This window comes from Passer domesticus, chromosome Z, assembly GCF_036417665.1.
Source record: "Passer domesticus isolate bPasDom1 chromosome Z, bPasDom1.hap1, whole genome shotgun sequence".
NCBI lineage: Eukaryota > Metazoa > Chordata > Aves > Passeriformes > Passeridae > Passer > Passer domesticus.
In genome coordinates, this window is record NC_087512.1 from 57534909 (window position 1) to 57679087 (window position 144179).

At 37.3% G+C, this 144179-nt stretch overlaps 1 protein-coding gene and 2 long non-coding RNA genes across 9 annotated transcripts; 1 reads left to right on the plus strand and 2 right to left on the minus strand.

Moving 5' to 3' along the window:
* Nucleotides 1-23325: 23325 nt before the first annotated feature.
* Nucleotides 23326-37890, minus strand: LOC135290116 (uncharacterized). Of its 4 annotated transcripts, none has more exons than XR_010352829.1 (4): nt 37396-37890; nt 37176-37264; nt 25892-25968; nt 23326-24993 (listed from the first exon to the last, which is right to left on the minus strand). It is a non-coding gene; the product is annotated as an uncharacterized LOC135290116 (long non-coding RNA). The 4 variants fall into 4 exon arrangements; XR_010352828.1 differs by adding an exon at nt 28862-32198 and having other exon boundaries at nt 23326-25968; XR_010352826.1 differs by lacking the exon at nt 37396-37890 and having other exon boundaries at nt 37176-37387.
* Nucleotides 37891-57306: 19416 nt separating this feature from the next.
* Nucleotides 57307-59842, minus strand: LOC135291358 (uncharacterized). Of its 3 annotated transcripts, none has more exons than XR_010354167.1 (3): nt 59693-59842; nt 58967-59084; nt 57307-58445 (listed from the first exon to the last, which is right to left on the minus strand). It is a non-coding gene; the product is annotated as an uncharacterized LOC135291358 (long non-coding RNA). The 3 variants fall into 3 exon arrangements; XR_010354168.1 differs by having other exon boundaries at nt 57307-58463; XR_010354166.1 differs by having other exon boundaries at nt 57307-59084.
* A 119-nt stretch (nt 59843-59961) lies between these two features.
* Nucleotides 59962-113638, plus strand: ST8SIA4 (ST8 alpha-N-acetyl-neuraminide alpha-2,8-sialyltransferase 4). 2 transcript variants are annotated; one of them, XM_064405473.1, is made up of 5 exons: nt 59962-60701; nt 64894-65025; nt 75648-75905; nt 86701-86994; nt 108875-113638. In XM_064405473.1, exons 2-5 carry the CDS (start codon nt 64922-64924, stop codon nt 109155-109157), a joined length of 939 nt encoding a protein of 312 aa, XP_064261543.1. In that variant the 5' UTR covers nt 59962-60701; nt 64894-64921; the 3' UTR covers nt 109158-113638. The 2 variants fall into 2 exon arrangements, with proteins under 2 accessions (XP_064261543.1, XP_064261542.1); XM_064405472.1 differs by having other exon boundaries at nt 59964-60489.
* The last annotated feature ends 30541 nt before the right edge of the window (nt 113639-144179 follow it).

The window sequence follows — 144179 nt, forward strand, 5'->3', positions numbered from 1 at the left end:
GTACACACTTCCTTTTTCCTTTAAAGATGCCTTTCAAACAGGAAAAAACCCACAATGACAAAAAACCGCAATTCAATTCCCCCAAAAAACCCCAACACCAAATAAACAATAAGCCCGCATCAACACCACATCCCTTTAAATTCATAAAAATACTTGAAAGGCTTGTCCTGAGTGTCAGACATCAAAGCTATCCTGGCTAGCCCAGTACCAAAACCCTAGAGATTATTCTCAGTTGTTTGATGGAAAAAGAACATAAAATAACAATGGCACTTGAAAAGACAAAAAACACTTTTTCATTTTGGAGTGACTGTCTGATCATTTAAAGAATTATCCATTGTTCAGATTTGATGTTCCACTTGTAGAGGTATTGAGCACCTTTCCAAATTTATTCTCCTGTGTCACACAAAATCTTCAGATGCACCTTGATATTTTCAGCACCAAAAAACCATGAGGGAGATCTCATATTGCCAGAGGATATCCTTTTTTTTCACTGTTTTGAATTTCTATCTAGCAATAAATTTTTGTATATTTCCCTTAGCCTCCTGTAAGGGAAGATGAAAATATGACTCATGTCTTTGAGCAGAAGAGGAACACATTTCAGATATTTGTTTGTTTGCAGACAAGTAAAAATTTTGAATAGGGTTCAATCATTCTTTATACGGCATAAGAAGGATCTATTGATTAGACAGAACCAAGTTGAAGACTCACATATTGTATAAGCTTCTGTGAAGGCATATACAATACAATACAATTGTATTGTAACTCCCAAGACTAGAATTTACATTGGTTTTCACACAGAAATGCAAAAATTCATGATCCTGATGCTTAAAAGCCTGTTTTAAAAAATCCTTAAATGACTGGTTGTCACCTTTCAATAAACATAACCTGTGGTAAGAAATCAAATTAAGTAACTACCCTCCCCAACTCAGTTGTCATGTTGTTCACAGTCTTATCTTTTCATCTCTGTCTGCTATTAAATTGTAATATTTTTTTCAGCATAGAGAATATCATTCTAGGTATTATATAGTGCCAAAATTAATCTCCAGGAATAATCAGCTAGCTAGCTAATAATCTTCGAATGAAGAGATCAAACTCAAAGTTACCATGAAGAATTAGTGAAACATACAGAACATTCAGCATGCCATTTCTTCTTATAGGTCTGACATACCAGTGTTCATTGTTGACAGAATTCTCTGTGGTTATGAACTATGATGCACACTAATATACAGAAATAAATACTTTGCTTAGAAATACTATAATGAAGTTTTAGTCTCTTACAATGAGAAAAATTAGATGCTCCCATCAGCTAACTGCTAAAATTGGTAACACAGTTACCATAAAATTACTTTAAGTAGGGCTGTTCTAAATGCATCTCTGATTCAGAATGTCAGATCATATTTAGAATCAAACTGAACACAATAGAAGGAAACTTTGGTGCTTTAAAATATTATATATGTATCTATCAAAATCTCTTCTACCTACTGCCCTGTATACCCACACTAAATAGAATGGAGAAGATGGAAGGGTATTGTATTTGCAGATGAAGGAAGGAATGATGAATCTGACTCCATGTTCTCAGAAGGCTGATTTATTATTTTATGATACTATATTATATTAAAGAATACTATACTAAACTATACTAAAGAACACAGGAAGGATACTTACAGAACAATAAAAGACAATCATCAAAACTCATTACTCTTCCCAGAGCCCTGACACAGCTTGGCACTGGTTGGCCATTGAGTCAAAACACTCACAACAGAAACCAATGAGACTATCACCTGTGGGTAAACAATCTCCAGCCACATTCCAAAGGACCAAGACACAGGAGAAGCAAATGAGATAATAATTGTTTTCCTTTTTCTATGAGGCTTCTCAGCTTCCCAAGAAAAAAATCCTTGGCGAAGGGATTTTTCAGAATGCCACAGAACACCTTGCCTGGACTATCAGAAAACCCACCTGCTCCTGAGGACTCCTGAGGGTGGAAGAGCAACAAGTACCAATTGATACCTCAACTGTACACCACCGGCAGCATTGGTTGAATAGAGATGCCATGATCCCCATCCACAAAATTATCTGTGAGCTGGAGAGCCAAGGGGTGGTTAGTAAGAACCTTCAACAATCAGGTTTTTTTATTGTTTGTTTGTTGTAATATTGCGTTTGTATTTTAATTTTCCTAGTAATGAACTGTTATTCTTATTCCCATATCTTTGCCTGAGACCCCCTTAATTTCAAGATTATAATAATTTGGAGGGAGGGGGGGTTTACCTTTTCCATTTTAAGGGAGCCTCCTGCGTTCCTTAGCAGACACCTGTCCTTTTCAAACCAAGACACTGAAATATAAAAGAGATCTATTACTCTTGAAACTAAAAGGAGATTGTTGGTCATTAATATAAATTAGAAAGTAAAGTTTCTGTAAATCAACAAGGGATATAGTTTCAAAGATTATACTGGCATTTGGGAATTAGATAATTTCTTCTTTTTTCTGGGAACTATACAAGAAACAAAAAACTTTCAATGACACCATTATGAGACCTTCTGGGAAGAAGGTATGTTCTAATAATTAGGAGTTTGTTTTGTATGAAGGGGAGAGTAGCTATTACAATGCTTTCAAGTGTAACAAAAACTTGCATGGATGTTAAGCAGCAGATTCTAATAAAATTTCAGGAGCTGCTTAGCTGAATCACTGATAAATCATGGAACACTGAAATCATCTTTGAGGGAGGGGAAAACAACAAGAATATTCAAGTATAGACTTCTAGGTGAGAAAATAGCCTTCACCAAAGAGTTCTTTATGTTTGTGTGATATTGGTTATCTTGATTTTTATCGATACCTTAGAAGAAAACATATAATTATCATGTAAAGATTAGTAAAGATTATCACAGAGCTACTGAGAAAATTTAAATAATGAAAGATATACTGGTGGATCTGGACTACTTGGTAATGTGAAAATAAGCAACAATATTCATTTATATATCGATATTCAAAGTGATACATTAGGAAGTACAGAAGTAGTTTCTGTTGTCTTGAAGGGTAGGATTCTAAGTTGTTGTGAAGTGTTCTGAATAAAGTTTGGACATACAAGGATAATTAAATAAATGTGAGATTTTGAAAGCACATATATAATTTATTTTTAAATAATACATCCAGCTCACATGTCCACAAATTCTTCAAGGTCTCCATCAACTGAAGAATATTGAGCAAGAATCATATTAATTATTAATCCATATATGAAACAAATACATTTGTAGTACTTATTTTAACCAATTTGTAGGTCTTTTAATAATAAGTATAAATGTAGCAAACAGAAACTTCTCAGCCCATCAGGCAAGGGTCAGTAAGGTACTACTATCCAAATGTAAAGCAAGTGAAAGAAAAAATATCACCTCCTTTTAAAAAGCTCATGAACATGGATACTAAAGACATTGCATCAACTTTGTCTCGAAAATTTAAATCCTGGTTTCTCCTGGCATATTGCCAGTGATCAGCAACAAATAATTAATTAAAACCTGGAGCTTTTGCTGAGCTAGTGATATCTACTGATTTTTACCTTTTTTTCTTTTATATATTCTCTGTATTCTTCACACATATATTTGGAGATCTGTAGCCTATTATTGCATCTGTAGCTAGTTTTCCTAGTGCTTTTCCTGTCCTGATAGGCAAAAAGACCAAACATATTCCAAAGCCCCTATCCTATCTTGGTTTTTCTTAGGAATCCAGGCCAAAACCAGCTCTTCAAGACACATTTTCATAAACAAGTTCAGTTTCCATCTGAGGGGGGAGGACTTAGAAGGGGCTTTATCTGTGAGGGGAATTGCATCATCACTTGTACTCCTAACTGGTGCTTTTTTGTCAATTAAGCTAATTTACCAAACTTATAAAATTGTATGCACCCCCGTGTAGGTGGGCTTTTGTGGACATTTTTCCATAACTGCCCTTGGAGGCCTCCAATAAAGACCAGCTTTTATATTATCTCTTATACTAATATTATCTCAAAAGTTTGTTGTTCCATTTCTGGATTGAAAAAGGCATTATTGCAAGTCACTCAAGGTGATCGCAAAAGGTCCCTTAGGAATAACTATATATCAATCTCTTGGAATAGTTCTGTTCTCTGTCACTGCCCTCTTAATGTCCAAAATTGTCTTGTTGGACATCACTGGCAGCATGGTTAAGCACAGCTTAGCAAGGTATTCCTCGCTCTACTTTCTTTTTTCCTCCATGCTTCTACAGTTTATGACAGTAACCAGTACATATTGAACTAACATTTCACATACTTGTGTATATTTTCAGGTATTTCTTAAAATTCTTTCTTAATGGGTCTTTATTTACTCCACCATGATGGGCCAGTAAGTAGAATGCAAGAAGATAGATTCTGATCTATCTGTTCAGAATAGCACCTTATAGTAAGTTTTTCTAAATAAGTAAGCTTTTATTACAAGCGTTTTAAAGAAAGATCCTGAAATGCCCTCCCCAGTCACCATGGGTAAATGGATTAATAGCTCAACTGGGGTGCATCTACACCAATGAATGCAGTATGGGCAACAAAGAAGAGGAGTTAGAAGCCGTTGTGTAGCTGGAAAACAGCAGTTTAGTGTGACCAGCAGAATCAGGGCATACACTGTACTCCTGTATTCAGCATTGATGACATTACACATCAAATCCTGTATCCAGTTTTGATATGACTGATCTTTTCTATAACTCTGTACAAAGACTCCTGGCAGGTATCCTTGTGGAAATCTGTACATCAAATCATGTGAAATTCCTTTATTTTACTGTGTTCTTCTGTGTAATACAGGAAATTAATTCTGAAATTACAAAAATGGCCACTATTGGGACAACTGATAGAACTGTAAGCTATGTCTAATATATAGTTTTAACATATTTAAAGATTTAATTTTATTTCTGGTTAATTTTGTATATGTCCAGAAAGACCTTCATGTGAATAACAAAAATAATCCTTCTATTAATTGTGAATAGAAAATGTCTGATAGATGTTTTAACATTTAATAATTGGCATTTGTTTGGAGGGAATATTTATGAAATTTAATAATGAACCAAGTAGGATCAAACTGGATGCAAATTTAAAGGCTCAATTTGATTAATCAAAAAGAAGTTATGGAATAATGTATCTCACTATTAATCTTCAGCTTCACCAAAGCTGTTCATAAATATTGACTTCTCCTGTGTATTAAGAAATTACATGATGAAGAGAGAGACTAGATGGCTGAAAATTTGTAGAGACTATTAGCATTTGCGTGTTACAATTACATTAAAATGCTGCAAAAAGCATGGCATTGAAGAAATATTCTGGAAATACATATAGGTCACAACTGGGTTTTGAATCTTCTAAACATGTATTGTGCTTAACAATGAATTCTACCTACGTACCATATCATAATATTCCAGGTGTTACAGAGGAAATGTATTATTTCCACAGGCATCAGAGATTTCCTGCATCAATATAACATATATGAGGATGTTACTTTGATAAAACTCCTTTGACAAAGGTGTTGGAAGCTGGCCAACATCTAAATGTACTACACCGATGTAAAACTGTCCTGCCAGTTTGCTGCTTCTTTCACAGTGTTCCTGCAACCCTTTGCTGCTGGATTTTTTTTTTTTTTGGTTGGTTGGTGGTTTTGGTGGTGATGGCAGTTTTGATGTTTGAATTGTGGTGCGGTGATGGAGAAGGAAGACTCGTTCACCAGATGATGATCTACAAGTCTCATCTTTATTCCCGAATCGCCAATTATTATACACCTTTTAATTAGCTCATGCATAATGCAAAATCCCAGCTCACCATTGGCTAATTAGTTATCAGCTATCTACATGCTGTTTTGGTGCAACTACTACTACTTTCCCAAGCTGTTTTGCTTTACCACCTGTTTTGTGCATTGCTTCATCCGTGGGACAAGGACACAGTTTAATTGGAATGGCAACTCCCCTCATTCTCTATCTCGGTCAAATTAATCTCACTGTGACCTTTAGCTCGGATCCAGCTTGTTACAAAGCTCTCAACAGTGCAGGAGGCATTTGGTTGGTTGGTTGGTTGGTTGGTTGACTGATTGGTTGGTTGGTTTGGGTTATTTTGTTTTGTTAAAGGAAAAGGATGGGTAAGAAAAAGTCTTGAGCCATGGCTTCTGTTACAAATAGATATGAGCGTTTAGATAAATCCTTACCTTTTGTCAAGACTTCTGGCAGCATACAGTAACCTTATTGGGGTGGCCAGCACCCTAAAACCCACTCTCACATAAGACTTTAAACAGACTATTTACTACACAGGAATAAAACAAAACAAATGAAAACTACCAGTAGATAACATACAGTGCACAATAGAGATGCTGCCGGGGTCAGCTGTCAGTTGTCTCTGCCCCAGCACGGGAAAAGGTGGTTCTGGGCAGGCCGCGCTCTCGAAGAAGGAGTCTGGACTCTTGCTTTTGGTCTTCAGTTGAGTTTATTGTTCCTTATCTACAAAGTTTTTCTGTCTGTCCAGCCGAGGTCTGATCAGCAAGACAGCCAAGGGCACTCTCTCCCGCCCACGGGGCGGTTGTCTCTTTTATAGTAAAAACTACGTATAAGATATTTACCTTTAATTTCCAATACTTTTTGCCCTTGTTGGCAAGTGCACTTTCCCTATGAGTCAATCCACACATGCCAACATCATCCTGAACATGGATGCCAAGGAGAAGAAAGAAGAAGGACAGGGCACGCCCAAATTCCTCCATCTTGGGACTCCCGACCCATGTACAGAATTCTAAACCCCCCTGTACAACATATAAAACCCCCCTGTACAGTGCATTATCATTCAAGTTTTATCAAGTGAATATTATCCCCTCACCATGCAGGCCTGAAATTCTCTCATTTCCTCACATTCAGGTGTCTTTGGCTTCCTGCCAGGGTCTCCGAGCCCCTGCCAGGGCTTTGAGACATCCAGGGTATCCAGAGAGATGCTCTGGGTTCCGACAAGATACCAATTATTTCAGCTAGCAAAGAAATAGTATAGGATTCAATGTATCTTACTATCCAGTTGCTGATGGGGCATTATGGAGTCAGATAGGTAGGTGTGTCAACCCTCTCCCTTGGAGAGGTGTCTCTTGAATGGGATATGATAAGATGTTCTCAAGCTCTCCTGGACTGAGAAATCCTCTGTGGTCATGGTGAGTTCCCAACATGCTTTGGAGTTCCATGTAGATTCATTGTGACTGATTGGTTTTCCCCCACTTTGTACCACCCCCCATAAAAATCCCAGTTACTGCCCTGTTCAGGAGGCAGCTGGCATCCTTAGCAGGGTGCTGGACCTCTGCAGAATAACTACATGGTGCTCCTGTCTCTTTGGCCAGGGTGCACCTCACAAGGCAGAGCTGAAATCACAATGAGCTGAAAAGCACTGCGAAGAGCTGAACTGCCTGCCCCTTGCTGAGGTTACCCAGTGGCTGAAGGACTGCCTGAGACACCTAGAAACTTGTCTCTTGCAGGACCTCTCTCTGGGAAGGTTGTGGCATCCCGGTTGAGCCATCAGACCCCCAACCAGCTACTCAACAGGGCACACATTGAAATCCTTTCCCTCAATTTCCAGAAAAGTAACCATGAAGATGTATCCAGTTTCAGGGAGTAGCCATCTTACACGTTTCCAGGGAATGTGTAAGATGCTTCTACCTCTGTGATAACTTTTGTGGCTTTTATAGTGAAAGAAAATGCCTTTTAGTCATTAATACTTAGTTTTCTTTATCTCTTCCCACATCTGCTCTCCACACCAAGATGCTGATTCTCAGTTGGACTGCAGACCTTTTGGCACCAGGAGATGACCTCTTTGGCCTTTGACCTGACTGGTTTATCCCTCCCATCTGCACCAGTCATCTGGGGAAGTGGGGTAGGAAGTCCTGCCACAGCTTCCTCTGGAAGACAACAATTTCTTTCCTCCTTTCAGTCATCAGTAACACTATATCCAGGACACATGGTTGCCATTAGAATCTCGTTATTAAAATGTATTAAACAAATGAAAGAAAAGATGCCATAATTTCTCTGCTGATTAACATTATTTCATCAACTATGAGTGACTCACAGGCAAGTTAGAGGACAGAGGAGAGGCTTTCCTTACTGGCTGCATTTCTCTAATTCCTCTTGTACAGTTCAAATTAATCTCCACAACAAGGACAATGAAGCTGCCCAGGGAGGAAGTACACAGGGATCCCAGGATTTAGGAACTGAAGAATGATACAGGAATGCCATCATCATCTAGACAGAGAATATTCTGTCTTTATGATAGGCTTTACCAAGAGTTGACATTTTACCCTTCTTCCCAGACTTTACAAAATAATGACAAAACTACTTTCTTGTTTGATGTTTTAGTCAGTAATAGCTATAAATACTGTTTGGTTTCTATTGGTTAATGAGACAAAACAGAAGTACATTTTTGCTGATATAAGGTATGTGTCAAAAAGGCATGAAAGTCAGACTAGAATGCAAAAATGCGTTCTCTCTTCTGGGTATTCTTCTCATTAAAGACCATTTTACACAACATTATTGAAGCGACCACACTGATTCCTGTTCTGAGATCCATAATTACACGGACCTTTGGAATCATCTTCCTCCAGAAATGAGCAATGTTGGCGTAAATGGATTCCGTTTATTAATTTAATTCATAAAATTCAGGCCACAGATGTAGAGCTGAATCTCTTTCAAATTGTCCAGCCAAACAAAGTTTGTGGAGATGACTAGGATCAGAGTTCAGATTTTGGTCCAAGGTTGATATGAGTTATTCAGTCCTCTAATCTACTTCATGAACAATAGCTGATCATTGCCTTGCAAATCCATTCATTAGAGATCTCTTTCTTCCAAGCAGAGCAGGTTTTTTTTGTTTAACATATATAGTCTCTGAAGTCTTTGTAGTAGTGTTGTGACACATGGCACTAAGAAAAAATTGTCTTCAAAGGCTGTAGTAGACCTAGGGCCTGTGAGGCCTTGGCGGTCAGAGGCCTAAAGCTAGGAAATGCCAAAGTCAGCATGACTAGACCCTAGCAGCCCCTCTCTTCCTCCTTCGGACCCTGCTTATCTCTCTGTAAGCCCATAGGTTACTTTCCCCTGACCCTTACTATTGGACAGTTTTCAAAACCCCTGTAGGATATAAAAACCCCTGATTCTGCCTGGTTCGGCAGAAGAGCTGTCACTGGGAACCTTCACAGAACACCTGAAGAATAAAGAATTCTGCGGAACCTCATACGGCGTTTCTCCTCTTTCTCCCTGTGTCTGCTGCTGCGGCACCTAGCAAGCTACGAGCTGAAATCACTGAGCTGATAATCACTAAAAGCTGAAAATCACTATAGCTTGACTAGGTTGCCTAAGCTCCCGCTGAGTTATCCTGGCTCCGGCACCCCCCGCTGGGCATCAGCCCGGAAGGGTAACTGCCGTGATAAAAGGCATTAGGAAAAAATTTTCTTCAAAGTCTCTGAAACCTGCATCTTCTAAATTATTGTGCAGAAAGAATGATCACAGCACATATTCTGCCTTTTTCTAACACGTAAGAAGTAAGATTTCCTAAACATATAGCCTTAGTTATCAAATACTAGCACAAGACTATTTTCACAGAACAGTAGGAGAAAAGGATCTGAAAATACATTTCAAAAAGTCAAGTAGTCACTAAAATAAGTAGAGGGAAAAGCTGTTTCATTTCAGTGACTGTATGGACTTCAGCTCACTATTAAATCGATTATATGGTTTTGTTGCACACTAGATCGATCTCTTTCCATTTATTTTATATTTATTACTTTTTATTATTGAAGACATACAGGACATACAGAAAACTCTTCATTTATTCATCTGTAACCTTAAACTGATGCATATTGAAATTGGAAACAAGAGGCTAATCCCCAGTGTCATATCTTTCAAACTGAAACAGACTTGAGTGATTTTGCAACATCAGTTCAAGCAGCTAATGATAGTTGACATGGGGACAGGACAATATTCATTTTAATCTTTGATAGGTTTGCTCAGTATAGAGGAAGAGTGATCAAATTCCATGGGATAATGTTTAAAGTAACTTTGCTTAAGAACTACACTTGCTTACAATAGAAAGACAGAGAACACTGAAAATGTCTTTTATAAGTGACTTGAAAGCTTCTCCTCTGTGTTACTGTGATCCTCTAAGCGACCAATGATCTGGAAGCTTCTTTTTATAATACATTGTTGTTCCCACAAGAATTTATGCTGTTGTACTGATCTAAGTTCTTTTATTTTGTGATATTTAGGCTTTTAATGTGTACTTTAGGCCAGTGATGGCAGAGGGTACTATAACATACAATCATCTCATTGATACAAATCTATTGTTCCACAAGTATATAAATGAACCCTGAAATACCTTCTAGACCATATAAGAACTTGGAAAGCAGGGTGCTATGTCATGTTTCCCTAAATGTAACTATGCACAGACATGTATTTATACCAGATACTCACATTGCATACATTTCAGATGAGATTCATAAAATTCTTGTATCATGCTAAGAACTGTTAAAATCAATGGGAAAATATTGTCATGGACTTCCTTTCACACAACTTTAAGCAGTATACTACTCACTACCACTGTTACATCCTGTGATATTATTAAAAGGATTTTCAATGGTTTTCTTGGTAGTCAAGATCAAATGTCAGTATTCTGTCAGTGAGGCTTTCAGAATTCTTAACCCTGAACTTACTGGGAATAATGAAAAAAAAACTACATTAGAAGTTATTTACTGAGCAATCACTACTGCACTGTATTTACTCAGGGAGTCCTGCTGGGAGTTGCCTTAACCTGGATACATCCTTTTTTTATATTTGTGTGCAGTTTTTGTCTGTCTTCCAGTTAGAGACAATTTTTATTTTTTTAAAAATTATAAGCTATCATAGACAAATATGAAACTACATGGTTAGTAGTAAACCTGTGTCCTGGTTCAGGGCAAATTTGGGAGATAACCCCCAAAGGGGCTCCTCTACAAAAGCAGATTCAATTGGCCCCTTCCCCCAGCTGGTTCGGGAGAAAATGTCTCCTTGGAGAAAAGTGGAAAGAAACCTGTTTATTAAACAATAGAACACAAACAATATTAAACAATAAAACCTCTTGCTGCTCCAAAAAAAAAGATTACAAACTCAGAACAGTCTCCTCCCCGGGCTGCAGCTCGGCTCACTCAGTCTCTGATCAGTCACTCTGGCGCTGGAAATGCTACGGCCCAGGCCTGGCCCGGTGGGCCACAGTGGAGCTGCTGGTGCTCTTCTGGGTGTTCAGTCCAGAGCAGGTTTGACAGGTCCAACAAAAAGAAAAACCACAGTCCAGGGAACTTCTTTTCCTCAGCTAGCTAAAACTAACTAAACGCAAAAGAGAGCTCTGTCCTGCTGTCTGTTCATCCACAGACAACACAGTCCAGGAGCAGGAATGTGGAGGAGTGAGTGCAGTCTGAAAACAAACTGCATGCTTCTTCCCTCCCCTCTTCACTCTCTGGAAGAGAGTCTTAAAGATATAAAACTCATTATTCTGTATAAACAGAACAAGATGACTGGGGATAAAAGCATCATATAGTCAACCCAGGACAACCTGGTATATAGATTTTCATCTTTTGCTACTCATGAATTTATTAAGGTAACAAACAGAGCTTTGGAGGCCTTGATTCTGGGCAATGCTTAGGTACTAATATTCTTTTTTTTTTTACCAGATCCATTTCTTAAATTTAAGTCCTGATAAGACTTGGATGTTTTCTTGGTTTGGAAGACAGGTGTCTGCTAAGGAAGGCAGGAGCCTCCCCTGACATGTAGAATGTGAAACCCCCCCCCCTCGAAATTGCTATCAATTTTACATTAGGGGGCTCTCAGGTAACAAATATGGGGGCAGGAACTAACAGTTCTTTAAGAGGGAAGAAAATAAAAGGATAAAATGAACAATGCAGTAAACTAAAACAACACTGACAGAGTCAGAACACAACCTGACACCATGTTGGTCAGGGTGTTGGTAGCAGTCCAATTGGAAATGTGGCTGCAGTCCTACTGGAGTGTCAGGTGTGGTTCTGCTGGAGCAGAGATCCTGTAGAAAAAAGGTGTAGTCTTCTGCTGAAGATCCAATGGAAGAAGGGGCAGCTGCTGTTCCTCTGGGAAATCCAGTGGAAAAGCTGTGTTGGTATTCCAGAAACTCCAGATTGTGTCTGGATAGAATGCTTGGCTCCTCCCCCTGGGTGGAGCATCTCACAACGGGATGCTATAGCTCTTATCAGTCACGCAGTGACATTCTGTTATCAGCAGATGTGTGTGTATAAGAGATAAGGACAATTGCTCACTTAACAGAAGACAACAGCCATACAGATGGCAAACAGAATACATCTTGTCCTGCAATCTGGGACAGCTGTTGCATACAGAATTTGAAAGATCTACACAGGTATCTGTGGGTTCTTATGCTGGCCTCTGAAATGAGAGCCTAAATGCCTGTAACTGTCCAAAACCATTGTTTTGCAAGTCATGACAGTTGTTCTATTTAATTTTCCGCAACTCTGAATCAGAAATAATGATGGTCATCTTCCTTAAGGAAAGCAATGCTAAAATTGGTCTTTTATTGAGACATTTCAGATATTAAGAATTTTGTTCCATGAAAGTTATGCTAATTATACTTCAGTAAATTGAGATAACTCTCAATCACAAGTCCAATCTTAACTGGTTCTTTTCATATGCATTTTTGGTATTTTTTAGTAACCAAGTAGCAAAAGCAGATGGGTTGCAAATGTGAATCTTCTCTATTATTTTTTGCCTTCAATCATCTTTGTAAAATTGACATTATTGGTGTTTTCTAAAAACTCTTTTAGGAGTGTCACCTAGTTTACTCTATGTTGAAATGTTTAAAAATGTTTACAGCAGTAAATACCAATTATTTTGCTTTGTTCACTGCTCGCAGATTCCACAGATTTCTCAATGGACCACTGAAGTAGTTTCACAGATCTTCTGTTTTCAATATATAAGAAAGCAGTAATAAAAATAAATTGCATTAGTCACTCTTGTTTCAAATAATTTTTGTGGCATATGAACAATATATTACTGTTTTCATTTTATGCATACTCTCTAAGCATGGATGATAAATGTATTTTAGATCTCTGTGAATAAATACCAACAGCAAAAGCAATACATATTCTTCAGACTGAATTTAGCCTGTTGTAACAGGAAAAGACATGATACCATCACTGTTTATATAAAGGTGAAAGAGCAGAATGTAGCTCATAGGTGATGACAGCTCTTGATTTAGCCTGAAAAGAAAGAATATGCTAATAATACAGCAAAGAAAATTGCATTCTGTTGTTGGTAAGTCTCAGAAGTTATACATAGCAAGCAAGGACTTGAAACAAAAGTGCTAACTGTGTTCTTGGAAATTCTGAGTCTTAAGAAAAGTAGAGAAAGAATGGTGCATTTTCAGCTTTTGTGTGAAAATTTTTGAAGTTATTTGCCTGACTGTTCTTCTGATCAGGATGCCAAAATGTCTCCTGATCAGTCCAAATGTAAGTCCTGGGCACTTTCTTTTAACATACTGCTGCTGTTAGAGAGAGCTTGGTGCTGTTGGAAACCCTCATCACCTTTGCTTTATTCCTAGAAGCAATCTTCTTTATTTTAATATTTACATGGGGATATCTGTAACATTAGCAATGTGCAGCATTTCTAGCATGTGGACATACTAGCTGCTCCACTCCCCAAAACTTTTCTCTGTTAACTGAGGAAAGTCAAGGAAGAGGATGGACTGTCACAAGGAAAGTATTCCTGCAGTTATTACTGCTGAGCAAAACACAGTTATAATGTACAATGTGTCTTAATTTTAATTTCCTTTTTATGGGTGTTGTGATCTTCCTGAAGCTTAGTCGTTCCTTGCAGAACTATAGACAATCCATGTTTTTTTACTGAAGATGTAGAAGACATTCTCAGTAGGTGGTACTGACCATAAATAACTAATCATTGCCAGATGTGTCATTACACACAAAAAGTGTGAATGTCCTAATTTTGGTGGGGCTAGAGTTGGTTTTCCTCATTTGTAGCTGGTACGGTGCTATTCTTTGTATACAGTGTGCGAATTGTGTTGATAACACACTGATGCTTTGGCTCTTGCTAAGTAATTCTTACTCTAAGTGAAGGAGTTAGTGTTTTATGCTCTGCCAGTGAGGGACTGGACAAGAAGCCAGGAGGGAGCACAGCCAAGACAGGTGAATGGCCAAAGGGATATTCCAATACCATAGAAAATCAAGGCCAATATATAAATTGGGGGCAGATGGCTGGCAGAGGCCAAGTGCTGCTTGGAGGCTTGCTGGGCATCAGTCAGTGGGTGGTAAGAAATTGTATAGTGCATTGTCTCAATCTGTTGGGTTTTATTCCTTTCTCTCTCTTATTTTCATTCCAATAGTGTAAGTATTTTTATTATTATTATTAGCATTAACATTATTAGTAAAATTTGTTTTAACTAATAAAGTTATTATTTCACAAGTTTCACTTCTTTTCTGATTATCCCACTCATCTCTCCAAGGGCAAGGGGCAGTGAACAGCTACATAGTACATAGCTGCTGTCAGGGTTTAAGCCCTTTTAGAATAACAAATTTAATTTTTGTTAAAATCCCATATCTATCAGATAGTATCTTGTCTCTATAATTTGATAATTTCAGATACATTATGAGATTTAAAGGAGAAAGACTAAAGTAATACTGTTGTATAATATTCGGTTTTGTTTCTTGATATCTTTTGCATGAGCTGAGTAAACTGGTCAGTGGAATACATTTTTTTGTTACTTAAATGCATCTTTCTGTTTAAAACAATGAGTATTCAAAGAAGAATCCCACATCTTGCTGGTAAGAAAAGCTGTGTACTTGGACAACAAATCTTAAGATAGCTTAGTTATTTGAAGTGCTTACTAGAAAAGTCAGCATTCACACTATTGTAGGGGCTTTGAGTGATTATAGTTGTTGATAAAAGATCCATGTTTCTGCCTGAAGACATAATGTAACTTTTCCTTATTAAAATAAATAATATTTTTCATGATTCTTACAAATTAGATATTGATATAATATAATTTGAAGGAAACTTCTGGATGATATTAAGCTACTAAATCATAACAGCATCTGATGCTGAATGAATTCTGTAGCTGGAGCTTCTTTTTCTTATTTTCCCAGCCTTTCTTTTCCATGCATAATTTCTATATTGCAATGGTAACAGCTGTGCACTATTCAAAATCTTGAAAATCTTCTTTGAAAGATGATTCGTAGTTGAACTTTTCATATTCCCAAAAGAAAGAGGCAGAGCTGCATGAGTCACTGTAGTGTTGTCAGATTCCTTCTGCTTGTGTGTCTTCCTTTCTTGACTGCTGAAATATGCTTCTGACAATACTTCACTATTATGACTTTTTCTTTATCTTTTTCTTCCTCATCTCATTCAGATTCAGGCATTTTACAGTGACAAGTGACTCTAAGGAATATCTTTTATTTGAGAATATTGAACTGAGTATATGTAATAGGTTGTCTGCTTTGTAACAGTGGAAAAATAGCAGATCATACTTGTATCAATGGATTAAATATTTTCATGCACTGAAACATGAAAGACGGTGACAACACTGTTTTAAGATGAAAATTAGAACTAAAGAAATTTGCATTTTGTACATATAAACTGCTCAAAATACACTGATAACAATTGATAGAGTATTCTTCAGATGGTGGCATATCCAAAAAATAAGAGATAAATAATAATTTAAACAGTTTTGAATTAGTTACTTCATAACCATGAAGTAACAAGAGGTAAAAGGATTCTTTTTCTTGGACGATTTATACTGATACTTACATATCTTTTTGTTATATGGTGAGGTAGCCTCCCTTTCAATGAAATTTTGCACACTTCACATTGTAATATTGCACATGATAAATCCTGATGTACTACACAAATAAGGACTTTTGACAGTCTACAAGATTTTTTTTTTTTGGTCTCCTACTTTAGAAATTACATGGCTATCATTTGTTTGGATCTCATCAGTAAGTATGTCTTCACATTCATATGTGCAGGTTGTAGCCATGATATTTTAGTGAAAATTCCTCTGCTAGGATTTTTCCTGTCCTGAGGAGCTGAGAGCCTCAGGAAAGAAATGTAAACAATAACTATCTGCTGCTGTGGAAGGCCACAGGTGCATCTGTCATTGGTCCATGTGTTTTCAATTAGTGACCAATCACAGCCACCTGTGCCAAGGCTGTGAGCAGTCACAGGATTTTTGTTATTGATTCCTATTCTATTCTTGTCTTGGTAGCCTTCTGATCCTCTTCTCTCTGTTCTTTTAGTATAGTTTTAATGTAGTATTTTAATATAACATAATAAATCAGCCTTCTGATGAAAATGGAGTCAAGCCTCGTGTCCTCACACAAGGGGGCTCAGCTTAAACAAGAGCAGGTCAGTCAGTAAATATTAATTCTTAATAGAATGACATAGAGATTTCATGCTTGGAACAAGGATCTACAGGAGCACCCTATTCTATCACATTTTCTCTTGTTAATTTCTGGGGTTTTTTCCTATTTCTGGAAGAATTTTAGGAGAGATCTCTTAGGTCTTTAATAGTACAGCTTGACATCAGAGATAACTTGGAAGCACACCCTAATTTTTGGAAATTTACATAGGAACTCACTTACATGCATGTTGTGTTTATTTCTAGAACATATAATAATAGTGTTTGGAAGCCAGATGAAGTCTGAGAACCTCCAGTGTAGCCAAAGGAGGAGTGATTGATATTCACATATGGCAATGCTATATTTATCACAGTGTTAAGAAATTCAGGGGAAAAGATTATGTACGATCCTTCATATTTGTGCTTGTTAGGAGTAATAATTTTTTACTTAAAGAGTAAAAGAGTTACTATGATTAAAAACTTTCCTAGAGGAAGAAGTTTTGTGTATTTAGCATGTCTAATGAGTTGTTGGCAGCAACAGTAAAATGTTCTTTCAAAATTCTTTCTCCTGCTACAGATTTTCATCATTTTTCATCCCTATTGCAAGGATAGGAATAACAGAATTATGTTCCTATTCCTGGTGTAGGTGCCCATGTATTGGTAGGAACTGGGGCTGTCCAGCACCAGATATATCTGGTTGCAGCCTTCTCCAACGAGACTACCAGGCACAGTTGAACCCCACTGCCAAGATGCTCATGCCTTTGGGAAAACACATTACAGAGATGGCAAAACACTGCACAAGAGAGATAGGAGTGATGAAAACAGCTATGAGAAACGGCCCTGCCTTCACCAACGTTGGTGAAGGAGAGGGAGGAGGTGCTCCAGACCCTGGGGCACAGATTCTCTTGAAGCCTGGGAATATCATGTTAAAGTAATTTGTCCTCTACAGCCCATGGAGGACCACACTGGAGTAGGTGAGTATTTCATTAAAGAAACTGCAGCTTATGGTGGGGACCCACTCAGGAAGAGGGGAAAAGTATGAGGGGGAAGGAGTAGCAGAGAAGAATTGTTACGGACTGACCTCAGCCCTGACTCCCCACCCCTCTGTGTTCTTCAATAGAAGAAATCAGAAACAAGCAGATGGCTTTGGGGAAAAGTGAGACAGCGATGAAGTTTTAGCTTTTGTCTTTGTTTCTGGCCATTCAAATAAATTTTAAATATCAATATTCATAAATTAATACTCCCTAAATTGAGACTGTTTTGCTCAAGATGGCAATTGGTAAGGGATCTCAATTTCTTTATATTAACCCATGAATTTTTTCCATCCTACTTTCAACCCCCATTCTGTTAAGAAGGGGGAATGAAAGAGCAACTTGGTGGGAGGCCAAGGCAATGCCATCAGAGCAAGCAACATCAAATTTGGATCAGTTAATTTCTCATTTTTACTTTGTTTCTCAACCTAAAAAAATCCCATGAGCATAATGAGGATTGAGAACATGCAGATTTTAAAATTATTATGCAGCAATCATTATACATTCATATTTCTACTTAATTTTGTAAAGTCTGTATCTTTGTGTATCTATTTAGACAATCTAGGCAAGATGTAAGGCATGAAATAGCCCAGAAATTTATTAGAATTATAACAGTTTTCAATCTGCAAGCAACTTCTCAAATGAGCAGTCCCATTGATATAGTTGAACTTAATTATCTCTCATTTTTCAACAGTATTCTTTTAATGTTTATAATACTATGCAGTGACATCTTAGGTTTTGAAAATAAGTCTATGCTTATTTTTTTCTGGACAATATGATCAAGAATAAAGAATTATGCATTAAACCTTCATTTAACTCATAAAAGAAAATTGCTTTAAATGATGTCACTGTTTGTACAGAGGTCCTACTGACTGACACTTCTGTTATGCAATAATCTGATCTTGTACAGAAAGGGATAAAATTCAGCTCACTTTTTCCTAAGTGTATTGATTATCACAGATAAGAAGTGTAAATGAAGAAAAAGTGTATGTAAATCCTTTAGAATTCCAATCTCTGCATGGCAGTTGTGTAGAACTCAGGTCTCTGGCTTGACCTGGATTATCTGTAACCAGCAGATGGTCATCTCCAGAAAGTAGTGCTACTGTTCATCATAGGTTCATATTCTAGGGTTGAATAAAATACCTTCTGAAGGTAAAGGAATTTTAAAAAACAAGTACATATGTTGATAAATATCTATAGTTCATAGAAATACACTGAAAAATGTATAGGCTATATGATTAGGCAGAGAAAACCATTCATATTTTCTGCCTTTATATGGCAGCTGCTGTGTTGGACTTCCCATGTTAGCTGAGAGAATGATTGTTCCTTGTCACAACAAAAATCACACAACTAAACCTCATGGATGGTTTATCCCACCAGTGCCTCAAAAGAATTCTTCTGTACTCATAATTTCCTGATGTGATAGATTATTACCTTTGTATTTATTTGCAACGTACAGAAGTAAGTGACCTAGAGGAGTTGCAAGCAGTATGCAGAGGAGTATGATTGGGTAATGATAGTAGACATATTTAAGAACACAGATTGCTTGTAGACATATTTATATTAGTTTTAATTGTTTCAGTCTTTTATGTGGGTGCAAAAACATAAGCATTTGAAATAGGGTAAAGAGGTGTCATACCTGAGAAATACACATATTAACATATCAAACTGGTGGAACTAGGGGTGAGTCTAATTGTAATTTCAAAAATGTAAAATACCTGCATATTTTATTTGGGAGAGAAAAACACAATGTTTTGACAGGAACTCAGGGAAATTAGTAGGGTCAAGCTTATTTTGGGCCTCAGGTCTTCAAAGAGACCAGAGCAGTTTTTGCTTGCTATAAAGTTGTTTATTGCATGAATACATCAGTCTCAAAGGCAAGGATTTTTAAGGCATTAAAGTCCATTGCAAAAGCTTTCTGGCATATAGTCCAAGCAAAAGTTGCTGCTCCAAGGCTGCTCTCTGGTATAGAGTCCCGGGTTCCATGCAGGAACAGCAGCAGCAGCAGCAACAGTTATTTCCTGGCATAAAGTCCAATGTTCTGAGCAGCAACAGCAGGGACCATAGCCTTTTCTTCTTCTTTCTTTTCTTCTTCTTCTTCTTGTTCTTCCTTCCTCTTGTTGTTGTTGTGGTTGTTTTTTCTTTCATCCTATTACTGGGCATTTTATTCATAAAACATCCAATCATCTAAAAACATGATTCTAAAACATTGTTTCTAAACCAATCTAAACTTGATCCTAATGTGTGCAAGTGGTAAGAAAGTAGTGTCAATTCTTACCTAAAGAACTACGTTTATATTATTATCTATTTAAGCAAGTATACTGTTTTCTTACTTAAAATATCTGTATATAAGTTTATCTATTTATGTGAATAGTTCTATTTGCGTATATAGTTCTACCTGTTCCAGAGGCACAAGCAAAGTTCTGTTGTATTTTTGTTGTGTCTGGAGCTAACTTACTGTATAACTTCCACTTGCTTAAAACTTAAACCTACACTTCTACTTCATATCTATGTGGCTAAATGTATCTTAATTTCTCTAAAGGCTTTAATTCAACTCCTGCATTCATCTCTCTCTCTGAGGAACTCAGAGAGGCTTCTTGCATTCCAACAAGCAGAAACCAGGAGTATCATGACCTATTCTAAATTCACAAATCCTATCATTTGGAAAGGTATCCCACTTATTTTTTAAAAAGCATGATGAAATACGACCCCAAACTTTCAGACAATTGTTCTAATTTTCCTCTCATTACTTTGTGTCAGTCTTTCTACCTTATTTCATGGCAAAGGAACTTAGATTTCAAATAATTAAATCAATTTTGTAAACAAGACTGAGGCTTCAAAGCCTCTTGCACACAAATTTTCAGAAGTCCTTTGATGGTTAATGAGCTGATGATGTGATTAAATTGGGGTGCTATAAACAGCATGGGAACTAGAGCAAATTATATTTTCATGGTATTGAAGCTGGCTTTGTGGTTGATGAGAAATAGCGTTTTATTGGTGAGGGAGGGCACACCACACTCATTGCTTTTCTGGCAAAGGAGCAATGGCTCTGTAGGATCTTGCATGTTCTGCGACTCCTGTGTTGGTGTGATGGGTTTGTTTGCATGTTTAGCAGATTCATCTTGGCATAACCAAACAGCTCAATTTTTCTTATGATTAGGCTTGCTACATCTGCTTGTACTGGCCACTCACTAGATCAACATTATATTTGCAGAAGCATTTTTTGGTACAGAAGTAAATACTGGAAAACAGTGTATTAGTAGAAGCCCTGTGTAGCAATTTTGCTTTCTCTGCGAGAAAGCAGACTTATTTGGTGAAGGTTAACTGACATATTTGCCAATTTTTTAATATTTTTTAATAGCAAAAAGAATAGAAAGGCAATTTAAAAAGGTTAGGTAATTTTCAGATTGTCTGATATTTTTCTCCTGATGAAATATGAATTTTCAATTTTGTTCAGAACCGGGAGATATAGAAATTGAAAAAAAACATAGATGTAGCTCCAATAAAGACTTCATTTTTCTCTAAAAAGGTATCTTCCCTGTAGAAAGGTAGGAATGTCAATATTTCAGGAATATATCACTAACTATGACATTCATATGCATCTAAGAACTAATCATGTTAGCTTCCAGTAGCTAACAAAGGTTTTAAACTAAATTTCTTCTTCTCCTCCCCCATCTTGATACAAAAAGAAAAAGAAGTTTGCAAACCAAACAAAATTTTCCTTAATTTTCAAGTTATCTGGAAATATATATGAAATTAATTGCTAAATAATAAAACAGAAATATTGATGGATTTTGTTAAATACTGCTTGAAATTAGTCTGGTCCCTGATTTCAATAATGTATAAGTGTTCTAAATCAAAGTGTATGAGCTAAAAGAACTTTTCAGACAACCACTTTTTCCAAAGGGGTGGTGGAAAGCTTAAGTCTAAGTGATCATAGAAGATTTGCCAGCACAGCTGCTTTAATATTCAACACCGGCAGAGTTCCCAAGCTCAATTTTCAGCAAAGACTTGTGCTTTTTCTGGAAACTACTATCCTGGAATCTTATTCAAAGACAATATCAATTAAATTATTGTATTTTAGTGTAATTTAGGACCTTCAACAGTTGAAGCTGTGACAGTCATAATGCAAACTAATTTTCAGTGGTATGATTATAATGTTACACTGTAGAGCTGGAAATAGAGCATCCCCATCTCAGAAACAGATGAGCTATCTAAGAGAGCAGTGTATGGTACCTAATATTTTAAGTTAAAGAGTAGACCGAGTATGTCTACCCACTACAGTGCAGAAAAAAACCCCATCTTGTTAGTCATTGATTTAAATTACTACAAAACATTATTTTACTATCACAAATAATATCTAAATTAAACTGACATCAACTTCACCATCTCATGCTAATATTTTGCTAAACCTTTCTGCCCTCCGCTGATACATCATCCTTGATTAAGGCAGCTATGTGTCTAACAAAAATAGTCTACTGTAAGAAATGTTACCCCCCAATAAAGCTGCCTGGACCATTGGCTTTAGTTGCCAAATCAGGGACTGCACAGATACAGGTCATTGGAAACTGCTCTGCTATGCCAGGACCAGACAGAGCTGCAAATATATTAATTAATATATTTGATCTCAAAATAATAGGTATTATTTTGTGCTGTATCAATTAAGTATATTTGCGTTAGAAATCCTTTTGCTAAGATTTTATCTGTTTCCTTTCATTGTTTTTTTTTATCCCTTAAGATACAAACTTTAAACCAGATTCTTGGAAGCTTGCAAATGCTTGACAGTTGTGGAGAAATATTGTAAGGAACAGGCCACTTGCTTTGTGTATTGCTAACTGCCACAAGGACTAGAGTTTCCATCTAGAGTACCAATGATGCAACTAAACTCAAGCAGGTTTTGGTCATATTAAATTCAACCTTTGGATATCTACATAGTGGTGCGAGGAAGAGGAACTGGGTTTGCAGTATAACCACAACCAAAATAAAACCAATTAATACTGAGCTTGAAGTGCATAAATTCCAGTATGACAGAGGAAATAGATGCGTCACTTTATAGCAAAACAATGTGAAAGATAAGGTGAAAATCAAAAATAAATAAATAAATAAATTTGAATGGTATTCTGACAGCAAGAAGTCTCTGAGATGCAAACATTTAGGAATGTTTTCATTCAATCTTCAGTTCTTAAAAACTCAAAAAATTAAGCATATGTCCTGTGTAGCCCATGTCTGGTGTTATGAGATGAAAAGGAGTTGTATATACATATATTTATCTGCTATTTACTCTAAAAGTTAGAGAAAAGGCACAAAGGACTAATTTTATTTTTTTATATTTAAGCAATGTGCTCTGTTTAGCCTTAAAACTGCAAATTATGTGAGTAAATTTATCCCACAGAGTAGTGTAGATTTTTAGCTTTCTTTCTCCCATGTAATTTCTTTAGCACCTTTAGATTCTTGGTCAAGTGATACTCAGTTTATGTTGCAGTTGTTATTGATACTATAATCATTACATCATCAGTTCCCATATCAAAGTCAGAGCTGCTTTTTGACATGGATGGGATATTTTGTACTCAGTGACAAGTTATGATTATTTTTGCTACTCTGTTTCTTTTCTTAGATATTGAAAATCAGTTCTTGTGACCTTAGGATGGTATTGGCTTGCTCAGTATTGTATTTATGACAGATGGTGGATATGGCTCATGAAAAAGAGGGCAACACAAAATATAGCCCATTTCAATTCTTTTGGTGTGATTTCAAGAATTCTTTTTAGACCCTCTTTTACAACTTTTTTACAGAATTTACATAAATATTTTACAGTGCTTTTACAGCATTTATGTAAATATATTTGAATGAAGTATATATGAAGGGTGGTAAAGTAAGAATAAGTATACACAGTATACAATCTGGTTCTGTCTTTATTGTCTTATTCAGAGCTTATTTGTGGGAACTCAGTACATCACTCCGGATGTCCAGAGCTACCGAGACAACCCTTGGAGGGCTTGGAAGTCTTGGAATGTTGCCAAAAGTGCCTGGTGGCTTGACTTTGATGCTTCTAAAGAAGTGACACCTGAGTATGAGGAGATGAGAGAATTTCAAGTTTGAATAGTGAAGGGATGATATTCACTGGGTGAAACATAGATTTTAATGCACTGTACAGGGTGGGTTTTGTGTGTAGTACAGGGGGGTTTGGAATCCTGTACATGGGGGTCAGGAGTCCCAAGATGGAGGGATTTGGGCGTGCCCTGTCCTTCTTCTTTCTTCTCCTTGGCATCCATGTTCAGGATGATGTTGGCACATGTGGATTGGTTCATGGTGAAGGTGCACTTGTTAACAAGGGCGAAAAGTATTGGAAACAGAAGGTAAATATCCTATACGTAGTTTTCACTATAAAAGAGACAACTGCCCTGTGGGCGGGAGACAGTGCCTTTGGCTGTCTTGCTGATCAGACCCCTTCTGGGCAGACAGAAAGACTTTGTAGATAAGAAACAATAAACACAACCGAAGACCGAAAACTCAAGAGTCCAGACTCTTTCTTCAAAGCGCGGCCTGCCCAGAACCACTTTTTCCCGTGTTGGGGCAGAGACAATTAACAGCCGACCCCAACACTTATTAGTGTTTTTCTCTGACAGATTACAGTGTGACAGCTGTCTGAAAGCCAGACAACAAGTTTTAGGAGTATTCATCTGGTCTTCTAATTGTTGGAAGATCTAGACTTCTGGTTATGAACAAAGTCCTGTTAGATGGCAGTTAGGATTACACATTTTCATTTCAAGATAATATTTCTCTATTCATCTGTTAGCAATTTATGTTACTTGACATGAACCTTGACATAGTTCATTAATTACTATATCTGTTCCCACAGAAGAGTTTGTTTCCCTTCTGGAATTCAACTTCTCTTTATCATAGGGCATAGATGGAAAAAGTAGTTTTAATATATTTTTGTGTAATATATAAAATATCTGAAATAAATGGGCAGGAGATCTTTCTCCTTTTTAATGCCTTTATTAAGAAGAATCAGCTCAGGTGGGGAGAAATCGACGGGTTGCACCCTCGCCGCCGTTGCTCCCAGGCGTGGCACGAAGGAGGAGGATGATGCAGTTTTGTCCGCTGGTCTGCAGACAGAACTGGGGACTCTGTCCTCACGGGAGAGTCGTTGAGTCCTCAGTTTGTTGGTTTAGAAACCCGGGGGGGTCTCTTTAATCAGTTTCTTTTCAGGTTAGGGTGAGAAATAAAAAGATTCAAGCAGGTACGGGACAATGCTCTCATCCTTAGATGTCACTTTAAGTCACTTGTTGGCTCGTGATTTTAGGGGTTTTTTTCTTGTAAAAACTGTAAAACTGTAAAAACCCAGGGTGCAATGCATTTCTTATTTGCATGTTGTCTCTGGTGTCACTGCCCATTCTCTTTACCCTGGAGGGTTTCCCTTGGTGTCTTCTTTGCATACGGCCAGAATCAGGGAAACAATCAGTTAATCACCCGCCATTAACGAGTGATTAAGGGCTTTTCTTCGGCAGCGAAACTAAAGGAGTCTGACCCGGTCTGACTTGGTTTTTTTAACTCTGAAACTTAAAAAAAAATACAACTTTCTATTCATAACAATATCCACTCAATTTTGCAATAATGTAATATAAAACTCCTTTTCCACTATTGTATGAGATATGGGTTGTAGTTAATACTAGAAAGGAGATCATCATATGTACAATAATCACTTTAGCTTAGCACTAACACAAAAACTGTGTACTTAAAGCGGCTCACTGTTATTTCCAAAGAAATTGTAATGCATCTGGTAACCATAACAAGAAGAAAACATCCAGTTACAGCACTGTCTTTCAGAATACACATGGATCAAGGTCATTCCCATGTTCCAGAGGCAAAGTATTAAAGTATTATAGATGGTACGAAAATGTCACAACTAAAAACTTTGTCTTATAAGTAGGCAATTACTTGAGTTAAAAACCTGAATTCAGCATGTATGTAGTACAAAACTTGAAGTCTGTGCTTCAGTCTATATGTGAGTTACAAAAAGATGGGTACTTTTTCCAGCAGCTTCTCAGTTGCCCTTACTGGCTACTTGGTCTAGTTTATCCCGATTAGTTTATCATTGCTTCTAGTACCTAGGGAGTGCATTTGTAGTGAGCTACCACCAGTCAACTCAACGTAGAAATCCTCAGCTAAAGTATACCCAAGTTCTGCTTTCGGTCCTAAGGCTAACAAGAGTAGCAATGAACTCTGTTCTTCCCTTTTAGTATCCTTTTGCTGCCTCCAGAGTATTTTGTTCTAACATGCACTCCTTGAAAACTTACAGAATGCCAGCAGCTGTTGTACTGATACTGGCAGTTTTTTCACTTCCTGTTGTACTACAGCTCCAGCTGCTTCTGTTGAAGCAGAAGAGAGAGAAGTTCCAAAGAGCAAAAGTGACCCCTATTTCATTATTTGTTCACAAAGTTATTTTGGACTACTTACTGAGACACCAAGTATTACTGACAGCTTCTTTATCCTAGAAGATGATGTTAAATCATTTCTTAGAGAGTCTGTAATCTCTGTCACAGCAAAACATAAAGGAATTAATTAGTCATTGAGAATGTGAAGGATATCATAAAGGAATTTAAGGCATTACCTCTTAGAGAAAACATTTAAAGCATTACCTTTCAGAGAACAAATCTAATTTAGATGCTGCCATGTGCACATTAAAGAGTCTGACATACACAAAGAAATGCTCATGCATTACAGTTTAAAGCCATAAAATTTGAAACTGTATTCTCTCCAAAGCAGGCAGATCTTCTTGGGAAAATGTAGCAGGGTTTAAAATACAGAAGACAATACAGTTCTATCATATTGGTACAATATGGAGAAGATAAACTCCTAGGCAATTGAATTCAATCCTATCTACTACTAAGTAATTAGAAAAAAGAGCTGTCATTATTTTTTCCCAGTCTTTATTTGGTTTTTTGGGGGTCTGTGTCAAATAGAGCTTTCTCTTGTCTTTAAGTGTATGTGTTAGAAGTTAGTGTGGGGTAGGAAAACAAGTCTGGGACGCAGCTGTGGAAGCTTTTTAAAGAGTTTAACAGTGAAGTCAGAGGTTACATCTGGTTACTAGTTAACTACTGTAGCAAGTCAACTTCCAGCATATCCTTAAATACATAGGAGCAGAATACTAATGGGAACCCTATTGTCACCCTTTGTCACATTTGTCACCCTTTTTTACCAGAACACAATGGTGCAAAATTTCCTCCCCCACAGAAAATTGTCCATGGAATTACAGAAACATCTATAATCACAGAAAGGAAAGTACACCACTGTTTTCCAATTAATTGAACCAAATATTCCGTTTTTGAGATTTGGTATGAGACAAGAGGTCTAGCCAGATTTGGTTAAAGATTTGTTTGTTGATAAGAGGAAGATGAGTCTGTTTCAGCTAAGGACCAACCAATAAGGAGGATGTTGAAAGTAGAGCCAAGAGAGGATAAATATTTATTTTAATTATAAATATTATAATTTTATAAAAGAGGTAAGTCACTATAACAAATGATTGTTCACTTTTCCTGTCAAGAGAATCAATTAGCTCCTTGCAGCATTTTGTTTTGGGAACCTGACAATCTTCCTAGAAGGTCTGGGCTATCAGACAGAGAAACTGAGGCAGGGTGGATGGATTGTCACAGTTCCCAGAGACACCACAGCAGGTACAGTACAATTGCTTCAACTGCAGGTGACTTTTGTTACTACCTTTTTAACTGAACATAAATAACCAGTGCTGTATTTAGGACTCCTGACAGTCCCTGCTTGAAAATGCATGATAAACCTTGTGCATTGCCTTTTTAGACTGGAGGTTAATTCACTAGTTTCATAGATGCAATTTTACACAAGGTTGGGTTTTTTTTGGTGGTTTTTTTTTTTTTTTTTTTTTTTTTTTTGGGGTATTATGTTTCTAAATATATTTCCCAGTTGCATGTTCCTAAAAGTGGAAAAGCATGCTGTGTTGTGATGTTGAATACAATTACTTTACCTTCTTTTCTGATCTTAAAGTTTAATTCAGGAGTGTGGACATGTATAATTTTTTATGTGTACTCATCAATCTGAGGTGTAAATCCAAAAAATCATTTTTTCCTAAGTCATTTATACGTGCTTCACCAATGTTACACTGCCCCCCCCACATTCATGCACCAGCCAATCTGTAGCATATTTAACACACTATGCATCATCATAGTGTTTTTCAATTCGTTGCTGCTTCTGTGAAGTTGATTATTTGATATTGTGATCAGTGACAGGCAAATAAATAGTCTTTGGAGGATCTGGGCACAACTGACTTCTCCAGAAGTCTGTGACACAGCAAGGAAACAAGCATTCCAAGATTCTGCCCAAGACCCAAACGTGTAAGTTTGCATTTAGCCTTCCTAAACCAATAGCGCTAAATAACTAGATAATTTCTTTATATTTATGAAGAAGTAATGGTGAGAGGAAACCTGATTGGTTTTCATTTACATTTTTGGTCTTAAGCGATTTAATCCTAGCATAAGCTTTTCATTTAGCTGCTTAAATCTTCCAACAATTAAGTTTGGGCCTTAGCTGTTTTCTAAGTGGTGGTCTCTTCAGTTATTAGTCTTGTGTTACCAAGACAATATTAGTTTGCTGATTGGTCAATGGGCTTAAAACTAGAAAAGAAATAATGGAAGAATATAAGTGGCTAAGCACATCTCACTCTCCACGCATATGTAATTTTAATGCATATAGAAAATCTTGCCCTTGTGAAATAAAAATCTGCTTCTAATACCATAATGAAAAATGAAAATAATAAAAATTCAAATCTCATCACAGAGAAATTTGATAAAGAGGATGTTAGCCTGGAAAATTGCAAGTAAGAAAAGCTTTCCATTTCCAAAGAATTATTCAGATATTAAAGAGTAGTTGCTGAATGAATTGGATTTTAAACACAAAATATTGACATCCTCCACTGCTCTGAAGTAATACAATCAGAAATGTGATGGTTAAGATACTTCTTTAAGATATTAAAACTTAGGATAAAATATCATTAAAAAAAAAAAGGAAAAAAGTATGTCCTCATCCTGTGATGAATTTTTCATTAAGAATTATCTTGGTAAGTTCTTCATTAAGCAGCACAATTTTTATTAGATAACTTAAATATATTCAGTACTCTATAAACTAAGCAAGCACTAAACTAAGGGAAATTGCTAAGACAATTTTGTCCTAGCTACAGTTTGTAGCTATCTCTTCAACTGACAAGTGAAAATCTTACAGCCACATGGCACTGAGGGCAAGAAGAGGAGTGGCTGCATAGTACTTGATTGCTGACTGGGGTTAAACCAAACACTAGTTTAAAAGCAACATGAACATATTAATTTAAGTTGAACCTTTTTATAAAAGGGGAAAAAAGCCAAACAAAAGCTAATATAATTGATAAAGAAGTCCAGTACTTACCTTTGTTATTTGTTTGACGTTCATGGTGTGTTTGGTTCACTAGAGATTTTTCCTTAGTGAAAATCATGAACCAGATGGAATACAGTGTGAATCTTCAATATAAAATAAGATAAAGTCTGCCTGTAAGTCTTTCTTTTTAAATTAACTTTGGACCTTGAAAAAACACTCCAAGAGCACTTACCTACCTTGTAGAACTGCAGTATTATCAAGCTTGATAACCAAATATTTTAATGTAGAACTTTGAGTTCAATTTAAATGTATTAAGGTCTTCCACAAGAAGAACTTTGGAAGCTGTTCTACAACCAAAAGTCATTAATGTCTGTGGTCTTTATTTCCAGACTGAGCAGCAGAAATTCTCTTATTTACAATTTATTGACATCTGGGCATCAAAATCTGCCTAATACTTGCCACTTTTAAATCTGGTGCATTTCATAGACTTCAGTGAGACAAAACTTGTTCAAGGTCAGAAGTGGAGCTAAAATGTACTCAGTGTTTCATAAGAAACCTACTTATCACTATGTGAAATATTCAGTTGAAGTCACTAACAATACAACAAAATCCATGAAAATTTGCAGAAGTGGAAATTTTAGGCAGAGTGAAGGTATCAAAGTAAAAACTTAAGTGTGCTCTAGACACTGCTTAGTTTCTGTGGGGCTTTTGGGCACATCCTCTTCACTTTTGTATAAAAATTTCTGTGTGATGACAGTTTCAAAGATATTTTTTTTCGGAGTAACACTGTCAGAGCATTGTAGCAAACAGCAGGATTTTCCTTTTCATCTCTTCAAGGGAAGGAGGAAATTCAGTCCAGATCTCACTATCAGGGTGAGGCATTTAAACAGGAAATGCTGTGTGAAAGTTGGTACTTCACTACCAAAATTAGACTACAACAGCACTACATAAAATTACAGTTCTCCCTCTGTTCTGTGAAAGAATGGCGGTTGAATTGTGATGTCATGGCTTGCCTCAGTTACCCAGGTTCTTCCCCAGGAGTCAATCACCTCGCCTTTTCCCCACCCTGACTCCTGCTGGGCACTGTCTATCAATCCAGAAATTCCAGGGGAGCATCAAGTGATTGGCAGGTTCAGAGGATGCTCTCCACCCCCTGGGAGGCCATTGGCCCATCCAGATGTACCTGGATTGGTGGTCCCTGTGTTCTCTCCCCTCCCCCTGTCCCCTGGTTAAAAGGCCTAGGAGACCATGTTCGGGAGAAGTCCGACTGGAGCTGTTATTACATTCAGAGGCCATGTGGCCCAGAATAAAAACTCTGGATTAAACCCTCCATCAGGACTGACTCCTTCTTCACCATCACCTTAAAAGGTTTCTCCAGCACAGGGAGGCCTGAGGAGTGACCCTCTTCTACCAACAAACTCCAGCCTATAAGCACTGGAGCTTGGGCATGCCTGGGCTTGTCCTCATGTGCCCAGCTGCAACCCACCGGTAGCTAAATAGCATCTCTGGGGAGAAAAGACCACAGTTGCTGCTATTTCGTTCAGCAGCAGGGACCAGACAAGCCAAGGCGCATCCCGTTCAGTAATATTGGTAAAAACCAATAAATGGCTGAAGATACATTTATTGTATATGAATCACAAATAACTTCTGATTAATATATTGGACATATTGGTCACCTTTCTGGGGTGGCTCTTGTGGGAGTTCTTTTATTGAAACTGATCTACTTCAAATAAATTCAGCCATTGTTGGATGAGGTTGTCTTCAAGCAAAGCTGTTTTCTCAGCCCAGAGGCTCTCAGAGGCTGAAGGAGGCAAAGCCTGCCCAAGAATGATCAAGAGACCAGACTCAGAATCATCATTTTTTTACAGTTATTTAAATGAACACTTTTCCTGTAATTACAGCTCTTTTAGATGCTTCTCAGGAAGGATTAGACCAGGAAAGGATGCTCAGTGGAAAAATATTTCTGCCTGCTAGACCTATAGATCTCAGTTAACGATTGATCAGCAGAGAACAAATATTACAAGTAAACCTGACTATTTGTCAAATGTCAAATTATGCATGAAAGATACTTTTCAATGGACTACAGCCATACTTTACCCTATGCTACGCAATGTTATCTAGAAAATGCTGTCCAAAACAATTTTTTCCCTCAAGGGATCTGCTCCATAATGATTCTCTGAATTGATGTCTATTTAAGTTTAAAACTTTCCAAGAAGGCAGACTCCAAAACTCTTCTTGTAACCTTTACAGTAGACTTGAAATGCATTGTAATTGTATTTGGGTTTTGTTTTCAACTTATTTTAAGGTCTTTTTCTATTAACATTACATTGACAGCTTACATCAAAATAGGTGGTATAGTTCTGAAAAAGAAGTTTAGTGGGTCACACATTAAAACTAAGATGGACATAATAGCCTACTTAAATTAATGTATTATCATATGCTATTATAACAGTACATTTATTTTATATACATCATAACATCATTACCCACTTGAAGTGGTCTATGTTTCTGAATATTACTGAAACTGACCTTAATCTACTTTTAAAAGTAGACAGAGATATGCCATCACTCCTAAACAAATTAATCAGTGTAAAGCATTGCTTTATATTTAGTGGAACAATACAGGCCAATATTTTAATTTGTTTAGGCTTCAGATAGTGAAGGAATGGCTGATTTAGTAAGAAAGCAGTTACTATGTTTGACTTTGAAATTATTTTATAAAATAATCTTTATTAAAAGCCTTCTTGTATTACATTTTGTTACTTTGCAGATTTTTTTTCCAAAAAGGATCTATTGTAATTTATGATGAATTGTTACTTTCCTTTTCTTCTTGTACTTTTAAATAACTTTAACTAAATATCTTTAACTGTCTTTAACTAAATCAGTCAGTAAATCCTTGTATTTAAATATAATGATTTTTTTTCAGCTCTGAGTAAGGCTTAATTTCAGATTTCTTTGGCAGTATAGGTATAGATTTATATATAAGGCATGAGTTCTGTTACTTACGCATTCTCAGGTCTCAAGACAAATAAAATAATCTAGCATTTTTACTGGAACTAGGTACTCAGTTGTCCTGTTTAGGCCAAATTTGGGAGAAAATCTCCAAAGGGAGGCTTCTCCAGAAAGCAAACTGACACGGCCTCTCCCCCACAACCGGTTCAGGAAGGATTCCTCAGAGAGAAGTGGAAAGAACCTGTTTATTTAACGGGCAAAGCACTCCCCAGCACACAAAATGAACAAAACTCATTCACAGCTCTGAAGAGAGGACAAATTCAGAAAGTCTCTCCAGTGGGGGGTTGCTCTGTTATCAGTCTCTCTGGTCCTAGGAAAGGCTGCACAGTGGGTCCGGGCAGTCTGCAGTGTTCTCGGTGTTTCCCCGGGTCCCGGTCTGGAGCAGGATCAAATGGTTCCAAGAAAAGGGAAAGCAAAACAGTCCAGGGAAAGCTCAGACTCCTCAGACTGCCTCAGCTAGCAAACTAACAAGTAAAAGGAGCACAGTGTTCTGCCCCATCCATGCCCAGACAACACATTCCAGCTGAATGTGGAGGAGTGAGTGAGGCTGATAACAAAAACTGTGCTTTTTCTCCCCTGTCAGAGCCAGTCTTGAAGGCACAGAATACAATATCCAGCATAAAAAGAGCAGATGACTGGGGATACAAGAATGATAAAGTAACCCTAGGACATCAGTAAATTGGGTAATCCAATTCACAATTGTGGAGTGCAGGTGTTGATCAAATGCCTTTTCTCAAACTGGCAGGTCCCTACTGAAATTAGTGTATTAGTTGTAGTGTGCTTGATTATTAAAGAACAACAAAATTGTTAAAAGAAAATTAATAGGATTTCAGAATTAATTACTTGACAGTTAGAAAATAGCAGAATGAGTATTTGCTATGGAAATGTAGTTCATCTGACTGAGTGCACATTTTCCATGAGTCTCCCATTTCATTCAGTGTTAGTAGCAGATACTGTTCAATTAAAAAACTTTCAAACTGTGCTCTGTGGACAATGTTAATAACCTACTTTCAGAATTTCTCTGATATTTATCATTAGGATTACAATATTAATTAATTATTTTCACAGCATAGCTTTGAGGTGAGGGAGAGACACTAATCCCAAATTCAGAGATATCAGAATTGGCCGAAACATTTGGCTACCTACACTGAAGTGCTAGGATCAGAGATGTCCCTTTTCATTGTGCACAAGTACACCTCTGACGTCAGTAAAGAATGTTTGCTACTGCAAATCAGAGTCTGTATTTATTTGGTTTGCAATCCTAATTCAAGAGCCCTCCAATCCCCTTCCTCTTTTTCTCCTCTTTCAAAGATACCCAGGGTGGCCCAGCTCCCCATTCCCAGCACTGTCCGTGAATGATATCTGACAGACAAATCTTAGTCATCCCTTGCCAAACCCTACAAAGTTTAAGAGAAATCTAGAAATCTTTTAATGCATGACAACACTGGAGCCTTATGCCATAGCCCTGAGAACTGGGATATGTTTTGCATCAGCATAGCCACAGGATCTCTATTGTATTTCCCAGTAAATAAGGTGGTGCTTACTGGAAGGAACCCTAGGGCCAAATGACGAGGGATCAAACTTTCCAGGGCCTTTCTCTTGCCCCATTCTCACATAAAATATTCTACTTCATTCATTCCAGTCCTCTATGAGAACAAAACACACTGAATTAAGTAGAAGGAAGAGTAAGGGAATAACTACCATGTTTTCCCTAGGAACTATGGGAACTAAATCAAGGTGTGACCAGCTTGATAGCAGTATTTCCTAGCTTTAGAGTCTTGCCTTGGCAGAAACAGTTACATTGTCTCACTAATGATAACATTATTTCCATATTTTGCTTTGGTGACACAAATTGCATCTGTGATAACTCTGAGGTGAAAAAGACTGTGAAACAACTGCTGAAAGCTGTTTCTCTGCCTGATGATGTTTTGACCCTAACTTAACTGCTGGTTTACAGTACTTCACTGTATCATAAGCATTGGTAGCTTGATCTTTCAATTAATTTTCTTTCACTTTTAGGAATGTAGTTATATTCTGATGGACTTATGCAAAAATTAACATGATGTCTGTATTGTAATAGGGTAAGAGAAAGCTACACAAAAGCCCACCCACCCACTCATCCATCCCTAAAAAAAAAACCCCAACCAATTAAAGAGACAAAACCCCACACCAAACAAGGAAACAAACACACCTTACCAAACAAAAAAATACCTTTAAAAAATACCCAAGCCCAGGCAATTACATAAAAAGCATTCCAGAAGACATTTTACACTACTTTGGACAAATTTAACTTATATGTATGTACATAAAATAAAGTATGAAGGTGTCATGGTTTGACCAGGAAGTGAGTTTCTGGAAAAGTTGTAGTCAAACCATTCAGTAGCTAGATTTGAAAATTAGCGCCTGGTGTAGCCACTGGGGACCTGGATATGCCTCTGAGAACACACAGGGATTGAAAGCAGAGGATTCCCAGAGGGACTTATCTTTGTGTTGTAGATTAATAAATTGTTGTTGTTTTCTCCATTCCCAAGTTAGAACCTGCTTTGTTCTGTTTCTAAGTCACATCTTACAGTAATCATGTTGGAAATATACCTTTCATGAGAGCACTAACACTGTGCCAGGGTCAATCCATGACAGAAGGCAATGAAATTATATTTTTTATGTCATGTTTAATGTCATAAAATATAATAAATAATCGGTCTTTTCAAATTTCTCACTAGTAAACTGAAATTCTTAAAGGAGCTTTTATTAAAAAATATTTGCTTGGTAACACAACATTGTGGACTTGGATTTACAGATTGAAAAATCATTTCAGAGAAATTTGGACTGAATGGAAAATTAAATTTAATGTCCCTTAAAAACATTTTTTAAGCTTTTCTCTTATACTTTTCTCATATACATCATCACTGCAGGGGCTCACTGTCACAGAGGCTGTATCTGTTATTTTCTCATCTTCACCTCAAGGAGAGCCCCCTGCATTCTGTAAGCATTGGAATCACTGCTTTAAATTTTAACTTGTGAAAATCAGCAAGGAAGTAATAAAATAGAAAATGGTAAAATTGAACTGCTTTTAGTAAAATAATGGAATCAAGTTTGAGCGTAGCCTGGGAGATTGTAATGAGCTTTACAAAAAATTAAAACATTATTTAATGCTAAAAATGGGTAGTATTGGAGTGAGAATTATGTCAGCTTTTTAACCAGGGGGGAATGTTTAAACTTCCTTTAAACAATTCCTGCATACATCATAATTCTGCAAGTGTTGATGGTCTTACCTGCCTTGTTTTTTGAATCTGAAAGCTTGGTAACAGCTTCAAAAGTCAGATTCCTTAGTATGAGGCAACTCGAAGCTAGCTGGGTTTAAGATAATCACTCAAAGCTTTTACTGAGAGAAGCATGTTTTCCCTTGCAATTTATGTGTTAAATTAGCATGCCTAAATTCAATCCAAAAATAAGAAAACATTTGTCCAAAGTTGCAGATTCACAAAAAGATAGCCACTTCTCCTTCCTTTAAATGACTACAAGGAGTCATGAGGTATCTTCTTCCATTTTGGATCCAGTATCCTTTTTTTTTTGGGGGGGGGGGGGGGGGGGGGGTTGGGGCAGGGGAATGAAGAAGCAATGTGTATCTACACACATATAAATGAATATGTAATTTTGTATATACAAAGTCACATAGCTTTCAAGCTAGAACCAGACCTGATGTGACCTTATATATGGACAAGAGATTTGGCTATGTTTTTTTAAGCACTAATGTACCAAATATTATTTTATGACTAACTTAAATGTTAACACTGTAAATATTTTTCTCTGATTCCTTGCAAATAAGGATAATCCTTTATTTAATGTCACAGGTGTTCTTATCTTCTTACATTTTCCATTCTTACAATTTTTAACAGAGTCCACAGCAGAACTAGCAATTTTTTATTATTGGTTCTAGCTGGAGTACCCTTACATCATCTGCTTGTTTTTAATGTAGCTTTTGTATGTAAATAATGTGCTGTTCAGGTAAAATGAAGTAATTACTAGACACTAAGATCTTTTCAAAGTACATACATTCTGCATGTATTGTGCACACTAAGACCAGATGCTCTCCATTTCCTATTTAGATGGTAAAGGATCACGATCTGAATGTAATAAATTACAATTTAGTATTGACTGTAAGCCTGCCTTGTGAATTTAATATAAAGTTTTAGAGCAGATTTGTTTATGCCAGATTGTTTTAGTTGCCCCTTTCTAATTTAAATTTTTTGGGTTTAGCTGTCTTATCAACTCTGCATGTTTGGAGAAGGCTGGGCTGGCTGTAAGACTGCTACACTTATTTTTGACAGATATATAGTATTTCTGGGAATGGTTTAGGCCTGGTTTAATCTCTTTATGCCTGTCTGATTTGATTTAGGCAAATGAAAGAGCAAGTTTAGGTCCACTTTAAAATACCAGGTGTACTCCAATACTCTGAGTCAATAATTTGAGCTCAGGCCATGGGATAATTTTATTTTAGATAATTTGTGTCATCTAGGAAGCTTTGTGGTTGTCAGTTTCTGAAAACGTCACTAGTGTTTCATTGTTGTTCCATGGAGGAAGGGTGGGATTTTCCATCTCTGTCCTTCAAAGAATGCAGGACTACATTTCTTTTCTTGACAGCTAAAAACTGTGGAAATCAGGAATGCAGAACATGTTCCCCCAGCTTCATAGTGAAAAAAATAACTGATCAACCACATTACTGAGGATGGGCTGTGACCTGCAAAGTGTGCTAACAGATATTTTTGTATTCTTGAATATTTCAGGGTACATGGTCTAACTTAGTATTTCTCACACTGACATTATACTGCATTAGAGAAGAGATTGATAAATGGAGAAAACGTGCTGGCATCATCTAGAATCCCTTCTCTATTAGAATCATCTAGAGAGCTGCCTCACCTTGGAACCATTTTTTTCTGAGGAAACAATCTAACACATTATCCTAAAAAGAACATCTAATCAGTGACATCATCATATTAACGAAATCAATCTAATCAATGAAATACACAGTAAAAAATACTCAACATCCAAAGTGGAAGAGTCAAAAGTAAGAAAGAAATTCAAACGTGGAACTGCAAAATTGTTAGCCATAATTTCTAGTTTCCTGAAGCCTCAGCATCAGATCAGAAACAAAACTATATTCGCCAACCTTAAAAACAGATTTCAGAGAATTGTGGAGAATTGTTGACTAAGGTTTACTTACTAGGGAAATGGTTTGAAAGGATAATAAAAAAAGATAAATAGTTCCAATGAAGTAAAACAAGATAATGTACTATTCCCATATTAAAGCAAATTTTAACATATCCATCACTAAAGACAGTTAAGAAAAACTTACCTTTCTGTCCTGCTTTGGGACAAAATTTATGATGAAATTTCCCAAAGGGGGTCTCCTTTAAAAACTAATTCCTGCAGCTCCTTCTCCAACTGTTTCAGGAGAAAAATATCATTGGAGAAAAGTGTAAAAAACCTGGGTTTTTTTAACAAGGAAAGCATTCACAAGCACAAAAAAAAAAAAAAAAAAAAAGAATAATAGAAAACAATCAAACAGATAAGACCATTGCTCTGAAGAGATGGCAAATTCAGAGAGAGTGCTTCTCTAGTTCTGAGAGTCCTCTGTGGATATGTCTTATTCTGTTCAGCCTCTCTCAGGCCCTCCAGGCTTGGACCCAGTGCCCAGGCCTCAGAACATCTTGGAGGACCCCCCTCGAGCGACTGTCCTGGTGTTCTGGACCGGAGAGAAGCCGAACAGTTCCAGAAAAAAAGACACAGTCCTGGGAAGACCTTCCTCGCCGTAGCTAACGAGGAAAACCAGCGAAAAAAGCAAAGAAAATCTTCCTGTCCCTCCCTCTGCAAAAGCCGAGAATTCAGCACTGCACTCCTTATCTCTCTGTGTTTTGAACACGAGCCACGAAAAATTTCCACCGCTCCCCTGTCTCTCTCTCTGTGGGCCTAGCTTAAAGCTACAGGACCCATTTCTGAGCAAAAAGCCAGGTGATGGGAATACCAGCATCATAAAGTCACTCCAGCACTTTCTTAGGATAAAAAGACAATCTTCTTATTAACAACAGATTAGGGATAATAATAAAGCTGAGAATGTGATTTTTCACAACAGGGCGTTTCCTGGCTGCTGTCCCACTTTTCTCTGGTATTTCAAAAACCTCTCTCTAAAGTGAGTAAGATTGTTTAGGGAAACAAAAGCAAAGCCAAAAACATATCAAGAAAAAAAGCTCCCCCGTACTCCCACCTCACTTTCACTCCAGACTCCTGACTCCTGATAGTATCGCAGGCTACACATTTTCCCTTCAATGAGGCTGTTGAACGGCACAGTGTATTTGAAGTCAGCATTTTCTTCATTGCTGCTCCTTATTTTCGTAGTTTTTCTCCATCCTGTTGTGGGTCCTCTGGAAGCTGCAGTTTCTTTAGGGAAGCACCTCCTTCTTCTCTTACCATAGTTCTTCCACCATTTTTTCTTACTCCTGCTTTCTTTCCTCCTCCTCTCTTTCCCCATTGTTCCTATTGCTTCCTTAAATATTTTTGTACAAAGGTACAACCACTCTGGCTGAAGGATTCAGACATGGCCTAAAAGGGGGTCCACTGGAGCCAACTGAAACTGCACAGAGCAGTCTCACTCTCCCCTTTCAGAGGTTCCTCTGAAGCCACTCACCACCAGCACCTGGGCACCTGCACCCAGAACAGGGATTAAGGTGGCTGCTGCTTCAAAATTTTCAAAATTTTCAAAAAGACAAACTAAGATCTCTGCAAATGGTTCTAGAAACTAGCTGGTGAGGAGATAGCAGGATAGAGGACATGCAGAAGTGAAAAAGGCACTATGATGAACAAAAGGAAGAGGACCTGGGACTCTGCTTTGTCAGTTGAGAACTACTTGTTATAGCACAATTTTGCCAGGAATGGTGGGCAGCTCAGTCCAAAAATCTAGGAAATGTTAGGGAAGAATAAACCAGAAAATATCACTATTGTACTGTCACATCTTGAACACTACGTGCATTGTAACGCTTTTTCAAAATACTGAAGCACGAAAATGCACAGAAGAGTAACAACTGTTGTTATGAACAAGTTCATAAGTTAATACAATCAGAGCTGTTAATGTTAATCTGAAATTGCAATAAGTTAATTGTGTTAATTAAATTGTTGTTAAATGTTAAACCTTTGTATTACCCCCACTGTTAATCCCCTTACCTTACCGGTACCCTTGTTGCATCTGTTTGGTACTGCCTCCACTGCTCCCCAAAATGGCGCCGGGTAACATCCCTGGGAAATATGCAAATTAAGACACATTCAAGAAAATCCAACAAAATACCCTAAAAATGATGAATTAACCAAAAATTTAAGGAACTAAACAAAGGGTCCTACTAGTGAGAAGTCCTTTTACTCCACCAGCAAGGTTTCGGATGTCACTGTGACCTAACTAGAACTGGGTCAAAATGGGGACTCTAGACGACCAACCAAAAAGGCGTCTTCCTAGGCCTGCCTGTGGGGATGGAAGTCCCAGTTCTGCTGGGAAGCAAAACTGTCCATGTCTTCCTCTGTGTTGCCAAAGAAAGCAGTGGTGGTGTGTGTGACCCCTTGGACCCCCATCCAGAGCTGATCATTTAATAAAGGCGTATTAAAGGAGCAGGTCTCCTTGCCTCATTTTCTTCAATTATGGCTAAAGTTGTACCATGATTTTTAGAGAGAAAGGAACTGTAAAACCTCAAAAATTAATAAAGAACAAGAGCAATAGATGATATATCCCTCCCTCCCTCCAAATCAGGTACGCTACAGAGAAGGTAAATATAGACTATTCATTATTCCTCTTAGCACAAAACAACCTGGCAGGCTCCCACTGAGATAAGCAGGCAACATTTTCCTGGGCTTTTTTTGAAGGGGAAGTGCTTTTTCACAGTGTGCTTAACATCAAACTGTGGAATTAATTTCCACAGGAGGTCATTAACAGAAAAAGTGCAAATTAATCTGAAAAAAAAGATTAGGCGAATTAGTGGAACAAAAGTCCATGGGGACTAACTAATGTGATCACTTAGTTCAGGATGTCATAAAATTACTGATTCCTGGGAAGGAACACCAGCAGATGCATGACCTTGTAAACAAGACTTAGAGAGCAGGCTTTGCAGGACACTACTGAAGGCAAGTTTTTGGCCAATGGTCTGAACCAACACAACAGTTCTTGAACACAAAATATGGGGAAGAGCCTTACTTTAGCCTAATTCCATTGAAATACATATTTACTAAAGAAAACAACCTTTCCATTTTACCTCTTTTTCTCTCTTTTTCCCCTGTTGATAAGTTGCAGGCCTAAGTTTTGCATTCTATTCTCATTACCTTTTTTCCTCCCAGAAAATGTGAGAGGGCAGTAGGAAAATAAAATTGCAGTACCAGCTGTACAGTTACCTGTTACTGACAAAAAAAACCCTAATATGGAAGAAGGCTCACAGGAGATGAACAAAGGCAATGTAACTGAAGGAGTGTAGGAGGATACCCCCAATGAAAGGGGGGAAACTAGCCTTTGTCCCCCAAAAAAGGAAGGAAGCCCAGAAGTTTCTCCCAACGATCAGGTGAAAAGCCACCTTATAGGACCCCTGAGACATCACTAAAACCTTGGGGTCACCTAATTGGATAGAAGCCAAAAGGTCCCGCCTGGGCCATAAGGTAGAAAAAGAGAGAACAAAGGAACCACGAGGCTTTTGTGAAGGTGTTTCTACCAGGATCAGACCTCTGTACCTGGCTGGGATTTTCTGTTTATTGTTTTTCCTTTTATTAAACCTTTCTGTTTCTAACACTGCAGCAGAAGCCATCCTGCTCATTATTTGCCTCCAAAGGTAATAGCTAAGCTATCCTTGGGTGTATTAGGTTCCCTTTTAAGGGCTCATAAAACCCTGGCCCGACAAAACAGAACCTAATACGTAACCACAAATGTACCACAATGCAGCATGGAATAACGTATGGAGTGACTGATAAACCTACATTTGTATTGTGTTTTCAGTACATTTTATTTCATTGTTTCATCATTTTGTTTCATTTGATTTATCTAGTAAAACAGAAGTCCCATGTAATATCATCTTCAAATAAGTACATTTTACATTAAATATAGCCTTTCCTCTGTGGAATATCTAAAAGGACCCAGTCAGAGAGTATTGGACTGTGGTACAACTATAAATCAGCACCTTTTCCTTTGAAAGCTATTCAAACTATGCTGTGTAACTACTGAGGCAGGTACTCAGACAACGAGGGATGCTGAGACATTTTTTCAGACAAATGAAAAAATAGTTTTATACACTTATTCAAGACACAGTATTTCCTTATACAGTATTTTTCACTAAGCTACCTATCACATACTGCAATGTCAGCAACATGCTTTCTTAATGTCCTTATATTTGGTGATCACATGCTGCTCAGGCAACTTCCAGTAAGCTCCTCTCTGCTCAGGGCATCTGGCCACATCGCATCTTCTCCCCATAAGGTCAGAAGGAGAAAAACTTTTCTGTGCTGGCATGGTGTTCTGCAGGTGCTTTCCACAGCGTGTAGCTCAATTCTATCTTATCTCTCTCTGCACTGCTGAGGACCCCCAACCATACCTGAAAAATATTTCAAATCTTCTGTTTGTTTCTCTGCAAAGGATCTGTCATGGAATGTTTTAGTTCCAGTTTGGGTGGTTTGTAGGTAGTATTGACTGCAACACCAAGTTTCAGCTTCTTTTTAAGTGTACAGTGTGATGAATAAATAACTAAAAGAAATTACAGTCTTTTCTGCACATTTATTTTATCATTTATGACAAAAATACAGCTCATCTCAACCTATTTACTTTGGACTTCTCTTCTTTGTTGATTTCATAGGTTTTATCTCTGTAAATATTACTCAGCATAAGTTTTTCAGTGCTCTCCATTCACATAGCTTCACTCCAAACACTTATACCTTATTCTTAATAAATCCCAATTATATCCACCCAGTTATCAAACTGTTTTGATGCCAACCCATGAGGTTTGTTTTTTTTGTTTGTTTGTTTTTTTTTTTTCTTTTGTTTAGGTTTGGTTTTGGGTTGGTTTTTTTTCCTGAGTGAGTGAGTGAGTGAGTAACTTCTTGGTACTTAGATGATGGCTGGAGATAAACCTCATTACACATTAATTAAGGAAGATAGAGCATGGTATTACATGTAAGGCACTGTCTAAGTCAGGAAATTTTGTCTAAGTGGGACAACAGTGCAGTGATCAGTGACAAACAAAGATTGCCATCAGAAAATACAGCAACATTTTCAAACATTTTCTAAAAATTACTTAAAATACTGTTTTTTCTCCACAAAGGAAAAAAAAAAGTGGGAATTGCATAGAACACAACTTTGCCCTAAAATATGTATTTGTTAGCTCCAGCATTTAGCACTCATCTGGCTCTCTGCTCCAGACATTAATATCTTTAATGTTCAATATTCATGCTGTGCTCCTATAGTAGTAACTTTTAATAGAAATGTAAGGAGAACATCAACTAAAACACATTAACTTTATAACATGTTTTTTATTTGAAGTAAAGCACTTAAATTGTCAGGAATGTATTCTCTCAAGTTGCAGTTCTTAAACAAATGTTCTATTGCACTTACTCCCCTTGTACTTCCTTGACATGGAAGTAAATGCAGCTTTTAAAATGGAAGTTGAATAACATAAATAAAAAGGATTATGATGAAATTTAAAATATCACTTTATAGACAGTTATCTTGGTAAGTAATAATGATTATTTTGTTTAAGTGTGTTCATTGATCACATCATTCTCACCCAAACACAAATTTCTCAGTAGATCAGAAAAAATCTTAGAGTCTGGTAAGTATCTGCTTTATTTCAAAAGGATCTAGTTACAAGCACTAAAATACCAAAGGGGGGTTGGATTTCATTTTCATTTTCATGAACTCCAGTACTAGAGGTTTTTGTGTGGTGACTGAATTTCCATTTTAGGGGTGCTTTTTGCTAGCCTAAGTAGCACTGGAGGCAAAGGAGTGAGATCCCTGCTGCAGTTGTAAAAAGGAAATACTAGAGGTTATTTTGCATAAATTATATTTATTCTGATTGCCTGGTCTGGGTATTTAAAGATCTGTTGTCACCTTATAGTCAGTGTAGGCCACTTACAGAAAAAAATTATAGTAGTAAAAATGGTGATGTACAAGAAAAAGAAGGCTCTAGAGGCTGAGTCTATCTAACAACAAGATTGTCCAATTTACACTGTAAGTTTTCTTCTGATCCTGACAGTACATGTTTAAAATTGTCAACTTTATATAAATAAATACTGAAAAGTTGGAATTATTTTCACGTAAGTGAAAGGCAAAATACAGCTCTGAAATCTTATTTCATCTTTAGCAGGTCAGCCCCTTGAGAATTTATTACTGTAACAGTTAGGACTAATTGAAGTCCTGACAAATTTAAAAATCATCTGCCTGTTTTACTCATATTCCTGGCAAAATGATAGTCTTTTAACTTTACTAAAAGAAAAAACTTTGTTTTTTTCATGAAAAATAGACTTTAAGTGCTGACTTAATTTCTGACTCTCAGTTAAGGTTTAAAAAAACTCCCATTTCATTGGTCAGTGTTGTAGATACAGATGTGGTTTCAAGTTTAACTGAAGAAAAAAGGCAATTTACAGCACTTATAGCAGAGAAAAGAGCTACAGGTGCTATTACAGATAGCAGGAAAAAAATTAGAAATTGCCCATAATTTGGAATTTACATAAAAGTTTTTTAGTGAACTTGCAGATATAAATTTATTGTTTTTTTCTTTTTTCTTTTTTTAATCTGTTTTCTACTTGAACATCAAAAATTAAATGCTGTCTGGATGATATGACCCACCAGAAGTCTAATCAGTCCAGTGAGTCTGTGTTTGAAAAAGTGGATGAAACTACTTTTTAGCAGTTATTAGACAGCTGAAGAGGAGAAATGGGGAGACCTTTCTCTATTCCATGTTATACAACTTCAAAGAACAAGATCATCTGCAGACATATATAATCTTTTTGTGTATTAACATAAGGTTGCAGTTTACTCACATTGCACTTACCATGAGTCTAAGAATTATTAATATACATATGGAAGATATTTTGAAAACAGAAAGAGATTCATCAGTTCAAGAAGTGTCGTGGTGTAGCCAACATGTCTGTTATAAGTTTGTTCCCTCCTAAGTATTCCCTTATAGGTTATTGTGTAATCCCCACCCGAGTGTTCCACCCCCTTTATATATTGTTGCACCCCCTTCCTTGAGGTCTCTTCCTGGCTGGCTTCCCCGGAAGCAAATAAAACTTCTGGACTGTGCCCCCGAGAAGAGTCCCTCTTTTCTTCTCTTCACTTCGCCTCCCTGCTGCCCACCACTGCCTCCTGCTGAGGCGCTCCCCTGACGCCCCTGGCGCATCTGGGAAGTGCCCCCACGCTGTCAGCTGCTGTGCCACAGCTTGGCCGGTGCAGTCTCCTCCCCTGCCCGGGGGAGTAGAGAAGGATTGGAAAGAAGTTTTTTGGTTTTTTTTTTGCATTTATATTTTTTACTTTTTTTTTTTTTTTTGGTCTTGATTGGAAAAAAACCATTCCTGTTCAGAAAATTGTTATTATGTGAATGATTATCTGAATTAGATCTACACGGGAAAAAAGCAAAACAGTTGTGCAATTTTTAATTCTTACACATTAAAAATAAAATAATAACAAGAATAAATTTAACAAGAAGCCAAAATGCTTCAGCAATAGTTTGAAAAAAAAAAAAAAGTATGAGGCAAATATATCAGATGACTTAGCTGGGGAGGTTGGGGTTGGGCAGAAGAGCTCAAACACTTTAATGTTAAAACAGTATGTTTAGACACTACTTAAAAATCTATATGTTTTTTGAGTTATTATTCAGACCTTATGTCTATTTAACTGCCAGGGTTGTAGTTCATTCCCATCTTGATTGTTAAGATTTTAAATAAGAGATATTCTCAGAGTATGCTTTTTTGGAAACTGTTCAAATGGAATAGAGTATAGCCTTTAGAAAGAAGCCAGTTGCAGTACTATAAACATCCCTGTCTACTTTTGTATTTTTGCATTTTTAATCTGATGATGGGAAGATGATGGGATTAACACAATATTTCCTCTTTAGCAGGAATTAATTAAGAAGTAAGTACTTTATCTTTAAACTATTATCCATCGTTCAGTCTTTAATCCAGGCCCTCGAGTAGAAAACATGTCCACAGTCAATTGACCAGGACTGATGAGTAGGTACTTAGGATGGCATGAAGGTAAAATTCAAGTGAGATATGACTTGATTCTGCTGTTTTCAGTTAATGTGGTAAGAACATGTGTAGACTGAGCTAGCTTCTGTAATATTGGCTGGGTGCTGCTCCACTTCAGAGGTTCAAGTTCTTGATTGATTAATTCAACAGCTAGTTAAATTTCTCCATATAAATAATGAAAAATGTTGATTAAATAGCTGCACTATGAGAGTCCTTCCAAAGCAGAGCTGCTAAAAATAATGTGATAGCTGGAGTGTATGCATTCAATGAGGTTTTTCTGAAGCATGGAAATTGAATATGGATTTTAATGCACAAAACTCCTCCTATACTTGGCATATCTCCTTAATCTGTATTTATTTCTATAAATATTGGACCACACATGCACCCTGTTAGTAATTTTAGATTGTAACTAGAACTATGCCATTTTAAAATATCTCTACCTGTTCTTAAATGAACTCATTAAAAAAAAATCCAAAAAAACAAACAAAAAACCCCAAACAAACAAAAAAACCCCACAAACAAACAAACAAACAAACAAACAAACAAACACAAAAAACCCCACCAAAAACCACCACACAAAAAACCCTCAAAAAAACACCTAAAAGCCAAAACCCCCTGAGAAGGAATATAAAGACAGTATTATCTGTTAGGACTAAAAAGTACTAAGGACACTGAAGATTAAACCTGTCTGATTTTCTCTGCTGCCTGTAAAGTGTGATAGAATCTTTTCTGAAGTACCTGTCACCCCAGTTCTGAGTTCTAAGAGAACTCAGCAGCTGTTGTTCACAGGCCAACTATAAACAGCAGTAAAGAACACACTTGATATTGACTTAGAAATCACTTCATATAACACACTTACAGGCACTGGCCAGTATTTAAAACCCAACTGTAGTGATTGATTTATATGCACATGACTATAAATATGCTGTTAATGTAATGCTTAGAGATACAGAAGAGTATCCACAAAGCCTCAGGAAATTACTTCTAAAAAAGCTCTTTAATAGCCAGTGCATGTATGCAGAGGAGCAGTGTTATGTATTTCCCCCATACTGTTTATTTAAGTGAATGTAATTGATTTTAGGCTGAACTGAAAATCCTAAAATACACATGGAGAAAAGAGAGTTGATCAGGGTAATATTTCAACCACATCAGCTTTCAGAGATTCTGTTACTGCTGAAATAAAAATGTTACAACATAAGTAAATCTGTGCTTAAATATATGTTTAAAACTTAGTAAACAGGAGAATATATTTATTTTTCATAAATGAGCCTAAGTTAACCTCTATACATTAAAGAAAACTTAGTATAGACCATTTTCTACAAACAGAAGTTCTCTTCAAATGGTGCATTGGAGTCAATCTTTTTTGTGGCAAACTGATTTAGGTCTACCAAGAGTAAAAATTATTGGAATGGACTTTCTTCTAGCAAACTATTGTTTTGCCTAAAATTTGAAAACATTTTTAAACCCTGAGTGATAAAATAGCTCATCTCATGAAAAAGCAAAATGCATCCAGAACAAAGAGAACTTTAAGTCTATACAGAATCACAAAATATTCTAAGTTGGAAAGGACCCATCACAATCATCAAGTCCAACTCCTCATCCTGCAAAGAACCATCCCCAAGAATCACACCATGGGCCTGAGAGCATTGCCTAAACACTTCTTGAACTCTGTCAGGTTTGGTGCTGTGAGCACTTCCACAGGGGAGTCTGTTCCAGTGCCAAACCACCCTGTTCATCAAAAACTAAACTGTGGGAATCCATAAAATCAGAAGGTTTTGGGAAAGCTGTGAAAGGCAGGCCTCAGAGACAGCAGAACTGTGATTAGAGCTAAGAAGTAGCCATAAAATAAGTCAGCAGAAAACTTATGTAAAAAGTAGAAAAGTAAGGACAAATGGAACAATGGTCTCTGTATTAACGCTTGTCTAGAATAACTCCCTAATCTGCAGAAAAGTATATCTCTCAAGATATTAGGAAGTTCTAAGTTTACTAACGGAGATCTGTGCATTGTGTTTTAAGGCTTACAAACAGGTATTGTATTCTAAATAAGCAAGCATTGTTTTAACCGAAGGTAAATGTGCTTAGAGTGGTTGGATAGAACTACTGTCAATATGCTCTTGCTTTGTGTGATTGCTCAAAAAACTTATAAAGTAAGTTGTAACATTAAGTCCTTGGTCTGCTGCCTGGGATGTGAGCTGCTGGCATCTTCCCATTGTAATGAGACTGGTGCTGGAAAATAAAACTGCTCAAGACACATTCCTAGCAGTCCAGTTCCATTTGTGATTTGCACATAGCCCCTGGCCGGTGATACTAAACCTCTCCTGACTTAACTTCATGCCATTTAGTAGAGTCCTGTCACTGGGCACCACAGAGAAGAGATCAGTGTCTGCCTCTCCTCTTCCCTCACAAGGCAGTTGTAGTCTGCAATGAGGTCTCCCCTCAGTCTCCTCTTCTCCAGGCTGAACAGGTCAAGTGACCTCAGCCAATGCTTATATATCTTCCCCTCAAGGACCTTCACCATCTCCACAGCCAACCAAGGATACTCTGTAAAAACTTTAGTTCATACTTATATTTTGCTGTAATAAATGAGTTAATTGCAGAATATCTTCTTGTATATCTACAATGAATCCTAACCAACAAATACTTCTGCATCACTACCAACTTCAAATTATTTGCTTTTTTCATCAGCAGTATTTTTTAGACAGCACATGTTGTTATTGCTGCTGTTATGGACTGTGTAATTTATTCTCTTTTGTCCTGCATTGCTCAGCACTTCTCTTTAAGAACTGACACATTTATTACAGAGATGCCTTGTTCTAGTTAGTGATTTACCCTTCTGTGACTCTGGTTATAATACCTACATTTAATTATCTGGAGTTTCTTTCTTATTTTGCTTTATAACAAGAGCATTTGTGAAGCACAGTTTACACTAGCCTTGGAGGTATTTGTCGAGATTTGTAGAGTAAGCCTCTTTCCTCTGACTAACTTTGTATGTTGCCTTTCATGTCATGACAAATATGGTCACTGAATAAATTCTGTGATATTCAACTATAATGACAGTTATATTGCAGGTTTTTAGAAAGATGTGTCTGCAGTTTCACAGGCCACCTTGCACTTCCCCCTCAAAACAACCTCTTAGGCACAGATCAAAGAATTCTTTAAATTTTGAGTAACTTAATCTAGATGGAATACTTCATAGGTTCCTGAATTTTTAGACATATAGTATTTCACATATGCAATCTCTTTACATTGCAATTTGCTTTAAACAGAAAAAAACCTCCAAACTTTACAGAGGGTCAGACTGACCGATATAGGAGATTTTATTTCACTTTTGCTAAGTGTTTGTTTTATTTCTCAAACCATGTAATGGAAATATGGCATAAAGAAGTGATAGCAAGAGGAAATTTTTATTTTCTGGGCCCGGTCAAACATTTCACAGCATAAGGAGTCACTGTTGCTGGAAACTGCTGAATTAAATATCTACTCTGACAGATCTCCTTAGCCACATGGTCCAGAAACTTGGTGAGAAAAGCATCCAAAAGATTGCATTGTTGCACTGAAGGAGATCACTAAGAATTAAAGCAAGTTCAAAAGAACAAGGGAACTAAATTTTCTTTGCCACCTTTCATTTTTTTCTAGAGGAATGAAGGAAAAGCCCAGGTATCACTTTGGCTTCTGCTGAGATACCTTCCCTTCTGTTTCAACCTCACTTGAACAGCTGAGAAGACCAACTGCAAAAGTAGGTACTGTTTCAATCAGGACCCCTGGATTTTAAGTGTTTCACTTCTCAGATAGAGAAACTCTAAAAAAGGATATCATTAACACACAGACAAGTTACAGGGAGACTGGCAGAGTTCTTTCACTCTTGCCTGAAAAAGGGCAGAGCAGCTATGGACTGACTACCCACAGAAGAGCCTTCCCACAGACACATAAACATGTCGTGACTGGAAGGAAAGGCCAGGCAAGTGTTGCAGCAGAATTAAAATGTGATAGTTATGAGGGGCTGACTGAAATTGTAGCTTCAGTTAATATTCACTTGAGACCTGAGACAGAAACTGAAGGTCTGCTTTACTTAATATGGAAAGGGAACATATTGGTTTTCAACTGAAAAGTAGAATTACTAACATAACAAAGAAGTCTTGCAGTCTTAATTGATTTAAATAAATCCTTCTGGAGAGCAATGATAGTAGTTGGAATACAGAGCTGCCAATTTAAAAGGGAGATAGCTAAAACTTTCTAAAACTCACTAAGCCAAGAAGAAACTTGGAGATAAGAATTAACAGTACTTTGATACAACAACTGTGAGCTCAAATTGGCTCAAAAAATAAAATTCTAGTGTTGAAATGTAAATATCAGTACCAAGGAGATGACGAGATACAGGCTGTGACAGCCAGGAAGCCAGGGTATTACATGATGCATGGAAGCAAAGGTGCCAGCCATGTGTTTTGTGGTTTGCATGGGTTGTTCAGTACTACTGAGCATGCACAGGGTGGGTTGAGAAAGGGCCTGCAGAACACGCAGAAATGTAGTGTTTTCAGCTCTACTTTCACCTCTCTGGTGGAATATAAGAAAACCTATGGTTAAATACAGGACTATACTGTTAAGAACACTGCTGAAGATTATTCAGCATGGTTATAAAGTTTCACCTTATGAAAATGCTACTTTCACTTGATTGGCAAAGGATCCAATTGGTTTTGCCAGAGTTTGGGTATATCTTCCAGCCTTTAGGAAGCAATTACTAAGCCAAATCTAAAGATGAAACTGAGCAAATGACACAAAATTCAGTTAGCTTAAAAATATAGAGTGCTGTAGAGGAGACAGAGCAAAACCAGTATGTAATGTCATAGATATAGGGACTCAAGACAAAGGAAAAAAACATTGTGTTCACAAATCCAAAGAACTGGTAGCCTGACAGAAGAGGTGTATCTGTTGAGGATAAAAAGCAAGGAGCATTTGTATGGTGTAGGATCTGTCAGTGGAGAAGGAGATCTGTGAATACATAACGATGTTTCATCTGAAGAAAGTCCATATCATCAAATTGCTTTCTGGGTTGCCCTGTGGAAAGAATTTCACAGGGGAAGAGCACAGAATGTCATGTGAAAGAGTTAAGAGTTAACCCAGCAAAGAGCAAGGATTTCTTTGGTAGCAAGCCTGAGCTCATTCATTAGCAATTTACTTGCTTCCCTGGAATGAAAATGTACTAAGTTCACTCCAAATAAGCAAGTTTTTCTTGCAAAAACATCAACCTGAATTCTAAAACCATTGCCCTAACAATACTTCTTTGCAGGATGCACAGCTCAAATCTTTACAATCTGAGATGCTGACCGAAATGCTAGGAGTCCTGGATGTAAGATATGTCCAGGATTAATTTGTCCAGCTCAAGATTCAGGGAAAGATGCTGCTAAATCCCATTTGTAGTGGTGTGGTTCAAGCAGACTAAGGTATCACAGGTGCTTTTGAAAGCTGAATGTCAATGCACCTGTAAGTGCCAAGTGATATCCCTATAACATACTATAAAATCTGAAAGCCATTGATTTGGAGGAAGCAAATGTCACCTGGAACTCATAATAAATATTACACTCCTGTGAAAAAAAAGGGCTTCCTAATGTCTTATTCTGAGAGCACAGAATGTTTTTGTGCTCTGTGCCAGAGCTTGAGCTGGTAGGACTTATCTCACTACAAAGCAACTTCCAGTCACTGCTAGAGAGGATTGTCATTGTACACTACACTTCTGTCTATTCTCTGCTTGGCATGTTATTTTTTATTTTGAGAAAAGGACATGGAAATGAGAACAGACCTAGATGTGGCACATCCGTGTTTTGCATTGTGGAAATTCTCCACTGAGTGCAAACAACAAGACTACAGCACTTTGCAACAACTGAGAAAAATAATTTCTAAGTACCTGTTTCTGGACACAAACCTGGATTTATCATATCTTTCTTTAGCCTAAGACAAACACAATTTTTCCCACTTTCCAGTCAGAAAAAACAGGTATGTGAAAACATGGAAAATATCCCAAAAATCTGCCGAGCTAAGTGTTGATTTCCTGTTCAAGCACTTCAGACTAGATTTGTCTCTTCCTCTGTAATTCTGTAATTAGAGAATATTTACACCTTGTGACTTACAGTCCTTTACAAGTGTTTGTTCACATATATACTTTTTCTTCCTTTCACAATACTACTTTGTTTCATTTAGGGCTAAGCCAATGATTTCAAAATGAATTATTTCTTCTGCTCTAATGTTAAAGTTCACAGTCTGTGATTAGCTTGGTAAATCAAATTTAGTTTCCATAGCATTCCTCTAACTAAAAAATAATGGTGCTCTTCGTTTCTATCAAAAAGAGCTATTTTGTGACATAATATTCTCTAAAGAGCACTAGAAAATAAAGTTGTCAAAGCCAAACTAAAAAGTCTTCTGCCTTTAATTTAATGCTAATCATATTTATAGAAGTCAAAAGACTAGGTCTGAAATTGATACAATTCTTATACTTCCTTAGAAGAAATAGTCTCAGCATTGCAAAGCTTCTAAAGGACTTCTATAACTGTGTCTGGTTAAGAATTTGCATACTTTTCCTGAGTCATCGAAATTACTGTCACAAAAAAAAATAACTGCCCTCAATACTGTCTTTGAGGAGACTACCTAATCCTAAGTAATAGGATTCAATTATTACTTCAATTTTTATGTGATAAAGTTGCATTATTTGTGATTTTTAAAACTTTTTAGTTCAAGAGATTTAATGAAAAATACTAGAGAACACTAAGAAATATCTTTATTGATATATTGTCATTTTAAAATTCAGTGGCTGCCTATCTTGACTATATTACTAGAAGTTAGGTGAGATGAAGGGATACCCTAACACTGCTGAAGTCAATCAAAATTTAACACTAACATCAGCAGATCAGCAACACAATCTTAGATCTCCTTCACATGTCTTCCAATTGACCTGGGGGACATGGGAAATGTAATTTCCCTGTGGGTTTATCTTGCCCAGGTTGGTGCTGGTGTCTTCCCTGCAGACTGAAAATTTCTGGTGCAGGCTTTCCCATAGGAATTTAAACACCTAGGACTCTGGTCACCTGTGAGTGGAGCCAAATCCTCATTTGCAAAGAAATAAAACATAGAAGGGGGAAAATATGGACATCCTTGCATCTAACAGAATGACTTGACCTGAAGAGGATACTACTTACTTACTCTTAGAATGGAGTAGATGAAGTGGGGGTTCTTGTTTTTTGCGCCAGGTCTTGTTGTAAACCAGTTTGTCTCACTTACACTGTAAAACTGTCATTGAAAGCAGTCAATAAAGACGAACTTGATCATAACAATGCAGGCTGAGAATTAGTTTCACAATTTACCACAGCAGAGAGTGTACTGTAAACCTAGAGCATCTGTTAATTATGCAGTAAAAATTCAAACACATGCTTTTGTCTGCAGCAAATACATTATTATGTTAAGGTATTTTAGCTGCCAATCAAAAGGGCTTGCTTGTTTACCTTAAGGTCTGTAAGGTCTATAAACTGCTGATGAAGACAGAGAAAAAATCCTTTTTTTATAGGCTTTGTATGCCAGGTCAGTGCAGAACAGGCTAAATTAATGTAAGGTCTGACCTGTCCCAATGAGCAGAAATTCAGTTTTGGATGTGGAGAAGATTTCTTTTTGTTGAAACTTATAAGGATGCCGTAACAGTGTTGTTGAACTACGCTTTTCCATTTAGGAAAAAGAAAGGAAAAAAAATCTCAACAAAATGTCAAACTCAGTAAATGCCTTAAAGTGTTACTGTCAAAGAAATATGTAAGAAAACATAGTTGAAAGCGTGGGAAACTCTTTTGTATGACTTCATCTAGCACAAAGTAATAAAAGCCAAGCAATTTTGTACTGTCTAGCTATATAATTTAATCAGCATTAAATTAAGCAAAATTTAAAATTGTAGTAATAAAAATGGGAATTAGTTCCCAAAGACTGAATAGCTGTTGCTGTGGCTGGAATTCAGAAAAAAAACATTCTTTCCCCATCTTCAAATCTGTAGTCTAGGTGAGTATCTGGCTGTAAAATTTTATTAAAATGATGGTTCTCACTGGGAGGCTATTCACTGTTTTTAAAATATATATAAGAGAACCTCACAAATCCACCATTTAGCTTCTCAGAAAATCTCTTTCCCATTCTCAGTCATGGAGAACTCATAAAGTAATCGCTCATAATTTCACAAAAATGTTCTTAGGAAATAAATTTTCACTTCATGCACTAATGTGTTAGAGATATAAATAAATGAAACTAAAGCATAGCCTCCCAAATGAAGGACAAAGTCAGCTTTTACAACCACGGTTACTCACTCTGAAAAAGAAATCAACATGCAAACTCTACATTAATAAATGAAAAGTGAGTATTATTTTATGACTATGAGATAATTCCTTAAACTTCATTTTTGCAGTAACAACTGAAGAGAAGACTGCTAGCAGGTGTGTTGACACCATTTCTTAACTATAACTAATCACACTGTTGTGCAGGGGTTTGGGATTGTGTGGGAACCCAAGTTCACCTTGCTGTGATTCCAGGCCTTTCTGCCCTAGAAGCTTGCCTGAATATTAGGAGAAAAAAAATCAACCTGGATATTTTGTGCCATGTTAAAAGAGTTTGCAAAAGCAGAGATGACATGCCTGATGTCATCTTGACATGTCTGATCTCACTTCTTAGCTCAGGAGGGCCATTGAAAACACCACAAGATCAATACAGGGTGTTGTGCTTTAAACTCCAGCTAGCAACCCAGTCCCTCACTCACTGCCCCACCAGTAGAACAGGGGAAGCTAACTCAAAGGGTAAAAACCAGAGAACTTCAGGGCTGAGATGAAGGTAGTTTAATAAGGAAAGCAAAAGCCACACACACAAGCAAACAAAACAAGGTATTAATTCACTGCTTCCCATGGATAGGTAAATGTTCAGCCACATCGGGGAGAGCAGAGCCCCATAATGCATAACGGTAATTTGGAAAGGTAAACATCAAATGCCATCATTGCAAACATCCCCTCACATCACCTTTCCCCCCTTCTTCATCCACTTTGCATACTGAGCATGATGTCTTTGGTAAATATGGGCACCCATCCTGGCCACGTCTCCTCCCATCTTATCACATATCTCCGACTTCCTTGTCAGTGTGTCGGTATGGAAAAGAAAAAAGGTCTTTAGTATGCAATAACAAAAACATCTTTATACTATCAAGCCTGTATTCAGCATAAATGCAAAACATATTAGCTTATCAGATGAAAAAAATTGTAACGGTCAAAACCAGTACATAGGGCAAACAGTTTCAGGCCTTCTTGGTTGTTGATGGAGTAAGGGACTCTGCAGGATTCACTGATCTAAGACATCTAAAACTGAGTTGAACCTTATCCAAAACATAACCCTTAATCCCCAACCTTAACCTGTAACCCCTAGGCCCAACACCTAACCCTACCACCCTAACCATAACCCTAAACTGCAATGATCACAACCCTAATTCTAGGCACCTCAACCCTAACCCCAAACCCAATCCTGACTACTCACTCCAAACCTAAACCCTAACCTTAACACCTAAGAGGAAAGACTTTGGACAAGATTTCACTGCAGGGATGACCAAGCACAAACACATTAAAATTAACCCAATGATAACATATAGCTGTTTTTAATTCTTCTCTCCTTCAGCAATATGTAGAGACCTTTGAACTCTCAGGAATACCCCCTAACTCATAAGGAATGTCTCAGCAGGGCTGGACAATAGTGTAGGTTATATTGACTGATTCCCTAAGTCTTACCTGTAAATACTTTAAATCATTTTTGCTAGTTTCAAAATTTGAAGGAAAAGCTTCCCTGTTGCCCTAATGAAAAGAGGAATGGAGGTTTGATGTAATCAGAAAGAAAATTGCTTTCTGGTGTTGTAAATGTTTATCTAGTTACATTTTAGATGTGTTTGCAATTTACAAGTTAAACTACAAGCATGGAAATATGGCCAGAAATTGACTTCATTTTCTTTCATTTTACCTAAAAGAAACACCTAAGTAAAAAGCAGTCTTCTGGCCAAGTCATATTTTATCTTCTAGAAAGAAAAATTCTTCATTCGGAGTCCAAAACAGAATTGTATCTGATCAATGAAGTGAATTTAGGGCTTGACCACAGGCACAGGCACATTTAAGTAAGGGAGACAAGGGGTGTATTCTTGCAAGAAGGACAGATCAAGACAAAAACCAGACACAGCTATATGCATTTCTTACCTTGTTTATTCAGTATGCCTGAATTAGTCATACTTCTCCATTTGCACTAGTTTGAAGGCAAACCAGTGGAAGATTCCAAGTCAGAACTACAATTTAATAGGAAAATTTAAATAAAGACAATAGTATAGAAACACTAGCTTAACCTGATAGAGTCAGAATACAACCTGACACCCTGTTGGTTAACATGATGGGAGAAGTCCAGTTAAATGGTGGCTGTAGTCAGGTTGAAGTGATGGTGTGGTTCTGTCAAAGCAGTGATCCTGTAGTAAAGCCTGGTCCTTCTGTGGAGCTCCAGTGGTGATAATGATGCTCTTTTCCTGTGGGAATCCAGTGGTGCTACTCCGGTGTTCTAAACCTCATATTACACACAGGTAGAACGGTTTGGTTCCTCCCCCTGGGCGGAGCATCTCACCATGGGATGGTGTAATTTTATGAGTCATTCTGTGAGACCTTGATGGCCCATTTGCAGAGACAGCCCTCTGGAGGGAGTTTTCAGGGCTGTCTCATGGTAGGAATAAAGAACACTGCCCCACCTGTTTTAACATTTTATGAAGACAGTAACAGAATATACATAGAATATACACTTTTGGATACATCTTACACTGTAACCTACCATTTAAGTAGGTTCTTGCTCCCTTTCTGGACTCTGAACATCATGAGAAATTTAACATCCACCAACCTAAATCTTGAGTCCTATATGGTATAATAACTATGCAAAAATGCAGCTTAGTGCATTATCTTTTATTCTGCTCCCTATGGAAAAGCTGTTGCATTATAATTATTAAGTATTTGATGTGCTGCTATTTTTAATGCCAGTAATGCAAAAAATGGAATAGTGGACTTCTGCTACAAGAGGAAGAAGAACTATTTCAAGAGGTGTACATTTTGATGAAACTATGATAGATGACGACAATCAGAAGCATAGAAAATATTCAAATTTAGGCTGTATGAGCAATTCTGTAGGTTTAAGTGTTCTGTGCACATTAGTCATAAGCAACTATTGGGATGTCTGCTGCCTTTGCTTGAGCTATTAATGAAAATATTGAAGGATATTGGAGTCAGCAATGCCAACAGACTGAAGTAGCAGTAGTACTTATAAATTCATAAAGCACCATTCATTGTTTTAGCTGCGTTTTTTTCCAAAAATTTTTGAATGGTTAATACTATTAAATACATTCCATAGGATTCAATCAGAATTAATGTTGTTAAGCAAATGCAATAATGCCTCATCAGCCTTGCCTGCTCCTGAAACAAATGCATGTATAAACACATGACCTTTCCATAATGTTGTGTATTTTGTTGAAAGTTACTATATAGCAATCAGAAATCTGTATTCACTGTAATTTAATAGATTGACATTAAAATTATATGTTAAAAAATACTTGGAGGGTACCTCACAAACTTACCTCATTCATCCTTCCACCTTGAGTTAAAAATCCAGATTTTTGTAACTTGGTCCTAAAGACAACTAGGGATTTGCTAGCTTCCCCAGCAAATCTCTTCTAGTGTTTTTTGTCCTCAGTGATAAAACAAGCTAAATTAATTCAGAAGAGATATCTGGCCACCCACATAAAACATGAAATATTCTTAATGAAAAAGGGACTTCATATGGTAATATGCATTAACAAACATAAATGTTTCATGTTTCTAGCCACCATATTCAGCATGAAATGCAGTTCTTAAAGAACTCTTTGTCATAGAAACTAATCAGCTCTCTGAAATTTGAAATGCTTAAATGCATGATTATTTGTATTATTCACATTTTTGCTCCTCCAATAGTCTTAGTGAAAGAAATTCTATTTTTATCACCAGATGCCATGAAATAGGATTTACTGAACATGTTTCTGGTTCACAGAGCTAAACTATGCCTCTAATTAATGTAAAATAAACCATACTATTTGATACAAATGCTATTCAAATATTTAAATTGATTAATGATTTAAATATCACTAGGATGTATGAGAAAGAATAATTTCAAGGCATAATTTAGCTAGCTTTTTAGAGGTATGAACTGCTGTAGATGGCACATTAAAGAAAGATAAAGGAATTGGTGAAATACTAAATATGAGTAATTAAACTCTGCACAGTAAACTCATTTTCTGTAAAAAAATTAATTCTATCATTGTAAATGAAATGTAACATCTGGCTGCATTATATTACCTATGTGCTATACATATATGTATTATTTGTGTCTGCCTGTTACTTGAGAATACAGTAGAGAATAAAACTATACCAGGAGGGAAACCTAAGGAAGGGCAGAACAACTAAGAGAGGGGTCCTCCTCACTGTAGTCACAGCTGTAAGTCTATTTCTGAATGAAAGCTCAGGAGTGATTTGGAAGAGGAATAAACAAATTGGGAACTTGCTCTGGCTCCACTTTTAAGCAGCTTCTGAGACTCTGGGTCCCTGTTACATAGATAACATCGGAGCTTTCAATGGCATGGATAGAAGGTGAAGACAGTGAATCACTGTAGGGGATGAGCTGGTTTACTTCTCAGGATGCCATAGTCCTTTTCTGACCCAAAAGTATATTTTCATGGTAGTAGAATGACAGGCATGGGAACAGCTGAAATTTTCTGGAAGATGCCACAGGTTGTTATGTGCATTGGACTTTTGTTAAGAAGTGGTTTTCTCCATATTTTACCCAAGTATGAACTGACAGTTTTACATTGCAGTAACTGGAAAAATCCTTTTGAGTCTTGATGGTTAGGAGACTGAACTTTTTTGGTGAATTTCAGTTGGACTGTTGCAACCATATTGGGCAGGGAGAGAAAAGGGCTCTGCTGGGCACGGCAGGATCATCACTGTCAGTTCTCAATTGTCTTAGATGCAGGCAGGGATTTCTTGCATGGGGTGAAGATTAGTTCTCATGAAGCAGCAGGGGAGCTGGGTTTTAACCTTCAGGGAGGAAGAAGTGCAGCAGTAGGGAGAGGAGAAGAAGAAGATGGAGGTAACACTGTTTTCTTCTGAACCTACATGTGGCCTGGCATGAAACCAAAGAGCTGCTGTGGCTAACTATCACAAGCTGCCTTTGGAGTTGAGGATGGAATCTAGTAAAACCACCTCTGAAGACATGTGAATTCGGGATCCTCTATATACATTTTCAACACCTTTTCAATTTTCAGTTAGTCCACCTAAATAAAAAAAATAATCTAATATACAAAAATCATGTAAGGTATTAAAAATTATCACAGATATTCAACAGAATTGACAGAATTCTGACTTTTAGGCTGACCATGTGATATAGTTTTTACAAAGGTATTAAGTAGGGTTTTGCTTGTAATAAACTTTTTAGTTTTTTAGAAAAGAATGTCAGGTATTATAAAATGGGAAATTTGAAATTCATTCTCACAGATAGAATGAGTTTTTCTCCTTTTGCTGTTGATGCCTTAGAGAGATCATTTCTGAGACTAAGTTGTCAGAGCCACAGCAGAGAAGAGCACAGAAAATGCAGCTTGATCTGGCTTGTGTGGAAGGAAACTGCAATTTCCGTTCCATTCCACTGAGACTAAATTAAGTTTTTTACTACATGCAACTGATTTTCTGATGTAACAACTATTAGCAGCCTTAAGATTTTCAACAACTTCTCTAATCTTTCTTCACTCCTCATGCCTATGAGGGAGTACTCTCCTGGAAAGGAAAAATCTGTACTTACTTCCAAATTTCTTTGCATCCTCCTGTGAAATGTCTGTTACAGATCAGTTTTGGACACAAGATATCAGACCAAATAGACCAGGGAAGGTTCTGTCATCCCATGAGCTCTTGCTTGTAATCTAAGCCAGGAAAGAGAAGTCACGCTAGATTTACCAGAAACCCTTCGTGGGTCCTGGTGGGAGAAGTGTCATATTGGTCTTGCTTGTTCTACAAAAGCAAACTTCAGAGCTGTGGGCAGATCCCTGTCACACAGAATAAGCACAGCTCCAGGGCAGTTCACTCACTTAGAAAAAGGCAAAACAACACTGAGAAAAGCAGATTTAGCCAATAATTTAATTTTCATGTTACATTATCCATCTCAAAGGGTCGGGGTTTTTTGTATTTTTTTTTTTTTTGTTTGTTTGGTTTTTGGTGGGGGGGGGCGTGTTTTGGGGTTTTTTGGCATTTCAGAGAAACTGTTGCAGCAGAAATTAGGAAAATAACGGCAGTGTTGAGACGGTGTGGATGAAACAAGACCCTGGGGAGCGCAACATGGGCGGTGGATTTGGCCGGACTCCAGCACTCCAGGCGGGTCTGTGCGGGGGCCACATCGCTTCCCTTCCACACTCCCGCCTTCTCCTGCGGCTTTGGGACACCAAGACCGGGGGAAATCTCCAATGCCTTGTTCAAGCCACAATCAACCACAGCGGGAGCGAGGGAAAAAAAAAAAAAAAAAAAAACAAATTACCAGAACTCCTCATCCTTCTCTGAAGTGTGTTCCTTTTCTGCGGCACAGCATTAGCAGTCCTTCACTCTCACTTTCAGACGCCCAACTGGCGACACGGGCACAACTGACGTGACCCAGACAAGGAGTGCACACCCCCCGCCCGCCAAACCCGGCAGAGCTCCCGGCAGAGCTCCCGGCGGAACCCCCCACCCTCCTCTCGCCCCGCCAGCACCGCCCGCGTCCTTCCGCTCTCCCCCGCCCACGCCAAGGCCCCACCTGCTCTGCCCGCATTGGCCACGCTTTGCCCGCCCCCATCTCCGCCCCGGCGAGGGCGGCAGTGGTCCGTACCTTTGGCCGAGCGGCTCCGCAAGGGATCTGGACGCAGAGGAGAGCCGCGGAGCGCTCCCTGTCTGGGCCCTGGTCACCTAACGCTCAGCGACGCCGCGGACTCCTCTCCGCGGCCGAGGGGAGTGGGTCACCGCTTGCAAGCCCAGCTGTCTGGGAGGGCGAAAGAGAGACAAAGTAAACGCCAAAGAACCTCCAGCCTCTGTTCCTGCCTGGTTTTATTTTATCTTCTGTATTTATTTCGGAAAAAAAAAAATACATCGCCGTGTTTTAAGTAATTCGTGCCGCGTGTGCAGCTGTTCCAGCACACCCCTGATAAACAAAGGAAAAGGGGGAGGCGGCCCGCTTTTCGCAGAAGACATGCGTTCCGTCAGGAAGAGGTGGACTGTGTGCACCATAAGTCTTCTTCTCATCTTCTATAAGACGAAGGAAGTAACACGGACGGAGGAGCGGCAGGAGGCAGCTCTCGCCGGGTAACTGCGGGGCGCCGCGACGGGAGGGCGGTCCGAGGGGGCGGCTGGCCCTGTGGGTTGTCAGGTGCTCCGGCGCTACTCGGGCTGTGACCCGCAGCCTGCGATGCAAGCGCACCTCGGCACTCTCGCTGGCGGACGCTATCGGTGGGCCCGGATGCCGCTGCGGGACGAGTGGCGAACGGGGCTTGCTGCCAGGGCTCGACGGCCGCAGGGTGGGTATGAGTGCTCGGGAAAGGATGGGAGCTGCCCTGCTTCTGAAGTTGCCTCTCAGCCCCTGGGAAGTTTCACCTGTCCGCGGTTGCCCCCAGAGGCCGGGACTGTGGTTGCTGGAGCGCATTGTGCCTCGGTTCCTTGCCTTTCGCAGGCAAGCGTGCTGGGATGCTGGTGAACGCCTACTTCCGTCTTTGATGTTTGCCTGGAAGCTTTCCCTAACTTGGCTTTTTCTTAAGGATTCTTTTTCTGAGGGAAGTGTGTGTCATCCCCCTTAGCTCTCGAGCTTCCCCCGCTGGAAAGTCTGGCCCCTTGCTGAGACCATCAGTTACATACTCTCCCTTTGCTGCCTGTGCTTGACTCAAAACGAAAGGCCGAGTGTTCCTTGCCATTTTTATCTTTGCACCTCAGCTTTCTCTTTATGTGAAGCCTGCATTCCTCATTTTTTTTTTCCCAACTTGCAGCTGTTCTCTGAAGTTTTCAGCTGGCTGGGTTTTCAGCCAAGCTGGTTTTTCCATGGAGATGTATAAGATTTCGATTTCCCTGGAGCAATTCATAAATTTATTGGTCTTTCAATGTAATCGATAAAAGCTAAGTAGGAACTCACACTTTCTGTTTACTCGTGCATGTCGACTGTAGGTAGAATTCTTTCACAGTGGATTTTTGTCCTCTTATGTAAGCCCTTGCCTTAATTTAAGGAGGAGGCATGAGGGGATTGTAAGTACCCATACAGGCCTGGAGGAAGCTGAGGCAATTACAGGCTACTTGGCCTCCGGAGTTAAAGACAGGAAGCACGTCCCCCTTTCTCAAGCACTCTGGTGAGGGAGGGGGACACAAGCAGCTGAGCACGGCTGGGCAGCTGTGGCCTTGGCATGTGCTGAGGGCAGGGGCTGTCCTCGCCTGTGTGCAATATTTGCTTCCTTTGTTTTTCAAGATTTTCACAACTTGCTGGTATCTCTTCCTCTTGTTAAGCCTGGGTGTATATCCGGTTTCTACCACAAAGCTACCTGTATTCTTAGGAGATGTACAGAAGTTTAAAATTTGAGGTTACAGCTGTGTAAAAACAGACGTGAAAATGAACATGTGAAGTAAAATTGTCATTGATATCCATGTTTCTTAGTATGTGCTCCTTCCTCTCAGACTAGAAGGAACTGGTGAAATTATTCAGAAATCAGTGCATATAAGTTTGCAAAGAAAAAACTGCCTTCTGCTTACTGCACATTGTTTGACACAACTTAAAATCTTACTAAAATGAACTGTTGTTTTAATATTAAATGGAAGAAAACAAGTGTGTTTAGTTATAAATACGTATGTTCCTAACAAACTTTTTAAAATACAGCTGCAATATACTTCTGACTAGTCATTTGTGATATCTCTATTTATTTATTAGGGAGACTTCTTGTACTGTATGGTACTACTCACTTCCACTGTTGAAATATTTTTTGTCTTCACAGTCTGTCATCCCATGCATTACTGTATGTAGTAGAAAAAGTAGCCTAAAAATGTATTGCTCATAACTGCTGCCCCTATTGATGTTACACTTGCTTTTCTCCTGAATTAGGGGTTTGGGATGTTGGGTTATTTTTGACTGGTCGTATGGGCAAGCAAAGTCAGTTTTCCATGGGTTGTTTTACTTTCAGAAGTTATGAATGTACAAGGTGGCCCATTTTATGGTTATTAGCGGCACCAGACAGTCCAAAATGGACTGGCTATATACAGTTCCAAATAACATGAGAAACTCTAAACCAACCGTGCGCTTTCATAGAGAAATGAATAGGACAATTTCTGTGAAGCGCACCCTAATTCAAATAGACAGTAATATGCCTTTAAAGGTTAAGCAAGTAATGAAACGTGCATGCTATGGGCAGAGTAGTGTTGCTTAGGCAGTGTCATCTTCTACTGATATGGAATACACTTCAAGTCAGTTACTTTATTTAATAAACTATCTTCATGAGAAGAGAGTTTTGTTATATAGGTCTGATTGGTCACCAAGGCAAAGTAATCCAAAGTGATTAATACTGTCAGCTGTAAGTTGCTGCCACAGTTTGGCAGCTTTTTCAATTACATCAGAAAGGATTTGCAATGATTCCAGAAGATACAAAATAATCTGCATTTCTTTCACTTATTTACACAACGAAGAATTACCTGGAGAAAGTTTTGATTTTATGTATTAGTTTATTTAATATTGCTTTAAGTGAAAATTAATCTAATAAAAGAGAGAGGAGCATCTAAATGAGCACATTTGTATTCATAGTAATAACATGAACACAAAGTGCCTAGGACCTTGTTTCATAAGAACATAATTTAACATTTTTTCGATGTACAATCTGTGTAACTCACTGCAGTTGTATATTGTGACTATGGAAATCAACCACATTTCAAGTGCTACGGTTTAAGTGTTGGAAATGCATTTTGTTACTAAGTTTTGTCACTTGTTTCACTGTTCAAGTGTGTACTTAATAATATTTAATCTAGAATAAACTAGAGGCATCTCCAAAGTATCCTTAGACTGAGAGCTTTACCTGGATGTAATTTGGTCATTTTCCTTTAGATGCATGTAGAAAATGCATGTAGAAAATACATACAGGAATATGTATGTAATTAATATTATTACAATGAATTTGGAAAAGTTTCAGAGAATAAAAAAATTTAATATAGCAAAAGGTATTATTGGATTTTGGGACTTCTGCAGCATCTTCCCGTGCTTTCAAGGTAGCAGGGTTTGGGTAATTTGCGTACAGGTCATGAACCTAAAGTTGTAGGTTTTTGGTAGATGGCAGCCTTACCTCTGCATCAGTGTGATGTCTGGCCTGCAGGGTGTTGACATGTGAGGGTAAGGGAGAAAGTAGTGCAGGATGGTTTTGGTGAAGAGTGTGGTAATGGTTTGTTAGTTATAGGGGCTTTTGCAATGACAGCACATATTAGAAATTGCTACATACTACCAGTTTTGTTAATTTAGCTTAATTAATGTCTTGTTGCAGGTTAGCTTGGGTTTAGGCTGTTGTAAAATTTACTAAGTATTTTTGTAAATAATACTTATAATATTATTTACAATAATATTGCAAGTAATGTTGCTGTGTTTCTTACTAAAGGCACTGATACCATTGTTGTCAAAGCTTACAGCCACAGAAAAACAAAAGTCAGCAATTCTGGAAAGCTTTCAATCTCATATCTTTACCATTTTGTTCATGGAAGGGCTGTGGTGAGATATTCTGTTTCCAAGTAAAGTTATTGTTATTGGCAATATTTCAGAGCATGTTTATTTAACAGACAAACAGATTTCTGTATGTTATTGTGCTGTGCACACGTGAGTTACAAGACTTTTTTTTGTGGTAGACTTTTACATCCAACAGCTTTGATATATTTGTGATTAACAGCCATGTTTGAACTGATCTGAACATTGCTCTGGCATCTAAAAGACTGTGGATGATCCACTATGGATGATAATGGAAAAATGTGGAGATAAAAATGAGTTTTAGTCATAACACCTTAAATTATGCTTGTAGTGTTTGGACTTCTCTGTCCCATTTATATTATCCTGTTGGCTAATATCACTGCAACTTGTGCTAGCTCACCAGATGTTCAGTGGTAATCATCCAAAGCTTACTGTATTTATTTTTTAATGTTACCTTGCCAAAAAGTTACAATCATAAGATGGATGGACAGGATAAGATGATTGGAGTGTTTTTGATGTGTGTATGTAAAAGTTTAATGAAGTGTTAGTGAAATTTTGTATTTTGTATACCATTAAGCTCCAGAATTCCATACTTAAAAATCTTTAGCAGGAGGCCAAAGATATCTGTTAAACCAGTATTGCAGATTATGAACTGGGCAAAAGCTTGAAATGTAACACTTGATTCTTAGTTTAGTACTAGAAATTTGGAATCTAGAAGTGCAGAATCTGCCTCACAATCATAATGGAGTTTTGTCCAGATTCACAATTTGGAGTTTATTGTAGTTCTTGTAGTGTCTATTCCATTACAAATGTAAACAAATTTAAGCTCTTAATTGGCATATTCAGCTATTACAGATAGCTGTGTCATAGATTTTTTCTGTTTATTTTCTTTAGAAAGTGAAGGGATAGTTGCTTATTTTCGTTGTGAATAAAAGGATATATTGCTGGTGCATGGGATATAAATGACTTAACTGGAGTTAACCTTGATGTTATTGTGTGTTTTCTATATTGCATTGCAGAGATGGTACACTGAATTTGGGTAGATCAATGATCAATAGCTCCAATAAGATAATTCGAAAGGGTGGCTCCTCAATTTTCCAACATGCTGCAGAAGGTTGGAAAATCAATTCTTCTTTGGTAATGGAAATAAGGTGAGTTTCTTAAATAAAAAAACAATTAATTTCACCTTGCCTATGATTATTTTCATTCATATTGCTTTATAATTCCTTTGGTCTATAAAACACTAATTTGATTTACATTTGCAGGTGGATGTTTTTAAACTGTATCTATTTAGGTTTCAGTGTTAAATGCAACTGCATGACATTGGGCTTCAAAGTAAAGTCATCCTTCATAAGAATTAATAAAATGTTTTCATATGGCTGTGACTGTAACACCTGTGCAATCAATCTCTATTATTCATGTCTATATTTGAGCTGGTTGTCTAGAATTCTTCCACAGTCAGTGGTGAGAAACTGCTTTTAGGACCTGATTTTCTCTTATTCTAAAAGTTTGATATAGAACAGGTGAAAGTATCCTAAGCATACCAGTTTTCCTCCCTTGACTACAGAGGAAGCTTAGGCAAACAGATGGGATGCAGGAGTCAATAGCTGGGCCATCAAGTGTTGTGAATCCACTTGAGACTGTGGCTGGTCCACATCACAGGGTCAGACCCTGACAATAGCTGTGACTTAAGCAGTTTCCTTTTTTGATGTCAGGCTAAAAAGAGCCTTAGGCTTATGCTGAGGGAGCAACCCAGTAGCAGAGTTGAACTCTTGTGTTATCGTTCTGATGTGGCTCTACAGTGGATCTCTGCACCTTGGGGCCACATAGAGTAGCAAGATGTCTCTGAGTGTGTGGTGTCATATCTTCCCCATATTCATCAGGAAGATGGCCCATGAGAGAGTCATATGGAGTCTGGATTGGCAGTATGGAGATCTAGGAGTGTCGCATTATATGAAAAATTAGGGAAAGTAGCTATTTTTAACAACAATCACATAGCAGATTAGACCTGATTTCTGAATATTAAGATTTTGAATAGTAATGTGTTCTAATTAAAATGTGGTTTCTATGTGATTTCTCTTTCTACTTTAATTTTTTTTTATTTTTAATTTTTTTTTAATTAGAGGACAGTTTACAAACCCCTTAATCAGGCATTGTTTTCATGTATAAAAGCATGGCTTCTCTGAAGGAGAAATTTAGGGATTTTTTTGATGACTGCTATTTCATGTCCTTAATTCTAAAGCATGCAGAAGATAAAGGTAGCTCAGAAAGATATGTATCATAAGTTATGGGTCCAAAAGTTGGGAGAAAACAACTTTTCCTACTTGTGAAGTAAGCTGATTTGGAAATGATTGCGTGATTATAAGTAGAGACAATTATTTTCAGTCATTTTACTGAAAATTTGAGTATCATTTAAAACCAATATGCTTTGCTGCTCAAGCCAAACAACAAGAAAAAATATTACAATAACCTTTTGGTTAAAATCGAGAGAGAAAATTAAGCTTGTGTTTTGACATTTTTCCACCTGTTCCAAATGCAAAAATAATAAATAAAATAAAATATAATAAATAAATAATATATATATTATATAATAAAATAAAATAAAATAAAAAATATATAATAAAATATAATAAATAAAATAAAAAATAATAAATAAAAAAATTCAGACAAAGAGGTGAACCAGAAGAGAATGCTTTAGTATTTTTTCATCCTGTTAATACATGTGTATCATTTCAATCTACTAGGTTAATGAGATTCAAAATAACTTTTTTCTTTATTGCTTCCAGAGAGGGAAATTTCTCTTATGTAATATATCACTATTGTGTACCTAAGAACCACTTTTATATGTGAGATTTTTTTAAATATCATGCAGGGAAGGGGGTCTTTTTTGTCTCATTAGTATAGTGAAGAAAACAGTGTGTCTTGTGCACTGGCTTATTGTGTACCTAAGAACCACTTTTATATGTGAGATTTTTTTAAATATCATGCAGGGAAGGGGGTCTTTTTTGTCTCATTAGTATAGTGAAGAAAACAGTGTGTCTTGTGCACTGGCTTAAGTACTAGAAGTAGAGGTTCCACCATAATACTTCCATGGTAAGATTTTCAGTACCATAGAGGGCAAAAAGCTGAGATTATTTAGAAGTCCACATAGTCAGTCGTATTTTTGGAGGAAATGGCTACCTCAATGAACTCTGGGGCAAGGAGTAGGTGTGAACCAGAAAATTATTTTAGATTAATGTGACTTAGGGCAAAAAGTTGACATGAACTCTACAAAAGGAGTGCTATCTGCCAGACATAATCTTTCCAGAAATCTTTGCTGACATGCATAGCACATTCAGTTATGGTTCTCAGTGGTGAGGGAGGGATATCCGGGAGGCTTTTCACTGAGGAACCTACCTGCAACCCCTTATGTCTTTCAGTCTGATGTTGACTAAATTATGTACATTCTCTCACTTTTTCAGGTGGTTTGCTATACACTTTCTTCCATGTTACAACTGTAAGAAGCATTTTAGCTGTAGTTTTACACTTACACACCTATCAGGACTAACTTAAAAGTGTCTATCAAAGTCATACAGCATTCTTGTGGTTTAACTAGCTGCTTAGCCCTCCATGATATGTTACATGCACTGTATAGACTATGAAGATGATTCATTGTCTATAATCGCAGCTGTTAACATGAAGAGTGGTTGGTAGTCTTGTGGTGTGACCATAGGAAGTAACAGTAAGAGAGAAACAAAAAACAAGCTAATCCCTGTTCAGTAATGTATAAAAATGTTATCATTTCTAAGTAGTGGAGAAATATTTTGTGAAGTCATTAGGGCATCATAAAAATATTTCATAGAACTTACAGTCACCCATAAATGACAGATGTTTTTGTATCCTACTTCAGCTTGCCACCCACATTAGCAATTTTCAAATGTAGAAAGTCTTTTTTTGCTATGTGCAAGGACTGTTGGTCAGTGATATGTCAAATCTCGATTGGCATCTAGAATATTATACTTTGCTATTGCTTTGTTGACTTTGTGGGCATCATCTCTGACCATTTTATTTTTGCTCAAGTTAGCGATGTGTCTATCAGCCTCAAAGGCCTTAGGAATTATTGGCAAAGCCAGGCTCAGATAAAAGTCAATGAATGGTAAATCTTCTTTATCAGGACCCCATTGAAGGATGGAAAGCTTCCAGTGGGTTTCTGGTGCTCTAGAACTTTGCAGCCAGACAAGGCAGTCTGTGGAGTGTAGCAGCCCTCTTGGGAAGGCAGGAGCCTTTTGGAGATACTAAGCAGGCTTGAGAAGAAAGAGCTAGACTTTCTTTGATTGAGATGAAAAGTTTCGTTATTAATAATTACCTGGGATGGTGTGAAATGTGTTGCCTTTACAATGACTGGTTTAGTGGGACACTGATTTTTGCAACTGATGTTACGTTCTCGTTGCTGGCAACTTCTTTGAAGAAGAATTAATAATTCCTGTGACAAAGGGAAGAAGACTGCTTTCCTAGCTCCCTTTTCTATCTGAGTTATTTCAGTCATGAAGAGGAGTCCACCATCTGCTAAGGTTTTATGTCTTATGTCCTTTCTACTCTCTGTAGCAATGTGAAGGTTTTCTTTATAGAAATAAGGAGATTTCATTTGTAATGAAGGCTATAGTTTCAGATAGTAGGGATGTGGCAGAGATGGTACTAACCTGTTTGGAAAAGTCTTCCACACAGGGCTGACAGCAGCACATCTGTGACCTGTGTGAAATGAACTACAGTTTGATGTCTGTGACTTTTTTCTACTTACTTTTAAATAAATTTGGGAATTTATGCTGAAAGGAGCAGAAGAAGATTATTAATTGCAGGAAGGCTAATTTTTTCATAAGTACATTGGGGATGTATTTATCTCTGCATTGTAATAGAGACTATTTCCTGTCAGAAAAGTGTGAGGATTTGTAAGATGTCACCAGCATCTAAAAAAAAAGCATCTTCCTCCTTCAAAAGGTTCAGATTATTATCAATTTTTGTTTTACAAGTTAGTGTGAAACAGCTGTGACAAGTCCCCAAAGTGCAAGTAGTAAATACAGAATCAGCAAAGGAGCACTACAATTACTAAGCAGTAAATATGGAACCAGCAATGGAGCCCTACAATTGCTCTGAAGCTTTTGGAGCAATGTTCTGAAGCCTTTTGCAGTGTTTCTTTCTGGTTGTTTTTTGTGTCAAAGACATGGAGTCCAGGGTTCTCTGGTCTGGATTCGTCATAATAAATCTCAGGAGATTTTTGCTTGCCAATGTGTTACTCTACCTTGCTTATCTTCTTCAAAAGCTTGTATATGGATGACCTTTCTGTGATAAGCAGTAGTTGAGTCATGGTGTGTTTAAAATCCCTCTTCCTTTTCCATGTCTACTCTTGTATTACAGCATTTCTGTTTGTGTGGCCTCCATCAGCTTGGAATTCCTAGAAGCTCTTCCAGGGTTATTTGCAGCTAGGTATGTTTTTAACAAATGCAAATTAGTTAGTTGATCTAGATGATTTTTCAAGTCCTCTTCCAACACAAACTATCCTGTTTCTGAAGGCTTCTTTCCTGGAAGAGCTTTTCTTGAAACATCCTTTTAGACTAAAGTAAAACCTAGCACAGGTGAAAATAGCTGTGGTCCCCACTGTCTCCTCAAGAAACCAACAGGAAGTGGAACTCTGGTCATGTACAAGAGCAAGCTGTGACCTTCTGTTACCATAGAGTTTGTTCTTTCATGTTGTTTTTAATTAAAATTAATTTAGCTGGCAAAAAATCATGTTTTATGTAGGCTGTGATTCCTGGTGATTCTAAAGGCTGAAAGCCACCTTCTGCTTTCCAGCTGCAGAATGTAAAGCAGAGTCAGGACTTGATACGGTTGGAAAGTTGAGTTGTTTATGAAGGCCTGTCAGAGAGTGTTTGCAGGAGATCAAGGGGAGGGACTAGAAATCTACAGCATAAACTTTTAAAAAAAAAAGTTAAGTGGTTTCTTATCCCCAGGTAAATGAAGGATATTGCTAAGAATAAGGTGTAGTCCTAAGCAAGGCATAAGGAGCAAGAGCAGCCTCAGCTGCTGTGGAAACGATCTGAGGAATACTATGCTTCCAGTAAGGCCAGAAAAGCACTGACTGAGATGCATGGGGAGGTTGTTAAGTACCCACCACATGGGATTATTAGGAGCATATTAGATAAACATGGGCTGGGGGACATGTAGATAAAGGCACATCTTCAGTGGGCACAGAGAGGATCAAGTCCATCTCTGTTCCATAATGTCATTGCTGGTGGACCCTCCTGGGCACTTAGGATGCACTCCAGAGGCTTCTCCTTACACCTGAGGGTCTACTCAAGTCCAGCAGCAATGATTTGTGGCACTGCCTTCCTCTAGAAAAATGATTTTTCCCAGAAAAAGCATTCACTCACTGTCATATTTCAGTTTTCTTAAGAATATCTAAAAATATACATGGTTTTGTAATCTTAAAATTCAAATCGTCTAGCGGTCTATTTCATTCATTCACACACTTCTGAGGCACATGAAGAACAGTTTGAGATTGTATAATAGTTTTGTGGTACAAAGACCACAGTACAAAATAAAACTAGAAAAATGCATCATGAGAAAAATCTCACCATGGTGCCCCAGAGCGGTATATAGTCTTAATTTGGAAAGCTGTTCAGAGGTATTACTGTTGCATGAACTCATCAGACAGCCCAGAGTTTCAGTTGGTACTTAAATATTATGGAGATCTGTTTCTGCTTATCAAAGAAAAACCATAGTCAGTCACAGATTGTGACACTGTGGCTTTTTGAGTCATGCAGACATGTTCCAAGCTGCTTGGTTACAATTAAGGGTGAGTCACGTCAGTCTCACCTGCCCACAAAACAGCTCAGGTCACACCCCCACAGTTTTTTTTGTTGTAAAAAAACTTGAGAACCACCTCAAATGAAACTGTTTGTTTACACAGTTTAGCTTAAGGCTGCAGAATGCTGTTTCTTCAAGGTTTGCTAAAAATAGTGCTCTTTTTTCCCTTGCAGTTTACCTTACTTTTGAATTTAATATGCAGCTTGAAGTGGATTAACATTTACTTGTCATTATTTTGTCATGTCTGTTTAATCAGAATAACCTTGTTGTGCTATTTTTCGTACTCTTTGTGGGACAGAACAGAGGTTTAAACAAGTTATTATTACTAATCAGCCTCAAGATTGACTAAGACACTCATGTATGTATTTGTCCCTCAGTATTTTCTTTATCCTTATCACTTATGTGAATTATCAGAAGTACTGTTATCACCGTAGTGTCAGTGAGTCAGTAGCACAGAGGAACTTAAAACAGTAGCATAGACTCTGCATTATTTATCGTATTACTTTCAGTATTAGAATATACCTGGATGCAGTCAGATGAATCAATAAAAAATATTGTAATGTTAACATTATTGCATATCTCTTATATAAGGATTCCACTGCATACTGCAATACCTGTGTGCACATTTAACTAAATACGCTAATGACAGCTTCAGATAAGAAAACATTTTTAAATATGTGAAGATACTAAGATGAGAGACTTCTGACCATCTCAGCATTTTACTGAAAAATAAATTTCATAGACATTTTGGAAATTTCAGCTGTGTTAAGTGAGGAGTTGGTTATCTGATTCTAATTCAGGTCCACATGAAATTTTCTGGAGGGCTTCTATAAGCATATAGATAAATGAATTTTGAATGTAAGCAACCAAATGAATAATGAAAGCCGATGTGCTTTTAAACTTTTTTGACACTGTTCACATAATTTCACTGCCTTCCTCTTACTTTTAAAAATAATACAGAAGATACTGTGTTCATGCACAAATGTTGCTACTCTTTTGCTAACATGGACAGTTTTAGGCCAGTTTTTTTCGGATAACAGGGACGGTCTGTGATCATGTGACTTTTTGTAGTTGTAAATCTAGTTTCTGTGCATTGCACATAATTTTTTTAGGTTTTGAGACTCATCAGTGGTCATCCCTTCTCAAGTCAAAGTTCATGTGAAATGAGTTTCCTCGTAGCTTGGCTGATGATGTTAGTAGCTTTTGATGGATTGATTTTATCCTTTACAGCCCTATGTGATGAATAATTGCAGTAAATTTTAATGCTTCTGGATTGGGTGATTCTTTCTTTCTTGTTCTCTTTTGTTTTGTATCAGTTAATCTATCAGATCAACTTGCAGAGTTGCCCATGAAGTTAAGCTATCAAACCCAAGGAGATTTAAAGTCCATTCAGTTTAAAGGCTAAATTTAAGTCTTCATCTTCCTTTTATAGAAATACTTTGCCTGGCCTTACCAAAGGGTAAAATAAGGATTTTAAGATTGTCTATCCTGCTTTATTATTCTGAGTCTCTCATATGCCTCAGCATAAGTTGCCTTTGCTCTGAGGTTGCTTGCTTCGTATGTGACAGCTGTAACAGATAGCTCAGCACATTCCAGATATTCTTTCCTTTTTCTTTTTTTTTTTTTGGCCAAGTTTATGAAATGAGAGGAATTACTTTAAGACAATTTTTATTATGTTTCATTTTGCCTATGACTTTTAAGATCTGTTCCATGGTGAGTGTTTAGTGTTGTTGGTTGCAAGATTCAGACATACTCTTCTTTCTTGAGGCAGCAACACAAGAGCTGACTAGTGAGCATAGGTGTTTCTATAGACCATCCCTTTTAATTTGTGGGGTATTGTTTCAATATGGCTGTGACTAAGTGTTGCAACTGCTAGAATAACATTTCTAGTTTTGTTTTCCTGTATGGTTGTTCTCTATGGAAGTTCTTCTTTCAAAGCTTAATATGTAAAAACCATTCTTTTAGTCAACAAAATATCAATTTTGTGTTAAATTCCACTTTACCTACTGACAACAGTGAAAATTATTAAGTTATTGTTTTTCTTCTTTTCTTGGTAGACTTGCAGAGGCAAAAGTTGCTAGTAGATTTATTATGTGCTAAACACCCTGCCCCAGCTCAGCATTCCCTGTTTGTTCCATAAGAGTGTTGTACTTGGTTCAGATGTGATCTTTCTTCACAAACATACCTGCTTCACAGATGGACACAAGCTTGTAAAGCTTTACTCATGTCTTGGTTTGAAAAGACAGGTGCTAAGGAAGGCAGGAGCTAAGGAAGGCAGGAGCTTCTCTTGAAATGGAAAAAGTAAACCCCCTCCCTCTGAATTATTACAATTTTGAAATTATGGGGTTCTTTGGTAAAGATATGGGTGTAGGAATAACAGGTTTTTTATCAACAAAAATAAAAATTCAGTAATATAAAACATCAGTGACAGAGTCAAAATACGACCTGACACCCTGTTGGTAGCAGTCTGATTATATGGTGGTGGCTGCAGTCCTCCTGGAGTGACAGATGTATTTCTGTTGAAACAATGACTCTGTAGAAAGGGTGTAGGTTTTCTCTGAGGGTGCAGTGGTGTTGCAGATGGGCCTGGTCTTTTTCTGAGAATCTAGAGGGAAGAGGCTTATTTTCTGGGATTCTGGTGGGAAAAGGCTGCCTGTAGTGTTCTAAATTTTAGATCACATCCAGGGAGGAATGCTTGGCTCCTCCCCCTGGGTGGAACATCTCACAATGGGTTGATGTAATTTTATCAGTCATGTTGTGAGACTCAATGGTCCATTAACAGAAGATATCTCCCCAGAGGGAGAACTGGTTGTGGAAGAGATAAAGAAAACTCCCACCTGGTTTTAACAGATGGCAATAGAAAACACATCTCCGGCCCTATTTTGCATTTGCAACCTAAGACAGCTCACTTGCAATCCTGAGCCATCAGTGGCTCCTTCATCTCTGGCCTAGGGATTTTTTCAGCTTTTTATGTCAAGGGTGTACTGAAAACTGCTCTACACTGCCAGTTTAGGTGTCAATCATTGTATCCATTAGTCGTTGCGCTGCAGTCATTAAGTATCTCTTTTGAATCTACGTATTGAATATATGCCAATTTTTGGACCCTGGTCTCCAGCTGTTGTGGGCAGAATGGAAGCTTTGGACAGAGTGTATTAGAGAATCCCTCCCACTGAGTTACAAGGTACAGAACTTGTTTTCTAAACCCCTTGCATGTTAAACCCCTTTTCAGAGAGGAGTCAAGGTATGGTTTGATCTAATCTTCACCTCAGACTTGGTCAGCAGTTTATGTTTAAAGGACTGTGCACATGCAATTGAATCTTTATGCAATTTTGTCCACAAGATGGACAAAAGGGATGCCAAGGCATGGCAAACCAAATATACTTAAGTTATTAAAGTAAATTATTTATTGATGATATTAATGATAACAATTAGACTAAAAGAGCATTTTTATTTAATACATGGTACCGTTATAACTTCCAGTGTAGTGCACTGTTTACTGAAGCCATATTGAAGAAACAATATTAAAGCTAGCAAAATAATTGAGAAGAAATTGATAGTACTTACCCATACCAGTGACCATGGGCAAGTCTCTTCTACTCAGCCTTAAGGAGTAACCTGGAAGGAAGGAAGCTACACACACACTCCATCCAAGAAGGAGTGTGTCAGAATTCTCTGCCATTAAAAAGAAGGCCTCGACTTTTGTGCTATAAAGTGATTGACAGTCAGATGTATCAGATCAGCTCAGCAGCTTTACTTAAATTATCAGTACTGTCACTTGTTAGTTCCATTATAAGGAGCTCTGTCTGCTGTATCGTCACCAGTATCAGTTTCTGATGGGAAAGACTGTTCTTCACAGAATAGAGTGTTTAACTTTGGGATTGATGAGTCAGGCTGGTCTTATTCTTCAACATTCTTCAGCATTCTTCAACACCAAAAGCAGGGTGAACCCCTCTTCTCCATCAGCACTGATAACTTTTGCAAATAGATGCAAGTTTGAGCTGCTTTACCTCCACTTGGGGAGAGCATCCTGATGTCCCTGTAAGCAGATACCATGACTTCATTTTCAGCTGACATAATTATTTGTCAGTTATTTGCTGGGGGCTGTGAGTATACAACTTTTCATCTGCTGTAGTTCACTTGATACATGGTAGTTTATTAAACCCTCATATTTGGTCATGTGTGTCTTAACCTGTGTAATGGTTGAAACAATTTTTGCTGAAAAGATGATCAATGTTTCGAAGTGTTGATGAGTTTGTAAGAGATTGAGTTCAGCTAACAGTTTGACTGGACCCTGAGCTTCAGTAGTTTAATTTGCAGCTTATGTTTTAAGCTGATTTTGTTCAAATTGGTACAAAAGACTGGGTATGTTCTCATATCAAGTCAACTAGGATAGCTTTAGTTAAACTTCGGTTAATTAGGAGGAAGTTTATGCTAAACTGTATATATTTCTCTTATGGTGAAATAAGAATCTACAAGAAAACATGGTCATTCCTGAGCCAAGCTGATTTGCAAGACATAACATTTCCTTATCACAAATGTTTAATGTATTTAAGTTTGTTTTTATGAAAACAAACTGCCACAGTTCTTTTTAAAAAGTCTTAATTCCAAAATTTTGTGAAGATAGTCAAGCACAATATGCCTTCAAATTTTCATTTGTCTTTCCTTTGTCTCTCTGTCTTTGTGTGTAGAAGTCATGAAGCTTTAGTTCTGTAGTATTTTTCTGTTACATTGTAACCACACTGTTAACTCCATCCTAAAAACTTTGCCCTATCTCCATCCTAGAGCATGGAAAATTACCCTAGCAGGACTGATGCTGTCTGCCCTCTGCTTTATGTTGTGTGGCTTGTGCAGTCTGTATTGCTGCTAGATAAAACTCAACTCCATTTGAGCAGGGAGTGTTGGGTTTTGTCTTTGCATTTTTCTGTCAATGCAGGAAGAACATACTTCAGTTCTTGGATGCTGAAAGAGATGTCTCAGTGGTCAAAAGCAGCTTCAAGCCTGGAGATGTAATTCATTATGTACTGGACAGACGTCGCACTCTAAACATTTCTCAGGATTTGCACAGCCTTCTTCCTGAAGTGTCCCCAATGAAAAATCGCCGATTTAAAACCTGTGCAGTTGTTGGGAATTCTGGCGTCCTGCTGAAGAGTGGTTGTGGAAAAGAGATTGACAGCCATGACTTTGTAATAAGGTAAGTTTTTAACTGCTGTTGAAGATGTAGGCTGCTATGTTTCTTGCAGAAAAGCTGGGAGAAATGTTTTAATCTGAGGTACATATTACAGGCATTATATTACAGAAATTAATCTGAAACAGTATCTACCAACATGTGATTCCCCCAATTTAAATTCATGCCTATGTTATTGATAAGAAGATTATTGTGAAAATAAAACAAGGGAGAGTGGTTTGCATGACTTAATTTTACTTTTTGCTATGTTTATTCCAGACAAAATTATTCTTATAGAGGTGCTGGTAGAGGAAATGCAAAATGGTTTCTCTTTTAAGAATACTATTTTTTAGCTTTTGGTCAGCACAAATGGTCTTTTGTAACTTACTACATTACCTTTCTGTAACATATAGTAAAATTTCAGTGTGGTATATTGATGTTAAACCAGGATTCTACTGAGGTAGTTGGAAGTCACCCTAATATATTCCTTCATGTTGGTTTAAGAATCTATTCTTGCAGTTAGGAGGAAAATTATATGTTTTACTTTTTATTCATTCTTCAAACACACACAATAGTAGGCCTTTGGATTTCATGTATCATGTCAAAGCTCATTTGACATCTTGACATTATGTGGAAAATGCTGAAAAAGAGATGAGTACTTCTGCTTTTGAAGCAGAAGTTTCAATTTATTTGGTTGGAGAAGAGTGAAAGGGCAAAAAACAGGAGGGTTGTGACAGAAAGCAATATAGAAATAATAGTCATTGTGAGTTATTTGCTTTTTTTTCATCTTAAAGAATGATGGGGACAATAAATAGTAAAAGGAAAGTGAAAAGAAAAATAACAGTTTCACAGTACATAAATATAAGAAGAATATACATGAGTTTTGTAGTTAATTTGAAAGTTATTTTAACGAGTTGCACCTGAAGCAATGGCACACTTCTCTTTCCTTTTCCTTACTATTGAAGTTATTGAAATTAGCATTCTTACTGCAGAAGAAATCTAAAAGTAATTACCACAGTTTTAAACTGTGTGTAGCTGAGATTAAATGTGATTTGTTTAACACGATGTCTTGGCTTTGGACAAATTTAGGAAGAAATGTTCTGAAAGGGTGTATCCTTTAATGAAGAGTAGGTTTTAGCAACTTTTTTTGTATGGGTTCTTACAGGTTTTAAAGGATTTTTCTCGGAGAAAGTGAAAAAATTATTTATTTAACAAGCAAGTTGTTTACAGGTATGAAAAGAATGAATAATGTTAAATAATAAAACTTTTTGCTGCTTTGAAAAGATACAGAATTTTTTCTGTAGGTTCAGTCTTTTTCGAAGTCTGGAGCTGGCCTCTGTGCCGCAGTGCATTGTTGAGGGAACCCCTGGACAATGTTTTGATGTTTCCTATTGGAGAAAAGTTGCATAGTTCTAGAAGACAAAGCTACAGGTCTAGGAAAAACTACTCCTTCAATTAACACTTGAAAAGCTAGCTTAAAAGGAAAGAAATTGCTCTGTCTGTTTTTCTTTAGAGAGAAAAAGCCACGAGTTGGGGAGAAACCAAGAGTCTTATCTCAGTGTTTTTAAACACAGGTAGCAAAACTATGTTATTGCTTTTCTTTCCTCTTTCTTTCTCTCTGGTTTTAGCTTAAAGCTATAGGACCCATTTTTGGACACAAAGCAGGTGATAGGGGATACAATAACATCGCCCCATGACACAGGACTACAGAAAAAATTAGATGCTAGATTTTCTAGATTAAAATTTTCATAGAGAAGGCAAGGTACATACTTTATTTTAAATCATGTGCTGAATTTCTTTGCAGTCATCCCCATGCTCTTCCACACATTTTAACTAGCCATGAAACTAGATGATGATATCTGATAGAGGTTTTAACTAACGCAGCTACACAGAGTTAAAATAATATTCTAAAGACGTGGTGGAGTTTAATAGGATCAGTAAGAAGTTTCTGTTGCTAATCAGGTGTTTAGACTGGAGAGAGATGTGGGTGTTCTGTGAAGATGGTGAGGAAATGGAACAGGTTGCCTGGAGAAGCTGTGCATGTCCCATCCCTGGAAGTGTTATCTGACAGGTTGTATGGGGCTCTGAGCAACCTTGGCTAGTGAAAGGTCTCCCTGACCATGGTGGGGGATATAGAACTAGGTAATCTTTAAGGCCCCCTTTCGACCTAAACCATTCTGTGATTCCATGAAACATCTCTCATATGGTATATGACAGATTAAAGTGATCTGTATAACAACTAGTGAGTCTGACAATATTCTGATTAATAATCTCTAACGTTTTGAGAATAACATGCTTGGGCCTCCTGCCTATAGTGAGTTTCAATGCAGTGATTTTTAAATGTTTTTTAAATTTACAAATGAAAGTTAAGATGTTTTAGAATTTACATATTATATTTTAAACTATAAGATACTTATTTATTCAAGTCTCTATGCATGTATAGTTATATAGCATCTGTTTAAATAGCAAGGAATTTGTTTGTAGCTGAAGTTAGAGAAAAAAAAAAATTCATCAGAGTTAGTTTTCTACATTCATCATCTTCTATTTAGAAAAATTGCAGTTGCATATCATTTGATATGTGATCATATGGTGTAATTATGAAGTTCTGGAGTGCTTCATAAGCCCTTACCTGTATTTTTGTTAGGATTCTGATGTTAAAATGTACCATGATACTGTTTAATACTTTTACTTTTATGTGATATCTCTAAAATGTCCTCACTTATGTGCCGCCTGATGGTATTCTTGAAAGTAGTTTCTGAATGTATCCAAATGTATAGGCTGGAGGAGGACAGTTTTGTAGAATCTTCTGATACTAAGTGCATTACGCCTGTGTGCTGTGACAAGTGTGTCATACTGTTCTGGTTAAATATATTCCCTTGATTTTGATTGTATTTTATGGGGAGGGGGGTGGGCAGTGGGGAGAGGGGAAGAGGGTGAAATCTGAAGGAAAATTTTGTCTCTGAGAGTTCTTTCTTAGAGGAGCAGTTCTTAGGTTAGAGTTAACACCAGAAATACCATTAATTTAAATATTAAAACTTTTTGCTGCTTTGAAAAGATTCAGAATTTTTTCTGAATGATTTTTTTTTTTCTGCTGAACAAACTGACAGTGAAGATCTGTGACAATGAATAGGACACAACAGATATGCAACAATATTTGCAGTATTGATTAACTCAAGATCCTATAAGGGTAATGAAAGAGTTAGTAATAATGGACAAACACGCAGAAGGCTCATAAGTTTAGTGAAGTCATGCCTATTTTGGCAGTAGAAAATGTAGTCCATCTAATTAAAATGGAAAGCAAGGACACTCTTTGTTTTTAAAAAAATCCCAAACTGTAATGACTATGAACTATTTTCTGATTCCCATATGCCTTCTTACCTCTCATGCTTTTATACCCCATTAGGAACTATTGATCTGTGCGCCCCTGCTACTCTCTTCTAGTGCCGAGCATCAGTGTGCTGCATTTTGATCTATACCCAGATATTCCAAAATATCTGATTAGATTAATAAGTACATCTTGTTCCCATATTTCTGCACTTTCTCATGCTGAAATTACCAAGCCAGGTCTGAGTTAACTGTTGCATCCTATAGAGCAGATTAACTTCCTATAATTAAGTGGTATATTTTGAAATGCAGTGGTTAAGTAGGAGTTTCTGAGAAAGGTGGTTGTATTTTGGGCAAGTGTAAAATAACATTGCCGAGTAATAACTTGGAATTTCTTCTGGAAGCCAATATGTACCAAATAGTTCAGCTTTGGGTTCAGAATTTGAACAATATCAAAAATCAGAGTAAGTGGTTATTTTTTTTATTTTTCAAAATAATTTTACTTGACATTTGTGATGAGACCTATGCAAAAGCAGAGACCAAGTTCATTTTTAGAGTAATTTGGTTAAAACCAACCAGTCAAACAAGCCCTAGTAAATATATTGTGTTTTTTTCTTGTGGTGACCCCACTTCTAGAAAAGTCCCTTTCATTTCAGTTGGACAATATGGAGAAGAGGCCTGTTGAATGAAGCTTTTTCAGTAGGATAGGGCTGTTCTGACAAGGAACAGCCATGAGAAGATATTAGTTGCTTCTTTCTTTGGATGGAAGTGTCTAGTTAATATGTTACAACTCTTCTTTTCCCACTGGAGTTTTTCCTGGTGACTCTGCCACCATTTAGGAACCAAATGGATGTTTTTGCCATCACTGGTGATAAAATTTTGCTGGGCAAATTCAGCTCTATTTTTCCGGCATTCTTTGACTTTTATTTTTTTAACTTTACCATCCATGTGGTTAGTGAAGTTGACATGAAAAGGCTTGTAGTCCCCGTGGTTTTTTTTTTTTTTTTTTTTTTTTTCCTTTTGAGAGGAAAGAGTACATCCTTTAACAGATGTCTTGGTTTGCCCTGTATGTAGGTGAGGATAATCTGATTTGACTTTCTCCCTAGCATATTGATTTTTGTGGGCAATGTGTGACTATTTCTGTGATATGCAGAAGCAAGCGTTGTATGTGTTATGAGCAGAAGACTGCAGATATGATCTGGCAGGAGAAAAGGACACACCTCATCGTACTGTGGAGGTGTGGTATCTTATTTCAGTAGAGTAATTTAAATTAATAATAAGAAATGAGTAGTAGCTTCATTAATGTGTGTTGTTCCTTCAGGCACTAGGAAAAAAGCATCATAAATGTGTCAGAATAAAGGTATTTAGAATATTAATTTACCTATATCCTGGAACTTGTTTTTTGTAATTCATATCAGCTTTTATCTTCACATTTTTTTTAGTTCACCTTGTTTGAACCATGGCCGTCATGCCAAGTGGAGCTAAATCCTTGGAGCTAGCAGATCTGGCTTTGAAAGCAAAGTTGCCAATTTAACAGACATATTTTAAAGCACGAGTCTTCCTCTAAATGTAACATCTGAATACACCATGACTAGCTCATTAGACCCTTTCCAGAACTCAAATGTGGCAGCTCTATTTTTGTCTTCTGTTTCTTCCTTAAACTTGTCATACTACGTTGAAACATTAAATTAAAGCAGAGAAAAGATATCATCTTCCAATGTTCTTGCTCAGGGATTTGAGTGTCTAAGAAAAGGGAAGTGGAGTGAAAAGAAAAGGGAAACTCTGGTGGAGTTGTTGCAGTCAGCCAGATGTGAGTAGTCACCACCTCAGGAGAGCCTTGGAGAAGGCTTGACTCATGTAGCTACATTTTAGGGGTTTTTTTGTTTGTTTGTTTGGGGTTGTGGTTTTTTTTGTTTTGTTTTTTGGTTTTGTGGTTTTGTTGTTTGTTGTTTTTTGTTTTTTGTTTTTTTTTTTTTTTTGTTTGTTTGTTTTTTGTTTTTGGGGGTTTTTTGTTTTGTTTTGTTTTGTTTTTAAGAAGTTAGTCCTTAAGTAAGTGATTTAGGAGGATATTTAAGGACAGCATCTAGAATGCTCAAGAAATACCAGTAGAAAGTGACTTCTCTACACCTATATACAAATGATCATGGCTTCTAAAAGTGGCTGCTTGGGTAAATACATGTCCTATAAGCATCCAAATGTAGAGCAGATAGGGTTAGTCTGAATCTTCCTTGAATCTTCTTATAACTGTCCTGAGAAAAAAGGATACTATTATTTTTAAGTCACTTGCTCCTAGTCTAGATAATACAGAGCCTTTCATTCATTAAGGCTGGAAACTCAGGAACACTATGCTTTTTTTTTTTTTTTCCCCATTGACTGTTTTTTAAGAAGTGAAAAGGTTCAGAAGAGTCTTAATCTAAATGACTGGCTTTTTAGCTGTTCTTCATTTTGGAAAGTTCAAACTACTGCTGCTTTCTGTATTCCATTCTATCAGCCCCAAAGTGTTTATCCAAAACAATGAAAATTGTAAATTTTTCTGAATTTATTGCAAGGGTAATCATTTTTTTAATCCTTTCTGTCCTGATAATGTTGCAATTTTTTTGTTGAATTTTCTGTGTCAGAATTGTAACAATTATGTGGGTTTTCATAATTGCCCTATGTTAGGTTTCTTTTTCTCGGGCCAGGTCTTATAAACCCTCAAAGGGAACTTAACACACCCAAGGATAGCTTAGCTATTACCTTTTGGGGGCATATAATAAGCAGGATGGCTTCTGCTGCAGTGTTAGAAACAAAAAAGGTTTAATAAAAGGCAAAATAACAAACAGAAAAACTCAAGCCAGGTAGAGAGGTCTGCCCCTGGTATAAACACTTCCCAAAAGCAGTTTAGTTCTTTTGTTCACTTCTTTTCTACCTGATGGGCCAGGCAGGACTTTTTGGCTTCTATCCAATTAGATGACCTCCAGTTTTTGGTAAAGCCTCTGAGGTCCTATGAGGTGGCTTTTCACCTAATCATTCAGAGAAACTTCTGGGCTTCTTTCCTTTCTTGTGGGACAGAGGCTAGTTTTGCCACTCTTGTCATTAGGAGGCACACTCCTACAGCCCTACAGAATATACTCTTCATAGATAGCAATGTGTGATGGTATTTTCACATAAAAAGTCTAAGCACGGGTATTCAGGATACTGCTAAGTTCCATTTCTTAGTTTTCATGCAGTAAAATATAATTTAAAATATTTCACTGCTGTAGTTTTTGTGGGGGTTTTTTAATACATTTTGTTATATATGCAAAAAACTTTCAGTGATAGAAATTAATTGCTTTATTTTCTTGTCAAAGGAATAATACTGGGAAGAACAGCAAATCTAATCCATGTGTAATTTTGCAGCAGTACACACAATAAAGATATAAATAATGTGTTTTGCAGCTTCTTCTAAAATGCCATTTAGACTTTTTCTGACATTCCACTGTGCTCTGTCAGTTGATAACTTGGATTTCAGTCACTGCTGTTCAGGGAGATGCTGGGAAGAAAGAATTTGTTGATTACCAATATAAGTTCTAATCTGGGCAACAGGGATTAATGAAGTTTTTTAGCAGGTGATGTTACAAAATCCATCTTCATACTGAAGTCATAAATTTAGTATTTTTGTGAACTTGTGTTGTGAAAGGGTGTGTCAAGTCAATATATTACATGGCACATACTAAAACCCCCTCATAATTGTTATATGTGAATAGAATCTGTAGTGCTGTACCTGAGCCTCTAACCTTGCAGTTCTCATGAAACATCCTCTGTCGTACCATGGATAAGAACTGAGATGAAGCGGGTATGTTAGGGGATTCACTATTACTATTCCTGTGATAATTTGAAGAAAGTTTGGTTTTTTTCAGTAGCCAAAGTATGCAGAACATGTGAGAATCCATACACTTTACTAATAATTGCATTTGTTGGGGGAAATAGGAAGTTGGTGCATGGGTTTTTTTGTAAATTTCTCTTTTTTGGGCATGTGTGAAAGTTACCACAGCACTGCTGCACACCTTTATTTGGAGAACCAGGTGAGAAGATGTGCTATATGCACACAAGTATTAGGGTAGTGTGCTTCTTGCATGTAGATTGAGTGCAGTCCAGCTGTGAGGTTCTCTTCAGTCTTGCACTCATTTTTTCTCTCCTGCTTGCTCGAGCCTTTAATTTTTCTTTCATGTCCAATTATTTCCTAAAAATTGCATGAACCACTGAACTCAAGACTACTGTTTTGATTCTTACAAGAATTTGGATATGAATCTGGATATGAAACTTTGCAGGCTACTCAGGAAGGAGTGTATCTTATTGACACTAATCTATTGTAATGCCTTATGTTTCAGAAAGGTTTAATATATCTGCCAGCAACAATCTGATTTTTGTTTTTTGTCTACTTAGCTCTATAAAGCGAAGATATTAATTAAACAAAACATTGGTAAAAATCACTTCTTTCCCATGGCTTTATAGTGTTTTAAAGTACTTATTTCAACTTGTAATCTTCAAGTCCACCAATTGGTAGAGGATTACAAAGTGCACAAATTCATGGCCATTTCTTGCATTATTCTACTGCAGGTAAAGTATTCTTTTGGCTCTCAATGTCAGATAAAATGGAAATTATAACCATTTTACTCAAGGAAATTTTAATGGCTTTTATGTTAAATTAACTTGAAATATGGTCTATGAATATTGTGGCTGGACCTTTGTATTCATATACATGATCTGTATACTTACTGATGAAAAAGCAAGTTGAACTGAATCTCTGAACTGACTTCTCATTTGAACATATTTTTTATAATTTTGATTGCATTATTTTCTTTGTTAAGCTCTTGATTTCTAAAAGACTATGATGTTATGGATGTTTGCGACATAGAGATGCCACAGCAAAACCAGGGATGATCACCCAGTTTGGTGAAAGTGTGGTATAGGAGCACCTACTCCATTCTTCATTTTTTGTCAAGGCATACAACTCCAGCCATTAACAGTTTTTTCTCCACTTTTTTTTTTAACTTATCCTACTGTAACTAATACATGCTACAGGTGTTTGTGGAAGAAGCAGGTTTTCAATCACTGAGACATTTTGGTCTGTGTGTCTCAGTATCTCAGTTGTTTTATGTGTGCTCAAATACTACATGATATTTCACACATTATCTGATTTTTCCCTTTTGTCCCAGAGTTCTTTTTAGTGATAGCGTTGCAGTGCATTTTTCAGTTGAAAATCTTCTTGTTATCACTCTGAAAGTTCATGTGTGGGAACACCTGTATTTTTACCAGGACTATTTTATAGGTATTTTTGTCTTTTAATATTATGCTTGTGCATACTATTTGTGTAAGTTGGTGCTTCTGTAAGTTTAGAAATTTCCTAAATAATATGATTGATGCTTAATACTAAGTTTACAGTAGCCACCTTGTTGAAATAGCTGTGCAGAGGTTTTGTCTATGGTCTGGTCTGATATCTTGGGAAGAACAGGCACTGCAGCATTAATTTGAGGTGCCATGGATATTAGCGCCTATGATACTAGTAATCACATAAATTATGAATGCTTCCCATACACTGAGGTCTTTTTCTAACCCCCTCTCTAAAATGTGTCAATCTTTATCTCATTTGACCATTTTCTATATACTTCTGCCATAGACAGTGCTTAGAAGTAGTAAGGGAACTTATTTGCTAGTTTTGTGCAAGGGAAAGAAGTAGTAGTTAGAGCTTCTGATTAAATGCTTTTATACTGAAAAAAATATTCATGAGATTCTTTGTTTCAAATAATATACTGATACTGAATTTTTATGGGAAAAATAGCAAAGGAACCCATGAAAACCATTATTTTAGATTATTATTTTTGCTGGGAGAATACTTGTTCCATCTTTATGTCTGGAAACAGTCAATAGCTAGCTCAGGGAAAGGAGATCTAGAAGATTTACAAACCTTTTTATAATGTGATATATTATCAATACTGAAATTTTTAGCTATTTGTTTAATTAAGTCAGTCTTCAGTGCTCAATGTGACTCTTCATTACTGTTCTTTTATTCTTAGTAACAGTAGCATAGCAAGTTTGTCTTGCTCAGCTTTCACCTGTTGCCTGCTTACTTGCATGCTAACATGAAGACAACACTGCAGTTGTTTTTAGAATGAATGGAAAATGATGGTATGTTGCAAGAAGTTTGTACCTATGCATTCATATATTACAAGGCACCAAGGCGCTAATAATATGGCATGTGAGAAAGAATATATAGAAGATTGAAATTTACTGAATTTCCTCTTTCTTTAAAAACCTCAATAAAAGTATAGTTTCATTTATGGTGAATAAATCCCTAGGCATGTAATGCTTTTGGTGCAGAAACACCCTCACTACCACATCCCTGTTGTGATTATATTTAGCATCTGTGCCTTATGGCAAATTAGCTAGAATTTAAAAATACAACAAGGGAAGGATATTGCTTTGATTATTTAAAAGTTGTTCAGTTAATAGGCTTCTTCATTTCACTTACAAGAAGATTAATATATCTATGTTTGCCTCTGAATGTCAAGTTTTCTTGAATGAATAATGAATTTGTGGGAGGTCATTGACATCTTCTAACAAAATAACCTTAAAAATTCCAACAGCAGTATGAAACCATGGCATAGCATAAAGATGTATTAGAGTTTTAGATAAAAATTCCAAAGCAGGTAAAAGCTTTATATATACACTCAGGTCTATATACAAATACACAATAGCCAGTTTTATTAGCCATGAAACACATAAGAAGTATAGGAATAAACTTCTTAGCGCAGCCTGTTGCATCAGGACAAGGTGCAATAATTTTGAAGTGAAGGAAGGTAGATTCAGACTAGTAAATAAATTCATAAATTCAGTGGGAGTTTTTCTTATGCTCTGACTACAATTTTCTATAAGATACTACTCTTAGCAGCCTGAAATGCATGCACATGGATTGTGGAATAGATGTACAAAAATAATGAAGAGTGTAAATCTATTTCCTTAGTCTACATCTGCCCACATGTTATCAGAAACCTGGACTTTATCTCCTAGGAATATATTTGCTTTACAGTCTTCAGAACGTCTTTCTGAAGAATGTAGGACCACTTCTTAACCAATTACATAATGATTTTTTTTTTCTGGGTAATTAGTATTATCAGACAGGACTAGGTAATCAGTTGGTGTTAAGTAATGCTGACTTAATTTTATGTCTTTGGACATCTGACATTAGCAGAAACTAATGGAAAAAAAATGCAGAATTAATGGAATGCTGTTTATATTAGGAGTGTGATAATGTGCAAATGTTTTGGAGGAGCCTATTCCAAGATTGCTTCTTACCATCCTTTGTTCAGCTTAAGTAAAATACTATGTATTGTCATACTTTTTTTACTGATATTATTTTCTTACATTACATTGCATTGGGCTTTCATGTTCCTTTTTAACTTTCCCTTCATGCACACATTTTTCTGAGTTAATATTTCATATTTGTTTTCATTTTTTCCATTAATTTCTTCCTCTTCAGGTGCAATCTAGCTCCTGTGGTGGAGTATTCTGCCGATGTGGGAACTAAATCTGATTTTATTACCATGAACCCATCAGTTGTACAAAGAGCATTTGGAGGCTTTCGGAATGAGAGTGACAGAGAAAAATTTGTGCGTAGACTATCCATGCTGAATGACAGTGTCCTTTGGATCCCAGCTTTCATGGTCAAAGGTGGAGAGAAGCATGTGGAGTGGGTTAATGCATTAATCCTTAAGAATAAATTGAAAGTGCGAACCGCCTATCCATCACTGAGACTTATTCATGCTGTCAGAGGGTAAGTGTATGGAAAAGACTGGTCTGTCCTCAGCACAATGAAATCATAACTAGAATTTCTAGCAAGCAGAAAAAAAATGAGTGTCAAAAGGAGCATGGTATTTTCCATATTGATGTAATGGATTGCATTTGTGACAGGTTTGTTTGGTAATAGATGCTGGCCACTCATTTAGCCAGCTCTGCTGCAAACAACTGAAATGCATTTGCACAATAACTTTACCAAATGCGCTTTTTTTTAAAAAAATGTATCATCATTTTGTGATAAGTGAATCTTAAAAATAATCTGAATTCAGTGTATGATGAAAGTGCTACATGTCTTCTTTGGGAAACAATTGTGAAGATAAAAAATACAATCTAAACAGCATCAGGGGTAAGGAAGCAACCCTGTAAATAATGAAACCTGGCAGATCTGAAAGTACAGAGCTCCTTCATAAAATATCTGGGATTTGGAGCGAACTTTCTCCTTTTGAACTTGGCCAGATGCTTGGGCAATTCAAAAACATTGATCAGAATCACCGAAAATGTTAATGAAACCGCTTATTAGAAAAAAGATGTATCCATGCTTTAAGCAGATATTTTTCTTTTTAACCCCATAATTAAACAAAACTGTCAGATGAAGTATCCAGTGTCTTTGTAACTACTATATATAGGCCTATGCCTGAAAATATATAGGTCTATGCCTGAAAATCATTCAAAAGATGATGGTAATGCAGTGTGTTCGTACATCAAATTATGTCAGTATAGTAATATTCAGCTTGAGTTCCTTGAAATGTGCTGTTTGTGGGGTGTAGGAAGATGCCTTAAAGTACTGCTATTGGCTTGTACACCATTAACTGATTGTGTAGCTGTACTTACTGTTACAGCAGCAGAGATAAGTCTAGAAGAGATGTTTGAACCTTTATCCAATGTAGTATGAAAGTAAAGCTTAGGCATAAATTATTCTTCAGGGTATTTTTCTATGTCTCATAGATTAACTGCTGCATTCCCTCTGTGATGCACTTCTGGCACTGGAAAAAGATCTATTGCCTGTGAAATTAGGGAATTCTTCAGAAAACTAGTATTTTATTACTGAGTTACTCAATTTTGTCAGACATTTAGACTTTAACTATTTATGGGCCATGATTGTGTTGAATTTTCCAGTATTCAAAATGTCTGTAGTATATAGTTATGGTTGTTTGTATGTGTATATAAAACTGTCTGAGATTGCTTCCAGTTTTCAAACAACAGTTTTAATTTCCATCTGCTAAATCTGGGTAAAATTATCAAATGTGAATGGTAATTCAGAATGTGCAGTCTTTAACTGGCCAGTTTGAAGGTCCTTTAGGGGGCTTTGTCTTAAAAAAAGTATTAGTACCTATATTGTCTCTCTGAATGAGGCAACAAAACTTCTGCCATCTGAATTATTGTGTATTAAGTGGATTAAGTGTATTTTAGATTATACCTAGCCGTGTCATCTGATATGACTGCATAGATTTGTGCAGTTACTGAATTTGTGTTTTAAACTCCACAGTAAATTTAAATTGATATGAAGAGCTCTTTGATTTAATGACCCTAAAATTTTATTAAAATATGGAGATATGGTGAATTTTGGGCAAAATAATTTTATATCTAATAATCAATAAGGTTAATGATTCCAACCTGACATGTTAAATACATATAGAGAATGTCTTATGCTGAAGGGTGCAGGCTCAAGGTTTTATAAAGTGTTGTCCGTATTCCTTTTAATATGCATCAAACTGTCAAATTTTTCTTTCATTAACCTTTAAAGCATATGGTGTTAGGCACTTTCTAAGGGCAGAACATAAATTTTCTTAGACTTCTGATATAATGATGCCAAATTCTTTATTTCTAATGCAGTATAAAGTTGTATTAGAGTTTTATCTAGTAACAGGTCAGTTTGGCTACAATCACAGCACTGCACTGAAATTCTCACTCCTGTTCTTCCTTCTTTTTTAATGAAAGAAACGTTATGAGCTGCACATAGTGTTCCAGAACTGCTATTGATCAGATAGTCTCTACTGATCAGTTGACTGAATTCTGAGATAATTTTAAAAAGTTTTTTCTGTCCATTATGCACTTTTTGGGTTAAAAAGAAGGTATATGTGGTATTGGAAAAAGAAACTACTGTTTTGCTGATTTCATGGTTAATAAAGCTGCTGTGAGTGATGAATGCTTCTCTAGAATCTCAGAAAGAATTTAGGTTTTAAAACCAGATTATATACATACAAGGTCCAGCACAATAACTATTTTTTAAATTAGTAGTATCATAAATGGCCATTGTATTCAGATTTTTTTTTCTTCAATAGATTTAGTTCAAGTGGTTACCTGTGATCATTTTTCCTTTATTTTTCTTTTTCACTTCTTGATCAGTAAGTTTTGAATATGAGATTTTGAAAGTGATTTGGGAGCCATTGCATGATTTTTTTCCCAATGTAGTTGGTACATTAAGTGGAGGTCAGTTAACTCCCAGAGCCTTGCACAGATCTTTTTTTGTGTGTGTGTGCTTCTGCTGTTGAATATTTGAAGACGTCTGTTGAAGAGGCTGAACACCACCAACCCCTTGCCCTGACAAGCAATACAGATTCAAAATACACTAGTTTTCTGTGATGTTTTTGCTGGTATTTCCTCTCCTAAATTCACAAAACAAAGTTCTCACACTCATCTTGACGTGTAAGAATGTTTTCTTGGCTGCTCTTCCAATTGGAGCCAGTAGGAAACTGGATATTTTGAACTATTAGTCACTCAGCAGCAGTATCACTGAAATTGCTTCACATTAGATTCCTTCTCATGTTTTGGGTATGGAACAATTGTGTGGAGATCCTGTGGGATTTGCCTGTGCTCTATTTATTTCCTCTTTGATGCTGCCTGTGAAAGAACAGTATTATCCTGCATTAAACATGGCTGAACTCATGCTGAAATCTCTGACTTTTGTCTATGTAAGGAGTATGCTGTACCTATTAATGGTCACTTTGAAGTGCAGGGTCTCTTTTTCTTTATTAGTCAAAACAAACAGCTATTCTTTGGATGCAGTGACCTTTTGTGCAACTTTACCACATCTTCAGAGTTCTTTACTCTGGGAGTTACAGAGGAAATACTTTCAGAAACTGAAACATGCAGAAATCAAGTAGTTTTCCAGCAGCTCTGTATTGAGAAACAGCTACTGTGAGTTATTTATAAACACTTCTGTTTATTTTCTTCCTGATAACAGACTTCCCTTTTCAGTTAACTGCTAAAATGTATTTATTAAGAAAAGATGTTTTGGAATAGATGGATGAATAAATCACCTGAGGGAAAAAAATGGCCATTACACTGAAAACAGAATTCTAAATGTAAAATTGCTGTGTCCTTTGCATCATGTATATAAATATTCAAAATACTGGGGAAAAAAATTCACACTAGCTACTTTTCAGTGGAGTACAGTCCTGGTTTTTTTATATATGTGGATGTTAAAAATAGGAGTTTTACATTATAAATACCCTTGTGCCCTAACCTAAGGTATCCTTGGAACTGGCTTTACGTTATACAAACAAATGGGAAGCCAGTTAGTTTGGATTTTAAGAACCTAATCTATTGTGTAAAGTTGTTCATCTAATCCCAATATCCAGTTCTATGCAGGGAGCAGGAAGTGATTTTGCTGACATGGCAACACTCCAGAGTTGATTTTTCAGTCTAGCAGCTGCTTTCTGGAGCAGCAACACCCCTGCATCTCTTAAAGATGTGCTCTAATCTTGTTTTAAAGTTTCACAGGATGAACTTTTATTTCCTTGGCACAAGTTCTTCTATTTTATCACATTTCTGAAAGATTTAGCAAGGTCTGTCAAGAGATATCACACTTTTTGAGAGTTTTCATTGGAGGCAAGGACAGTTGAAGTAGAGGACATGAAAGCAGAACTGACAATGCACTAAACTGCTTTTTTATATTTTTCACTCCCTGGTCCATTCTGCTAGGAAACCAAGATAAGTTTATAATGATAACAGGGATATTTCTATCCAGTTTTTAAAATTCTTATTTACCTTTTGACAATACACTTCTGTAAGTTTTTGTTTTGGGAGAACAGTTTTATCTCTTACTGAGGCAACTGCTTTGTTCCTTTTCAGCAATGTTTATATAGCTAACACTTATAAAACTTACTCTTCCCAGATTGATTTCAGGTTTCAACTAGTGAGAGCAACAGAATTAGTCATAAGAAAGAGTAGGAATGAAATTTTCCATTTCCAAGTTTTGTTGTTTAGGTTATCTACCATGAGCAATAGCGCTCTAACTAATGCTAATGACTCCTAGGAGCTAAGCAGGGAGTAACACATTTTTTATTCAGATAGTGTATCTGCAAATTTATATTTATTTTAAACCTATTTTGGTACTTACTGTATTATTTTTTTATTTCAAGTTGTTTTTATTTATTTTCCCTTACATAAAACCTGTGTTTCTGAAAACCATATAAATGTGTTATGACTCCCATTTGATCATTTCATACTCCTGTAAAAAACGTGTAGCTGTGCAATGGAGAAGCAAACTAGAAACATTTTTTGTAGTCTAATTTTTGATGAACCAGTAACAGGACGGGAATCCACAGAGAGTGATGTTGGCCATGTAGTATTAATAGAATTGAGAATACCTTGTCTTGGGATTATTTTTGACATATGAGATGAATTATCTTTTGCTTCTGGCTAGAACATGTATGCAAAAGGAAATTGTTAGGTTTCCTTCCTTTTTTTAAAGTGGTGCTTCCAAGATAAGGCAATAATAACCATTCAACTTTTTATTTTGATTGTAATGCCTTCCAAGAGTTTTTAAAGATGTTTGCATTTAGTTTTAATCTTACTGATCTTCTGTGATGAGGAAAGATTGTATTAAGCATCCAGCCATTAACAGATTTCTTCAAATGTTTAGTTAATTACTGAGGTGATGTGGAAATAAGCGAACAAAGCTATATGCACTGTATGGTTTGGCCTTTTGCTTTTGTCAATTCAAGTCATTGGGCTGTTAACATGAGTCGTGCTTCAGTGAAATAAAACTCTGGCACATACGTAAACAATGGTGTCAGTGTAGGAAGGAGCAGTTTGGCTTAGTGTCTTCTGTAGCCTTGTTTTTTAGTGCATATGAGTTCCTTCAAGAATGTTTAAATGGATTTGTTTGTCTCTGAGTTCTTGGTGGTATAGAGGGAGAGATTTAAGTGTTTCAGGTCAGAAGCACTGAGAAGTATGTGGGGATGTTTTGTCTGGAGTTACCAAGTGCTAAGACTAATGGCTGCTACCATCTTCCTGAACATTTGTACCAAAATGTACGTGCTGTGTGTTCTGTTTGTGGGTAAAAAGTTGTTAATAACACACCAATGTTTTGGCTGTGCCTGAATGGCACTTGCACAGCCTCAAAACTTCCCTGCCACCAAAGGAAATGCCATGCAATCCAGCATCATGCTCAGCAAGCAATGCAACTGTGGTAGCAGAATAAGAAAGTGGGAGATGGTTCTTTCATTCACCTAGAAAGCTGTCTTTATCTTCATTTCTGACTTGGTTTTGTTCTTCCTGTTCTCTTCCCACCCCACTGAGGAGGGGGAGGGGAGTGAGAGCATCTGGGTAGTATCAGGCCCCCATGTGAGGGAAGGAATTTGTTTATATGATACACAAGTCGTATATAGGCTTTTCAGAGGCTAAGGGAAGCCTGTTAGCGTGTTTCAGTTTACATCAAAGAATTAGAACGTGAAAAAAAGGGTGAGCATTGCTCTGTTTCAGACCCTTGTGAGGGTTAGGTCAGTACTGACATGCCTGGTGTGATGTTTTAAGAGCAGAACATGTCTTCAAAGAAAATAACTGATTCATTAGATGATAAACCTGGATTGTGCTCCTTTGCTGTTGGAAGGCTCACCGTAGTTGAGGTAGATGCTAGTAGTGCATGTGTTTTGGATGGAATAAGATTTGAAGTCTCTCACCAGTACTCATTTCCGCCCCATTCTAGACAGAAGTCTCTATCCCTCTCCATTGTGTCTTGTGTGTCCCTTTCAGCCGAAGTTGCTCCCGTGAATCCTGTTCTTAGGTATTATGCTTGTCCTTATCCTTACCCTCATTTGTAGCCATGAGGACCTATCTATACCCGTGTGGGAGGTTAGTGCTGTTTGGAATCACGTCAGTAATTCAATACTATAACACTGCTCTATTGAAGTCCTTTTCTGAGCTCTGGCCTTCTGTCTTCAACAGGTGAATTAATAGACCATAGGAAAAACTGGGAAAATAATAGTTACTTCTATAACGTGTAAAAGGGAATTACTTTAATTTCTAACTTCTAAAGCAATATTTCCATATTGCTTAAAATACAGAAATGTTAAGTATTAGTCACTTAATGTTTGTGAAACTGCCAAAACAGCTTATTGATGTCTTCTAGTATGTATTTAGTGGAAGCAAGTGTCATAATTTGCATTTTTGTATCATGTCTTCAGGGAAGTAGTCAAAGAAAATGGACTTAGCAAACGTTTTTGCTAGAACTTGCTTTTTCATTTCACATTTATTTGTACTTAATTGCCTTCCTCTGGGATACAGGGGACTTTCCAAAGAAAATGAGTAATCATTTACTTTTGTAAGAAAATAGGACCTGTAAATGAACCTGAGATACGGCCATACCAAAAATAAGTGCAGCCCTTGGTTTCAGAAATTTTGGAGGCTCACAAGGTGGGGGGTTTGGTTTCCTTTTTTTTTTTTTTTTTTCCATTTTGATATAAGTGTGGGCACACCCACTAGCAGAATTGGCAGAGGGGAAGTAAATGGGTGCTTCGCAGTCATACTGAAACCAACAGGTGGCACAGCTTGTGCTTGTATCAATTATTCAGTCTCAGGTGAAATGTAACACACAGATGGGCTAACGAGTTCGTAGAAAGATTCATGTGTGGCACAAACTTTACAGGTGAGGCCTTGCCTTTTTCACCTTTTAGTCTATAATGGACAGAGCATTGAAACACAATAGGAAAAAAGGTGGTTTACATAGCTGTCAATGACAAGAAGGTTTCAGAAAATAATCTCAGTGTTATCTTCTTTTAGAAAGCTAACAGTCATTTAAAAATCACTAAAGAGAAATCCTGAGGTCTGATAAAGACAGTAGTATCAAGGAGAGAAGCCCTCCCTCCATGCTGCAGTGTGTTCTCCTCTCTAAAAGGCATCCACTGGAAGATGTGTGAAACTCAGGGAGTGTAGCTGTGCTATCAAAAAATGAGTGCCAGGCAGATAGGACACCTCAGCCTGCTGCAGGAGTACTTCTGCATGCTGGCGCTAGAAATAAAATGTAGGATTGACCCATAGATTACTGGTGGCAATTGGAATTTCTGCTGCCTACAAGGGGTTTGTTGTGGGTTTCCAAAGAAGAGTTCATTTGCTGTAGTTTGTGGGTTTCCCCCAGGGATGTCTCACAGTGGGAGCAGATTCAGAGGGATGATGCTAGCTGGCTCTGGAGTCTGTTAGAATATGAACTGGATGAATTCAGGAGAGTGAGAACAGGTTTGAGAGGATATGGATAGAGGAAGTTTTGGTTCATGAATATGTTAATGTCAGCTCTCTGAAGATGTTAGTAGCAAACATCTTTTCCAAATTAATCTGTTAAAAGAACAGTAGGCTTCTCACAAGCAAGGATAATACATAAAGACTGGTGAAGAGTACAAAATTATGCCTCAGATCTCCTTGTGTTAACTCATGAGATTGCAGGCTATCATTGCTATTTTGGTAAAATCATCATTCTCTGAAGCAGAGGTGAAAGAGAACAGGAAATCTGTCTTTCTGGTTTTGTTTTCAAATTCTATAAACTTGTTCATAATATGCAAAGCAAGTTCTGGGCACAGAATATCTGGGAAATGTGCCAGTGTGTAAACACATATTATTTCTATAGCATTGATGACTTAAAGTTGAGTAGCTTGAATTCAGACTGAAGATCTCACTTCAAATGACTGTAGGTTACATGGTTGATGGTAACCTAGTAAAGCCAATATGCTATGATAGCATTGTAAGTAACAGGAAGACAGCTCAGATTTTGTTTAAAGGCTTTAACCAGTAATGTGATAACTATTTCCTTTTAAAATAATTCTAAATGCATTTACACAACCTTTTTTTTTCTTTTTCTAAATTTGCTTTGTTTTAATCTTTCAGTCTAGTGAAGTGGGTATATGGTTTGGTTCAGGATTCCTTTTTTCTTTATTTGATATATAACAGCACTACTAAAGTGAAAAATAGTAGATACCTGCCTACTGTATGTGTCTTTAATGCAGTGCAGATTTAAAGTGTGTGAAACCCACATAAAGAAAATAAAGCATGTTGTACAATACAGAGGACATGTTTCTATTTTTTTTTAATACTAGCCAACAATGGCAAAGTCTTTTGTCATTTTTCTCTATACTAATCTTGTATATAGTCAGAAGAGAAGATGATGCAGAAGGCTGTCAGATCAGAAAGCGAGCTAAAGACAGAAAATTTTGTGGAGTAAAAGCATCCATTAATCTTCTTCATTTTGACATTTCTCTTGGGAAGTTATTGCTTGTAAAATCCATAATGGGATCTGAAGCCTTACACATAGGTGTCATATTGTAGAAGTGACTAAAAACAGTTTTTTTCTTTGTGTATTGCATATCCTTGTGAAACAAGTTGATGGGCTTGGCAGAACTCCAGTCACATCCCATTGCATTTTAACGGGCATTTTGGTTGGTATTGTTTGCAATGAGTTAGAATTTAATAGGATGTGAACAGTGAGCATTCATTTATTCTTTAAAGACACTGGTCCTTTGGTGTGTGGATTCCTCTGTAATGTTCAAGTATGCTTTTCATATTTAATGGATTTTGTAAGGCAATCTGCCACTTTGAGTTCCACATGAAGTTGTGATGCAGTAAATTGCTTCTGTTCAAACACATTCTTCAGCACATGCTGGTACATGCTTCAGTGAATGTTTTTGACTGGTCAAAGGTTTTGTGTAACCTTTGGAGGTAAAGGAGTAACTTCTGCCTCCTCCATTTACTGAAGTAGTATGCTTCTATTTGTATGAAGCCTGCCTCTATCCAGCTTGGTTAATTCTCAGTTAGTTCATTCAGTGATGACCATGGGGTTTTTGATGATGTCTCGCTTCCAAGACAAATTTAAGAGAGGACACACTGTAATGAGTCGTCTCCTCTAAAAGAGTTCCAACAATGTCCCTGCACCAGTATAAAATTAATACTAGAAGAAAGTGGAGGAAAAACAAACAAACAAAAAAAACCCAAAAAAAAACCAAAACAAAACAAAACAAAACAAAAAAAAACAACCAAAAAACAAAACCAAAAAAAACCACCAAACTCCAAGAGTTTCTTAACAACAAAATGCCTGCAATGCAAGGAAGAAAAAACAACACTGAACCATCAGAGCTTGTATTCCGCCTCACATTCACAGAGGAATGAAAACCCAAAAATGCCTGAAAAATGGGGGAAATATTGGAGAAATACTTCTTCCCAATACATGGTTCAAGGTAGCACCAACTCTCATTCTGAGGGAAGTGGAGCTTCCACAGAGGAGTTCCAGCAGGAGACAAGACACCTGGTGGCTCTCTGGTATTGACCTCCTCTCCACAGCAGTCATGGCAGGCAAAAAACCTGGTCTGGAGCCTCTTGGTGTGCTTTCTCTTCCTTGGCTCCCTGAGGCTTGGGGCTGGAACAGGGCAGCCCTGCTCCCGCCAGTCCCACTCCATTTTCAGATCTGCAGCTGTTGAGTTCACCTCAAGGCAGATGAAAGATCTCTAGTGCAGCTTCTTCAAGCCAGGGAAGGGAAAAGCTTTTTGCCTGCACCAACAAAACCAAGCTGGCCAAGCACAACCAAACCTCATAGAGCCATGGAACAGATCCACAATGAGTCCTTGAAATTGTACACCAAAACCCCCGTAAGCTCCCCCCATCCCCAGCCCTGCACATACCCAGTCCTGGGCCTTAAAGGTACAGCAGTCATTTTTGGGCATAAAGCAGACAATCATAGAATAGACTATCATCATAAATCATTCCAAGAAAGAAAGTAAAATCAATAGCTTTTATATCTGATTAATCTGCTCTGGTTCATTTCACTGATCAAATTTAAGGTCCTGTAATGCATATTTTCTTTAATAATTTCTAAATAGGAGACTTCAGTTAAATAAAACTATTATTATTTTTTATTATTAAATCAAAACAGACCAGATTTTCTTCTATGTAACTGAAGTTATGTAGAGCTTCAATATGTTTTATATGTATTTATATATACAGAACTTTAAGAACTTTAAAATGTCTAACAAGTAGCATAGCAATGAACATGTTGTTTTACTGTATCCAGACCTGATGTTAGACATTACTGACTTCAGCTGTCAGTTTGGCACAAGCTGAAAGCAGTTTAAAACTGTTTATAGTCCAGTGAGCAAAAAGCATCCTGAACATATTCTCAAATTTACAGGCTGCACTTATCAACATTACTTTCAGTATCAGTGCCATTAATGAAATGCTTTCAGATGAGGGCAGAGTATTCATCCTAGGATCATCTTTCTTTTGTAGCCCTCTTAAAACGGAGTTGTTTTCTTTCGCCTACATTTATAACTGTTTTGTTAGGATTGGGCCCAAAATGGAAATTCAACACAACTTTTCCTAGCAAGCTTTTTCTTTTTTTAGGGTAAAATTAACAGGTGATGTAAGTGATGATTTTTTTTTTTAATGGGCTTTCAAGAATACAGGCCTGTGGAATGGATGTTCTAGGCAACAGATAAATTATTTTGAAGTCATCAAAGGCAGAATTTAACAATTTAAGTGGGTCCTTCCATTATTATCTTCCTGATTCCCTACTATGCATAGCGGATGCTGCATTTTATTCCTATTCTTCATATATTAGATTTTTCTTCTGAACATGACTGTATTTGCATTGTTTTGAAAAGAGAGAAAATTAGTTAGACAGGATTGTTTTCTGTTACAGAAATATATTAATTGGCCATTAGCATAAGAACAGATATTCACTCAGTAGGAAAGACTAGATCTAATGGTGAAAACTAGAATTAGGGCGAGTTACTCATTTTGATTGCAGCCCTCCAGTAATATTCTGATCAAATTTTCATAGGAAAAATGCTAATCAGTTATAATCTGTTGTAATGCCTTCATAAAATATGAAGTATTAATACTTTATATTATTAATTTTATGTCGTAAAATATTAAAAATTAATGTCTGTTTTTGAAATCCATATTTTATTAATTTAATCTGAAGTCACCTGTGTGTTTCAAAGCACTTAGCAATTTCCCTAGTCACTCTGGTAGACTGTTACAACTTTGCACTAAGGTTGCATAGTTGTTTTTTAGTCTACTGTCCTTAAACTGAATTTGTTATATCTTTGCTCCAACTGAAGATTTTTTCCATGTTCTTAATTTGACATGGCTTTCCCAGAAAAGCGTTCACTAATACAGTTGAAGAATTTTATCCCATCGGTTGCACACTTTTTACAAACTGTACAGGGATTCTTGGCTGAACAAGGCCATGATATTCTCCTGCGGGAATTGGACAGCTCTGGCCTGCAGATTACAGAGTTACTCTGAAGACCACATACCGTCCTTGGAAGAAGACAGATCACGTACTGGCCTCGAATAGATACAACAAGGAAGAATGAGCATTGTGCCAAGATGAAGCCAAATGCCAAGCATATCATGGGAACTGCTAATTTGGCACACCCTAGCTAAAAATGCTGTAGCATAACAACCAATCAGTAATTAACATGTATGTGTGAATATAGCTACTTAACCAATGAGCATTAAGCATTAGTGGCATGAGACAGTGTATAGAGAAGGATAAATACGCCAAAGTTGCTGAATAAAGTGGGACGACATTTAGCCACATTGGTTGTGAGTGTTGTTACTCAGCCGACTCTCCATGGGACCCTCCTCAACAAACCAAATTCCTCTTTCATTCCATTTGCCTATTTTTGGTATGGGAGAGAGATTTTTTTGGTGGTAATTTTTAATGGAATGTAAAAAATAATATAATTTTGTTATGCCTTCACCAATTCCCAGAAAAAGTCACAATGCTAGGACACATTTTGACAAAGCACAGAAGTTCAAGATTAGTATGAACATTTGGTTTTACATACCCAGCGGCACTGGTTCTGTGTAACCAAGTTACTATGCAGAACATGGGTCAAATTCATTTCTTGGTACCTTTGCTGACCTAAGTTATTATCATGGTTTGCTAACCTAAGTTATTATCAAGGGACAGCTTCAATAGTCTTTGAGGCTTGAATAGCTACTCTAAGTATAATAAGTTTACTTTCAGGAAGGGAATAAGGCTGATAGAAAATAGGCTATTTATTTATCATCTTGCCTGATCTCTGCCTATTAGAGTTAACCCTGTGGGTCAGGTGGGTTATACTCTTGGGTTCATATTTCTCAGTTTAACTCCAGAAATAGAAGATGTCACAGAGTGGGCTTGTGTTACTGTCATTCAGCTTGAGGATGGCTGCTGATAACAACCTTCCTAATGCCACAGACAAAACCCCTGCCAAGGAAATCCACTAGCCACATCCGTCACAGCTGGTCTGGATGAACCTCTGGGTCCATAAAATTTTCCAGTTATAGGGAACAGCAGCCATGTACCACCTGTAGATGAAAAAGGAGCCCTAGAAAATGATGGAGAGCAAAGGAATTCTTTCTAGCAGTTGTTACCACTCACAGCCAAACTTTTTCTTCAGTGGAAGAGTCTACTTCTAAAACAGACCCAGCAGGAACATGAGTCAAAATATAAGCTTAGGCTATAAATGTCCTAAAACCTGAAAATATCTGTTTCCTGTGACTGCCTTCCCATGTTGCTGTTAGGAAATGCTGGAGCTTTTCTGTACACTACCATTTTAGGGATTTTACCTGACACTTTCTCCCATTTCAAGCTTATTTCTCCGACCTTTTTGTAAGTTTCTGTGTGTGTAATGGTGGTAGGTAATTCTATTTTACTGAGTAGAAAATCAGGTTTTTAAGACGAAAAAAATACTTTTATGCCATTTTCAGTCTGATTATGAGTCATCCCTTTGCTTCATTGTTTCTGTTTAATCCAAACTAATACCAGTGCCCTTTCTAGAGAAGAAAAGAAGTAATATTTGCAACCTATACAAGAGGAAAAAAGGGCACTGATGTCCTCTGAAACCATTTGTAGCCCTGTTTATTTAAAATGTAGTTGCATTCTTTTTACCTAGTTTTATAAGCTGGTTCTAATTCTTAGAGTTGGGCCCAGTGTGCTTTCTAGAATGGCAATCCCACACAACTTTTCCATACAAGGTTTTTTTCTTTTGTCACTGTGCTTCATAATTAGACGTAGGTAAATAGTTTATCTTCTGAGGTTTCATGCAGAAAGAATGAAGCAAAGGAAAAAGAAGGACTATAAAATTATGGCAAATAGCTGTTTAATATTGATATTCAACCTGATGTTTCTATTTCTTATTAGTTTATCAGATGCTCTCTCTTTTGTGTTTTATCGTTGCTACTGTATGTTGCTAAAGATATTGTATGTCACTTAGATTTGACTGTTTATGTACCATTTGAAAACATCTCCTATCTGACATTTCAAATCCTTGTAAAATCATGCATGCTTCTTGATCACCATTTTTACATCTACCAGTCACACTGTTCAAATGTTCTCCAACATTTTTAAGGTTTTACCTTAGTCCTTAATATTTCCATATTTTTAAATGGTTCCATGGAACAAGGTAAAAATGAAAATATACAAAATAATAAATAGTGGTTAGAACCATTAGAACTGTAAAGGGAATTTTAAAAAGCCCAAAGAGCTAGCAGTTTTCAACAAATGTGTAACAAAAAGTAGTTTACTTGATGCAGGTTCACTCTGTATTAATCAAAACCAGATTTATTTGAAATTACACACTGGCACGTTGACTTTCATTTTATAGTTGTGAAGGCAGTTCATTAATTTATAATGTCTCTGTGGGGAGTAAAAGAAAAATTGTTGCAGTCTTGCAACACTGCAAGTTTATCACTGGTGGATTCTAGTGTATGGCTACAAAATGATTTTAGAAAATGTTTTTTGAGTGATTAGGATTTCTTAACCTGAAGGAACCATTAACATGTCTTCATATGTATATGAGCTGGAAATATACACTCACAGCCCAGAAAGCCAATGGTGTCCAGGGCTGCATCAAAAGGAGCATGGCCAGCAAGTCAAGGGAGTGCATTCTGCACAATTTTGCTCTGCTGAGACCCCACCTGGAGTCTTGCATCTGGCTCTGGAGTCTTCAGCAGAAACAAGACAGGGACCTGCTGCAGTGGGTACAGAGCAGGGACACAAATTATCAGAGGGCTGGAGCATCGCCCTTCTGAGGAAGAGCAGGGAGAGATGGGCTTGCTGAGATGGAGAAGAGAACATTCCAGGGACACCTTACTGTGGCCCTCCAGTACTCGAAGGAAGTCTACAAGAAAGCTGGAGAGGGAGAGACTTTTTACCGATCTCTCTAAGACAGGAAACAGGACAGTGGTTTTGGTCTGAAAGAAGGTAGGTTTGGATTAGACAGAAGGCAGAAATTATTATCATGAGGGTGTTAAGACACTGGAACAAGTTGTTCAGGGAGGTTGTGGATGTTCCATCACTGGAATTACTCAAGGCCAGGTTGGATGGAACTTTGGATGGAACTTCACCTGGTCTGGTGAAGTATGTCCATGCCCAGAACAGGGGGAGAGGACTAACTGATCTTAAAGGTCCCGCTCAACTGAATAAATTCTGTGATTCTCTAATTAATAGAATTCTATATTTTGCTCCATTATCTGCACAGTAGGCAGATATGTTATTGTACAAGTATGTCACAGAAATAAGATAACCATGGAATACCTCACTGGAAGATCTATCTCTTTCCGTTGTATTCCAGTAAGGAGCTGATCTGTCAGAAAAGAAAACCTTTTCTCCAGAAATTTCGCTCTTGACTTTCTGAGCCTGTAAAATGTATTCTAGGTCTGTTTTGCTGCACCTTTGCTATGTGTCTGTGTGCACATCTAGTGCAACTGAAATCTCAAATTATTTATAGATGACTTCTTCTAAAATTAAGCTATGTTTCACTCTTGAAAATGGTTTTGTGTGTGAGTTTAGAGAGCAATGTTTTTTAGCAGTGGCATATACTGTGCTAGAGTGTCAGTTGATGCCTTTGATGACTCTGAAGCAAGGGTAGTCGTTTCAGCTTCTATTCAGTAGAAAACTAACCATATTTACTGGCAAGGGTCAGGTCTCTTTTTCATGTAAATGGATTCCTGAGGGCTGAAATAATTTTTAAAATATGTTGATGGATATTCTTGGCAAGTTTCATAGAAATATAAGTAAGTAGGCTTTACTTTCCCTTATTGTCCTGTAGTATGATGTATTCAGCTCAAAACAGAGAACTTTTCTAACTACTGAAGAGGCAGATCAGATCAGGACAGAATCTTGACTTTTTGGATAGAGCTCTGATGGAGTTTCAACTCTTCATAAAGTGCATTATTCCTTTTAATGAAAAAGGTTTTCTGTGTCTGCTCTTTGAAAATATTGTGCCCTGAAAACTTTCAAGTTGATCTGGTGCACTCAGCAGTGCTTTTGTGCTCGGTGTCACATTTTCTGTGTTGTTTTTCACACTTTAATTCTTTCACTTTAGATTCCTTTGCAACAATCTGCACAAAGCATATCTCGGTAAGAAAACCAAAAATAGTGCATTTTTAATTAAAACATCCACAAAAATTGAGAGGGTAAATTGAAGAGTTTTTCCTGTCATTGGTGTGATTAATTTCACTGAAGATAAGAAAGCACAAGGAAAGGATTTGTTCTTTGAATTTGAAAAAGATAAGTGCCCTAACACTTGCTTTAGAAAACAGATGTTGGGTCCAAAAACATAAAAGTGGCTATTTAAGAGATCCCTTTCTAGTCTGTGGCCTTACCACTGCCAGGTGCCACACAGAAAGGCGGAAGTTAGAAACAGAGGAAAGATTACCCTGTGATACATGCATCATCTGTAGCTTAGCAAACCTTTGAGAAGGAGTTTCATCAGCACCACTGGGTTTATGAACACTGACAAGTTGTGAGTTTTTTTAGTCAGTTGGCCAATGGCATCCAAACATGCTATTGTCTTGAATTCCCAGTTCAGCGTTGCATTGTGTAAAAAGTACTTTCATGTGTTTATTTCAGACCTACTAATAAATGACTTTACTGAGTGAGTTATTTTTTATGGTTACAGTGCTTATGTTAAGGTAGTAATTAAATTCCTATTTGCCACCTTCACCACTTCATAATTTTGGAGTGTTTTGCCATCTTCCCATCTAGTTGTCTCTTTTTCAAGCTATGCTCTCCTCATACAGAGGTTACTTTATTCTTTGAATAGCATATGTTGCTTTACTCTGTGTCATGTCCTGTTCTGAAGTATTTTTTGAGGAAGTGTAATCAAGACAATATGCATCCTCTAGCTTCTCACACAGACACTCTTGAGTAATACTGAAATGTTTTGTCATCTTTCAAAATCTTTTTCCCCTACCTTCCTATTAATGTTAATATTTTAACTTCTCAAATACCATATATGATTTCTCAGAAAGCTCTTTTAAAAAATATTCTCTCTGTCTGTAAAAGGAACAGAATTTCAGTGACAGCCAGGTATGTTAAGTAGGTTTGCTTGAAGATCAGCTTGGATATCCCAAGAAACAGAGCTCGGTATATAATCTTTTGAGCTATTCAGAGTTTAAACATATATGTTTCCTCAGATTCAGCCCTGTCCAGAACAAGGAATTCAAAACCCATTGAAATATATGCAACCAGATTCTGAATCTCTTTATGTTATGACAATTTCACAATCATGCTTATGGAATTTGTAAATAAGGCGAATAAAGATGATAAGTACACTAAATTACCCGGTATTTTCATCATATCTGATTTTCTTTGTCTGAGACAACATTTCACTCTGAGTACAGCCATGAGAAAGCACATCTCATGTTTTAATTTAGTCAGAAGTCATCTATTCCACAGTAACAGGATAAACAATTGTAATTTGAATTCCCCATATGTATTTCCATTCATATAATGTAATGATGATTGGCATCAATAGTTGCATGTATTAGTCATTGTAATAGAGTCTCCTCAGAAGATCATTTTAACATTAACTATTTTTAAAATGGATGTCTATGGGTTTATGTGTTTATTTTAATTAAATTTTTGTCAATAGCTGCAAGAAGTCATTATCAGGTAGCAGCATGCTATTCAATTGACATTGCTGCGGCAGTCATGCTGATAGTAAAGCATTCCATTTTTATAAATATGAGGGTATCAGATGAAAGTCTGGTGGATTTGACTGTATATTTAACTATAGGTGATATTTTGATCTGGTAGAAACAGGTTTAGTATTTTTAAAGGCCAAAATATTGAAGTTCCATAAACTCAAAAACAAATGTGTCAAATTGGTCTTTTAACAGTGCTTATTGTTGTAGGTTGTAAATAATTTGTTTATCCATATTCATCAGGGCAGAATTTCACTTTTTCCATTGTTTTTTTTAAATGTAGACAGAGTTTCCCACTCAAGCACCTTTGAGCCCCCTTAAAGCACAAAAATTATTTGCCAACTGAAGCAAGCTAAACACTGAGCTACAGAGGTGGTTGGGCTGGAGCACAGGCCCAGCCAGCAATGGCTGAGGAGTCTTCCTTGGAGAAAGACATTGGACTGAGATCTATCAGAGGTCTGCTGACATTCCTTCCAATACAAATAATCTCATGATACTTCTAAAAGTCATTATTATTGAGAAGTTTAGGTTTTGTACCAATGCCTCAATTAACAATCAATTATTTATATAATTTTTATAGCTTTTTGTAGTATCTTAGTGGAGACAAAGAAGGATCTTTGACAAAAAATACATTTCTACATACAGAATTGTAAAACATGTCTTTTATTTATGATGTGGAACTGCATATAGTAACTAGGTTTCATTCAGGTAATAATAAAAAGGAAGCAAAAACATGCATGTTTAAAGCATCAGAAAGTATTTTTTTCATCTGAAATATAACGCCGGTAGAAATCCATTAGTGACAGTATTTCTTTCTAGTACTAACAGAAATACCAAAAATGTCTTTGATTATTTTAATTTTTTAATGTAAAATACAGTGAAACATGCAAGGGATCATTGTTCAGATTTTAAAATCATGTGAAATATATTTGAAATGTGTATGCTCTGTAAAAAGAAAGGATTGTAGAAGAGAGATCTATATTGGACTGTGTGAAAGTGTTCTCAGACATGTGGCTGTGATTCAGTACCTAATGTGTCTGAAGTGGGTAAGAATTTTGGAGGCAAAGATGCTTGGATTTGGGATGAGGAGCTGAGGTGAAACTAGACAGATTGATAGTAGGAGCACAAGGACATTGTTTCAGAAACCAGTACTTGTTCAAATATCCCTTCTTTTCATGTAAGAGGTATTTTTAGCAGTCCCCTGCTGTCAGCAGGGTGACCCTTACTCTTACAGTATATTATAGGGCTTTTAGTTACCTGTTGCAAACATGGTATTTATTAACAGCAATTTTATAAAATGCAAATACATGGACCTAAGTACACACCTGACCTTCCTTTCATTGCAGATGGTTCAACATACTATTTGTGCTGTTTTTCTCTTACCCTAGAGATTACTTTTCACTTTTGAGCATAAATTGAATTTCATGCTATCTTGCCAGTGTCTTTACTACATTACCATCAGTCATATATTTTAAGGTAATTTGAAGTGAGAACTCTTTCAATTCAAGCTACTCAACTTCAAGTTACAGGAATTATAGAATTAAAGAGTGTTTATGCATTGGCACATTCACTAATCTTCAATAAATTCAGCCTTCAGAAGTTGCTTTAGCATGAGGCATCAAGAAAATGAGTGGCGGTGCATTGCATAGCCAGTTACAGACTTCATAGTGATGACTATTTTGTCACATGGTGAGATCCACCCAATCCTGTCAGTTAAGCTGATGCTGTATCCAGCTGGAAAATCAGGAATTGGTCATGAGTGAAAATCTAGAGATTAGTTGTGAGAAACAAGAGAGATTCTTATTTGATTCTATAGTTAGTTGCCTCCTTCATGATGTAATATTAGTTGAACAGAAAATAAGTGCATCCCAGAAAAGTATATTAGGACAGTATCTTTATGCTTTAAAATAAAGCTATAATAAAACGCCAGAAACTAAAAACCGGTACAAAGATGCTTATTGCTTAAAGCATCTATAACATCAACCACCCCTAATCAGCCTTAACTCAGAGATTAGAGCAGGTACCTGAGTGACTGAAAAGTTGACACATATCTTTCAGAACAAAAATCACAAAGACTACTTGATATTTGTGTCCCCACTTGACAATTCTATTAATTCAAACAGATGTTGGGAGCCAGGAATTTGAAGAGATAAATTACCTTTACGAAGCATCAGCCTAGAGCACTGTGTGCTCCGTTTCATTTTTTGCATTTCTTTTTTTTTTTAATCTGATATATAATTGATCCCAAGTTACAAAATTTTTACATTATTATTATAAAAATTTTATGTTAATTACATCAAGTTCTGTATTTTCAATATATATATAGAGAGAGAGAGTTTGGGTATCTTTTCACTTTTAAGAAATACCAAATAGTTGAACTTCTGGTGTATAATACCTTAGTATAACAAACAGGAGAGAATATATGTTTTTATGCTCTTAAATTGTAAGAGGGTCTTCATTGAATCTCACTCCTTCATTACATACTTATTTCTGGACAGAAATGCTTAAGTAAGATGTAGTTTCCTTTTCATATTTACCTGTTTACTGATTTAATTTTCTGCCACGAGCATCCTATTCCTGAAAGGTTGAAATTCAGCTGGAATGATGGTGGTACCCTGTAGTACCAGATGCATCAATTTTGACTGCTGTTTGGCTTGAAACCCTCATATTAGATGGATGACTACATGAGATTAAAGTACCAACTTCTCAAGAGTTGGTACCAGTTTGTACCCACTACTGTTTGTACAAAAATTAAGTAATTAGCTTTTAAACTGTTCTGCCGTATCTGTGATATGAAGTGCTAAAAGTGTTCTGATTTCTTCCTCCAGCAACTTTTTCATAAATAAACTTATTTTCTAGAATGGAGTCTCCTTTGGTTTATCTTGTCTTAGAGTTGCAGTTTGTCAGAGTGAAAAGAAAACTGCTTAGCATGTTATGTCTAAAAAATGGTGTTTATGAAGACAATAAAAAATTTTATATTCATGTGTCATTTGTATATGTACCCATTCCCAACTGCATTCACCCTTAAATATGCTTTTTACCATCCTGTTTTTACACCCAAGTGAAATTCTCCCTATGCTGGCTTTGGAGAAGCAGTTGCTCAGCTCAGAACTGTTTTCTGCTTGCAGGGTCCTTCAGTTTTCAAAAAATAAACTCAGTGTAATGCAAACAAACAAACAAAAAAACCCCCAACAACAACAACAACAAAAAAGCCAACAACAGAACAAAGAAAATCAAAGAACTCACCAAAAATACCAAAGTAGCTTTCACATGCATACCTATCTATGATTCAAAGCTATGGTTTTGGCAAAGATTGAAACTGAAAAGGCTAGTTTCAATGGGATGGTTAATGTAACTGTTGCATTTTATCTATTGCTTTTAACATACTTTAAACTTTGATTAAAGTCATAGTTTTGCTGTCCTGTCTCATACTGGATGGTGGGACATTCCTCCTGCTACATCACAAATGCCATTATAGCACTCTGGATGTATAATTTTAAGTTTCAGCCTCATTGAAATGCCATTTAAAACAAGGCTAACTCTGGTCTGGTGGGTTTATCTCACTTGACCTTCTGCCTAGACTGTGGTAGAAGCAATTCACAGCCTACAACTAGGAGTACAGTGGCATACTGCAATGGTTTCACATTTGTGTGGTCATGCTAAGTCATACTTATTTCCCTCACTTGTAGTCACACATTTCCGCAGTCAGATCTCTACAGCTGTGTGCATGGTTGTTCTTTGTCTGAGGCAAAGGAATGACCAGGTTTAATAATCTAAGTGACCATTTTCATTTTCATAGAAAATACTTGTGTACTTTCTATTGAATCAGACACTGGGGGAGGTGTTTTACCAGCAGTAGCTGGCACTATTTTAATGATTTTAAAGGTTAAAGATGTAGAACAATGTTGGTGACAGACTTTGAGGGTAGTAACATGAGCTATATGCTGGAATCCAGTTACGTTTTCATTTGTGTCTTTGAAAACTCTCTACTGCTTTTAAAGCCATAACCAAACTTCTTGGTACTGGCTCAGGAAAATCGTCTTGTAGTCTCAGTTGGACCAGTGAATGTTTGAGTACAAAACAAAACCTTTTAAAAATCGGTAGTGTAAGGTTTTGCTTATCTGGAGACTGCCTTTAACAACAGGCAGTTTTATGTGTTTAATCACAAGGAAGTACATCTTTTATACTTCCTTTTTCTTTTACTGACTTCTGAAAGTTACATTCTTAACTTAGGTTTATAATTTCCATTTGCTTTCTATTTAGACAAGCAATTTGTGAAGTAACCACCAGACCAATCAAATATTCAGCATAGGGCTTGCTTGATAACATGAATACTGCAACAGGTCAGACTTTATAGCAAGGGGCTGTTCCCTGGTCGGCTGAAGAGGTTGGTCTAGCTTCTGCAGACATGATATTATGTTGGAATTAAAGCCTGAAGTAAGTCTCTTAGTTGGCCAGGTTTTTTCTAGCACTGTGCTAAGGTCCCCCTTAACCTCTTCTAGGAGGAATAAAGGTGCACCAGAACAGTACCATTATGATCTCAGTTTAGAAAAAAGGAGACTTTCACTATTCATAGTGTAAAATGAATGCATAGTAGATAAAATAAGTTCACACGATTTCTTCACATGAAGTTATATGAGTTTCTTAATGCACTTTTTCTTTCTTTGCAGCTATTGGCTGACAAACAAGGTTCACATTAAGCGACCCAGCACTGGTCTTCTCATGTATACACTTGCCACCAGATTTTGTGATGAAATTCACCTGTACGGATTTTGGCCATTCCCAAAGGATTTACATGGAAAACCAGTCAAGTATCACTATTATGATGATCTGAAGTATCGGTATTTTTCTAATGCCAGTCCTCATAGGATGCCATTAGAGTTTAAAACATTGTATGTGTTACATAATAGAGGAGCACTTAAATTAACAACAGGAAAATGCATACAGCAATAAAGCACAAGTATTGTACAATAAATACAGAATACACACCTCATCATAAAGATGTTATGAAATGGCAATGGGACCACAGTGGGGATTTGTTTCAATATCCACTGAGTCATTGGAAGAACATGTTATATCAGAAGTACATAACCAGCTATTATACCTGTAAAGTGTTAAGTCACTAAGCTATCTTGACTGCAAGGGTTCAAGTGCCACTTTCACTAAGAACAAAGCTTGAATGTATGCTCAGTAGCGTTTATAGGATGCAGTGACACACACATTCATCACGAATTAAAGAAGAAAAAGAGCCTGCCAATTTGCAGCTGTGGTCAGACAGCCCACACAAGAATACCTAGTGGATGGAATATTTACTTGAGTAAATAAATCAGGCTTTGGCAGAAAATATCACGATGGATTTGAGTAGAGAAAGTGAAGTCTGTAAGATGAAAAAAATCAGTAAATGCCTTTAGTCAGAGAACTGTTTCTGATATTGTATTATAACCTCAGCTTCTGTTGTTTTTTTTTGTTATTGCCGTTGGTTGGGTTTTGTTGCTATTAAGTTTTGGAGCCCTTAAAAGATTTCAAGGGTGTTATAAGTAAATTCATTTTTTATCTTACAGAACTGTCTTAAGGAAAAAAGATTTGTAAGCATGGGAGGGTGCAGTGGAACATAATATATTTTATCAAATGTTATTGTGTTGCATCCTGCTGTCACACAGTCCTTAACATCCCAATTGTTTTTCTAGCTACTGTTTTCAGTACCCATTACATGAAACCTCACAGATACCATTTTAATCTGATTTATAAGTTTTTCTTTCCTGTAAATATTTGAAGACATACAAGAGGATGCCCTTGTTTTCAGTGCCAAAGATTACTATTGTACACATTTTTCCGTTATCTTGGAGAAATTGTGTGGATTTATGTTGCTTTGCTGCTTAAAGGAACATATTCTTTGTTATTTATTTTTAAGCATCTCAAATCAAAGCCTCTTTGTAGAGTATCTCAAAGCCTCTTTTAGACTTCACATATAGAATTCTTCAGAAAAACTGCAAGAGTAAAGAAATTACTTCATGCACTCAATTATATGTATGTGTGTATATATATCTATATATAGTTCTATTCTTGGTGGAAAGAAAAAGTCTAAAGAAACTCAGGTGACAGTGGAATTAAAGTGAAAAAAACCACCTAGCCAATTAGTGGACAAAAATATAGACCATACAGTTCTTTTAAACTTCTAATGCTGTTACATTATCTGTTTATTTAATATACCTCTTGTATAATCTAGATGTTCTGATGTGTAACTGACTGAAATAACACATTATCTCACAGTTGGTTTTTTGATCATCAGTCTTGTTTGTCAAAAAACTCAACAGTTCTTTCACTTCCTTCTTTCTAACAAAAGAAAACAAGAAATTACAGGAGCACAGGAGAGGGTGGAGTGTCAGTACAGCATACATTAAGAAACAAAACTTGTCATCCCATGATGTATTTTAGTGCTAAAGGAGCACATAAATAGGTAACATCATGATTTCATATCATATGTTATTCTTGGCTAAGGAGTAGGCATGCCAGTATGATGTATGGATATTTTTCTTGTTATGTTTTCAGAGATACATTAGATCCTGGTCTCCAAATATGATATACAGTCTATCTACTGAATTTTTAATTTGTTTGAGCAATTTTATATGTTTTACCACTCTCAAATATTTACTTGCTGAAAATGCTCTTCATTACCCATTTTCTTCTCTTAAGTTCATGTATCTCATCATGCATGATTGGAGATCTGGAATTATTGGCCGCTAAATCAGTGCCTTGCAGTCAAATATTACAGGAAGTAGAAAGTCAATTATATTATATGTAAGACACAGTAACATCTTTCCTTATTCACTAGACTCTTGTACTTAACGACAGTTTACTTTGGCCACGTGCTAATGTGCAATAAGAGGTCCTAACATGAAACTTACTGAAACCAAGGTATCATGAGGAATTAAACAGTCATGCAGACTGGAATGTGTTTAATTTGATATTGATAAAACAAAGGGTGCTATTTGTTCACTATGTACGCCTTCATTTTAGTACAAGATTATTTCTACAATTAAGGGTGAGCATATTCCTGTTCTTGCTGTTAGGAAAATGTTGATTGCTACTGTTGATCTTCTAAAGCACATTTAATATACATTGACAAAATTGCTATTGGAATAAAGAATTCACAGATTGCCAGTCTCTCAGAAGCTCAGAGAAACATCCTTATCAACAACTTTATCTTCTGGGAGTGTCTTTTCTTCTCTCTAGTGTCAGGCCACAGACAAACCTCATGCTCAAGTAGTCTAAAATATTAACTGACAGGTGATTTTGTTCACCTGTGGAAGGTTTGAGTATGCCAATGTATTATGCATCTGAAGCAAAGTCAATGGGGACTCTTGTATTCCTTGGCATCAAAAAAATCTTTGTGCAAATGAGTACATGAAAAGAATATCATGTAAATAGAAAGATAGGTGAGAGAATTTGCCTTTAGAAGTCAGCAGATAAATTAAATCTTTGCCTAAATCTTGGTTTTGCATGCTTCACATTTGATTTTCTGCAAGTGAAGTTAACTTTAGTACAAAAGCCATTGAGTCTAGATTTTTACCCTATCACTAAATTTCTCTGACAGACACCAGAGTTTTCCCATACCTCCTCAAAACTGGGCCTTAACCTCATCTTATGCAGGCTTTCTACCTTCAGTACTGCACTCTTGGACACTGTGAGCCATAGGCTCAGGGCATTTTGCCATCATCCACATTCATCTTTCTCACAGCACTCTCCCTTAAACCAGCACCTAGGTGTGCCTCCTTACCAAAACCATGGGGCTCCATACCAGTGCGCCTCTTCTCTCACCTGCCTCACTTTATCCTGAGCTTAGGTGTGATGTAGTGAGGGGTGGGTCTCAAACTACTGTCTGAGACAAGTGGCAGTTGTAGTGTGACTCCATAGGTTTTTACAAGGACTAAGGGTCATTTTACACTCTTGTTCTTGTATAAGACCTGTGTCTATGTGGAGACCAAAGATTCTGGGAGGCCCTTTGGTGTGTGGTTTGATGTTTCAAAAACAAATTGTTTTGAGGTGGTTTGTGACCACAAGTTACTGCGTGGTCAAAGGTGACCTAAGGTGAGAAATGTCCAGGACTTTCCTTGTTGTTTGCATTCTACAGCTGGGAAGCTGTAGCAATGGACTCTGCAGACACCCTTCTTATCTTTCCCTTATACTGCCTGGCACTCTTGGAGCATTTCTGTTAAGGCACCTCAGAACCTAAATGGAAAAATAGATTACTTCCACTGTGTGATTTTTTCTTAAAGGGGACCCAGGACATTGCAGCAAAGTCTTAACTGCTGTTTAGAGACTTTTGAGGTGGGATGATTTCACTTTGTGGTCCTTTACTGATTAGCAGTCAACAGCTTAAGCCTTCATAGCTGCCTTGGGTGATTTATGTTGTTTTGTTTATATTCACACCTCTGCTGCCAACAGCACAGAGAAGATAATAAATTTATATTTTAATTACCACTTTTAAAATCCAACACTATCAACAATTAATACAAAGTAGTAGGATAAAAAGAAAGACCCCCTAATGTTGTAATGTTATCTGCCCCGGTGAAGAACAACTGAAATGCCAATCAGTTGTGTTCAGAGTGTTCCTCAAATTTATCCTCTCATCAGCTATATCAATTGCCTGCTGTAGCTCCAAAATGTACATTAAAAATAAGAACTAGAATCTAAATCAAGACAGCAGAATGTGTCTATTTGCCCAAAGGTTATGGCAGCTTTACATTAAACAACTTGAATTAATTCAGATAAATTTATTGTAAATTGTTTGTTAAGATACATGTTAATGTGTCTGTGACAGTCCATCATATTTCATACAAATAATAGATAAATGTTTGATTGTTAATTTTCCTGCTTCAGGACATTTCTTTTCCACAGCTCTGAGCCATTCTCCAGATATAAGATCTACTGAACCTTTCAGATCTGAGTCTGATGTGTAGTAATGACTGTATCATTCTTTTGTTAGACAATATAAGCAACATGTTTGAGGTCAGTACTTTTTCTCTAATTACAATTTGAAGAAAAACAGATGCAGGTTCAGTACCTTTTTTTGTGATTAATCTAGCAAAGTGCTAAGCACTCTTTGTGGTGACTTTCCTGGGAGAGACGTGTCCAGGATTTAGATGGGGATCTAGATTAGCATATTTCAGGATAGAAGTCTGAAATTGCACATTATTTATTTTTAAGAGCACTGTTACTTTGTGTAAGGAAAAGCACAGTTATTATACATGTACATAAAGGAGAGTACTATTGCTACTGAGTGTATGTCATACAATTTCTGTGGTATAAAGTATTGATACAGATTCTCTCAGAATTGCCATGTTTGACACCGTTAGTCTTATTTCAAGTACAGCTATGGGGATTGTTTTTTATTTGTATGACTGAAAAAAATAAAAATTTCCTTTCATGTTTTCTATTATGTTCTATTCCATATTTCTTTGTAACACAGTTATGGTAATTTAATCAATCTTGTACTAATTGTAAGAATCTTTGGAAGAATGTCTGCTCCTTTAAGGTGTTTAATCAGGGACTTTCTCAACACAAAAGGGGATATTAAGAAAAGGAGGAATCCATAAACAGAGAGACACAAATCTGTCTGACCAGTAACAAAGGAGGCAGAGGTGAGAACCAAAACTGATGAGTCACACAAAATAGTAAGGATGAAGTGTAGGATTTTTTTATTCCAGTATGATTTTCTGATCAAGGATTTTGTCAAATGGGATACTAAGGAGAAGGGGGAAGCAAACTATGTAGAGACCCAAACCTGACAGGCAAATCATAATGGAGACAAGGAGAAGAAGCCAACCTCATCAGTCATGCTGAACAGCTACTTTGCAACTGATACGGATGCAATCCTGGGGGTCCAGAATGCTGGAGAGGAGTTGGTGGATCTTTACAAATGGGACAATGTTCAGGGGAGGAAGAAAAGAGGAATAGACAGAAAAGGGGCCGGTCACTTGTAAACCATGGCAGGTCAGTATGCTTGTCTGGCAGATTCCAGAGGCTGATTGCCCCAGTCTGTCTTAAGTCCGTTAAATTTTTTCATACCTCCTTCTCTGTGTCATCTCTCTGTCTGTCCCATGCATGTGCATGCTGGAAGGACTCAGTGCCAGACAGTGGGGGACTGCTGTGAGAGGATTGGGTGCCATCTGATGGAGTGCTGATGAGTGATGTCCCTGGCCTGTGGTGTTAGCTGCTGGAGTGAGTAGTGGAGGTCTCAGTCACTCTACAACTACTGGAATGAAGTGCTTTATGGCAGGGGGGTTTGCATTGGATATTAGGGAAAAATTTCTTCACTGTAAGGGTAATTAGGCATTTAAGCAGCCTGCCCAGGGAAATGGTGGAGTCAGACCTGGGGGACGTGCTATAGTGGTGGATTTGACAGTGCTGGGTTAACAGTTGTATCAATGATTTTAGAGGTGTTTTCCACCCTTAATGATTCTGTGATTCACTGTAGCAAGTAGTAACCTTGCCTTTTGGGGGAAGAGAATGCTGGGTGTTAACAAAACCGGCTGCTGGGCAGGCACTGCATGAGTGAGGCAAATGAGTGGATCAGTGCTGGTTGCTGCAGTAGAACCACAGGTCACAGTGGTTCCAACTGTGTGGTGCCAACTGCTGAGACGAAGTGTCTGTGCTCTCCCAAAACTTGGTGTAGATGGGGTGCATGTGGCCATCACTAGCCAATTTCCATCTGGACCAGCCAGCAGGTTGAGGACACATGGGTGTGACAAGGGGGTCTGGGATTGGAGCAGAGGCACCAGGCAGGCAGAGTGGGCTCCATAAGCAGGTGTATGCTCATGAACCTGGAGCGTGTTCCCAGAGTGTTGCACATGGGACCTTCTGCCTGCCAGCCCAGGAGGAAGGGCAGGGAGCCGTGGAGTACTGTGCAGTGCCAGTGTGAGTGTGAGTGACCAGCTATGTTGGTGTCCTCTGTGTGTCATGAGAATATGTGCTGAGCTTCACTCCTCTGTGTGCTTGAAAATGGAAAAAACACTGCCCTCAGTCTGGGCACAGTCTCTGGGCCCCCAGGCACTGGATATCAGCCAGGCAGGAGAGGTCCTGGTCCAAGTGCCCCATTAATAGACTCTATTATAAAATGTTGGAAGCAATTCACATGAGAGAAAAATTGGCTCAGTGAGATCTAGATTTAAACTCTGTATGCACTTTAGATTTTTAGGTAAGTGGAAAAAATGTAAAAAAATTTGCTCAGTAATTGTATGAAGGAATGTGGAAATCATAGTTAATACTGCAAGTACCATACAGTGTATTTAAAGCCTACTATTAAATCCATCCCTACAAATAATAAACTAAAACAATAATAGATTTCTAAACCTTTACCAGACATGTCACAAAAGGAAATATACACCTTCACTCTGGTTTTAGATACTAGAAAATATCCCCAACTTTTTCTATAATGAGTTGGATTTGCAGTTGTAATTGCAGTTTCAGTCTTCACACACTGTTGGATCTTATGTCTTTGAAAATTCTATGACTGTGTTCTTTTTCATTACAGAGGCATAAAAGAGGCCAAATTTTGCTGAATTCTGCTTATGGCTCTGTAATATTAATTAGATTATTTTAAATTGCTATTATTTTAATTGCTATCCATTCTTATTTAAAAGTGGTGTCTTTTAGTTGCTTACTACAGCAAAAATACAAGCATATAATTGCCGCGGCGGGTGGTTGTCTGGAGTGCCGTGACCTTCCCGAAGAAGTGTCTTGGGGGCACAGGCATGTCTGTGTTCACATCAAGTGATTTCAGCTCTTCTGTGATCTGGGCGACTTTGTGTGGGGTTCGTGTGGACTTTGAAGGATGGGCTCTTCATGTGGGGTTCCAAGGAGAGCCTTTATTGAGCTTCTTCCTCAAAAGGTCCAGTGACAAAAGAGCCACTTAGTCAGGGAAAGCAGGGCTTTATATAGGGATCTCGAGAGGCGGGATAGAATACCAGGGCCAGTGGGATGAGGGCACAAGGGTGGAGTGCAGGAGAAGGGCAATGGGGGTAGAAGAAATCAACATACAAAGGGCTCTGTGGACAATTTTCTTGCTCTCCCTAACCACAAGGTTGTAGCTCAGGTGTTGGCCCTCCAGGGGAATGCAGCAGCTTTCCCTTTGCCAGTTCTCTGGCCCTCACATATAATTAATAGTAAGGAATTTCATTCATGAAAAATTACTGCACTGTAATGAGGACCTGCTCACGCTGTCACTGTTCAGCTGTACTTTTTCCTGCCACTTTTTCAAGTGGCTTCATGAACCTCTCCTTTCTGTATTCAGTTTTTGCCTTATCTCCTGCCTGTTCCTTATATCCCCAAATAAATGCACAAATCAATGAGATCTTTTCACCCTTTTCTTACTGCAAAACTTTAAAGATTTTTGATGAAATTCAAGTGCTGCCTTAAGAAACCTGATAGACAAGATGAAAAACTGCTTTTCAAAGGAGTCCTCCCAAAAGGAGTAACACAAAAAAGCAGGTAATTTCCACTTCTGGGTAAGTTGTCCCTTTATGGTGCTCAAGTGGTAACAGAGCTAGCCAAGAGCACATGCAGTTGGTCAGCAGAGTAGCATTGAACAACTGGTTGGAAGAGACCTCTGAAGATCCTTTAGTCCAACCCCATTGCCAGAACAGGTTCACCCAGTGACCAGGTGACTTAAGAATATCTCCACAGATGGATCCTCTGCAACCTCCCTGTGCAGCCCACATCCAATGCTTTATCAACCTCAAAGTTAAAGCTTTTCCTCATACTGAGATGGAACTTCTGTGTTTCAGTTTGTTCTGTTGCCCCTTGCAGAAGCTGGAGATCCCAAACAAAAAGAATACTTATTTCCTGGAAAATAAAATGTATTCCAAGGGAAGTACAATGAGAAACATAAAATGACAAAAAAGGAACAAGAAGGATCCCCTCTGCAAAGGAGATGTTGCTTGAGTCTCAGTGCTCTTTTATTGTTTTAGAGCTAGATCAGAAGCCAACACAGATATTTCAGGCAGTGATTCTTCTTTCAGTGTTTCTGACTTGATTTTCCTCTGTATGTCTCATCCATGTAATAAGCAAAAGAGTGAGCCTTACCATCCAACTCTCTTTTCTGCCTATTTACATCAAATCTACTTTCGCTAATAAGTTTGATGGTGATTATTTAAGCAACCTTAATGACTCATTGACAACATATTGTGGCAATTATGCTAATGTGTGAATAACATACAGTGAATAATCATGAGTATACTGAAGTAAAAATTCAACTCCTGCCTTTAACAAGTCTTCGTCCAAGGGACAATAAAAGACATTCCTGGAATGCCCCTGCCAAAAAAACCCAGTTGACTCACAAGGATGCTATCAAGGAATGAAGACTTAAACCTATGTAAAGCAGAAACAGTTACTATTTCCAGTGGCAGAATGAGCATGGACAGCCAGCCAAGGCTGCCTTATAATATGTTCTGTACATGAAATAAACCTTTCCAAATAGTCACCATCCTTATGTGACTATTATGTGATATGTATCCCCAAAAATACTTTTAAGATATGTAGGATTTTTGTAGTAGGTCTTCTTGCCTCAAATTAGTAAGCAGTCAGTCAACTTCTGAAGTCCTGATAAAGTGGATTCACGCTCACAAAGTGTTTTGCTAATACAGAAGTGATGAAATAGGCTACTTCCCTGGATGGCAGAGATAATCAAGTGCAAGCATCTTTTCTCAAAAAGTACATCCTCAAAAAAACTTTTTGATGAATTAGCTGGGATGTTCAGATAGTATTCCTAGGACTTTTTCTTCCTTATTGTCTCGTTAATATTATTCTCAGTATCATTTCATTTCAGAGACTCACAGCTGCTATTAAATTAAGTAATTAGGGAACTTACCTGCCTCCATTCACTATCACATTTCTTAGGCTTATCTTCATGACTCAACAGCTGTTCTGGGTCATTCAAATCCTTTTTTTCCAGCCAATTCCATGTTGCACTAACATGAAAATATTTCAGGTCTTACATGTTCAAGAACAGTCTGAGCAGGCCATTCACATGTTGTTTTGCCATATAATCCTGTGACTGCAGAAAAGCAAGAATCAAAGTGAAGGTTAATGACATTATGGGTGTATAAAAATAGCAAGAAAAAGTTTAAAAAGTAACAAAATAAAAACAGGTGCTTTCAAATATCTCTCCTGAATCTCCAGCTGCATGGCATTCACCCTTTCCTTTCCAGGGCTGTCCACTTTCTCTCCAAGCTCTCCGTTCTTCATTCTGCTGAAACATTGGCAAGTGCAAGCTGAGTCCTAAATCTGTGTGTGGAGAGAGACTTTGAAGCCTGAGGCAGTGTTATGTAGCAATGCACCAGCCTGGAGGAAGAACAGATATTGTCGGTAACGTGCTCCACATAGATGAATTGCTTCTTTAAGAAGAATGAAAGAGTTGTCTGGGAAATGGATTATGGTAATGATTTTTCCTCTGCTTCTACAGCACAGAGAAAATGTCACTTGATGCAAGCAACATTCAGTGCTGTAATGGCTATAATTTTTTATCAAGCAAATCAATGTGTAAAGCCTGATTTTACAGTTATGTTCTGAGGTAACCTTAGCTCCTCTCATGCCAGCTGTATCACTGCTTTTCCACCTTCCATCTTTACACTTTCAGTGTCTTCTAGAGCATTCTCACTGAGCTGCTTCCTCTTCCAATGATCCCATATCCCTGCTGTATCCACTGTTGTAGAAGGGGAAGAAAGGACCTGTTCCGCAAAGACAGGAGAAGCTCATAAGCCAGGCAGCTGTGCAAGCACTAATATGCCCATGCTAATAAATCTGAATGTCATTTAGGGGACTGTTGCTGCTGAGGGAGTGCAGAGTGCTAATTGTCTGTTTTGCAGAAGTAAAAATGCTGTTCCCTCTTCGCCTCCTCCTTGTAACTTACTTATTTCCAAAAATTCCTAAGAATTAAAAATGTCTCAGTCAGATAGTCTTTAGAAAATATGGCTGAATTTGATCAAGGGATGTGGAATCAGAGAATAATTTTACTTGGAAAGGGTCTCTTGGTTCAGATAGCAGTTTGCCCAGGACTATTTTATGTTTTGAAAGCCTCCAGTGATGAAGACTCGCAACTTCCCTGGGCAGCCTGGTTCTTTATTTCATCACTCTCACAGGAAAAAAAACCCAAAACAACAACAACAACAACAACAACAACAACAACAACAACAAAAAAAAAAAAAAACCAAAACAACCCAAACAAAACCCCAACAAATACAAAAACACCCAAAAACCTAACCAAAAAAAGAAATCACAAAACATTTTCTTCTGTTTATATGGTATTTCCAGTTTTAAATTTGCACCTTTTCCCTCTTGTGTTGTCAAAGTGCTCTACTGAGAAGAATGTGGCTCCTTCTTCTTTCTTTAAAGTCATTATTTATTTATACACAATTTTTGAGACCTCCCTGAGCCTTCTGCAGACTGAACAGTTCCAGTTCTTTCAGCCTTTCCTCATACAAAAAATGCTTTGGACCCTTAAACTTCTTCAGGGGCCCATTTATTTCAGCTTGGGGACTCGTCTGGGATAGCCACGCCTGAAGAGGACACCAGGACTGGGACGGCCACCCACCCTGGACCTGCAGGACAGCTGGCTATAAGGACCAGAGAAGATCGGCTTGGGACAGTGACACGGAGGAGCGCCGGACTGGTGAGAATATCTGGCGGTGGGAGAGGGAGGCGAGTGAGTGTGTGTGAGTGAGACGAGGGCCGGCAGCTCGGCCCCTCGAAGCGAGTGAAGACCCCTCAGTACCGTGGTTCCACACCCCCGCGAGGGGGCCGGCTGGGAACGGGGAAGCGAGTGGAATTGGTGATTGAGGCGCCTCCAAAGGGGTAAAGAGGACCCCCCTCCGGGCGTACGGAGGACATAGCTGTGGGAGTGGCACGCACCCCAAAAGCCCTGATACAGGTCCTAACAAAGGAAGTTAGGCGATTTAGAAATCAGGCAGTTTTAAGTCCTGACAAAGGAGGTCAGGCATACCTCAGAGGCCAGGGTCTCGAGGTTTGGCTGGTTGAGTCTTGGCAGAGGAGGCCGAGATCTCTCAAAGTCCTGACAAAGAAGGTCAAGCAAACTCACAAGTCTCGAGAGGAATTCGGGGAAGTTTAAAAGCCCTGGAGGCAAACCAAGTCCTGACGAAGGAGGTCAGGCAAACCTCAGAGGCCAGGGTCTCGAGGATTTTTTTTTTGTTTTGTTTGTTTGGTGAGTCTTGGCAAGAGAAGGCCAAGGTCTCAACAAAGTCCTCACGAAAAGGGTCAGAGAAATTGGAGTTTTGGCAGGAGGTCGAGACTTCTTAAATAAGATATTTCCTTTAGAGAAAAAGGCATCTTTGTGATTTGTTTTGAGGCAGAAGGAATGGGAGGGTGCAATAGTAAGAAAAGTGGCCAAAGACTGAGGAATATACCTCCCCACAGTCCCCTAGGTGAACTATTAGAGAAATGGGACTCTATAGAAGCCACAGAAGGATTAGATAAAGTTAAGATGATTCACTACTGTTCAGAAGTGTGGCCAGAATTAGAGGTGCAAGGAGGATGACCGTGGTGTAGGACAAAAGACAAGTGGATGTGTCAACAGCTGAGTAACTATCTGACGGCTAGAGAAAATACTGATGCTGAGGAATTATTGTATGTAGCTTGTTGGTTGAATGCTATAAAGAATGAAGGATTGCAAATTTGTAAAGTGCAGAGCAAGAAAGAGGGGAATGAAAGAGGGGATGCTGGAGTTAAAGAAATTGGTAAAAGGTGGGACCCCCTAGACTACTTTGCCTCCTGATGCCCCTCCACCTTATAATCCTCTCCTTCGAGCACCTCAAATAGCAGATCCAGTTCTTCTCCCGGCTGCTATGGGGGCTATTCCATCACCACCCCCTTCGACTCCTTTAGCTGCTTCTGCACCACCACTAATACCTACTCCACCTGCTGTGTGCTCCACCCCTTCTCCAGCTCCACCTAACATGCACCCAAGTTCTTCTCCCCCTCCTACTGCTGTCCCTCCACCTCCTCCTAACTGGGACACAAATGCTTCCTTATCTAGTAACCTCTTACCACCAGGTACAGCTGTTGACCTACAGCAGGTCCAAGCTAATGCTAATACTCCTCAAATGAGTAATCTTGTGTCTGAAGATGGGCCATACTGTGGTACCCAATCCAAGACCTCCAAGGTAGAGAGACTTTTTCCACTTTGAGAAGTTCCTATGGGAGGAGTAGCAGGAGGTGTTGGTTTTGTAAATGCTCTTCTAACTGCTTCTGAGGTGAGAGGATTCAAGAAGGAGTTAGGGAATTTAGTTGAAGTCCCCGTGGGCATTGCTAAGCAAGTGGATCAGTTCTTAGGTCCAAATATCTACACTTGGGGGGAGATGAATTCCATTCTAAATATATTCTTTTCCCCAGAAGAGTCCCAAATTATTAGGGCCGCTAGCATAAGAATTTGGGAAAAAGATAACCGTCCAGGACCCCAAGTGCCATCAGGTGAAGACAAATTGCCACTAGTGGATCCCAATTGGAACCCTAACCAGGAAGAAGGGAGGAAAGCCATGATGGAGTACAGGTCTCTGATAATTCGAGGGATCAGAGAATCAGTTCCCAAAGGAACTAATACAAAATTGGCATTTGAGGGTGCACAAGAGAGGGATGAAACTCCTGCTACTTGGCTTAATCGCCTAAAGCAGAACTTTCAATTGTATTCTAGAATAGACCCAGACACCAAAGAGGGTGAAGTGCTACTAAAAGTCCAATTTGTCACTAAATCTTGGCCTGATATACGGAGAAAACTAGAAAAGATTGAGGATTGGCAAGAAAAAGAGCTAATGAGTTATTGAGGGAAGCATTGAAAGTGTATTTAAGGAGGGAAGAAGAAAAAGCAAAGGCAAAAGCTAGGATCATGGTCTCTATAGCTAGAGAAAGTGTGGGGACAAGCAACTCTTTCCCACAGTCCAAGGTAACAAAAGAGTGGGGGGCACACCACCAGGAGCAGGCAAGCATAGGCCAGTACTTTCAGGGACAGGAGGCATGGAGAGGCCTCGAGTCCCTTTGAGTGAAAGCTGCTGCTATTACTGTGGAGCAACTGGACGCCTCCAGACTGTTTAGCCTAAAGTTGCGAAACCTTTGCTAGCTGATCAAGATAGCAAAGGAAGCAGCTTTAGGACCAGGGGATCTGGTAAAAGTTTTTTAACCAGAAACCACACCCGAGTATGGAAAAAGAAGAGAAGAACCCATATTTTGTGAAATTTAAAGTTATATCAAGGGCAGTGGGGGAGTGGTTAACATTAGATAGACGGGTGTTTCTAAACAAAGCACTTGCTGGGATGGTGCTAACAGAACTACAGAAATTAACCCACTGGGGAGTCCAAGGACTATGTGATTATTTCCTAAGAAATAACCTGTGCATAGGTGTATATGACCTAGCAAAAGCAATCACAAAAGGGTGTTTAATTTGCCAAAAAGTAAACCAGAAAGTCATGAGAAAAGTAACACCTGGAGGGAGGGAGCTAACTCTAAGACCTTTCCAGAGCATACAAATAGATTTTACTGAGATGCCCCCAGTACAAGGATACAAATATCTACTAGTTAGAGTAGATCATCTCACTCACTGGGTAGAAGCCTTCCCAACTAAAAGGGAAACAGCCCAAGTTATGGCAAAAGTAATCTTAGAAAACATTATCCCCAGATATGGAATGGTGAATACCATAGACTCAGACTGAGGTCCACATTTTGTGGCCCAAACATTGCACAATATAATTGAAGCTTTAGGGATAAAATGGAAATTGCATACTCCATGGCACCCCCAGAGTTCTGGGAGGGTGGAACGAATGAACAAAACTCTCAAAAATGTATTGACTAAATTGATCGAAGAAACAAAAATGAATTGGCTAAAGCATTTGCCCTTAGCACTCTTGCGCATCAGAACAAGACCCCGGTCTGATATAGGGATTTCACCCTATGAAATGATGTTTGGACTTTCATTCTTGTCAACACCCTATAGCACAGGAGACTATCTGGAAGGAGAAGAAGCTACAAGGAAATATTTAGAAGTAATTGGAAGAACCCTAGAAGGACTTAGAAAAAGAGGATACCTCCCCCAAACCTCCCCTCTTGACACAAAAGCACACGACATCAGCCCAGGAGATTGGGTTTTAATAAAATCCTGGAATTATAGACCATTAATGCCTAAATTTGAAGGCCCCTTTCAGATACTCCTCATCACTAATTCTGCTGTGCGAACCAGAGAAAAAGGTTGGACCCACATCACGAGAATTAAAGGACCAGTCCCACCCCCGAGTATTGGACAAGATTCGTCAGTGTCTCCCTCTGGTATTGGACCAGATTCTACACTACCCTCACACTCTAACTCGGGACAGGATTCAACCGCATCAGGAGTTAATTCAGCTGAGTATACTATTATAAAAGGACCAAATGACTTAAAGTTGACATTCAAAAAGACTGATGAACTGCATAAGAAAAAAGTTTAGAATCATAACATGTCTTGAAGTGTTTTAAGAAATTTGTAAAAGTTAAAAATTATTAATAAGTAATTCTGGTTAAGTTGTCCCAACTTAGTACCAAAGACCCCAGGTTAATCTTCTCCAGAGTGCTCCCCTAGGAGAGACCAAATTAGCACGGACAGATCAAGAGAGGTTTAACCAGAGGAGCAAGAGACTCTAAAGAGCTTGGAGACTTCTTCTCAGTAAAATCCTCAAGAGGCAAGACCGGGTGGGCAGGCTGTGCAAGATGACCCATACCGGACTCTTGGGGAGGGTAGTAGTGATGGCTCTGATTGCTGGTGGTGCTCTGGAGAGCCCAGGAGAGCTGTGCAATGAGTACTACCAACCTCTCTATGAGAAAGAAGTAAGTTCCTTGCTGAGAGTCCACAACAATTGTGTTAACCTCTCCCAACTGATCTTTTATCAAGAGAATAAGAAAATATATTGGATGACCCGGAACACCGCCACCTTTAGGCAGCCACTCCTGGGAGAGCACCCTGTAGGAGAAGCCTGGTGGTGCTTTGAATGTGATACTACTAAAGCAAGCCTGGTAAATCTGGTCAAAGGAAAAGGTATTTCTAAATATTGGGAGGGCACAACAAAAACTAATATCTTTCAGGAAACCCCTAAACACCTGTTTTGGGTCAATGGTACCACAGCATCCACTGAATTGCCAAGAGACTGGTCTAGTGGTTGCATCATTAGAATTATAAAACAAACTGTCTTTATAATACACAAAGAATCTGGATCAAGTTTAAGAGTTCCTATATATGAAGATTTAAGAAAAACAAAACTGAAGAAGCAATATATGTTAAACAAAATTTTGAAACTACAATCAGAATTAGAAATAATATCTAATCAGACCACATCAGCTCTTAATCATATTAATGACCAACTCAACCAAACCAAAACAGTAATTTATCAAATCAAATTAATTGTAGCAGTCATTAGAAACACCTTAAACGAAATAAGAAAACTAGCATATTTAAGAAATCAAAGGACTCCTACACTTGATTCCAGTTGGTGGGATAATCTATGGACTTTCAAAAAAAGTTGGAAAACTATAACCTTCACCGTGTGTACACTTGTTAGTCTGTTCTTATTTCCCTGTTTAACAAAAATAGTGACATCTGTTGTACAGAATAACCTAAGGATCTTTAAAGAAATTAACCTGAAAAAAACCAAAAAAAGTAATGAAGTTTAGTAAATAGGATCACCAGAGTGCTCAGGAAATTTATAACCAATACAAAAAATATAGGAAATTCTATGTCAATGAGCCAAAAATTATAAGTTGTTGCAAGCTTAAGCTTAAGCCTGATCAAGGAAAAAGAGGGGGGACTGTTATGAACAGAAAGTTATCTATTTTTTTTTCAGGTTGCAGAGTTAAAAGCAAGTCAGACCAGTTGCTGTAAGTTAGTTTCACTGTTAAAGAAGAATTCCTCAATTACCTGTCAATGGCTGGTGATTAACCATTGTCCCCCTGGTGCTTGCCGCTTGCCAGGGAAGGACACAGGCACCCTCCCAAGTACCAGGAGGATAGGAGTGCCATCAGAGCCAGTATGCAGATGAGAAATGCATTGCGCCCCAAATTTTTACAGTTTTCCCAAGAAAACCCCTAAAATTATGAGCCAGCAAGTGACTTAAGTGACGTCTAAGGATGGGAGTGTAGTCCAGTACCTGCTTGGATCCTTTTTGCTTCTCACCCTAACCTGAAAAGGTGTTGTTTAAGGAGACGACCCGGGGTGTTAGACCAAAATGCTGGAATCTGCTAATCTCCCATGAGGATGGAATCCCCAGCTCTGCCTGCAGACCAGCAGACACAGCTGCATCACCCTCCTTCTCCGTGCCACACCTGGGAGCAACAGCGGCATGGGCGCGACCCATCGATTTCTCCCTACCAGAGCTGATTCTTCTTAATAAAGGAATTAAAAAGGAGAAAGATCTCCTGCCCATTTATTTCACTTTGCAATACGGTGGCAACATCACCGTGTTACCTATCCACCTCACTAGACAGGACAGCATAGAAACAAAAACCCTGTAACCTGGGGACAAGAAGTCAATAATTGTAAGAAATGCATAATTAGTTATAGTATGGACACATTTCCTATTTGCAGGCCAAAATCCTGAAGAGAATGGTCAAACAGGCAGGCAATGTGAAAGAACTAGTAGAAGATCTACAAAAAATGACTCAGCTATATTTATCACAGTCTTTGGACTTCACAGGAGGTTCCATTACCGTCTGGCTGAACACAGTACATCAGGAATATCTGGAAACAGTCTGACTTGCAGTGGCATTGTTCTGCTTGGCTGTTGAAGAGAAGAATACAGGTTCTAATTTAAGCCAACTCTTCTTGACCTCCCTTGACAAAGTAGTAACTATTTTACAGAACAGAGCAAATAAAGCATACAGATAGGTATTTAGTTAATTTATTAAGTATAATAATGTTTCTGACCACCCAAAGTAGCTTAAAACACTTCATGCAATGAAGTTGATCATTAAGATTTTAAAGCAAGCTTCTAATTTGACAAAGGCAAAAGCTCTTATTTTTGAATGTTGAATAACTTATACTTTAGGAATGATCCATAATACATGTGACTTCAGACCATGCTCATTAGTAACATGGGTATATATCAGAAAAAATGATTTTTCCCTTGCCTATGGTTGATGTCACTTCTATAGCTGATAATGCAGCTGACAAAAAGCTCTTCTGCATGCTTTTTCTTTTTCTTCTCTTATGATGGAAACACAAATTAAACTGAAAAGGAGTCCAGGTAGAAAATAGGTGAGTGTTATACAAACAGCAGAGCAAAAACCTCATAGGGTGTGTTTACTTTTTCTGTGAATGAGACCAGCTTTCTTTCTCAGAATGGTGACCAAGCAGTGATGTTTGGCATAGGATAGGAGTAACTATATATTTTTATAACACTTTCAATAGAAGAATAAAGCCTTTGTTTCCTTAGTAAAGGAATTCTGGAGTAATGACTGAAACCACTGGTAGAAAGAACTATATTAAGAGAAACAGTCCTGGAGAGTCTGAGTCCATGAGTAGTAATGTGGTGACAGATTACCAAAGGACCATAAACACAGCAAGAGGAGAGAGAAAAGTTTAGAGAGCTGATGTTAATGGTGTGATCCTGCTGCTCTTGCCATGTAGTAAAGTGCACTCAGTTGTGCCTATGTCCCCTTACAGCACCTGGGACAGGTATTATTGCTTGAGTCTCCTCTCATTGGTAAGACAAGGGGCACTTTGTAACTGCTGGTGCTAAGTTTTGGTCTGAGTAAATTTGGGGGGCAGAGGAAAGTGAAAGAGGAGGGGCTTTTTAAAGTTTTTCTGGGGAAATACCATCTGGGTGAGTTTATTTCAGAGTAGCGTCCCAATAAAGTTATTAAAATTTTTGGAGCCACTAGGCTGTTTGAAACTGTTAGAATGAGATCCATCACTTCTGAAGCCTTGTAAACATATATTTTATAAGCATTTATAAACATTTAACCTTCAGTTTACTGATCCTTGAAAGCTTATGCCAGTTATAACTTATAATGTTACACAGATCTATTGAAATGAAAGAGTGAGAAAAACACTTTTTTTCCCTATGCCGTGGCTAGCATTGATAAAGTACATGGATTATTCATTAAGTATATTTCTTACATTGCCACATGTTGTCAGACATTACCCTTTTTTTTTTTTTTTTTAAATAATATACCATTTAGGCTTAATCAACCTCTGGAATTAAAACTGAGTTCTTGAGCAGACACCTCTGGGTCGCTGCTACTTGCTAATCAGACTGTCCTCTTACTTTAAAGGCTTTCCTGCAGCAAGCTAGAAATGACAATTTAGAGACAGCTGATAGATAGATTGGGTTCTGATGTTGTGTAGATCAAACAGCAAAAAAACATGGAAGCACTTGTGCTTTCTACCAATAAGAAAAGCCAGCAGGATGCAGAAATAATCAAGAGATGGTAACATCTCATATATATACATGCATGGGAAAAGTGCCAGGAGTTAAAGGTGCCAAAAAAGTTTTTGAAAGGAACCAGTGGCCAGAAGTGAAGATTGACAAATGTCAGCAGGAAAAGAATTGCTATTTTGGCTGTGAGGCTGGTTAAGTAGTCTGACATACACTAGAAATTAATAATTGTGGTAGGTGAGCAAACAAAACCTTTCTGGAGGAAGTACCCCCCTGAATATAGTAGAAAGAAAAAAAGAAAAAGTCTAAAAGCCCAAAAGTCGTTGCCTTAACTTTTTAATACTTTTTGTTTTACAGAAATTAGTCTACTACTTCCTTAGTTTAAAGAGGTAAAAAGTTAATGCTTGGAGTGCTGTATGAACTTGTGAGCTGCTTAAGGGATGCCTTAGATAGCTGAGTATGGAGACAAAGGCATTATGAAGATAGAATTAAGTTTGGGAAATTATTGTTTGCAAAAGAACCAGGTAAGCCTTCAGCACTGCTCCCACCCTTGCCAACACCGGCAGGATCTGTGTGGGGTCTTTGTACACTGACTCAAAGAACAGAAGATGATGTGCTGAAGCTATTTATATTACCAGAATACAGACAAGAGCTTTGAGCTGAAAAGAAGCTGTCATTCTTGAGGAAAATTTGTATTTCTGTGGCAGTCTTATAGGAAATAAATGCAATAGAAAATCACTCTTACTCCCCTAAGTACTTTCTAAGCAGATCTGTATACCATGAAATAATGATGATGGGTAGGTCTCACTTGTACAATGTACCCTGCACTGACATTTTACAAGATCTTCTACAGTGCTTAAAAGCTTTCAGCACCAAGGGGATTAAATTTGTAATATGGAAAAGGTTCATGACAAGAATGAATTGTCCTAATACACAGGCTGGAAATATAGGACACTTGAGGAATGACATAATTGCAGCCCGCTTTCTGTGTACCCAGAATCCAAGCCAAATTTGAGCCTGAAAGTATTTTATTGCAGCTTAAATCCATTGCTACACCAATATCTTCTGCCTCTTAGGAGAATTCATTAACTTAGTATTGACATGCTAACAGAACTAAACATGTTATAGATGAGTAATGAGGTGATTGGCTCTTGCAATTAAAGGATGAATGTTATGTGTATGTTAAGAGAAGTTTTATTCATGTTATTGTATTTATAATAACATATAATATATATGACATATAATAGATGTTATTGTAATTTGTTGTTTGGATGTCCTCTGTTCTTCCCAAAGTCCTCTTCCCCCCACCCTGCTCCCCCATATGGTTGCCAAGAGACGGCTTTGGTAGTCAGAACATGTAGAAGGAGGGCATGTACCTGTGCCCCTTGCATGGGGCATTTGGGAGGAGGGAAGGCTTGTTACTAGGAGGCGCAGCATGACAACACTGACCTCCAATAAGAAAGTAGCCTCCACCAATAAATGGCAAAGAAGAGCTGACTGACAGACTTTGGACAAGGCCAGGGTTGCCTAATGCAACCCCCAGGGGTATAAAAGGTGGAGCAGCCATTTTGTAAATGAGGTTGTGGCTGCTGAGTCGCCACTCCCAGCACACACTGTCCTTTTTACTTATTCAGTCTTGGTTGTATTTTGTTAAAGTTTTTAATAAACCTTTGAAATCTTTTAAAAGGGAGCGTCGTTTCTCACAAAACATTTTAATTTTCTGCAGACTCCTTCTCTCTAGCTCAAAATATGGGCAAGACAAACTTTCATATGTTTGCGTTCTCAGGCAATGTGTCACAGAAGAAATCTGATTAAAGTTTCAGTACAAAGCAACTGCAGATGAAGTAAAGATTCTCCAAAAAGTCTGTATGCTCATTTATTTTATGCTTGTGATCAGATAAAATTGACATATGCTGAGTAAGATCCCACTGGTGACAAGGAATTACATTATCTTGTGAAGAGACCTATGACACACAATCAATACAAAATATATTGACTCTGTGTAAAGGTGGTTGGTATTTGGAAATTATGTGCTCAAGGGATAGTGGCATTATTTTTAACAATGATAACAGAGAGAAACAAGAATACTGTCACAGCAGAGGACCCAGAATGAACCACCACACTCTACATTTCTTCAGCAGAAAAATGCCACTTTGGAGAAGAGAGACCTTTAACAGTGAGACTGTGACATGATTCTAGGCAAAGTCTCAAGAACCTAATTGACTCTAACCTTTAATGTATGTACTGAAAGGTCTAAAAATCACATGCTTCATCCTAAATGAGGGTTAAGCCCTATAAGCCCTCATTTCCACTAGACCTTTACCCCTCTTATTTTTCAGCATTCAGATAGATACCAAAAATGGCCAATCTGAATATTTTAAGCTGTCATTAACACATTGTCCCAGTATGCATTTGGCTGCAGAACAAAGCATCTCCAGAGCTGCTTAAGCAGTGTGTGTTGTGTTTGTTAAGCAGTGGTAGATTTGAACTGTTTCCTTCTGTCAGAAGGTAGGTGCAACTAGTTGGTTTTGAGTGGAGAATATTTTGATTTTTAGACATTTAAATGAAAGTTCTGCATTACTGCTCAACTTCTAGGAGAGCTGTAAGCTTGTCAATAGATATATTAATCACTTGATGATACAGAAGTGTTCATTGTAGAAATATTTAGAGTAAAATACCTGCAGATGGTTGAATGTTACACACTTCCTCCTGTTGTAGTAATTCCTGGAGCAGTAGAAACAACATGCTTTAGGGTTTTAGATAAACATTCTGGCTGTTTAGGAATATTTTAGGTAAAATAAAAAAGAATTATTTTAGGACAAGCCCATTGAAAAACCAATTGGCTAATATGTTTAAATGTTTCAAGTCCAATGGAAAAGGAGCTCCTTACTGAAGTGCTGCTTAAAATAAACTTTCATTTTAAAGAATTGCAATATGTCATGTTCTTTACATCCTTCTTATTTTTCTGAGTATTTAAATTTAAAAATTGTAAACTTTTTGTTCTAAAGGTCTTTAAAAAGGGAAAAAAGTTACTTAAGGGGTATGTAATCTAAAATGTTTTTTGTTTATATTTCCAGATGCTTTGTACTTAAAAAGCAGATAACATTCATATCACCCTTTTATTAATTCATTATCTTTTATCAGTATATAATATCCTGTTTCTACCAAGCTATTCAGTTATTCCACAGAAGTGTTTAATCAATTTTTCTATAAAACATACAGATTTTCAGAAGGCAGTGAATTTCAAACATATATAATTAAAAGGAACAGCTGCAGCTCTAGTATCTTTAGTTTGTGTGATAAAAGGACAAACTACAAAGCTACAAAGAATGTATTTGTCCATTCTCTGGTTCATGGATCATCCACTCAGCAATATTAGAGTAACCTTTGAGCTGAGTTAAGCTGAGCTGAAGTGGCCTTGAGAGTCCTGTCAGTCACTGAACTGCTACAAAGAACAAAATCCTTTAATCTGCACTCTCTGTACAATCTGCACACTCTGTCTGCAGGGAACTGACTGAAAACCATTATAGAAAACCCAACACCTGGTTTGTTTAGTTGTTTGGAATTTTTTTTCTGATAGCAGCCAAACATAACAGAGACCTATAAGTGAAAGTTTTTAGAGCTGGTTGCATGCAAAGATCTGGGCAAATTCTTGATCCCTCTACCCAGAGTGTGAATTACTTTTGAAACTGATGTACTTATAGGAAGAGGGTTTGGCACTATTAACCTGAGAAAGCTAACAGCTTCTGAAAGTGCTGGTAATGGAAATACTCATGGCATTAAATACCCTCAGGTTAATAGAGTGTTTAGCAGGTGAATGACTTTCACATTCTTGTAGGTTTTAAAATACTATTTTCACAGAAGAATTATAGAAATGCATATATTGACTTGATGCTTTTTACTGCTTGAATGAAAATACTTACTCCTTAGCAATATTTTTCAAAAGTTTACATTCCTCCAGACTGAAAATTTGGCTCAAATAATAGATTTTTTTTTTTAATTAGAATGTTAATCTGATATGGGTAATATTTTGGGCTTTAAATTTGTTTGGATCAGCATGATGCAAGATCCAAGTGATAAGAGGGCTGCCGTAGCTCTTATTGAAGACCACATATTGTGTTGCACTAAATAGTTACTTAGGTGTTTTGCACTGGGTTCTGTATTATTGCACAGAATAGTATGTTTGTATCTTCATGAGATTCCCCTCTTATATCACATGGTCTTTCCCTCCCTCAAAAGCCCCCATGGTGTTGGTTTGTCCCAGGTTTACTCCTCCACTCGCTCCCTCCTCACTTGTATCCCATTGGCTGTGGTCCTCTTCCTCTGCCCCCCATTCCCCTGGGTTTAAAATCTCCTGCCATGAGGCATCTCTCTCTTTTCGCCTGGAAAGTTACCTGGACCACCTGGTGTCTCCTATTAAGGAGTAAAATAGGACTGTGTTAGCAAGTGGAGAAGAGTGCTTCCATGCTTTGTTTCTGTCCTATGTAAGATTGAAAGGGCTAAGGTCCATAGCTAGCAGGATTGGACCTGAACAGCCCATGAGATTCAATCTTACAACCACACCCTTTTCTTTTCCCATGTCTGTAGGATGAACTAGAGGAAGTTCAAAAAATGTTGAGAAGTCAAAGGCAATAAGCTGAGCTTTACTGTCTGAGCATCAAGTGTCTCAGGCATACTGGTCTCTTCAGAGGCTACTGTGCAGTATCAACATGAAGAGCAGTTGTATTTGGGTAGATTTCTTCCCTGAAGAGTCTGTGCATCCATTTACAAAGGTGAAAGAGGGTGAGCATGAGCCATGATCACCCTCATGAATGAGGATGAACATGGCAGAGAAATTGTGTCATTTTCATTCTTTACTAACCATGTTTGAACATAGGATTGGATTAAACCATATAATTATCTCTTTATAGTTTGCAGGATATTTTGCACGTTTTTTTGCTTGCAATTTAGCAAATGTTTTAAGATGAGATCAGAAAAATCCTTTAGAAATGTGTATGCAAATCACACATGAATAAAAATTATTGAATGAGCATTTAATTTAGGGTCACTTGATCAGAGCTAGTGACAGCTCACCAGAAAGTGCTCAATAACCCTTCACATCTCTGTTGCTCACTTGCAGGATGTCCACTTGTTCTGATAAAAGCTTTGAATTCCATTTTGGTCACAATTTTGAGGCCTCCATTCCTATTGTTCCACATTGTTTGCAGCAAGACACCATCAGGAATGATTTTTTTCTGCTTGGAGTGTGCAGTTAACATCCCAGAAAAACATCTGTGATGAGCCAAAACAAAGTCTTTCAAAGACAGCAGCTGTAGCCCAGCTGAAGTGTTGCAGCAGAAATCATCTTGTTGAAACACAGTTTTCATTTTAATCACAAGAGATTATTTTATTTAGTGAACACAGTGCATATAGTGAACCATCTCTTGCAGACTGAATCTTGGAAGGTGACGTACGTTGGTTGGTCTAGAAGTTTGTCTATGGGGCTTTGGGAGCTTTTCCTGCTTCACTCCTGCTTCTGTACTCCAAATTACAATATCATTTCTGATTTTTCTCATCATAGCATAGTACTGTGTGATTCTCATGTATACATATTTTATAGAGATACTGCTTTCATGCTTAGATCACAGTGCCTGAAGTAGCAGTACCCAAATATTTATGCAGTTTCATAGCAGAAGATGTGGAGAGGAGATTAAGCTCTGTATCTGTCACAGTGAGACCCACTGATCTGCTTGTTGGTAGGAATGCCTTTTTGGAAGTCTTTTGATATCATAGCTTTGCTGTAATGTAAGTACAAATCCAATATCCTCTGACTAACTCTCTTTATAACACTTTGGAGCTAATATAATGTTTGGGGAAACAGTATATTGAAAATGATGTCAAAAGGGGGAAAAGTTTTAGGTATGAGTGAGGTTTAAGAATGAAGATGAAATCCAAGTCAAAAATAAGAAAATGCATGGCAGGAAAAAGTTTCATTTCCTTCAGAAGTTTTTTTATATTTCATTAGTTGTCATAAATCCTCCTTAGTTTTACTAGTAAATTGAAAATTATTGCTTCTTGTGCTCCTCTCTTCCTCATGCACATTTTGTCTCTATGCACTCCTATTCTTCCTTTTATGTCTCCATCCCTCCCTCTTTCTCACTCTTTTCTCATGTAGCCCTGCCTCTCTCACTCTATTTCTCACTCTCTCTCATACTCTCTGTATCCAATCACTTCTCCTTCATGCTCTGCCTCTCTTCTTACCCCCAGAGCCACTTCCTTTTCTCTCTAGTTTACCTAAAAGTAAAGAAATGGAAAATTCACCTAGTTAACTTGGTTTTTACCCTAAGTTTAAGGAAAATAGTATTTACAAAATAAACAGTTTGGATTTAGATTCCCTTTTTGTCAGAATAAATAACTCTACTTCTGTGGGATAATTATCTCAATACAAGACTGTATTGAGATAATAGCGTGAGCTGCAAGAAACAAAGTAAAATTCCATATTCTTCTAAAAATGACTTGTCTTTGTCTGGCTACAATTCTTATCCAGATAATGCCATGAATGGAAAAAAATACTGCCAATATTTAGAGAAAATTATTTTCTTGTTGATAAGCTTTTTGTTTAACTGATGATCTGGTTAAAGAAGTTATAACTGCCTCTTGTTTAGTTAGACATGTAGGTGATGTCATGCAAGAGTCTGTGTGTATCTGGTTTTTTTAATTTCATACTTGTGTGTGTAAAATTCTTGTGATTATTTCCCTTAAAAATCTATCTTCTTAGCTTAATTTTTCTTTCTGTGTTAACCGATTTTAACTTTTTTATGTCTGTTTTTTCTTTAAATAAAACTTACTGGCAAGAAACTGTGGTTTAGAGGGGTGAATGACAGCGTTCAGGGTTTTGGGGTTTTTTTTTCTTTACTTGAGAGTAAAGAAATAAAAGTATAAAAAATTTAAATCATTCTTCAATTTTACTCAACAACTACAACAATAAAGAAGTAATAGTAATGTAAGTAAGACTTGAACAGTAATTTCTACCAGATTATGATATTTTAAAATACCTGTTGTGTTTGAAATATAAATTGTAATTCTCTTTTGCTTGTCTATAACTAGTTTAGCATTGCAACCAAGTATATTGCTTTCTCAGCTGAGTACTAAGATGAAGTTGCTCTGTTGGAGCATCAGGTAATCTTGATGTTTGCTCCTACTTCTTTACTTTAGCTGATTTTTACAGATTTGTCTTGAGATCATTTAACTTCTGCTGAGGAATTCTAATGAAAAATGGGATTCAAGAAACACGATTAAGTACAATTAAAGGGAACAAGCTATTTGGGAAGAAAAGAGATCCTGTATTTCACTGCTAGGCAATCCAAAGGAAAAGTGGGTGTTTGGCATCAGTGACAAATGTGTGCTATTGTCTAAGACTGAACATGTTTGATTATAATGTAAGAAGAAATTGAGTTTCTAGGAGGCCAAGGATGGTAAAAAAAACACAGCAGAGGTCATGCCACACAATAACAACAGAATGAATCTCTTCACTTCCCTTCAGACCTAGTGCAGATTTTGTGTATGCAAAAGCCAAAAAAGATGGAAGGGGAAAGGACTTTCCTTCATATGAATGACAGCATTGTAAACTGTGCACATGAGAAAGGAAATACATTCACTCTCACAGGGCTAAAAACCTTTCTAAACACTATCTCTGAAGTCTCCAAAGGCAGCAAAACAAAAAGAAGTCATTATCACCTTGGCCTCACTTTGTGTCAAAAGAAAAATAGTAAAAAATTGCATAACCTTTACCAAATTACAAATAACACAAATAACCCTTCTTCACAAACTCTTGCATTTTATTGACACATGGATACGCAGCAAATATGTTAAAAAACCAGATACTACAAAGGAAAACTTAAACAAAGGAGGATTTACTTTTCATTAAAAAAATCCTTCTGTTTTCAGTGACCAGATATTATAGTCATTCTTTGTCAGCTCAGCTTTTCGTTGTACATATCTGAATTTAGCACTGTAACAAATACTTGTACAGGGACCTGAACAAAAAATGTTAACTTTTAAAGTAAGACGGTTCCATTTCTCCAAGTTTAAAGGCTCTCAAAACCTAGAAATAAAACTATTTAAAAGATGGAATGTGATAAGGAAAAATGGCTTTCTAGACTGGAATGATGATATTCTACAGTCCTCCCTCTTGCCTCAGAGCTTAGCTTTGGTATGGAGAGAATGGATAGATCCCAAAAGAGTTAAGCTGGACTAGGATAAAATCTAACTTGACAGGTGTCTGGAGCATAGCTATCCCAAGGAAAAAAGGGGGAGGTCTGGGGAACTGTAAGATGACCATTCTCTGTAAGAGCAGGCTATTTATTTTTTCATGATTATTGGCAAATAATGATGGGACTAAGTGGGGTCGGTGTGCTTTGATGGCCTACTCTTTCTTAATTTGTTTTATCTGCAACTCTTGACCACATATCTAGGTCTGCTTTTTCTCCTGCCCAACTACAAAGGACTCACAGGACTTCCTGACAGCATGTGAAGAACAGCAAAGATTTTTTAATTTTCTTTAACCTCAGGATTATGACATACTAGGAAACTGTTGACTTCCTCCTGATGCTAGTCTGCTTCAGATGAAGTTCTCTACAACACAGAGCATTTTTTCAATATTTTTCTATTTTTACCCCAGAAGTTCTGCATTCTGCTAATTCCCAAATGACATGGAATAACTTTCTTGCTTTACTGACTGTGAATGGGCAGTTGCACATACTGTGTTTCATAGGTTTAGAAAATACACATAGATAGATAAATAGAAACAAATACATAGAACAAATATATAACACTAATATTTTGAAGATAAATATGTGTATATTAAATATTTATACATAAAACCTAATGAAATGCATATCTATTCCTCACAGGATTTTTTAGTTACTTATAAATCAGTGACAATTTTTTTTTTGTCTTATATGTTAACTTGTTCTCAGACAATTAATCACATTATTTTTTCCCTCTAAGCTTTATCTTCCTTTGATTATCAAGGGTATAGAATCCCCTTATGTGTAGACTGAGAAGAAAAAGTAAATCTTTTATTATATTGTCTGTTAGTAGATACTTCATTAGGGGCATATCGTCTACAGCACCATTAATGATTACTAAGGCAATTATTTTAACTTTAGCAGGTGGCCCCTTTGTTAGCCACATGCCTACTTCTCTCTACATTTTTATTTGAAATAGAGCAGTCCTTCAGCCTGGGTATATTACCAGAGCACTGTGAGATTTCCTCGGAAAAGGAATTGATTTAACCTAGCTGATTTAACCCAGCTGAGTTAAAATTTCCTTATGTACTTTCCCACAGACAGACTTCATCTCATTTCACTTCATTGTTCTTTGATTGTCCTCCAAGAGAAGAAAAAACATAATGAAAGGGAGAAGTCAACAGTTTCAGGTCAGACTGCAAAAGAAGGTTCACATGATCTATAAGAGAAATGGAAGTCTTGCTGCTTCTTTCACTTCCTGCATCAGTGTTTATCTGAATGATGTTGAAACACCAGTGTGAGAGAAGAGAGGTTTCATATGATGCAAGAGTTTGCATTTGGAAGTTCCATCTGATATTGAAAACCTATCTTATCTGAGAGTGAGATTAATTTTTTGGCTTGAGTTTATGAAAGTTGTTCTTGTTTAACTTGAGAAAACTTTAAAAATGAGCTGAGCTGTAGCGGCAGAAGGATAATTTCCATTGGGGTCATATCAGAACTTGCAAAGATGCCCGAAAATTTGCCTGCTTCATAAGATTGATCTTTAATCTAAACTTAAAACTGATTTTACAAATTGGGCTAATTGAGAATTCTTCAGCATATTTTAAACTAGTGTCGTATTTGATCTTGCTTGATTTTACTTCCTAAATATAGAAGGGAAAAATGAAGCATGGATGACCTCAATTTGAAAAGAAGACTAAATGTTAATCAGATCAGTAGTGGAAGGTTCAGCACAGAAACTCTGTCTTTCTTCATAAATAAAAATAATATTTTATGTTGACCAATCAGAATGAAGAAAAATTCCTACAGTTTATGTTCTAGACTTGAAGTCTTGGCAGAGGTAGAATGCACATTTTGCACTCAGAAATATTGACTAAAACTGTGAAATTAAACTTATTTGTAAAAAAAAAATTGCATAGAAGAACGATACCAGCTACTTAAATAAAAATCTTCTAAAAATACCCTGGTTTTATTTTCACATATTCAGTTTTGCAAAGTAAAATCTAACTATTCCACAGAAATGGATATTTGAATATGACTTTGCAAGTTGTGTTACAATAACAATGCTGACATACAGCAGAAGGGCTTTCTCTGGGTAAAATTAAATCAGCAAACTCTTTCTTAATTTATTACTTAACAGATACATAAAGAATATAGATTCACAAGTAAGATGTGTATTCCCAAGTATTAGTTTTATTTGATCAAATAAAGAGAATTACTTCTGCCTCCTCAAAATAAACAAGAAATATTATGAATGTTTTTTAATTTGTTTGGATAATGGAAATTATAAAGAAAATTAATTTTGTGTGTGTGGAGAAAATATTAGTTGTTCTTCAGTGAAAAAATAAAAACAAAGAGACAAAATTAGGCATGTTCAGGATCGCAAAGAGGAATGGGATAATGACTTTAGTGCTGTGCCTGTGATGACATCTCCTTTCCAGGTATTGCTCATAGTATCATTGAAATAATTTTTACTGATAGAGACAAGAGACAATCAGAATAAACAGTAGAAATAAGTGATCATTGAGCTATGCATATATGATTTAAGATCCAGCGCAAACAACTGAACATATATTTTGATTTTAAGAATTCTCTGGGAGTATCCAAGGGGGGAAAATGGCAACCTGTTAAACTAGGTATTCATAAATACCAAAAATATGTGTCTTCCTTCAGCATCTACATCATAATAGAAGCCTTTACTGTCCTGACAGTCTAAAAAGGAGAAAAAAATGATAAATTCTCCTTGTACCAAGCCCAAAGCCAAAGGAAATCACAGCTGAAGATTCTAACTAAAAGTGGTTCTATGTGGTATGCAAAAGAATGGCTTGTGATCCCTCCTAACTGCAGAGGCAGGGAGTTGTTGATCCTTCCTTGTTGCTTTGCGGTAGAGCATTTCAGAATCATAGTATTTTTTTGTTCTGCTTTGAACATCATACTAACTCTGACAAAGACTAACACAGCCATAATCTGTGCATGCTCAGTGTGAAATTACTTTACCACAAGAAGTAAGAGTGATTGCAAGAGATTCCATGTCAAAAAGGAATATTTAGGCAGCATAAGAGTTAGTTGTACCTGTTGCTTGGAAAACAATAGCCTAAAATCATGCATTTGCAGCCTCATGTTGATGTCAAGCTCTGTCCTTCTGTTTTAGAGGGGTCATATTAATTCAGATAACATCATAACCTGTAATTTTCCAGGATTTGAATGAGTTGACTCATTCAAATTTGTTATTCGTACATTGATATACTGATTTGATTTCAATATTAAAGGACAGTATTTTTTAAATTTTAGTTACATTGGTTAGTTCACTAGAATTTCAAGCTGTATGCACAGAAATATATGCTCAATTTTCTGTAGAACAACAAAAATACATATCTGTCTTTATGACTATATATAACAAAGACTGTAAGAAAGATTTACAACTATTAGGTGATTTTTTTCATTTCTAAGACCTGGATTCCAAAGGTACATTGGAAAGCTGATCTGGATTCCAAATGTACATTGTTGTATTTTTCAATTTACTGCAATACTCTAATATTATAGCTCCCTTTCTCTTTTTAATTTGCACCTTGATTGCACAAGTTGCTTATAAAGTGTGCTTTGTGTTTTTATATATTTTAAATAGCTGTCAGACGAATGTGTCAGCTAAAAGCTTATGAAAAGGCTTGAAAGTTATGTTCCGTATGTGCTACTGACAGTTCAGATGACTGTAATTTAACTCCGTCTTTAGTTCTGAAATGAAACTTTTTTGGTTTATCTTAAACATACTCATTTATAGCCATTCAAGACATGGGAATGTATGGACTCTAGAAGGCATAAAGTGAATGTCCTGAGAAAAATGTGAACTTACAGAAAATGTGTGTTTAGTGTACACTGTTGTCAATAAAACAAGTTTAAGATCCAGGATGATAAATTTAGATAAATAAAAGATGTTGCTTATTTTTAATGTCTTCATTATCTAAATGAAGGCTTCTGAGTTGAAACTTCAAGGATCTCAAAGCTTAAGTCTGTGTTTAAAAAGTTATGTGTAGCTTCAATTCCTTCTGAATCCCTCAGTATAATGTTTCCTATTTGGCAGTCTGGACCTTTCAGAGGACCTTCTACCAATTTGAAATTCTTTAACTAGACAATTTAAGTAATCTGCAACTAAGCCATTCTTGTCATGAGTATAAGAAATGACAGAAGGACAGTTGTATGAGGAAAGTGATTAGTCTGTAGTAATACAGATATTTGTGGTACTCTCCAAATCAGTATGATTTAATAAGTGCACATACTTAGAAATTTCCCAGATGTGTGTCTGGAAGTGCAAATGTGTTCATGACATTATATTGAGGTAAATATAAGAGCAATAACGAGGGAAGAAGCACTAGCTGTAGAATATGCCCAAGAATATAAAATTTACCTTTTTGGGTAGTAGTTGTATTACCATAAAACTCAGTCTTTAAATGTCTTTTTTTTTGGGAGGGGGGGTGGAAGGAGTGGGGAGAGATGGGGGAGCCTACAGAGCTTATAAAATCCACAATAAACATTTCTAATATGAAGAGCTTTATGCTGTCTAAAAATTGAATAGCAGCATGCTGTAATAATAAGTGCTATGAGCATTTTGTTCTTGCTTTGGAATTTATCTGTATGGGTTTAATAATGAACAAAGTATCAATCTTTCTTATGCCTAAAAACTCTGCTGAATCTGGCAGGGCCAGTCTCTTTCAAGTATTAGAACAAAATCTAACAAAGCCAAACTATGAATTATAAGAAATGCCATTCACTCTTACTTGCATTTCTGTTTTAAATTCGCACACCTTGATTTGACTGAGGACATTTAGTGAGTTTTATTACTGCTGCGTATGTATTACATCAGGGATAAAATTACACTACATGGATTAATTAAATCAATAACACCCTTTATGAAATAGCAATCTGTTAGATGAGCTCAAGTATTGTAATTTTCTCTTGCTATGCTTAATCTTTAGGATATATTTCTTGGTTTCTTATGCTGCTGATCTCTTGCATGTAGCCTGTACAGAACTTCTGCCTCTTCTGGAAACACAGAGGGAATTTAGTAAAGACACTAGAAATTGTTGCTTTGTTTTTGCAGTATCCTTGCAAAATACAGAGTTCAATCCATAAAATCAGGTTTATCAAAAGGTAAGTGGCTGAGAGGGGCAAACAATTAACCATCTTAGTTAACTCTGCAAAGAAAAGACACCTATTTACACAAGGTGGTGAATGGAAGAAGTGGATTACAGAAACAGCATTTGCTGTCTAAGACATAGAGTAACTCACAAGACCAACACAGTCCTCTCTCTCCCCCATTCTAGAGGAAAGTGTACATTTAGCTTATCCTCTATAATTTACTAGACTTGTTGCATATTGTAAATTCTTTTATCTTATTTTGAATCTTTTTTTGAACCTTTGACTTAACAGCGTGTAAATGTTTGTGATACAGTTAGGTTTCCTAGAACACTTTTCCCAGCAAAGGGTTTACACTTAACTGACCCTTTTCCATAAACTTATTCCTCTATTTTCCCACTCTTGTTTGTCCTAAATAATTCAAATCCATTGCCTTTCCTTTCCTGCGGTTTCTGCACTATATATCCCATAGGTAGACTTTTCCCAAAATGCTGTTCTGTATTCTGTTATATGTCCTGTTTCCCTTTGGCAATGATGATGCAGTCTGAAAGGTGCTCTGGAATTGCTTCATCTTGAAGGGTTTCTTGCCTGGACAATAAAGAATTTAGTGCCTGGACAAAGCACCTGGGTCTCTCCTGGGACAGCTCTGGCAAAGATCAAAACAGGGAGGCCTTTCTGGGTTCTTGGGTTCCCATTTGTATTTGTGCCCCAGAACTCTTCTGGACTCAGGAAGATGATGTGTTAATGAGTCCTATGATGGGCCTAGAAATGGCAAGGCAGTGTGTTCTGGGGCTTCCACACTTGCTTTTTTTCTTCATGCTCCTCTATTTGTGCAGGTGAGTTTGTGTCACATAACTTAACCTTCTGACAATTAAAGGTACAGCTGGAGGGAACCAGCTGTCCTTAAAAGGCATTTGAAGACATCTGTTTAACCTCATGAGACAGATCTGCTTATGAAGAAGACAATGCTGCTGCCAGGTATCTTCTCAGGGGGCTTGTAGGTCTATGTGGCTCCAGTGTGCTGAGTCCTACAGACCCACTCCCCAGGAAGGGAACTTAGCATCAAAGATGCTGCGGGTTTCAAGGTAACTGTACTCAGCTAGATAAAGGTGTACTACTTGTGTTGACTGTAGGCTCCCTCAGGCTCCATTCCTACCTCACCATTTAAGAGGTGACCATTGCTGACCAACTGTGTCTTGACAACAAAAGCATAGAATTGGGAAGATTTCATGGCACTGTGCGTCAGAGAAAGATAACAGAACACCAGGCTGGAAGCCACATTCTCCTAGCATGAAGTCTGTGATCTCTATGCTTCTCGCTAAGCCTGCCTCTCTCCTTCCTTTTATTTTGTGGAGAACAGGTAGAATATCAAAAATCAGGAAAGAAAGGAGTTGAGAAGTCCGCATAGATTGATATGTATCTATACCTGTCTATCTACAGTAATATATATATATATATGGGAAATTAGTTTTTCAGCTCAGAGAAAAACCAAGAGATGTGAATGACTGAAAGTACAGCTGGCACTTCTGGCATCAAAATAGAAAATGCTTCTTACACAATGAAACTCTGGAAGAACTAAAAGACATTTCTCAGAAGCAGAACCAGATTGTTTGTTACATTATTCTGATTTCTGCATTCTATGTATTGGATTTTTTAAAATATCATAATAGCAAAAAAGTGAAAGCAAGCAGAAGATTCTAAACAGAAGAAAAAGTACCATTTTGGAAACAATGACAGTTTGAATGCTTGCAAAATGCTTCATCTTTGTATTTGAGTTATTGTTTTTACTCAAGAGCCATCACTGTTTGTATTTCTCAATGCACAAAAAAATGGGCCTTGCAGACAATTCTATTCTTCATAAGAATAATTAATTTAAATGAAAAAGTTAGCACATGTGCCCCTTTGACAATCTGTCCCATTAGAGCTAAAGAAATCAAAATGAAGACAATAACATAAAGGATTCCTTCCTGGTAGTTCTGGTGGTTATTTTAATTACATGAAAATTCATTTTCCAGATAAATGTGTCTTAAAAGCTTTCATCTAAGAGAAAGACAGTAAAAAAGAAGATTTAATGAGCCCAAGTAGTCACAGTTCTTTTTAAGGGCCTTTTCCAATAAAACTTGCTTTGCTGTTGGTCCTCTGGTTTTAAAGCTATGTCTTTCTGACTGCAGTAATACAGTATAGTGATAACCAAAGAAGACTAAACCAACCTTAGGTCACATTTATACTATTTACATCTAGGAAAAACTATGAAGATTAGAAGTACTCCTTGGATAAATTGTTTTATAACTTATTCTGACCATAGTGGAGAAAAAATATTCTAAATGTTACAGTTTTCACTTCTGTCACAGTAGCCAAGAACCTAAAATTTATAGACACAAAGTGGATTGTCTTGGATGCCAGTATATTTGATTGAATTTTGTATTTGACATTTTTCTGAAATGTGATTTCACTTTTGTCAAGTGATTTCACTTTCAGAGCAGACCAGAAAATTTCTAAACATCAAGCTCAGGCACAGAGGGTTTTGTTGGGATATTCTTTGAATTAGAAAAATGAAAATCTCACACATCATATAAATAGAAAAGAAGATAATGTAGTTCACGTGACTTAATGGAGACTCTGATCAGTGCTCTTAACAAACACAAATATACTCAGTTTTATTCCTGTTCCATTCTACTTTAAGCCATCAAAATACATTGTTATTCAGAATGACAGTCTTGCTTGCAATGTTATTTGTAAAACTACTGATTATACAGGCATGAAATGTAGTATTTGCAACTAAAATAGCACAGAATTAATTTTATTTTTCATGGCCATTATGCCTTTATTGTAATAATGTGAGTGTTACTGTCAAAAAAAACCCCAAAACTACTGTCAAAAATTCATGTTGGAGACAAATGAAAATGGAAGAAAAAAATCCCACAGAAAATTGATGCAAACATTTGCATTTCTACCAAGGTTGTGAAGCTATTCTAAAGAAACCCTAACATTTGCTTTGCCTCCTAGTTTAATTCTGATTATTTCTGGCTTTTTAATGCAAAAGCTTCCTAGTGTAGAACAAAAGAGTTGTGGAAGGAGGGACAGAAGTTTCCTGGCTGCCTTTACCATAGGATTCATAGTAATGTCTGTTCTTGCAAGTTTGTTCATAGGCCCATATGGCAGTCTGTAATCAACTCCAAATGTGATTTTTGGATTGTAACTTCCACATAGGTCACTAG

What these genes read in the sequence shown, in the direction of transcription:
- ST8SIA4 (XM_064405472.1), top strand. Translation starts at nt 60,377, where the DNA reads ATGCGTTCCGTCAGGAAGAGGTGGACTGTGTGCACCATAAGTCTTCTT. An exon ending in TCTTTGGTAATGGAAATAAG is followed by an intron (nt 65,026 to 75,647) that starts GTGAGTTTCTTA and finishes CTGTCAATGCAG; the next exon opens with GAAGAACATACTTCAGTTCT. An exon ending in AGCCATGACTTTGTAATAAG is followed by an intron (nt 75,906 to 86,700) that starts GTAAGTTTTTAA and finishes CTTCCTCTTCAG; the next exon opens with GTGCAATCTAGCTCCTGTGG.